Source organism: Dicentrarchus labrax, unplaced genomic scaffold (genome assembly GCF_905237075.1).
Source record: "Dicentrarchus labrax unplaced genomic scaffold, dlabrax2021, whole genome shotgun sequence".
Lineage (NCBI taxonomy): Eukaryota > Metazoa > Chordata > Actinopteri > Moronidae > Dicentrarchus > Dicentrarchus labrax.
Window position 1 is genome coordinate 31,051,376 of NW_026136721.1, and position 106,822 is coordinate 31,158,197.

Sequence of the window (106,822 nt, forward strand, 5' to 3'; positions counted from 1 at the left end):
AAAATGTCTCTTTTGTTCTTTTATTAGCACCAAATTACATCGTTTTTACAGGAAATCCTAACCTTTATTTAAAAATGATGATCCAATGGAATAATACTTTACAAACATTATACATAAACTGTTCTGATGGTGCATCAAAAGTGCATTTTCATATACCTGCAACTAATCAGTCACAACTGTCACAACTTTACTGTTTTTGTTTACTGTCATAGACACAGCAGGCAGTTGTTTTCAGCTAAAAAATGTTAAACACCAACTGTAGGCTACCTGCCCAACACCAAACCACAGACATACACAATTACTGATTAGTTGGGGAACGTTTATCAGCTAAAGAGCCAGATATTTCCCTCATGAGTTGGTGGAGACCAAAAACAGAGCTAAAAGAAAGTAAATATTAGACTTATATTCATCAGGTGGCCAGAAACATATGTGTTTCTGCTGCCCCCAAATGGCCAAAAGATTTTGTGATTTCAGGTTTAAGATACAATAACATCACTGTGGAGGTGGGTGTGGTTTACACTCAGCTGCAGGAGTGTGAGAGCTGTGGAGATGGCTTGTGAGAGCTGAGACCACCAACTCACCTGGTGCCCCTTTGAATAATTACTCTCTCTTTTTTAAATGCAGTAGTGTGCTGGACCTGAGATTGCTGCTGCACACTCACCAGGGAGGACTGCTAGAGTTATTTGTTGTGGACTTTGGAAATAGCTAAAGAAGCGGAGTATTTTTGTGTTGACAGTGTGTGCAGCCACAAAAGTAATACATTTGTGTTTGTTAATTGATCTGTTGTGCTTGGTTGTGTCCTGGGGGAACCCATGGTTGCAGAGAGACCTGCTACAATCACACTTACAGTACGTCCTGTGAATATTTGTTCCATTCACATCAATTGAAGTCCATACTACTGACAAAATCAAGCATACTCTTCCTGTTTCTGTGTGGTCTAGCAGGTCAGAGTTCAGCTTTGACCTGTGAATATAAAGTTGACAGTGTGTTTGGAAATTTTATTATTCCAGTGGTGTGTCATCTTTTTTTTGCACAATGTAACTACAATATTTAACCATGCAAAATAAATCTTTCTACAATCTGCAGCATCTTTTAAGTCTGTTATTACTCTGCTAAGTATTTATTTATTACCATCATTGAAACAGTCACAATTTCTTTTCAGTGCTGATTGAGGGGGAATTTTGTTAAACAGATGCTAATGTGAGTAGCACTTGTTGCAGATGTTTATGAAGTAACCCATTTCTTTCAAGCCTTACAATACGACCTTAATGCGTTTGTATAAGCGTAGTAATTCCCTTATGGTATGTGTCCACAAGATAAGTCATTTTCACGCTTCCAATTCATTGTCTGTGTAATCAGCCGTGCAATGCATTCTGGTAGTGCTGCTGTGCATTTTGAGAGACGGCGCGTCACGTTGCCTGCTCCTCATTTGCATAAAGTAGATGTCAAGGCTACTTTATGGAAATCAGTGGCCTTCACCACCTCTGGAAGCTCATAAAAACCTTTTGTACTAGCCATTGTCAAACTAAAACACAGACAGATTCAGCAACTGCATGGCTTATTTCTTGCTTAGAATGTTTTCAGAAACACATTTCCGTGAACTATTTTCGTTTTACAAGAGGACGTTTCAGAAATGTAGCTTTCAGAAAGCGTTTGTCCAAACAAGTGCAGCCGGGAAGTGTTTGCACAGGTAGAGGGTGTAGCTTTTTGTTGGTTAATATGACTACAAGCATCTAATACTGGGAAGCCGTGTGACCCTGTGCGTCCAAAAGCACCCCTGTGGACACGTACCATTATTCTGGTTATAATCTACAAATTATTGTTGCTGTAAAGGAAATGAACAGGTGCAGCAGGTTCCCACCTGCTCTCTTTCTCTCACGACCGTGGCTGGAAATTCAGGAAATCACACACTGAAGAAGAAGTCAATGAAGCAGGCTGAGGAAAGCTGGGACTCTTTAAATTTTGTGAACTTCACAGTTTACTGACACATGAGATTGGATTTTTCCCTCAGGTATCCAGCTTGCTAATGCGTCTGCATAGATAAGTTTTGATGTCTCAAATTAGGTAGGAGAAAATCAGTGGAGGATGTTGCGTCGTATCTGGTTTTCTAAGCAGTGACCCATACTTGAGGCAGTTAGACACATCATCACAGTCACCATGGCAACAGAATAGCCATTTGTGATGTTTCCACAATTAGATCCACATATAGCCCAGCCTCTTTATCATCCTCCATCGTTTTCTATCGATCCAGTGTTTCATCTCATCATCAGACCCCTGATGTCTGTTACACCTGCCTCTTCCTCTTTGTGTCTGTAGGTCTTTGGTGTCTATGTTAATGATGTGCCGTGTGTATCTGTGGCTGTATATGTTTGCATATGAATGTATGTGTGTGTTTTGCTAATCTCTGGGGAGGCTACCCTCCATTTTCAGCTCATCATAGCCACTTCCATATAATAATGAGCAGGTTAACCTCTGCAGATGCGCTTGACCCAAACTCAAAATTATGTTCCCTGAACTCAGATCATCCATAACACTGCTCGGATCTGTTAGAAACAATAAAAAACACCATTACACAAAGAAAACTCACAATTTAGACTCCAATCCTATGAATGTGACTTCCAATCTCTAGTCAAAAGACATCAAAACCATCTTTCATGTAATGTGACTGTGTGGATTGTTTCAGCAATGATGCCTGTGTTAAAGCTACAAAATCTAAAAATGTAAAGATTATTGGCCTTATTGGTTATTGTTCTAACTTTTGATACCATTTTGCACACTGTATACGGTAAATTCTCAGATGTGTGTTCTCATCATCAAATGTCAAACACCGGTCAGAGATCAACGTGCTGGACATTTGTTTCTCTGAGCCTTAAACCTGGCAAGGACAACGTTTTGGCTGACGTGTTGTCACGCTTTTGAGTTTTTAAATGTTAAACTTGTTTATGAATAATGTGGATAGATAGTAGACATTTCATTCTTTCCCTATATTACATCATTTTGGGTTGGAGTCAGTGGTGTAGTTGGTGGCTGCCGTCCCTTCCACTGCCGCCGGTGTACATAATTAAGTAACGTGTCTCATCAGAGAAATGCTTCTCCCTCTACACTCTGAGAGGGAAGAGCTCGTAACTGATGGCAGTGTCATTGTTGTCAGACAGTTTTTTCTTTTTAACAGAGTTTAATAATGTGCTTAAGTGTGCTTCTTACTATTAGCAATACATATGTTTTATTTTGAGTAACTTTCTGATGGGTTTCCTATTTGTTTTGCAGTCTCTGTCTGAGACCATACTTGTTGTGTAAAAGGTTGTAACACAGAACAAAAGGAGGATCAAACCTACATTCTGTCTACACACGCATATATGCAGACAGACATACAGGTTTGTGTTAAACACAAGGTAAAAACCAAACTTCACCTTTCCACTCTCTCCCTGCTCCAAAACAAAGAGGACAACAGTCTCGGAAAAGTTTGACAGTAAGATTTAATGAACGAACAACCATGCTGACTGAACACTTCCACGATCACATCACAAACCCAGAATATTTCCATCAGGTCCGCCGTCATAGCCCGAGGTTTAAAGCGAGCTGAAATTCAGTTCACGAGCCGCTTTTCTTTTTCTTTTTTTTTCTCGACAATTCGACCTCAACTTCCAATATCACTTCTTGAGACACAAGTGGAATGAAACGCAACAGAATATGGATGAGCTCAAACTGTCTGACTTTCTATCAGCGGCCCTGTTTCAGAGGCAGTTAATTTTCGTCTTTGCTGTGATGAATACTCTTGTCTGTGACCTTTAGACATGTGTTCGACAACCGTGTATTGTGTCTAGTTATTAGCTCAGTGAGCTCTTGCAGTCTAGGAGTCATTCAAATTCAAACACAGACTGAATGAACATTGTGTGTGTGTGTGTGTGTGTGTGCGTGTGTGTGTGTGTGTGTGTGTGTGTGTGTGTGTGTGTGTGTGTGTGTGTGTTGTAAGTTGCAGTACCCTTTAACGACTCATTGCATCCTCCTCTACTACATTCCCTTTTTTTTTTTTTTTTTTACAATTTCCTACGTGTCGATTTATCCGTCACTCCGGATGACGTGAAACAATGTGACATTGTAGAGAACCTGGTGTCCGTTGTTCCAGGTGTACAGCGCTCTTTCTCTGGGGTTGTAGTCCATCATGCTGATGTGGGAGTACTGGTTGTGGAAGGGGATGTCAGTGTACTCGTACGTGGAGGAGTTGGTGTGGTAGGCAAAGTGGACCTTGGCCCCGGCCAGGTGGGAGTTGGTGACATACAGGGTGCCGCAGATCATGAAGGCCTCCCCTGCGCTGCGCTTTGGAAACCCGGTGTCCCAGCTCTGAAGGACTTCCAGTGAGCGAGAGTCCAGACGACTCACCTGGAGACAGAGAGGGAGGGTTGGTCACAGAGAAACACAACACCATAAAACAACTGATTACAGAGGTGTGCAGCTTTCGCGTAAAGCCTTTATACTTCTGCATCAAACCGACTGTGTGCACGGTGTAGGTACGACATAGCCTCAAAGCCTGAAGTGCACCTCCCCAGTAATACATCTACATGTCGCAGCGACTCAAACAAATTGTGACTTTGTGTGTGCATTGCCTGAGAATGAAAACCCAGATGAGTTAATAATGCTGCTTGAGAATCCCGTGTCAAAAATACACACACACACATTGTCAGACAAGTGTATCCTCAAACACACACAGACAAACAGACACACATGGGATGCTGCCTCGCTGCATGACATGCTCTTGTCTGTCCCCTCGTATTCCCTCGTCTTATTGTTTCACAGGCAGTGGAGGGGGGAGGAGGGAAACAAGTAAAACACCAGACAGTTTGTGGAGAGAGATGGGAAAGAGTTTCAGTTTCAGTTAAAACTCAACACAGTGCCATAGAAATCCCACCACCAACTAGTGTTTTGGTGGTGCTATTTGCTGAGCACTGCAGACACACCAGTGTAAGTATAAATGCTCATAACAACATAGGTAACTTGAGTAGGCTCGATGTTGAGCTTATATACAACTATAAATCTTAAGCAATGTTGAAATTTCCTGTTTTTATAATCCCATGTTTATGCCCCCATTGATGGACGGAAACTAAGTGTATTTAATCACACGTTGAAGGCTGATATATTGGTCGACGTTATTGTAAATATATCTATATTGGCATATATGCCAGCCGATGAGCACAAACAAATGCATTTTTAACGTCAGTGTCCTGCTCTCCAAGTGCCCTGCGAGTTTTATCCTGCAGTTTTTTCCTTGTTAAAAGAATTTTTCTTTGGGGTTTAATTTAGTTTTATGAATTGGATGAAGCTTTTGTTCAGCTCTTACACTTCCTATTTAATTGCAATTTATTGAAACCTGTCTGTCACTCACACAGACCCACAGACACACACACACACACACACACACACACCAACGTCTCCTCATACTGGGTTGTAACAAGTGTACAGTAAAAGAGAAAATTAGCTGTAAACTTTATATTAAAATCATGTAAGGAAAACTGCAATACACTTGCTGTTCATTATGATAGATGACATTATTCAACCCAGCAATGTGTCTCTGTCAGCTATTTAAATGGATTTTTTTTTTTTTTTACTGTGGCAGTTTATGAATTCTGGAAAGTAAAGCAAACCTGCTGACAGCAATAACTTCTGATTAAAACAAACATCAGTGGGTTTAGATGTAGTTTAAGTCATTCAAGATTAAATGTCTCTCATTCAAATAGTGTTAAAAAAAACATCTTCATATTCTTTGCTTGTTATTTTGTTTAGTTATCACAAGAACACACACACACACACACACACACACACACACACACACACACACACACACACACACACACACACACAGTACCATTATGTTTCCAGCATTTGGGATGGAGGTATAGACGGCCCAGAGTCCCATCTCATCAGCCATGAGGTCGATGTCAGAGGATCCTCCCCAGCTGTAGGGAAATGTGTTGTTGTACCCGGCTCCACTAAGACTGCGCTGGAGCAACACACTGCGAGAGCGGAAATGGTACTGAACCTGGAAACACAGAAGCATACATTTCTCACTCTGATCATCTGATTTTCAAAAATGCTACTTCCTCCGTCCAGCCAGTCTCCTACCAGGATGTTGCTCTGGTGTTTGTTGTAGTAGAGCGACCCGTTGTAAACCACATGTCCGGTTCCTGCCCAGGGGTGGGGCAACAGATGCTGCACAAAGTTCTGCCCTTTTGTGAAATCCCCCATGGTTCTGTACTCCAGCACACGCCTGCCCTTATAGTAGCCGTCCATCGACCACACCTGGTGGAGGAAGAGAGGGAAACAGATCTTACCTCCAGGATGCAATATTAACACTCACCAAGCATTAATCCTGTTAAATGTGCAGAGAGATCCATAATGGTCACATGCCACGCTTTGCAGTAACTTGATTAGATAATTACATGGTGTTTTTGGCTGGTACTCAAACTCTGTCCCTGTTGGCTACCGCACACCTTCAGCCAATGAAATCAAGTCAAATCAGTGACGGCGAACCGAAGCGGCTGTCTAATCACACCATAGCAACCGTAACTAGTCACAGCAGGTCTGTCCAGCTTTTGATTATTTCTCCACATGCTGAAGAGGTGTGCGTGTGGCTGAAGTTTAGATGGCTGTGCTTATTAAATTGCTTTTCCTAAACAAAAAATACTAAAGTATACCTCCAGTGTAAGGGGCAAACGTTGGCATGTTTTGCTAACTAACTTACCACTTACGGACCTGCAGCCTTACTCCCAAAACCAAGGAACAGGATTACAGGTTAAAGTAGAAAACCCACTCTGTGGAGGCTGGTCCTGAATGCTACTGTATAAGTAAATGCTTACAACTATTCTGATAATGGATTCAGCATTAAGGTGATATTTCATGTTTTCAGCCTCTCAAATATGGATAGTTCCTTTTCTCTGTTTGATATCATATTAAACTGAACTTTTGGGCGTACAAAACAAGACCTATAAGGACATCACATTGGAATCTAAGAAACTGGGATAGACATTTTTTAATACCATTTTATAGACCAAACGATTAATTAATCTGGAAAAATAATATGCAGATTAATAGCTAATTAAAATAATCGTTTGTTGCAGCACTGCACTTGTTACACAATATATTGTTACTGTATGTTTGTCAAGATCTTTCTCTTGTACATGAAACATATAGTGTGAAAATATGATCATTAAAGCATACATCAAACATCTGTGTTGCTTGTCCAAGTAGAATATATTCTATTCTATAAACAGCATTCAAACACAGTTATGATCCATCCACATAACAGTCTGATCTTGTAGTTTTCCTTATCATTATTGCACTATAATACAAGAGATAACTAGCTCGACCCCACAATAAAACAACAGTGCTGTTTCTTTATTTCCATATCTTCTACTATTAATCTTTTTGCCTGAGACATGAAGCTTTAGCCTTTTTCTTGTAGCACATTTTCATGTATGCAGCCATCAGGTGAATATTTAAGACCTTGTTGCTTGTTGAAGGAAAGAGTCAGCTGGAGACAGAGTTTTCAACCCACACACAGTTAACGTTAATTAGCTAACAATTGCAAGCTATTGCTAATAAAATCCACTAGATGGTTTTCTGTTTTCACTGGAGGTGAAAGAGAAAACCATCAGAGATCCCTGGAGAAACAGACGAACTGAGAACGGGAGAAGATGAGGGGGAAGAGATGAGATGGGAGGGAAATTGAGTGTCGACAGCATGGAGAATTAATTACCCAAAGAGGGACGAGAGGTGAACTAGATGAAAGAAAAGAGCAGAGAGCGTTAGCGAGAGAGAGCATTGTTGGTGAAAAAGACTCTCGTTATTCTCACTGCAAACAGAGAAAAGTAGAGAGGGCAGAAAAGAAGGAGCAGATGAAAAGGATCTTTTTTTTTTCATGGGTCAAAGAAAAGAAAATCTCACTTGCATTGGTAGCACCATTTTTTAAATTACAGTTAATTTGTAGTCGCAATATTCAAAAGTCCTATTGAATTAGAGACTTTCAGACAAAGGTAACTGATTGCAGTGATTCTGAGGGACTTCAATAACACAATGTTTAATTGAGACTCAGCTTGTGGTTTGCAAAGACAATGAAACAGACTGATTGCTCTCTGTCTCTACCACCAACACTCTTCTCTCCTCTAAATATTTCCCATTCCTCCCTAGTTTTTCTCCCTGCTCCACCAGCTCATCTGATGAGGCTTTTTCTGTTTTAATTCCCTTTAAAACAGTGTTTGAAAGGAACAGGAGTCCCTTTGTTTTCTGGCAGCTGTAATCTTCTTGCGTTTGACAGCACCATTTGCTTTATATAAACAAGCTCCAGACGCTGATTATATAACAAACGGTGAGTGCAAGAAAGTGAGTGGGGACTTTTTTAGCTGTTTCTTGAACTCGCGCCTTCCCATTCAACTTACAACGATTCTCCCATTAAGAATAGGTTTGGATTTTTTTAAGTCTATCCTAACACAATACTCACATGCTGTGAGGGGATCACTTTGTTTTGCTCACTGCTCTGTAAAAGATAGAGATCAAAATTCATAGTTCTAGTTCTTTCTCTTGTAAATATTTGCTTTTTAGTTCAGTGCGTTAGACAAACCAAGTGTTTTTCATTGGCTTAGGTCACTTTCACATCTGTAGATATATATATAAAAAAACGTATTACATATAAATTACACCGGCATACAGTGCTGGTGCAGTAAAAGTCACTGAGCATACCAACCTTTGAAATAATGTTCACAGTAATTATGAATATGGAATATTGAATATTTTTTCATCTGTGTGGCCTTGGGTTGAAAATTCTTAGCTGCAGTACTCTATAATACTGAATAACATTATTTTATCTAATGTTTTACATATGGTGGTATTAAAAAAATATCGAAGCATCGATACATTTGATAACCTTGCCTTTTAGTTCTGGTCCAGGTTGTGTTCACAGTAGCTTTTTTTTTCTTCTTTTTTTTTTTACAAACAATCCAACAGGATTAAACACAAAGTCATGTGGAGTGACAAGAAACTCATTGACAGAACCGAACTAACCGAACACACCTCTTTTGACCCAACCACAGTGGACAAGTCAGTGGGAAACACTATTTGAAGGAAAGAAATACTCTCCGGAAAACAGAAAAAAGGAATATTTTTACTAAAAAAGACCCATTCAATTTGTCTCTCTCAACTCAGACTGCTACAACCTCATGTTGTCTCACAGCTTTCGTCCTTTATTTGTTACAGTGGAGTCATGCTAAGAAAGGATCACTTCACGGTCAGTATGGAGAAGAATGATTTCAGCAAACAATGACACTTTAAAAATTCAAATCTTTACTGTCTACCGCAACATATCTTGACCTCCTTTTCCCCCACTTCTCTCTCTTCCCCTCTGTGGTTTTTTTCTTTGTCATTGCCTCCCATGCTTCTTTCATCCCATCCTGCTTGTCTGTCCCGACTGTTGGTCTTTTGATCAACCTTCTCCCGCTTCCTCCCAACTCTCTTTGTTTCTTTCCCTTTCTGTCCACCCACTCTTTCATTTTCCTGTCTCCCTGCTTCACACCGCTACACCAAGGGGCCTCATTCTCCTTCTCCCTCTCTCTCTCTCTCTCTCTCTCTCTCTCTCTCTCTGCTCTTCCATCTATCTCATCCTCTCTCTCCCTCTCACACTACAGCAGAGACATCTTGACAGATCAGGGGATATCCACACCTCAGCAGCTGTTCTCAAATACAGCGACAGGTGTGTGCATGCGCGTGTGTGAGTGTAAAGTATAATGCGTGCGCGCACACACACACACACACACGCACACACATTGACACACTGATGAGCTAATGAAGAATTCATAAATGCCAAACTGGGACCCTGTGCAGACACTGTAGTCATGGATACCAAAGGATGTATGAGAATGACTTTACTTACAGTTTGTGTGTGTGTGTGCGTGTGCCTGTGTGTGTGTGTGTGTGTGTGTGTGTGTGAGTGAGAGCGTTTGTGGCACTTGTTCCACACAGCCTTAACTGGTAAGATACAGGTTGTCCAGCCTGGAAACGTATATGATTTTATTTAAGAAAGTAACATGTACAAATAAAAACAGAATTATGTTTTCTGGTTGGTAGGGGATGTTTGTGATGCTTAATAAAAGCAACCGTGTAATCCTGACCTTATGAAATATCAAAGGCTGCCAAGGTCATCTACACGTACATGCCGCGAGTGTGCACAGACATCACGCTTTGGATCTGTGTCTGTATTCCTTACAAGAAAAACTCCTGTTATTAGGAAATTGATGCAATAACTGCATTGTTCTACAATCAGTGAGTATAATAATTACGTACAATAATTAAGTACACAAACAGCAACAACATCTGTCAAGGTCACAAAATCTTGCTTTTTATGCATCTTTTTGTGTTTTCATTCAGCAGCACCACAGATTAAAAGAACACTAAGCCGTTCAGCAGCCCACTCTCACACAATATATGAGGGCGTTCAATAAACACCGGCACTACTCTGTGTGTTTTGAAAAACATTCAATTGTAAAGTAAAGAAAATGTCATTTAGACGATGTTTTGTAAAATGTGAAAGCTGGAATTTGCAGCACTTGGTCTTTTGTACCTGCAGTTGGGTTTTTCATCAGGTGGCCAGAAACCTCCAATGGGACGGTAATGCTCCTCTGTGTCTGCTGGATGTGTTTTTAAAGCCGCTCCTTTTCCAATGATTGTTTATGGGGAAAAATGCTTTTTGGGGCCAGCACAGGAGCGGCTGTAAAATGCTGAATAAATGTTTTCAAGCATGACAAACACTCTGAAAAGACTGTTTTATCACAATGTCCTCACGCAGAAGTAGAAGGAAGCCTGCAAAGACTTTATCGCCAGATGTGCCCAACAAGCAACTTTCATAGAGTTGAAAAGGGCACACTTTTTCGAGGGGAGTATCCAGTTCTCCTTAAATTTATCTTTGGTTTACTGGGAACAATACAGGTTTTTAACACATATTATATATTCAAAAAATCAGCTCTGCAAATGTTTTATGAGGAAGGAAATGCATCTGACATGTTTGTTAGGCCTCAAGGATACGCACAGTGCATTTTGTTAAGAAACCCTAAACGTAAACATAACTGTGTTTGTTTACAAGAGAGCTCCACAGGGCTCCTTTAAGCTTGATAAAAGTGATTTCAGCAGATTACAGCTTTTTATAGTTTCACTGGCTTATTTATCCAGAAATAACATTTACTGGATTTGTATAAAAATGCATAACTTGTGCACTGCTGAATGTCAAACTCGGATTCAGGAACATCTAGTACACAGCTCTAAAAGACAGAGACAGAAAAAGCCTCCTATTCTTGGGACAGAGATGCAAACACACACAGGGACCGGGAAAGAGACCTCACCCATAACCTTGTAACTGTAACAACAGTCACACTGGTAACTGGGAAACAGAAGGCAATAACTGGAATACTGCTGCTGTGTATAGCTTCTTCTCATCACCAGAGAGCAGCTCTAATAGGGAACAGGCAAGGGTCACCATGGCGATATAAATCACACCTGGCAACTGGGAGACAGTCGCCTTGACAACTAGCTTAATATGCGCTCCCTGAACAGAGTGTGTGTGTGTGTGCGTGTGTGTGTGTGTGTGTGTGTAGGAAATTGGTGAAGCTTGTAGAGAGTGAAGACAGAGTGCACACAGGAGTCATGTTAAAAGTAAGGCAGAAAGACAGAAGAAATACATTAAGAAAAATATAGTGCTACCTTGTGACCACATTCATAACACCTGCTTCACTTGTCACGTACACACATCCACACACACACACACACACACACACACACACACACACAGTACACCTACTCTGCTGTCAGAGCTGGGAATCATGGCGTCAGTCATCCAGGAGCCAAAGCGGGACCCCGAAGCTCTCACGGTGATCGGGCTACTAACTGCAGTCAGGCGGCCGCAACCTGTTAACAAAAAATGGACATAATGTGTTCAATCTGCAATGAAGATCCAAAAAATATTGAGTTTTATACATAAAGCTTATGGAAGTGAAGAGCAGCAATAGTTTCATAGTTTCACATTTGGAGTGAGTGATGTGGCCTGTCAAGTTCACCTGCCACAAGTCCCAACTCAATTTACCAATATTTCATGAAATCTTCAAAAATAAAATACTTTTGCCCCAAGGTTGAACTGTGAAAGGAAGTCGAATTTGAGAAAAGTTTAAAATGTATGTTTGAAAGGTGGCTGTAAAAATGGGATTTGCTTTTTTTATTGACCATTGAACTAGCAGTTATAATGGATTTAAACAATGACATATTTCCACAATAACAATATCAAAACATCTACGTTCTGTTTAATCATAGGCTCAATAAGTGATTGATTATTATTATTATTATTATTATTATTATTATGACATTTTCATCAAAATATACCAAAATAACATTACTTCTTCTTGTTTCAATTATGACCTTGTCAAACTCATGTTAGAGCGCCTCCCTACTGCTGTTAGAGCAATAGGTTTTGGAGTAGATGGAGTTTAATTAAAAGTAATTTAATTTAAGTATTTTTATTGTGAATTTCTCCCCCTTGTGCTTTGTTTGATTGTTTGTTTTTGTTACATATTTATGTGTTCATGCTGGGACAGCAACATAAGATAAGTGTCTATTTACTTTTACCATATGTATATGTTGCTCTCTTGATATAAGATAATTTAAGATTTAGACTTTATTGACTCCCACACTGGGGAAATTCACTTGCTACAGCAGCTCCAGATATAACACAACAGGTACGAAAGTCGACATTTAATACAAAATTGAATAGAAAAAAATAGAATACAGGTTGTATGTACACTATATGCAGCTTTTATATAGATGTGATTGATGTGGAAGATTGCACAGGTTACATGCATTAACACTATGTAATCTATTTCATTACTTTTAAAATTAAAATTTGTATATGTATATCCAGACATTTCATCTTAATTTCTCTCTCATAATAAACCACATACACATGAAGTGAAGCGCCCCGTAAAGCGCTGCCTGCTTCCTTTCAGCGCCCATGTTAACCAATTGGGCTGTTCATCTGTCCTATTTTTTCTGCGTGCTGCAAACCAGAGAGCATACTGTCGGCCAACAAAACCCATGAAAAAAAACACTGACCATAGCAACGCTGGAGTTTGGAGTAATTAGGGATTGAGGATTTGTAGGAACAGAAACCAAATGGAGGCGGAGTAGACTCCTGGCTGGCTGAAATGTATACTAATTACATGTTATACACAGGTTCACAAACATTTCAGTAGCTGCTTTATCTGAATATTGGTTTAGAAAACCATTTGACTTGGATTAATCCATATATACCTTTTATTTTTTTATGAGAGAAATGTGTTTTGTTTAAGGTAGATACTTTCTACATGGATCTGCAATTGAAAATGCATTTAACATCAATGGTTAAAAAGTAACTAATACTCAATAGAGAAACCGGAAACTAGGGACAGTCCTTTGGACGGAGTCAAACTAGCTGTTGGCTGCTGAACCGGGAACGTGGACTTATCCTCCTCGTCCTCCATTTCATGTAATCATCAAAAAAAAAATATATAATTTAATGCTACTGACATCATCCTTCTGTGGTTAAGGAGCATATTCTTTAATATGAATAAGCAGTTTCCCCTCTTTACTACATGGAGTGTACATAGTACACGTACACAGTGTATATTTCCATTAAGAGCGTGTTTTATCATTAGACCCAAGTCTTAGTGGTGCATTCAAGGGGGTCGTATTTCTATGAAAAAGAGTTTTGTTAATTTTGAACGACCCTTCATTATTTTACTCTTGTTTTTCAAGTTTCAAAGATGTCCAAGCACATGGAAGTTACTTTTATATTGTTTTAGTAATTCATTTTGTTTTCAAGTCCATTTTTTCAAAACTACCTCCTAGGGTTAATCCCCTTCCATTGGCAAAGGAGGAACTAAGGTGGACATATGAAAAATGAGAAAGCCCCCATCTAGAGGCACTGTTGTGTTTGTGCATACTGGACTAATGTAAAAACATTGCGGGTTTTGCCAATAGATCCTCATAAATGTTACACACTGGACCTTTAAAGGGTTATTCCAGCAATTTGGTACTTATTTCCATTAAATTGAGGGACCTCCAAGAAACAATTTTAAAACTCACCGGTCAAAATTGGTAAAGAAGAGGCAGAGACATTCCTACTTTTAGTCCAAATTACTGGTTCCTTGCTCCCGAAATGCTGGATTCTACAATTCCCATCATGCAAACTGGTAAATATTCAATGTCAAGGGCAGCATAAGTAATACTTTTCTGTGTATTACTAACCCTCCAGCACATACCGAGTTTGTTCATGCAGCTGTGCAGCCTGGTCTCCAGCAGTAAAACCCTCTGCTGAAGCTCCTCGTAGTCGTACGCTCCTATCTCTTCCTGAATGGCTGTCAGGATGATTGACAGGTTGAGGAGCTCCAGTCGCAGGGTGGCCAGCGTCTGCAGGTCCAATCTGTACTGCTCCACCACTGACAGAAGGGGCCGTAGCTGAGACATCTGGCCCTTTAACTCCTGTGGGTGCAATAATAATAAGTTAGAGAGAAGACAGGGTCCACACTAATGTGGTTGAATCTGATAAAGCATCTGTTTCTCTCTCTATTGGGTGAGGTAACACAAAGTTAAGCCACTGCAGTCATTGTGTGACTACTTTGCTGTGAATGAAGTCTGTCTCGGAGTAGACTTCGAAGTTGATTTCCATTCAGCTAATTATGCTTATTCCCATCTTCACTCCCCATCCTGCAGCCTGTGATTCAGAAACTGATAGAGTCAGGAGAGAGAAGGCTTCCACAGAAAGCACAGGTATAATCTATGGGGGTTGTTTTTTGTGAGCAGTGCAGGATGTGCCGCACACAGAAATCAGTTTTATGGTTTCATGTCCGTTTAAGGGGTCAACCACAAACACATATTTGCTATTAGTTGAGGTTGCTCCTTCACCATGTTTAACTCCGTGCAAAGCTAAAATACAGATCTGCTTTGCCACCGGAAGCAAAGGTTTTATTCGGCCGCTTCACTTACATTTTATGCAACATTGGCGAATATTCACCAATGTTGAATTCAGAGGAGCAGCTGGTCTATTGTGGCAATAGCCTTACTGTAATATTAATGTTATTGGATGATTTATATTCTGTAAATTAGTGAAACTACGTGTGGAAACAGGAATAAAAGCACCACTGGCATCTCTAATGTTATTCATTATTCACTGAATAAAATGATCAGATGTGTGAATAATCTGAATGATGAATGAATCATAAAGATTCTCTTGCAACTTTCTGTCCCTTTTCTTCATTCATTCTTAATTTTCGTCTTATTTTCCGTTCATGTCAGTGCATTTTGGCTCATTTAGGAATAATATACCGTTATGTAATCCTATAAAGCCGCACTGTCATTTATCATTGTCCTATAATATCAGCATGAGCCTGAAAAACCAGACTCAAGGGCTGTCCACACCAAGAACGTATTCACTGATGAACAACAACGTTGTATAAACATTGGCCACAAAGAACACACTACACACTCCAGCTGTGTCGGCAGCTTAGGAAAATGTATGATGACCTGTTACTGCTGTACATTGTGCAAAAAACAAGAAAGCAAGGATATCAGTTCACAAAATACTTCACAGGCGAGAGGAGTTAGGAGGATGCAACTGTTGGAGTTATTGTTGTTATAAAACTATTTGTTGTTATTTTTATAGATTTCTATCTATACCTTTTGGTGTTATTCCTATCACTAAAACTCTTTTCTAATAAGTACAAAAAGGGTTTCCACACCCAAATCAATCAGATTGTTTTCAATGACAGTGGACTTCAGTGTGGCAGGTCTGATAATATCTCTGACTACAGGTAGCCACCTGTTGGTAATACGTTGATTTACACTCATTGTTGAAAAGTTAAAAAGACTGAATTAAAGCACTATTGCACAATGAAGTTGGCAGAGCCAGAACATCTGTGTATTTTCTTCCCCCGTCTTTACAGATCCCCTCCAGACATTATTAAAATAGTCTGCTCGGAACAATTAGGTATGATTGATACGTTTTTTTCCCACATTAAAATCGTTAAAAAGGCATCTACTCCTTTTACCTCATTAAAAATTCCAGAATCTATGAATATTACATTTTTGTTAATTTCCTGCTGGACACAAGATGTCTCGTACTTCACTTTAAAGTCCATTCGCAGTGCATGTGCACTGGTGGCTTCAGGTTTCTACATCACACAGAAGTTGCATAATGGACCAGGACCACCTCAATTGCCTCTTTTCTCTCAATCTGTCCAATAAAGCTGAACACAAATCTTACAAAACAAATCTGAAAGGAACAATCTAAATGATTTGGATGTACATTCTGCACTCCAGCTCTCTCTGTTTTTTTCCTATGATTAATTATTTGTACACATTTAACAATTGAGATTCTGTGCGACATGAGTAACTGCCATCTCCATCTTCGCGTCTCTTCCCCACATCTCTCTCTTGCATATCTGTCATGTTAGCCAAATGGAACGGATCCCCAGAAAATGCTGGAGGGACTACATATCCCATCTGGCCTGGGAACGCCTCACAGTCCCACAGGACGAGATGGAGGCTGTGGCTGGAGCACGTCTGGGCTAATCTGCTGGCACTGCGACCCAGATAAACAGTAAAATGGATAAACAAGTCTTTTTTTTTTTTGTCTTTTGGCCTCCTATCCATAGTTAAAGATTTAAATAGCCTCACACTGGAGAAAGTGAGCCAGTATGGATAGAGAGGAATGCTATCAGTTTGGATGAAGATCAATATTTACTGCATGAATTACATATATGACACAGCTGGAGGAGGTTGCAGCAGGAGGATAAAGGGTTTTTCTTATATACCCCTTTTATTTATCTTTTTTAGCCCTGACACTTAGATGTCTTTTCACCTTTAAATCCCCAGAAAAAAACTGTTTGCTATGTAGAGAGAGGAGTTGGATGTGATATGGAAAAAAAGAGACGGATTAAAAGAAGTGTCAAAAGCGAAGACAAAAACCTTTATCGTCACCTCAGAACATCTCATACCCCAGCACACAAACACAACAACAAATCCAGGACAACAACAGGCTTGGCAGTCAGTCAAACACTTTGTGTGTCTAATCTCTCTGCTGCTATCTTCAAATAAGGACCTAAATACATTTCTGAAATCACTTCAAACATTTTCTGAAGCTGACCTTATATGTGTCCACTTCATCCTCACTGATCAGTATTTGCATATAATTGTAAGTTCATTAATATGTATTAAAATCAATCTTGACAAAATGCTGAAAATGTCATTGCTTGTTAGATGGTAAACACTTTACCTGGCTAATCCCTCCCCTGCCATGTTTCCTCCTTCATCGTCACCTCTCTCTAATCTCTCCCCTCCTGTTTCACTCTTTTATCTCTCTCCCTCTTTCTGCGTAACCTTTACCTCCCCTTATACTTCACTTTGCTCATTCCTCTCATCCCCCCCACCCACACGGAAAAATGGTATATGCAATCAAATATTTTCTTTTTCTCTATTTCCTCCCCCTTTATCCTCTGCCTCTCTCAAACCTTAAATCAATCCATCTATCTTAATCCCTCTGTTTGACCTCCCCTCCTGCATCTCCCCTGTTCCCATCCCTCCATTGGTTGAAAATACTGTTTAGTTATTGATAAACTTACTGTAGCTGTACATCACATAAATATGCACCAGTTCTGCCTCTCAGTGCAAAGGCAAAAGCTTATGACAGTGAAAACCCCCAAGGAGCAACAAGCGTACACACACACACACACACACACACACACACACACACACACACACATAAGCTAACTGCATAAAAACTTAAAAACAGACCCTAGAGCCCCATGATGTTGTTAAGAAGATGCTCGGCAAAAGATGAAAGGCAGAATGGATTCATGGGGGTGTGGAAATTCTCTCTGTTTGGGGATGTACTGTAAGGGGTAGTCTCTCTCTGTGTGTGTGTGTGTGTGTGTGTGTGTGTGTGTGTGTGTGTGTGTGTGTGTGTAAACATGTTGCTCCATGGGTGTGTCTGTTTGTTGACCTCCTGTGTAGCCTCTGTCTGGTTCATAGAGCATCTCATGCTCTTTAAATATTGGATATATTATTTTACTATGTTGGGTTTATGAGCTTTAACTTACATTTTTAAGTTATAGGTGGGGTAAGCGATTCTAGAGAAATCCAATACTATGATAAATATGTTATAGTGCAGTGGTTCCCAAAAGAGCTATCCATTAAAATATGTCAGCAGCCAAGGGTCGTCTGTTTACTCAAAGACAGAAAAGGAAAAAAGGTTGGGAACCATTGCTGTAGTGCGAACAACCCAGAAAGTAATGCAACTAACATTAGTGATGGTGTGGGTTTGTTCTGTGCAGCTGACGTGCAGAAAGGACACGTTTTTTCCCAAAGCGAGCACACCAGTTCCAGACAGCAATACTGACAACTCTCCTGCTACTATAGCTGAGATCACAACAACAGCATATCTTGGCAAACTAGAAAATAAACTGACTGACTGTGGGCAAGTGAGTTAACATTATCTGACACAAAAATCCACAAAACCATTTGCAGAGCCAGGACTGTGTACAAACACAGTGAAAAGCCAGTGGACTGTGATGAGATGTGTGTTGAATTTGAAAAAAAGAGTATTGCATTAGGACCACATCACCTAGAATCACTTACCCTACCTTTAATATGTGTTATGTTTGCATTTATTTGGTATTTTAAAGGAATAGTTGTGGGACATTTTGGGAAAAGAAAAAAGAAAAGGCAAGAAGTGTCTGTACAGTAAATGATTAGCTAAAGTTAGCAGATTCCATGCAACCAACAAAGACTCCAGGAAGTTACTACTCCAAGAAATAATGCCACACATAACCCCCTGTAAAACAATGTTTTTACACTTCATTTTTAATGAAATTCACTTCATTCAACAGATTAAATTAATAACACATAATGTGTTAATTAGTGAGATTAAGAGGTGCTGATTTTATTACCTCGTTGGACAGAGCTAGGCTGTTTTCCCGCTTACTATCATAATGCTAAACTAAGCTGTTTGTCACATGTCTGAAATTGAAAGCCTGCAGGTAAAGTTTGATCAGGAGTCAGGATCAATTGTAGGATCAAGTCCAGAAGTGAATACGTCTCAGTGAAGGGAATGACATTTGATCTGACTGTATCATTAAGCTGTGCCCCCTTAAAAATGGTCTGCCCTTATTGCCAATAATTCTATTGTGTCGTGTTATTTCGGCCTGATGTGAGCCTCTGGCCGAAAATGTTTTAGGAACCCAGCAAGTTGGTAATTTGCACATCAAAAGACATCCAGACGTCTACTTTGAATAAGGGCTAAATTTGGTGGAAAATGACTATACTTTAATGTGAAGCATGTCCTAACTACAGACTGAAATACAGTCATTGAAATGCAGTTGAAACGATTACATGTGCCCTAGATATCTAAAAAACTTTTCAGTCAAATTTAGCTCACTTTTCACACTGATGTCAAACAAGACACAAATCGCCAAATCAGTGCTTCCTGGGAAAGTTACACGCAGGTGTAGACAGTATTCAGGGTTTTAGTCCCTCTGAGTGTTAGTGTCATTAGGAGTCCTGAGCAGCCAATTACAGACATAAAACCAGCAGTGTCACAGCTGATTTAACTGTTCAGATCATTCGCCCTTCATTCCTCAGATACACAGCCTTTCATTCTCTGTAGCTCTTGAGATAATCTCCCGCTTGCCTGCTGGTTTGTTGTTGGCACAGACGCCTGCCAGCGGCATCATGGCACAGAACACCGAGCCTGATGAGATTAGGACTCCTAATTTAAGAAGTGAAATACATTTAGATTTCCCTCAATAAAAGGCAATACTTATCCAGTAAGGTAATCTTATCTTCTTTTCTGCAAATTCAAAACACGCCAAACTGAAAAAAATGCATGTTGTACATAAACTCCCCTTTTCTGTGCCAATATTATGTAAATTTCATCATTAATATTAAAGTGACAGACTCATTCCAGACAGATTTTTTTTTTCCCGGACAGCTCGAAGACTTAATGTGTGCAGTGATGCTGCAGTTTTGCTGGCACCTTCTGTGCAAAGCTGTGTGACACTTTTACACAGTGGACACGAGGCCACTGAATTGACAGCTTCAAGACAAATTTTGTCTCCTTTATGAAAAATGTTCGCATGTCTGAGTGCAGGCAGAAAAACTTCAGCTTGGCATGCGTGAAATCAATGTTTTCACGCCAAAGGTTATTTGCTCCCTACAGCGACCGTCTTACACTGTGTTTCTCTTTGTGTGTGTGTGTGTGTGTGTGTGTGTGTGTGTGTGTGTGTGTGTGTGCGTGTACCTGCAGGCCCTTAGCTGTCAGAGTGCGGGGGTTGGCCACGTAAGTGTGTAAACGTCCGTCCACTCCTCTCAGCAGCGGCTCAGTGTCACGGACGTACTGCAAGTCTCTGGCTGTCCGCAGGTCTACCACCTCCATGGACTGACTCACATTCTGGACCTAAAACAACACAAATCATATGGTTCGTATCAGGAGTGATTATTGTGAGTAACCTGCATTGTCAGAAATGCACATGATTGGTTTTGGCTGTTGTCTGATTACTGCCACCTGTTATTTGTTTCCAAACACCTGTTGTATGCCTACCAATACGACTGTGCGGTGATGTGATGGAATACTTAAAGGGTTGGTTCACCCAAATTCTAAAAAGATAAATGTTCTTACGTACCTGGTATCTAGCCATGCAGAGAGTTTTGGTGCATCTGCCCAAGATGTATCCATCTGTGAGATTTCTGATTCCACTACGCATTTCAAATTGTTCAGACCCATCAGCGTCACAGCATCGCTGTTAACAATCTGTTATTTTTCGGCATTTCATTTTCAGTTAAACTTTATAGCTAACTATGTGGCAGGCAGCATTTGAATGGAAAAAGTTTAATTTACATCACATGAGACAATTAGCCAATACATCTTCCGAAAGCAGAATTTACTGCTTCCTCATAGGCTGTGGTCACACAGTGTATGTGGCTACCATAGACTGTATACTTAAAAAATAAACATTTTTATTTTATTTTATTACATGTTTGATGTTACTCGTACTACGGTCCTGAATTTTTGTTTCAGTTTGAGATCATTTGAAACAGCTTTTGTGTTTTTGCATCCCAGAGGTGTTGTATGACCTAAGTGAACTTTAATTACTGTCACTGTGACTTCATTATTTAGAGATACTGCAGCAGTTCTGCTTGTTATAAATCAACAAGATTAAGAGTCTACAGCCTACCTAGCGGCTCTTCGAGGTTGTACCTATCTTAGTCTCTTAGTTTAGCCTTTTGGAATGCTCTAACATTTTCACACCAGCCATTTTGACATGAAATAGTAGGGTATACGCAGGTGTTACTGACACTGCAGCAGAGACCTTCCAGTGAGCTCAACATGCACAATAGCAGCTCCCTGACTGTTTATTAGTATCATTGGTAACACCTGTGTTTACCCTATTTCATGTCAAAGTGGCTCTTGTCAATAAGGTCTATTAGCAGTAAACTCGAAGTACAGCTGAGGCTTGTGGGAATGTCATTACCTTTGCAAGTATTTTGGTATGTAAATTTAAAACCTGGGTACCTTGAATATCTGTGGCAAATTTCACAGCAGCCCATACAACAGTTGAGATATTTCACTTTGAACTAAAAATGTCAACCTCATGGAGACAGAAGAAAAGTTAAGGGATCACCACAGTAACTAGGGTTCATCCTGTGAGGAGCACATGTGTCTGTTCAAAAACATGCATGACAATCTGTCCAGTAGACCTTGAGGTATTTCAGTTTCATCACTGCGTGGGACTATTTCATCATCATAGTTACAGGTTAAAGTGTTTACAATGAGGACTGTGGATTATGCAAAATAAGGACAGACATTGCTACTGAATTTTATTATGTAATTTTGTAAAGTTGTGAGCACAACAGACAACATTTATTTCACCTCAGCTGTAAAAGGGAGGCAGCAGACATATCAAGGACAGATGACTCAAAGGTGGACAAATAAAATCAAAAGAGGTGTTTTGGGGTCATATACAGTCTATGTTTAGAGTGAACCAACCTTTTAATGCTCCAGCCACCGTGGCTTAACAAAATGATGCAGTCTCTCTCTTTGGAGCAGCTTCCCATTAGATCTGTTTAAATAAGAGATTCTCACCTAGAACATGTTTCACTCTAAAGAAACAAACACTCCCACGCTTATTCCCATTTATCACCCTGAAATGCTACTAGATATTTCAAATATCTTTTGATATTGAATGGGAAAACAAGCATGTGAAAAAAAAAAAAATCCATTATAAAAAATGACCCAGATATCCAGAAGTGGTATGCAAACAAACAAACAAACAAACACTCACAAAAAACCCACCCACACATCTCCCGCTGTAACATATGCTGGGGAGGCCGGAGACGTAAACACACACACACACACACACACACACACACACACACACACACACATTCACACTCACAGCAGGATCTAGGTGTCACTTCCAGACAAACATTGAGCTAATTAAGATTCATAAATACAGAAGCCTCCCAACAGGAACAGAACGAGGAGAGAGGAGAAGACGTTTTTTTCCAGATAGCATTCATTTACCTTCCTCTTTTCTCACTCTTTTTGTGTGAAGACAGAACAGAATGCAACACCAGCAGTGAATTAAAAAAAAAAGAGTTATAATCCTCATGATGTTATCGCTTGTGTGCTGTGGTTCATTTTTAGTTTGGCAAGAATACAGGGATGTCATCATGTGTGAGCTTTGCAGTTGTGCATTCTTTGGGAAATGTTTGCTGGTCTGATCGTGTTCAATAATTCATCAACTTCTGTCACAAATCACTTTTAGTTCTCACTCGGGACGCACATATACATGAAAATAATGTGCTTATGCAGCCAGATGCATATCCTCACATAAACAAACACACACACACACACACACACACACACACAAATAGGAACACATTCAGCTGACGTTCAACCACACAGATACTCATACAGAGCTGCACCCTGCATATAGAGCAAAGTGTTTCTTTCCCACCCATCTGTCTGTGTTTCCTTTGAGTTTAAACTCTTTTGGCATGTTGAATGACTGGGAGTCTTCAGAGGATACAGCTACTGATGTATCAGGGATACATCTGTCAGTGAAACCTGAGTGTGTGAGTGTTTGTTCATGTGTGTTTCTGCAAGTGTCAAAACAAAGAGACAGTCCAGTGAATATTTCATTCCAGTACGCTGCCTCTCCCCTGTGCTGCATCGCAATGCTGACCACTGAAACATAGACGGATGCACTCAGAGTCAGACAAACACAAACAAATACACACACACACACACACACCTGTTCAGTCAGCAGGCGAAGTTGTCGACTCCGAGGGTCTCGTTTGCAGAGGTTCCGTGCCGGAGCGACCACCGTGCAAACACACCTGCCGTCAGGATCTGAAGCCGTGCTGTACACCTGCCAGCCCTCCTCTGAGCCTGGGTACAAACCCTGCACACAAACAGGCTCTGTGTTAATGAAGTCACGGCAAGAAATCCACGTCCACCGTGCATTAAGAAGAGAGGTCAGCTCAGTAAATTATGGGATTTCATTGTTTGTTGTCGTCAATAGCTAACATTTTTACATTACATATTAGATTTTAAACACACTTCTGTTAATTAATTCCTTTGCAGTTTTGCTGCTTGATTGAAGTTTTAAATTCTCAGACAATTTTATTGAAAATCATTTAATCTATGCTTATGGCCTTTAAGGAATTTTCTTTTGACATTTTACATTGTTTCATAGTCCTAAAACACTGAGTCAGTGGACAGATTTGTAGATATAGTTAACAATGATGATACAATATTGAGCGTTTGAGTAACTTGTTGAGCAAAAAGAGCAAGAAGTCACTGACTACAGCTTCTAAAATGTGATGATTGGCTACTTTCACTTATTCAGAATCATCCTAAATAAAAAATCTTTGAATGTTGGACTATTTATTGGACAAAACAAGGAATTCTTGACATTTTGTAGACAAAACATTTCTTTGATTAACTGATAAAATAATCAAGATATTAATGTATTATGATGAAAGAATATAAAATTATGTGTAATGTCATTATAGCCAAGGGCATCATTTACACTTCAAAAGTTTTAGTACCTCAAAAAAACTGGATCGAATCTATAAATGTGTCCCCTTCTGTTGAGTCACTTGAGACCAAGCTAAGGCAACGCACTCAGATATCACGTGTTCAATAAATGTGCTTCTATCATGTGCAAACACTACAAACTCAATGAACACAGGGGAGTTATGGGATAATTTGCCCTGAATCACATCTCTCAGCAACCGCTCAAATCCTGCCTCTTATATACAGTATGAGTTCAAAATCATTTTAAACATTTAAACAAGCTGACAAGGTGAAAGACAAAACAACTTGACATTAATAAGGCAGCACATCATACTGTGCCGTTTTAAAGCAAAAATAAAGTGACTGCCAAACCTATTTTTCATAGCTCTTTAAGTGCATGTTTTATTTTTTGTGTGTTTGCTGTTTTTGGGGGTTTTTTTTGACAGTATGTGTGAATCTGTTGTTCTGTGAAGTGTTTTTCAAAGGGACCCAATGAGTCATGGTACTGACGCAGTTTCTTTTGTGCATTTTGTGCAACACAACACACATTTCTCAGCATCTCAGCATGTAATTCAGGTCACGATGTGGTTGGAAGGGTGGACAAATATTTTGCTTTTAAAATGTTTCTGTCTAATTCTATCTTGCTGGTAAATCTCAGCAGGATTTCAGGAGCTCTCGGCTGGACGCATATTGTGATTTAAGTGTCCATTTAGTTTCGTAAAAAGGAGAGCGCATGCTCTTTGCACTTAATTGTACTTGACTGCACCATAGACATCCGTGTCTAAATTGGACATTTCTCCTCTGCAGCTAAAATCAGCTGTGACATCTCCCACATGTCTGAGTCCAGCAAAGCTAGCAGCAGAACTGGAGAGTTTCCACCCTCTGCATCCGCAGCCCGAGCTGCTGTTCTCTCTGGCAAAAAGTCACCGGCTCCCAAGAGTGCCCAGAAATCTGCACAAAAACGATTTCTACCCTCCTCACAGTACATATAAATTCATGACATTGCTTCTACTCTTGTACCACTCAGTTCACTTATCAAATACACGTTTCATCAATATTTCTTTTCTCTTTTTAACCATAAAATTTTACTTAAATGTATCGTGTCTAGGTACTAATTTGAGTAGCGACTGAATACCTTATTGTTTGGTAACATTGTTATTAGGTCATGTTGACAGGATTGCAATATGACAGAGGGATTAGGATCAATTATTTATCAATACTGGCTCAGTTATAATCATTTAACATATTGTCATCTGGACTTTTGGTGTCTTTATGAACATAAACAATTAAATTTGAGCCACCTGTGTTTTGGATTTGACTGTCTAGACTTAATGTGAACAACTTAATGTACACTTAAATCTGTAAAAGGGACCGCTTATAGCAACAAATACACAGAGGCTCTGCAGTTCCTTGCAGCTCTACAAAGCTTTATAGAATTTCAGCTCATTGTTTGGGTTTTCCAGCCTTTTCTTTACTGTTCTGGTTCACTCTCACTGCTCTCATTGTTTTTGCCCACCCCAGGCAGCGGTTTTCTGAAAACTGCCCAGCCCCAAACTGCAACTGCACATAGTGAAACATTTAGCAGCTACAGAGCCAGACATTTCCATCATTTCTCATGTTAATTTCTGATCGAAGGTTCTAAAAGTGGTAAAAGGTAAAATATTTGAATGCTATAAATTCAGCTAGGGATGCAAGAATTACAAGTTCTTAAATTTTTGTACTTGCCATACCGAGTACCGATATGAGTACGTAATAATACAATTATGGTTCGAACAATGACTTTGAAAACATTTCATCAGATCAGTTCCTCACTTTCTGACTACAACAACAAATGTAACGTTGTTAATGTTGTTGTAAAAGTTGCTTAAAATATCTCTAAACTGCTGACATTGCCTCGCCTGACCTACCTGCTCAACTAACGAGAGGTTACATAATGTCATGACATGTCGTGCTATCATGTGCGGTATTGGAGTAGTTTTATGTTTACAATTACGAAGACGGCATTGGACCTGATGCTGGTGTCAATATTGGTGCATTCCTTTATTAAGTGGTATTTGAATTGTAACATTATTTGCTTCCATTGAATGAATTCATTTTTTAACTCTTTTCCATCATAAAGAATAATGCTAATGTTCTTTTAATGAGAACATGCATTTGCTTTTGTAATTCTCAAGGCTACAGCACACAGCAAGACACATACATTTATCAATAGTTTTAAAATACCACCTCAGTTGTTATATAATGACACGTGTTTCTTTTTTAAAATTTTTTGGGGTTATTTGGGACCTCATTCTGTACTGCTAAGGTGATAGCAATTGTTCCCTGGGGTGTAAACGTCAGACCCAAGTCCCAACACATTAAATTAGAGCACATGTGAAATCATGAGCTCATTTTGGTGGGATTGAACCAGGCCTTCAGTTTGACCTACTTAGCGTTAACATCTTAGAACAATATAAAAGCACAGCTGAGCTAAAGCTGACACACACCAGCCCGTCATCTCGCAGAGAAGCTGCCCTACAAACCCTGAAAAAGAATAACGATGGAGGAAGCTGAGAGGATGGAGGAGGTATCGGAAGGGGAGGTGGGGGCCTGGGGGGAAACATCTGATAAATCAATCAGCTGGGTTTGGTGTGGTAACCTTGAAGTCCCGTTTACAATGAAGCTGACGGGTACATGGGGGTTTAAAACAGGAGGACGTGGATGGGATTAGAATATAAGCATTGCTTGTGCCGACTGCTCGATGTAATTAAACAGAGGAGGACATACGGCACCTAAGGGCTCATTTCACACAAGGGAAAAATGATAAAAATCTACTCAGGCAGCTCAGCTGATTGTGATCGCGCAAATAGAGAGAGTGAGTAGGGAGCTAACAGAGCTAAATTCCTGCAAGAATAGAGACAGAGGCAGAAGAGTTAACACATAATACTCTCAAGTGTAACAGTTTATCCTACACACAAAAATCTAAATGTCTAAATGTTCCCTGCTTGTAACCGAGGGGATACTTCTGCAGTTACTTGGAGGGGGGGCGAGGGGCTTGCCTGCCTTGCAAGCAAGGAATTCTAAATAGTTATCTAAATTTAGTAGATAAATGGCCGAAATAGTGAGCTAAAAGTAAAGGATAAACATTAAAATACAGTCGATCGCTAAAAGTAATTAATAAATGGTTATAATTCTTAGTTGAAGATTATGGATTAGCATTTGAAACAGCTAAAACGAAACTGAATTTGACCAAACCAACCTAAACATTGATAATTCAACTGTATAAAAATATTTTTAACAATATTAAATCTTATATAATTATTGGGTTTGAGGACCAGTGTGTAGCAGCATCTAGTGGTGAAGCTGCAGATTACAACCATCTGAATACAGCTCAGCCTTCCAAGCGTGTAGGAGAAACTACAGTGGCTGCAAAACTCGCAAAGGCCCAATCTACAGCCAGTGTTTGGTTTGTCCATTCTGGACATGGCGGTTCAACATGGCGGACTCCATGGAAGAGGACCCGCTCCCTTTGTAGGTACAATCAGCTCATTCTAAGGTAACAAAAAAAAACTATTCTTATTTTCAAGTGATTATACACTAATGAAAACATGCCTATTTCTGCCAATAGATCCTCCTCAGTGTTACACACTGGACCTTTGAATAACAAAGTGTTTAAAATCATTTCAAATAAACACATTTTGAACATGAAGGGTGTGTCAATGAACCCGTACTTGAGCTCCTCTGATTGGACTGTGAGGGTACATCAGTCAAAAAAGGTTGGGAACCACTGATCCAGCTCACAATTATATTCACATCGTCAAACTGATTTACAGTAACATAACAGATTAAGAATTCAGAGATTCTCCTTCTATCTTGTCCTAAAGTAACAACACTGGACCTCTAACATCTCCATCTGTTCTTAGATGGCTTTGTGCGTGTGCGCCTGTGGTTGTGTGTAGGCGTCTACTTGCATGAGACTGCATGCACTTTGCTGAACTTGCAAAGTGCCGCCACATAGCAGCTGCGAGGTGCCTCTCGAGCCAGAAAACTAAATCATGCAAAGCACTAGTGTGCACAAACACACACATACTCACAGTATATGTACAGAATTAAGAGACCTGTATGTGCAGCGGTCCAGCATCTACACATCTAGGGTTGCCAGGGAGTTGCTAGGGCAACAAATTGCTGGCTGTCCCATGGGTGAGTCAGCCTTCCCCAGGAGAAATATCACCCCAGTAAGTCAGCGAGAGAGCAATCCTATTACCCCTCTGTGTGTGTGAGTGTGTGTGTGTGTGTGTGTGTGTGTGTGTGTGTGTGTGTGTGTGTGTGTGTAGCAGTAGCTGCTTACTGTACATGTGTTCTTTATGACTCATATCAACAGAAAAGGTTATTTATTTATCAGTGCTATTTATTCCTCATATTTGCAACACGCTGTGCTCTATTTTCAGCAAACAGTTTCTCCTTTTTTGTTTCTTTTGCCTCTATTTTCTGCACCAATGAACAGATCAAATATCTGCTGCGTGGAGGATTCATTTCCTGAATGTGTTGATCCCTGAATTTTACCCCCTTTTCCCTGTAATTCTAGATAGACATTGTTTGCAGCAATTTCTCTTCATCCAATTAAAAATTAATTCAAATTAGAGAGCTTACACAATGCAGTTATATGTACAGAGAGTGAGTGTTCATGTGTATGAAACAGCTGATGGAAGCATGTGAGTGCACACCAAAAGAGCACAAAATAACTTCAGCTGCTGCTTGACAAAAAAAAAAAAAAAATGTAATTGTTTAATTGTTTAATGTTTAATTTTAAAGAATTTGAAAGATGTACTTTTGGTGACAAAACAGCTAACTGTTTTGCTTTAGAATAATAACTCTTCATACAGTGTGTTTGTGTGTGCGTATATAGTGTGTATATACAGAATACATACACTGACGATACGCTCATGTGTGCCCTCAGAGGAGATGATGGTTCCATTGAGTCCGACCAGCGACGGCAGAGTCTGGGACATCCAGTTAGTTACCATAGCCATGGTGCTGAGCACCGCACCAATCTTCAACATGGGAACACTCATCCTGACACGCACACATCCACACACCACACACACACAAACAGAAACACTGGCTGGCTCTCACACACAGTCCAAACTGTTGACAGCAGTCATGCTTAAAACCAGCAGGTACACAACATGATGCTACAGGTAAAATCTTGTGTACACGCTCAAGACTTTTCAGATCTACAATCCAAAGTCAGTGTTTGGTGATAAAACCACAGCCCGGGATCGTCCCACTGCTTGGGTCTCTGCTCCTACACTGCCACAGGTTAGAGAATAAATCCTGGATCACAAGCCACTCCAGATGCCGCCATGTGAAGATGCATCAAGTCCAAACATCCAATGCTCGGCTGCAGGAGATGCTCCTGGAAACAGCTGCTTAGGTCCTACTGAGCTGTGTGTGTATGTGTGTGTGTGTGTGTTTCCTGGACTCCTTCCTTTGCCTGGCAGTAAGACGCTGTGGCTGAGCCAGCGCTGCTCCCCTCATTTATCCACTAACTCTCTGCCTCTCCCTCCCTCCACCCTCCTTCTCTCTCTCTCTCTCTCTCTCTCTCTCTCTCTCTCTCTCTCTCTCTCTCTCTCTCTCTCAGACACACTCCTCCATCTCTCCCTCTCACTCATGCTCTCACCTATTCTCTCAACTCATTCATCACATGAGCAAATTCTCCTCTTGAATATCTGCTTAAATTAACAAGTGGATAACATAAAATAAGAAGTGAGATAACAAAATCCCACCAAACACTTATCCTCTTTTCTTGCTTTTGTAATCTTTTTCCCCCTTTCTCCTTATTTTCCTCTCCTCTCATTTTCCCTTTTCATTGTTATTGAAAAAATTGATTTCTTTTCCTGTTTATACATTTCCTCATACTTTCCTTAATATTGATTAAATGCAAACGCCTACATGAAAGCACAACGCTCTGGATTGACCTGTCCCTGGTCTTTGTGTGTGTGTGTGTGTGTGTGTGTGTGTGTGAGAGAGAGAGAGAGAGAGAGAGAGAGAGAGAGAGAGAGAGAGAGAGAGAGAGAGAGAGAGAGACTGTATTTGTGCTTCATGTGCCTTGCAAACTGATGCAACACTGCCACCATGTGGCCAGCGGTTCCTCCCAACCTCAAACTCAGGATGCAAGCTGTTTCACACTAGATTTGATCAAAACTTGAGATGAAGTACACAATGTTCAGAGGATGTTTTATTTGATCTGTGTCTCCAGAGTTTCTGGGGAAGCAACAAACTCCCAAAATAACATCCTGCCAATGTGTCAATATTGTATTTTTTGTAGTGTTTGTGTCCTGCACAGGGACTGCAGATGAAAAGGAGCTAGTTGATAAATCTACAACAGAGAAGTAGTAGAAGTATGTCCTAATTCCATACTAAATATTGTGCATACAACATATACTATTATTATATAGACTAATTTTCTTAGTATACTGTTTATGCAGTTAGTATACAAAGATTTATATACTTAACTGTCTTATACTATCAAGAAATTATACAGTGTGCGACAGATGCATCAAACTGCAACTGTAATTACACTGCCTATTAAATTGTTCAAAGAGACAGATTCTTCCATGGAGCTTATCAAAGGGTTGTTTAGTCTGCATACTGACTGTTTTGAAAAGCTGAAACAATTTACGATTTATTGATTAGTTGAGAGACAGAAAAATCAATCTTTAAGTCATTTTTCAACCCAAAATTTCCATTCTCTGGTTCCAGCTTCTCCATTATGATGATTTGCTGTCTTTCTTTGTCTTGTCTTTTTATAACCAAATGATTAATTGATTAAATAACTGGTAGATAATAATGAAAATAATCGTGAGCCCTACAAAATTTAAGAAACAATCAGCACCTCTGAAACTAAAGTGTGTCTTGTGCTTGGTTGACTTTTGATTTACTGTATGTGTCAAAAAACAATATTAACTGCAAAACTTACCAAGGTCCTCTGAACTCTTCTGAATACATATTTTCTTTTGTTCTGACCAAACCAAATGTGTAGAAAAGTATTGAAGTGATAACTGTTCCCTTTGACATAGACTGGGCTTGCACATTTGATGAAGGTGACAAAATACATAAATAACGATAAAGCGTTGCTAATATAATGGAAATATTTAATAATTCATATGCGATGTGGGCTATAGCTCTCATATATACATATATATACATATATAATCCAAATAGACTTTCAGATTTTCAGAGGGGTAGTGCTGCATAACATCCATTTAATTTAACTATATTTTACAGCTACAGACACAAAACAGAAGTCCTTCTGCAGCTTGACATCATTTCAAAATTATGTTAATAAGCGTTTCTCATCAAATTAGGAAAAGTTATGAAGTATCAAGCTGATGAAACAATGTTAAGCATGTTTTTTTAATTGTTAAAGAGGGCCTGGGGTGTGAAAGTCTCCCTACAGAACATTAGTGCTTATGGCTGATAAGTGAGAGCTTATCATGGTAGTATAACAAGATGAGCATGTTTTTACTGCAATACAACTACAAAAAGACACTGTTCACTGTGGTTCATGCCTGGAGCAATTATGTGTCGACAATTTAACTAACCAACACTAAATGTTTTATTGTGCCTTTGTTCTCATCAGCAGTTACATGCTCATGCTTTCTTGTCTTAGTAAAGAGCCCCCAGGATACACATGGATTATACATAAAACGCCCTTCAGCGAATACGCTGAACTAACATGAATATTTCAATCAGCAGCACTTAGGGGTGACACAGTCATCGGGAGATGGAGGGGCACAATAAAGCCGACATGACAACTGAGCTGTGTGACACGCCTTCAGGGTATTTATGGTCAGTGACTCAGGTAGCTCTTTTTTGCATTTGTAGAAAATATATAATAATGTGGTTTTTTTATAGAACAAAAGGGCAAAGTAAAGTTGCAAAATACATCAGAGAACAACAGATAAAAAAAAGACTGAAGCCCAAAATAATCAGCCAAAACAATGAGCCAAAAAAAGACACATTAAGACCAATTAAAGATGGATATAACAGAGATGTCTATGAGTACAAAATGCAGTAAAATAAATATATAATAATGTGAATTTAGGAGTAACTGGAAGGAGGACTCTGAAGATGCTGGCAAGAACTCCTCTGGCAGCCAATATTATATTTATCTAGTCCTTTTAATCCATGAAGCATTTCAGTTCTTTAGACACAGGGTGGAAAAGGCGCAGAAAGATCCAAGGTTAAAGCAAATGCAAATTTTCAACAAGACGTGTGTTTTGGGAGATGTAGATACATTTCACATGCAAACAAATGCATGCTTTAACTATGGGAATTGAAAGGGTCAAAACAAACTGCTCCACTATTTGCCAAAGTGTGTATTACTTCCCTGAACTTCACTTTCTCTATACTTTGAAATCCAGCACACATTTTAGAGTCACCAGACAAAAAAGAGACAACTTCATCTCCCCACAGGACAAAAGAAATTAGTCTCTGTCAACTTTATCCCGAGACATCTGACGTAAAGTTGAAAAAGCTGCACAAATTTTGGCTTGCATGACAGAGTCTACGTTCCAACACAGCGATTGGCAGCTGGACTTGTGGGCACAGTGTCTTCCTACCTTACACGAGGAGAAAGTAAACAGCAGCTGTAGCACCCAAAGGGCTTCAGGTGGAGCCATCACCATCCTCTCCTCTCCTTCAGATCTCCCTAGTCTTGACCCAGGTTTGGCTCACTGCAGGCATAAAAAAAAAAAAACACATGCTGTGACCCTGCAGAGCAAGAGACTACAACGTCTACTTCAGGTACCACTGGGGACTGTACACCTTCCTTAGTTAGCCTCGGGGTTATGGACTGGAGTAGTTACAGAATCCCCTCCGGCTGTGGAAGAAGAACACAGTCCTGGTATTGGCTGCAAGCTGAGGAGAGCCACACAGATGCCAACTGGAGAGGACAACTGTCATAGAGAAGGTGAAAGAGGAGGTGTAGGGAAGGAGGAGTTGGAGAAAAGGATGATTATCTGTTACGTCAACACAGGCAGTGAGTTACACTTTGTTAACGGGCGTGTGGGTGCAGATTGCATGTGAGACGTCACTGTTTGGCCTCACAAAGTCACGCTGTAGAACTAGAAAAATTGCATTATATTCATGATAGATTGATGGTTCAAGTAAAAATATCGAACTTATGTGATAATAAATGTATTATTTTTGGACGGTTGTTAAAACAAAACATATTTTTAAGACTTTTCACATTTTACACGTTAAACGATTGATTGATAAAGAAAGTACCAACTGCAAAACCAATCCGTTTCAGGAATATAAACATGTTTTTTATGTAAAATGTTTTCTGAACAAAAGCAGCCATACAGGAACTTTGCCTAAATAAATACTAGCAAAATCATGATTTAAATTTTTGATAAAAGAATAAATATTAAGAGTATGAATCAGTTTTTTTATACTCTGTGCTCTGGACACATTTCAATCACTGTTTATGTTTATGCTCCTGGTTATATATGCATGGTAGGCTATGTGTGATCATCATCCTGAGTTGAATGAAATGAAATGAATAACTTACCCATCCCTAGACCAGCGATCATAAATTGATGTCAAAATGATGAAAAAGCAATAAAAATGACTATAGGTTTGAATATCCACGCTAGCAACCCCTCTAGGCTGCATTGCTCATTCATTAAAGATCACAGAGTGAAACTACCGAATGCACATAAAAAATATAACATAAAGACAACGTTTCTATTCTCAGATCACCAGAATAAAGGTCATGTTGTTACACAAATTAAAATGGTTTAATCTGAATGTTTCTGTCACTTTGAGCTGTAAATTAGCCAACATTATCCGCCAGATAATAACATAATACATTGTGTTTATATTGTCATGTTTTCAGTGGTATTATTTAGTCATAATATGTTTAATATTAATGTTATTCAGATATTGTTTTTAAAAGTATAATTAGAACTAGTAATTGCACAGAATGTCAGTTTGATTCAGTATTTATTATTATGAGTACATTTGACATGAAATTAACATTAGGAAGATATTATTAAATATTATTAATAATATCCGAATATGGAAATTACACTGGTATTGGCTAATCTGTTCTTTAGCTAACTGCTAATGCTGACATCTTAATATGTTAGCATGGTATTAAGTTGACCTCCTGTTGGCGGCTGTCTGAAGTCAGAAACTCTTCAATAAGATTATTTCAATCTCCCAGGATCATAAATGTCATCAAATAGCTGTGGAGATATTTCACTTATTTTACCAACATTGCTATCATTAGCCATTTCACCAATAATCAGTGGCTTAAAACAAAACAACTGATAAAACTTCTTCCTTTAACCTTTCTCTCAGCTTTTGTATTATCTCTCTATCTCTCTCTATCTTCAGTAACTGAAAAGGTATTAGTTATTAAACAGTGTTGGACCAACAATGTCTTCCTGACACCGCTGGGTTGAAGCTCTGAGTACAAATATGCAGATCCCCATTGAAGCTCCCACCCCAGGTGTAGTTAGTTAGCCACCATGTGACTGACTTCCACGTCATCTATATTTCATAGCTGAAAATGAGCGGCTAAACACTCCTGAATGAGCTGCGTTCATCTGCCTCAACTCATCAAAAATTCAGCATCACTGGAAATGTCTCTGTTAGATGTACTGCAGATGTAAGGTTAGCAGCAGGGGAAGAGAGAACAGAAAAAGACTGGGGAGGGATAAGGGTCAACACAAGGCAGTGAATGAGGGAAGACTGAGGCTGGGAGAGAATATATGAATGGTTTATTCTCGAGCTGCAGCACTCACGCCCAAGCCTCTTTAATATTATGTATATAGTGGAAATCTCGCCAACCACAAAGTCAGTTCTCTGCCAGAAAATGTAATGTCTTTGACTCATTTGAAGATAAAAAAAAGCAAGTGGTTGTTTATTTTCATTTTGTGTATTTTGTGCGTGCTGCTAACCTAATAAACAACGTATTCCTGCCTTTATTTAAAGCCATCCTGACAATTTAAACTCCCCATATTCTGCACTTACAAAAAGCACTTTGGAGTGGCTTTTAACTGGAACTCAGAGCACATTACGTACATTTTATTATTCCTCCACCAGCCTCCAGTTGATTTAAGAATATAATTTAATATTTTACTGATCAATTAGGAGTCATTAAATGGACTGGCCCTAACCTATTCTTTTGACCTTTTCCAGATAAGGGTGCTCAAGTAGCCATTTGGTCTGTTGCCACATCACTCTACTTCTAATGCGCTTCACTAAGAATTCTAATTGACATTATTATATGTGGTCATCAACATCATAACCATATCAAAAATGTTGAATGGTAGAATGGACCAAATGCAGATCTTACAAGACAATGCAACAACATGCAGGTATAGTGTCTACTATGTTCACCATCTCAGTTTAGCATGTTAGAATGATAACATTTGCTAGCACCAAGCAGAAGTGTCATTAGTTTTATAGATTTTGGGTCATAAACTGAAGTACAGTGGCCCAGAATGAACAAACCAAACACTGTAGATAGGGATTTCAATGCCATCGTAGTTTCTCCTACACATTTCACAGCTCTTTCTCATTTCCAGGTCGTCAAATCGGACGCGAGCAGTGTTCAGTTAGTACTGCCAGATGCCCCTAAATCCTACACACTGGTCCTTTAAGAGATCATCAGTTATTACAATTCAGGGAAAGTCATTAGGATCAATCCTCTCTGCGCCATTAACGTACCAAAGTTAATGACAATCCATGCAATAGTTGTTGAGACTTTAACTAAAATACAAAAATGTCAACCTCATGTTAACCCTAAAGGGAAAAAACGGGGGGATCACTTAAATCAGCAGGCTTCATCCTCTGGGGACTATGGATGTCAAATTTCATCCAGTAGTTGTTGAGATGTTTCAGTTTCAGCCAGTCAAAGTGGTGAGCTGACCGACATTGCCATCCCTAAAAATAGCTTTTAATTGACGTGCATTGTACTGTGTGTAGTCGCCAAGTGTCCTGTAACAATAGTAAGAAAAGTGCTGTATGAATATGAGATCAAAGTACAGACCTCAAAAAGAGCACACTGTAGGGAATTCCTGGTTGGAAAGCAGCAGATGGCGTGTCTCTCGGCCCCTCAAAGCCTGTCTTTGTTGGCTTTGCCTGACAAACGCATTCAATAAAACTAAATCTCATCATATTAATTTAAAGGTACATTATGTACTTTTATTCAAATATGTTACTCAGTCACTTCCCCACACAACTATGCATAGAAAGACCTTGAGGCAATCATGTACCACAGTTTGGTTTGTTATGTTGAAAAAATATAAAACACGGCTTCACAATATAAAAAAAAATGCACTGCCCCAGTTCCCTTTTACATAGAAATGTACTCCGCAAGGAGCTACATAATAGCACCGTGATGAATTACACGCCAATATACATTACATAACAGATAATTATAACAACAACATGAGGACAACAAACAAAATAAACACAACAAATTGAGGTTTGATGATAACACAGAACAACATGGTGGATGAATGTTGCTGAAATATGGTATTTTTGTATTTCTGAAGATGATTCACTGATCATATTGTGTAGAGACTTGTGTATGATTATGTATAGATGAGAATTGAGTGCATAGATCAATAAATGTATGAACAGACATAAATGAAACTGTAAGAGCACCACTCACTCCTTCAAAGAATGACAGAAAAAGAAATGTGTGTAACAGGAAATGGTTGACGATCTATAAATGTACGAACTGCTTTTGAAACAGATTCTCAGTTGTGAGAACGTATAAGATGAATAAGATGACTTTATGAATGAATGAATGTCTGTATAAAGAATGTTTAGATGAAGGAACACTGTTGTAGGTAAATCGACTTATAAATATGTTGCAACAGGTAAGTCTTGAATGTAGTTTTCTCCCTGCATGTAAAAAGTGTCCATGGCTCTTTTTCCTATTAGATTACTCCTGTTGTAATCTCCCCCGACTTGGTTAACCGTTGTAGCAGACTGGGCCAACCTGGAAACCAAATTTCTGGTTCCCCTTCCCAAAGTCAGGCACAGACACGTCGAGTATGGGGAGTGTTGTGGACAGTGGAGCGTCAAATTCCAATACCGTCCTCTCTTGACCCGAGCGCGTCTACAGCGGAGAAACACAATCAAACAATCAGTAAAACAAACAAATGTATGTGAATGTGTTCACACTCAAATGTGTATCTTTTTAACTCACCTGACACCCGTCGTACAGTGCACTGATGTAATGTGTGTTCTCATGTGTCAGCTCCTCTCCGTTGCTGCCTCTGAAGCGCAGTGCGTGTTCGTGGCCGTAGGTGGCGATGTGCAGCCAGGCGGCGGAGTTGAGGCAGTGGTAGGTGAAGGTCTGCTTGGCTGACGCACTCAGCAGCTGCAGGAAGGTCAACTGGACCACGTGGACTGGATCGCCTTCCGACCCGGAGTAGGAAAACTGGAGAACACCAGAATCATACACACATATAAACGTACACAGAAAGGTAGTTGTGTACACATTTAAACCTATAGTAGAAAAACAGACCCAGTAATGGAAAACACAGGCAACGTCTCAACTCTACAGCTGCCTCAGTTGGGTTTATTTTTGTCCCTTTCAGCCCCATCTTTACTGCCATTCTCCACCTGTCCACCAGATGCCCTCAGACTTTCACCATCAAAAGTGGTCACCTGATCTGTGTCTCATTCCCCAATCAACCTGTCAGTACATATACCATATTTCCAGTGCCAGATCTTCAATGTTGCGTTGTGCCTTTGCGTTCCAGCCACCTGAACCTGAACCCTTTCTGTACCTGCACCCTTTACCAGCCCAATTCCTGTTAATCTGTGGATTCTCGACTACCTGTGTTTGGACTTGCTACCCTTGCCTGTAAGCTTGTGTATCCTGACTTTAACAAAAAAATCACTGAACTGTTCCTGCCTGCCCCATTGTCTGCATCTGGGTCCCTTTTTTACTTACTGCCTCGTACACACCTGCTTAAGAAACCTGAACCTTTATATCATAATTTGTGGGAATACACAGTAGGCCTATATCTCAGCAGTTGGTTCACTTCTGTAAAGAAAGGTAAATTTAAATAAATGGACAAGCACCAGGGAAAAGGAAACACTGAATTTGTCCAAAAAAAGCCTATAAGTCTTCAGTAAGTGTATGATTGTTAAAAAAAATATACAAATACATAATACAGACAGATAATTGTATAAAAAGGTAAATAAATAGAAAAGAATCTGTTCAAAACTCATCCAAATCACACAATCTTCTTGCAGTTACCGAGTTCACTATTTAGGTTCATTGTATAGTTGAGTGTAGTTTAGTTTAAAGTGAATATAATATGAAATATACATAAAATGTGTCACTTAGTCAGGGGCCATCAGTTTACTAAATGACAGAAAAGGGTTCCCTTGAGGAAAAAGGTTGGGAACCACTAGACCAATCAATAGACTGACATATGTGCAACACATTTTTATTGTGCAGCATAAAAACAAACTGCACAACATTCAACCAATCTCACTTGGTAGAAAGTAATGGTGCCAATTAGCAGCTTTTGTCAACCCCCAATATATTGAACATGTTAATCATTACTGTCATTTGTTTGTTGTTTTACTGTGAACTCCTCTTACTCTTCGTTGATGCAATTTTCTTTATATGGGGAATGTTTTTCAATACTGCAACCACTGATTTTAATTGGTAAAAGACTTATTTTAAAGCTCATAAAACTCTAAAAGGACCAGCACCTGTCTTTCTTCAGGCAGACAGCAGTTCCTTTGCTGGAGCAACATATTTCTGATCTACTCTTTGCCTGGAGCCATCCTCGCACAGAACTCAACGAGAGTATTCTGTGTGCTCCTCTGTGCTGGTCTAAGCCCTGGGAGAGATCTGGACTGCAGAATGCCTTACTATCTCCACATACAGATACTCATCGATCTCCACTTTTTAAATAACATGGTGTTTTGTTTTACTAGTAGCTTTTATTGTGGTAATTTGTGCCCTTTACCTAACAAGCACTTACTGTAGCACTTCTTTCTCTTTCTCTTTTGCAATGCAGTAACAAGGACGGAAACCCTCACCGGCTCTTTGAACAGCCAGTTTTATCAGTAGGATCCACAATAAGCTGGATGTACAACATAGTACTCCAAAGTGCCCCGATTCGAGAAACACTGCGTTAAGGGGTTTCAGTTGGTCTGCAATCTCACCACTAGATGTCACTATAAATCCTACACACTGGTCCTTTAATAAAATGCTGAGTGTCTTTCTATAACTGACTAATTATGCCAATTAGTATATAACCAAATATGTCTCACATTTGTAGCAGTGTTTATACTTTACTCCACTATTTTCACATTTGATGCGTTGTATAAAAACACACATTGGCATACATTGCACATGCACAATCACAACACTATACCTGTTTTCCTTTCCTGAATTTACTGTACCAGGTGCCAGGCTTTTCCCCCTTCCAGGCTGCTAACTTCACCTGATGGCAAACAAACAAAAAAAATCAGCTTCAAGTTCACTGAATCAACATACAGATGATGAAACAATGATTAATCTCTTTCACCAGAAGTCTTTCACCAAAGGCTCCTGTTAGCTTTGAACGATTCATCAAATTCTCAAGGAAATGTGCGTGTGTTTGTGCATGAAAACTAACCGACTGGAACTTCTTGTCAGGGTACAGACATGTCTCTCCTTGTGCGGTGAAGTTACAAAACACCTTGAAGGAGTCTCTATGGCAACCCTGGTTGGGATCTATCCAGTATTCACCTGGAGAGAGGGCAGAGAGGTAATAAAAAACACAAGGCTAATACAACTGTCTACAACAAAAGCACCAAACAGAGAAACATGACACAGATACAGATGACAGTAGACAGAAAAACCGACACACAGACAGGCAGGTAGAAAGATGGGCAGATAAAATGAGTGTAGACATGCAGGCAGACCGTTGTGATAAACAAATGGCCACCGATACAAACTGATATGTACCATTGGGGAGCTCTGGGTGGAGGAGGTAGAGCTCCTTGCAGGTGCGGGCGGGGCTGTGGTACGTCCCTTGTGGGTTACGCAGCCCCTCCACCTCTACTTTCATAGAGGACAGAGAAGCAAACACTTCCTCCATGCCTTGGCCCTCCTTGTCGTTCGTCAAACTGCCCTGCTCCGCCTGGTCCCCTTGCATCCATTCCTCCTCCCCTCGATCTATTGCCTCCCTTTCCTCTTCCTCCTCTTCAACTGCAGCACCATCCACCAAGGTGTTGGTTCTCCTTCTCCGTCCTCGCTCTGGCAGAGGGGATATCCCAATTGCTGGGGATCCCTGATGAGAGGAGAGGAGAGGAGATAGAAACAGGGGGTAAGGAGAGCAGGAAACGTTGATTAAGTTTTTACTGTTAATGAGAGTTGGATGGTTGTTGGATGTACTGAATTTCAGTAAGCAGAACTCACTCGTGGTCCTGGAGGTCCTGCAGGCCCAGTGTCTCCTCTGGGACCAATTGGACCCTAAATACAGAGAAAGAGATCAATTTAAGGTGGTAGAGAGGTATAAGGCTCCAATGTGACAGTAGTGAACAATCCAATAAAACAAAGTTATTACAGTTACCTGGTTTCCTTTAGAGCCCTTTGAACCAATAGCACCCTGTGAGAGAAGTAAAGAGTTAAAGATAAGATGAACAATGCCCCAGTGATCCTGATGGTAACAATATTGTCATGTACATTTTTGCCTGTGCTGTCAAGATTATCTTATATACTCACAGACAGACCCGTGGGGCCTGGAGGACCGTGGGGACCTGGTGGACCAACTGGACCCTGATATAAACATGAAAGGAACAAAACTGTCACACAAAGAGAACAAGTTGATCTGCTGAAGGCAACTGCAACAAATAAAAATGTTGTTTTTTAAAAAAAATACAGAATATCACCAGCCTTATCTTTTCAAAATGGATTAACCTGAAAAGATTTACTAGGGGCCTCTATCGACCCACTTTCTCCTTGTTACTACCACCAATCAGTGTTAGTGGAATAATTTGCCTGGCTGGTAATCCAGGCTTGTGTGACTCTGTTTGTGTATATTTTCAGCACCTCATCTCCTTTTGGACCCGGCAGTCCCTGGTTTCCTGGCAGTCCTCTATCGCCCTTCTCTCCAATGTCTCCTGGTGGCCCTATCAGACCTATTAGACCACCATGACCCTGCAGAGATTTCACAAATGAGCACAAGGTCGAAGTCAAGGTCAGGGTGGATGTTTGTGTGTGTACACTATATACGCACCTTGTCTCCCTTCTTGCCATGGTCTCCCTTTAGTCCTGGTAATCCTGGTGGACCCTGAGAATATGAAGTTATGATGAGTTCACACACAAGTTAAAATGTAGTAAGTGTATATAAAAACTCATTCATTTACCACTCCGACAGTCAAGGATATGAAATGAGTGTTTGATTATACTGTCCACAAAGTGTGAATAAAATGATTTTCTTTTCCCTTAATGTCATTGGAATAGTATTTTATTTTCCCCATTATGTTCTTGATTTGATGAGCCATCTTACCATGGGGCCTGGGGGACCTGTCTGACCAGGTGGTCCATTTAATCCCTGCTCACCCTGAGAGAAAGACACAGACAGAAATAATTACAGTAAACCCTCCATCTTTTTTATGCTCCACTTCCACTGCTCAATTCTTTACTGTCTGACTTACTGCAGGGCCGGGGATCCCTCTTAAACCTTGAAGGCCAGGTTTCCCAGGGTGTCCCTGGGCACCTACGGGCCCTGTCTTCCCTATGGGACCCTCCAAACCGGGAGCACCCTGAAAGACACGGAGAACAGGGTCACCTTCAGAAGCTGTCGGCATTCAGCTATTATTATTCAAAGAGTTGTTTCTAACTCTCACTTTTGCTCCTTTCAGGCCCGCCTTTCCTTCCTTCCCTGGTTTTCCCAAGTGACCCTGAAGAACAGAATTTTAAAACATTTTAACCTGAATGTGTCACACAGATGCACACACACACTCACACACACACTGACAGACAGTGAGAATGCGTCAAGAAAAATACCCTCAACCTCATCCGAACAGGGGAAGAGGATTTAATCTTTAACTTAATCAAACAGGAGATAGAAAAATAAGTGTATCAGAGGTGAATGCAGGCACTGACACACTAACACAAAAACACACAAACCCTTCGTCCAGGAGGTCCAGATGGTCCAGGTTCCCCTGCTGCTCCTGGTGGTCCCTGAGAAATATAAAATGAATATTATATGGCCAGTCATTGAATTGTACGATGACAGCATGAATTAAAAAATATCACAGTGTATGATGTAGAAGAGAGGAGCTTACAGAATTCCCAGGGTCTCCTGTGTCTCCTTTAGACCCGGGCAGACCATCCACACCCTGATGAGGAGAGAAAAATAGTTGGCAGAGGAAAACTACACTTATTTTCCTCCAGAAAATAAAACTGAAGATATCTTTATGGCAACATGAAAGCTTTTAATGTAGAAAACCTCAATTTATAGTGATTTGCCAATACTGGTACAAGTTTGAGACATATCATAGAAGAGCAATAAAAGTGCATTATATTATACTTGCCAGAGATAGCAGTTCTTAAATAGACACATGAGAACCTTTGATTTAAATGTAAATGTTTAGCTTATTCCATATTTCCTCCAACCATTGTTCCTTAAAAATCTTTAATAATTCCTGTATTTAAACACAGTCAGAAAGTCAAAATATTGTGGCGATATAGCTAAAAACAAACAAAATAATATGTTTTATTATTTATCTATTTATTGTTTATTTGATAGGGACAGATATAGTAAACATAGCCAGGCTGAAAACAGCTATCTGATGCAAGTATCATAGTGTTTAAAGCACATGCTAATTTCCAAACACCCATCCCTAGAAAGACTTTGCTCTGGCAATCAGATATTTTCATAACTGCCAAAATAATTTTAATTAGAGATGAAGAAGAGGAAGATGAAGAAGGGAAAGAGGCAACGCATAGAAAGAGCAGGCACTCACATTGGGTCCGGCCTCTCCCTGCTGTCCGAGGTCCCCAGTGAGACCTATAGGACCCTGAGGAGAGAAAGCGAGAGCTTGAGCTAACATAGCAAAATAGGTTGTAAAGCCTTCATTTGATGCCTTTTAGGCTGATTATTTTACTTGAAAAATCATTGCAATAAAGCCTTACCTCACTTATACCTAAACTGCACTCTGCTTTTGGATAATGTTCATGGAAGAAAGTGTGTTCTTTCAGTTTCTTGTCCATTATTACTACTTTGTTGAAGATCAAAGGTCAAATGATCAAATCACTGACTAGTCCAAATCTGAGGTGGCAGTTACTGTTAGATAGGATAGTTAGCTTTTAGAGTTATTTTCTCCATTATGGTCTCTTTTTTCATGTAGAGAATATCAAACTGAATGAGATGTCCTTTGATCAATACTTTTCTTCAGATAACAGCTTAGAAAACTTCTGCTTTAGCTTTAGCTGAGGCTAAAAGAGTTATCTTTCTCTCTCCGTGTGTGGTAGAGAGTGCAGTAAATTGAACAGCAGTAGTTGGAGTTCAGAGATCACCAAAGCCAGAGTGCACTTACTGCAGCCTGTACAGCAATACAAAGCCAAGTTTGCCTCGGGGTTTAGCTCGGTTTTGTAATTAGTGCAAAGTTTTATTTTTCATCATGTAAAAAGAGATGTCAAAATATCAGATTCAGGTCCTAACTCAATTTGAACCAAATAAGTAGTTACTGTGTTTCGCCTTTCTAAGACAAGTATGTTGTATGTTGTATGTATGCATTAGTATAATGTAGGTTAAAAGTGTATTACACTGTTTTGTGTTGCATGGTATTGTACAGTATATAACAGTACAATACTGAAGAGCAGTTTATTCAAATTTCTCACAGAGTTGCCCTTGGCTCCATCCTCCCCTGTGGGGCCCCTGGCTCCTGGAGGACCAGCTGCTCCTGGAGGGCCCGTATCTCCCTTCTCCCCCTGGTCTCCTTTTGCTCCCTAAAGTCACAAAGGAGCAGAGTGATTGATTAGGAGTGCTGGAGCAGAGGAGAAGAGCAAGAGAAGCTTAAAACGTGAAGATGGCGGAAGCAAGTTTGAAGACGTCTTTGATCGAGATGTGCCCCCCAAAAAAAAAAAGATGCCAAACTCACTAGCCTTCCTGGAACACCGACTGAACCTGGATCACCTGCCTCACCATCCTCCCCCTTAGAGAGAAAGAAACTATGAGTAAAATATTCATGGAAACAGTATTTGTTTTTGGAAGGAACATGTATATATATATGCTGTCAAATTCTTTACCTTCTCTCCAACAACACCTGGCTGTCCTATCATCCCAGGTCGACCTGTTTGACCCTGAACAAACAGAGGAAATCACAGTATTTCTTCACAATTCAAACCAAGTGGTCGAGCACTTGGTACATGAGGATGTATGAATATTACTGTAAGACTTACCTGTCCGCCAATAGGTCCTTGAGGACCATTGGGGCCTTGTTGGCCAGGTGGACCCTAAAACCACATATGTAATGTTGGAAAATAACGTCAGTTTATGAATTTATGTAAATAAAGGAACAATGTGATGTAAATGAGGGAGATATAAGCTCACCATTAGTCCCACATGTCCACTCTCACCCTTCTCCCCTGGGAGGCCGGGCATGCCCTTGAAAAACACACACAGAAGATTAGAGGATTAAAGTGAAGAGCTCCAAGTTCACTCCATCTATTCAGAAGACGATCTGCACCCTGACTGCTGTACAAATCTCACCTGTAATCCTATTGGTCCTCTAGAGCCCTTGAAGCCACGGAGTCCCTCATCTCCTTTTGGACCGTACATGCCCTGCTGGCCCCGGGGACCCGGCAGTCCATCTACACCCTGTTACACAGAGGAAACTGAGGAATGAGTTTCTTTATTATTTTTAAAGGTTCATTGTGTAGGATTTAGTGCAGTCTAGTGGTGTAATTGCAGATTGCAACCACTCGCAAAAATCTAGGCCCTATCTGGAGTTTTTGGTTTGGCGGCTGCATGGAAGGTGACCCCAGTCAACCTCCCCTTTCAAGCATGAAGGAGATACTGCGGTGATACTGTATCTCGTTAAATCTGTACAAAAACTTCAATGTAAATGTATATGGGGACTTATTTATTGGTGTATCTCTTTGGGTAGCCTGGTTACCTCACGGTGTATGTATGCCCCCCTAAAAGCAACTGAGATAAGATTTTAATACGTGGGCCTTCAAGGTGCTGGTTTATGGTAAACTAAGCTAACTGTCTTCTGCCTGTGTCTTAGTATTTAACAGACGGACACAAGAGAGATATCACACCTCTTTTCTAACTTGCTACAAGAAAGCAAATAAGCATCGATCCTGATCGCTTTCAGGTCTTTTAGTTTTCAAAACACTGAACAAATTCAAAGAATACAAATGGCAGAGCCAACTCACTGGAAGTCCTGGCTGACCAACCAGTCCTTGAGTGCCAATGGGGCCTGGAGGGCCCTGTGGAGAAAAAGAGAAAAACATTCAGACACGATCTACTCTAGTTATAGAGTACAGTCCTCATTGAGCTCCAGACTTACTCCTTCTCCTTTGTCTCCTTTGCTGCCTTTCTGCCCAGGTAGCCCCTGCTCTCCCTGTCGACACACACACAGAGGACACGCAATTTATGACCACAGTACAAACACACACTCGCTTTCTGACTCTCTGACTCACAGACACACACAGTTTACCTTATCCCCGTCGTCTCCCGGAGGTCCTGCAGGGCCTGCAGCCCCAGGCATCCCTCCAGGTCCCTGATCTCCATCCTGACCCGCTGGTCCAATTGGACCCTTCTCTCCCTGAAAACACAAACACATTCAACGCGTGTTATTCTGCATTCAGGCAGCAGCACAGAAAATTAAAAAACACAACTCATCCACATTTATATTTCCTAAGAGATTCTGTTTCCATCAGTACTGGTCAGGAATTTTTGCTTTATTTGCTGAAAGTATAAAAGAGTGTCAGTGAAGTGAATGAAGTCCAATGGGAAGACATAATAAAAGATCCACTAAATAAGGTCATGTAGAAAGCCAGATGTAATTACAGGCTCGCCCTTCTCTCCCATTGGTCCAGGTCCTCCAATTGATCCGCCCCGACCAGGTTGTCCGATGGCACCTGCTGGTCCTGGAGAGCCCCTCTCACCTGTCGACCCCTACAGAAAGGACATGGCCATTAAAAGTGACTGAGGCAATGAAGACTACAAATGGATGCAAAAACCTGCTGGAATCATAATGTTGTTTTAAACTGGTTTCAATTATGAGACAGAAGAAAACAGTTTAAAAGATGTAAATATTTTATGTGAATTTGTTCAGTGGAAATCAGTTGATCAGTGTACTGAAAGCATATGCAGCTGAAGACATGCTTTCAGTTCACAAACAAAAAACAGATTTAGAAGGCATCCTGAACATGAACTGCAGCAACAAAGGACATGTATTGTAACTCACTATGGCTCCTGAGGATCCAGTAGGTCCTGATCCTCCTTTCAGACCAGGAGGTCCCTGGAAAGATCACAAATAATTGTATTTGATATATCAAATTTATATATATATATCAATTTAAATAATGCGGTGAATAAATATTCATTGAAAATGTCGAGGTTAACAGAAAAAAAATTCCAATGTGGTCTTCTTTCCAGGAAGACAGAGGTGGTAATACAAGTCACAGATGACTAACACTGACAAGTGTGGTGTATGTGTATTTGTGTGTGTGTTACCATAATTCCAGTGGCTCCTCTGCTCCCCCTGAACCCTTTTAGCCCTGTAGGGCCATTTTTCCCTGATGTTCCAGGTAAACCTGGATCGCCCTGAGAAGAAGAAGAGAGGATGAAAAAAAAGTACAATCAAAACACAAATGATGACTCTTGACGATGACAATCAGTGTTTATAGGCGAGGGACTGTGTGGACCCACCTTTCCACCTTCCTTCCCAGCAGCACCAGGTAAACCATGCTCTCCAGGTACACCTGGTGCCCCTGGGTGACCACGGTCCCCTGTTGGACCGGGCTCACCTGATTTTCCCTGAAACACACAAAAGCAATTGGGTCAATTACACCAATACATACATGAGGCACAAGGCAGGAGGAAATGTTACATAACAGAACTGATTCCCATCGTTGAGCTCACCTGTGGCCCCACAACACCTGAGGGTCCTGGGGGTCCCGTTTTCCCTTGGAATCCCTGCAATCACAGAAAAACATGGCTAGAAAACATTCTGGTGTGTGTGGTGAAGACCGTTTCTCAAAGAAAAGGTACCTTATGACCTCTCATGAAAAAAAGACCGCACTCACCGGCTCTCCTCTTTGACCTGGGTGACCTGGAAGTCCGTCCTTCCCAGCAGGACCCTACAAACACACATACACGCATCCATACAGACCCCACAGACACAAACAAATATACCAAGACCAAGATGAGAAATTAAAGCGATCTCAGGATAAAAACTGACCTCAGAGTACCAATTTTATTTTTCACTCTGCCAGGATTTTATTAATTGAGCTGTCAAATATTTAAATATGAATGCAGAAACTGTCCCCTGCAGGCCACTACAAGTGATTCATAGCAGCATGTGATGAGGATTTTTTTCCCCCAGAGCATTCTCAGTCAGTAGAAATTTTATCAGTAAATGACAAAGTACAACACGTGAAGCAGTGAAATATTGCCACCACAACAAAATACCACTGCCACCCAATGAAACAACATAAAACATATAATGGCAATCCCTGACACCTTAGATATTAGATACTCGCTTAGAAGTCGCACTCATCTATTTACAAAATGTATTTTATGGTAGATTGTGCTTTAACTAAGAAGGCTGGGAAATTAATATTCTTGTTCTTGGTTTGTTTCTGTATTCAATTTTTTAATTTTAGTTTATATGTTTTTTTAGCTAAAAACATATAAAAAGAATTTCTCAAAAAGTAATAAAGTGGTTTGGGGGAAAAAAGCAATAGAAGATAGATTAGCTGTATAAAGTATAACTATTTATCTGAGAAATGATCCATCGTTGTACAATATGTGCAAGTGTGCTATGCAAATGTAGCATTTCGTATTTAAATTATTTGTCACAAAAATAGGAAGACTGGGTGGAGCGGAGTGATCAAGTGAATCTTTATGCTGATACACACAATTACAAATAAATATTGTCTGAGTAAACATTTCTAAATATGTGTCTGTGTGTGTTTGTCATAACTCACGCTCGATCCTTTAGGTCCTGGCTCTCCATTCCTTCCTTGAGGCCCTTGAGGTCCCTAAAAAAACATAACCAGTCAATGTAACAGGTGATTACTCAACTAAGCAATCAATTAATAATATTACCAGCGTTTTTCTTACCCTGTCTCCAGGAGATCCTGGGGGCCCGTCATGTCCTGAGGTGCCCTGTGAAAATGTAAGAGGGAGGAAGAACATGGAGGTGGTGACGGATAGCAAGTGGTGAAGCACAAATAATAGTGTAAGTGAATTCACCCATCAACAATGACCGACGGGGTGTCACTATTGGCTGAGAGGAGAATCAGCTGACCTTTTCTCCTGATTTCCCTGTTGGCCCTTTTGCCCCTCTGGCACCTCGCGCGCCCTGGCATAGAAGAAACATGAGTGAGACCAAACACAGGACAGCCATGAACTTTTACTGACCTGACACAGAAGGTGTTTGGGACTTATTGGGCTACTGGTTCAGTGGACACTGGGGTGACTCAGTGATATGCAATGTTGTGACAACAAATCCCAGGTATATTGTGAAAAGGTTGGAAAAATATAAATTGTTCAGATGGTTTAAACATACAAAAACACAAAACTGACATATTATTATCTTAATATGTACGTTATGTACGTTAATACGCCTCTCTGTCCACTGCTGCTCTCTTCCTGTCCACCAGATGTCCTCCTTTCCCCATTACCTAACCTTCCCCGCCCTCCTGTTCCTACCTTTCCCATCAGTCATCCAGAGGCTACTACGAAGCAAGTTCAGCATACTCGGGATATGTTTTTGATATCTCGCTTCACTAAGCCAGACAACCGCAATCACGCTAAGTGGTCACACAATGGTGGTTATCAAGACAGTAAGTCAATCCAGCGTTTCCAAGTCTAACCATGAGTGTGTTCACTTAAAGGGGGTGGTGGCAGTCTGGCATATTTTACAAACGAAGCACAAACTGTAATATTAGACAAATAGGAAAAAGTTAAACACACAATTCAGGGTAAAAACAACACAGTTGCAGCTGCCAAGTGCAGGAAGGACAGCTGGCAAAGCAAATCGCCGCTTATGTAAATGCATAAGTTAATAGGCTTATAATATCACTGCCACTGACTATAAAACCATTTGTTATATTTTTATCATCTTTTATTTTATTCAATTTCAGTATATTTTATTATTTCTTTACTCTTTGCACAACATTCCCCTTTACTGCTGTGCCAAATTTGAATTTCCCCTGTTGGGGATCAATAAAGGAATATCTTATCTTGTGTATTCCATTAAATGAATGTGTTGCTAAGATGTATTCTCATGGCATGTATGAAAATTTTAGTCTTATCCTTTCAGCTGCAACCCCGGCGGTGTGAAACAGACTTTGGAGCAAATAAAAAATAAATATAAAAAACATAATTCAAAGCAGTGAGTGGGCTTACTTTCTAATCTAGTACAACAAGTACAAGACTTCACACTTTAGTGCTTAAGTCAGTCTCTGTTGTAACTTGATATCGGTATACATCACCCAGTGCATACATAAAAATACCTGGAGGAAAATAATGCAAGGTAATACAGTCAGTGGGACTGTAGTATACGACTCTGATGTGTCGCATGGGCAACACAGGATTTAAGAAGCTGACACAGATAAGTCAGTTCCTCTGATGAGAATCTAGATCTCTCATTTAAAAAATAGTCAGGGAAAGCTAAAGGGACCCTCTGATGATCAGCTCACATGGCTCCACGGGATCTTCTCATGGATGTATTATTTGAAATTAGTTCTTATTTATATACATCCATGGATCTTCTACAAGTTGTAACACTTTGGGTGCACTGGGAGAGCTCACGTCCCAGCAGCGGCTTGGGTTCAAATCCAACCTGTGAGACTTTTCTGCATGTTACTCCCCCTCTCTCCCCCTTTACAAGTCATCTGAAACTGTTCAACCAAATAATCATTGTAACACTGTAAACTCAATGAAGGCCTCAGATATTTAACCACCCCATTTTCATTCAAAACTTGTCAGTTCATCCTAGTTGTATTTTATTGGTTTCTGGCTTTACTGTCTGTCATCTCTATGTTTACCTGGATCTGTATCTACCTGCCTGCCTGTCTGTCTGTCTAACTGCCTGCCTATTACCTCATGTACTGTCTGTCTGCTTACCTGTACCTGCCTGTAAGCTATCTAATTTGGTCCAATCCCTGAGGCCCTGCATAACCAGCTGTGAGATATTTACACATCCAACAAACACAGAACAACATTAGCATTTATTTGGAGTTGTTTCTGGCCTCATGACAAATGTCTGTCCAACACTACACTCTTTTAACCCTATTTTTATTATCTGGTTGCTAATTGTCCACTAACAGGGGTTTTCCATTAGCACTCTGTGGTTTGAAGTTTAGTTTTCCTCCTGTGTCCCTGTTTGTACTTTCAGATGACTTTATTTTACTGTGTCATGTTTGCTTTCAGCTTTATAGGAGTCGCGTTAAGGTCACCAGCTGCCCACTAACTGTGTCTGTCTGCCATTTGATGCTGGGCAGGTAGTGGACAGCAGGTTTTTATGCATTTTTTTTTGCTGAAAACAGTTGCCTGCTGTGGCTGAAAACAATGCTACAAGAGTTGTCAGCTTTTCAGAAATACTGTGACCCACTACAAGAAAACAAAAGCTTATGGAGGAGAGGGGGGCAGGACTTCAGCTCTGTATTATTAGTCATCTGACTCACCTGGTTGTAAAAGAGTATTCTGGAAATGTTCTCAGGAGCTTTGGCATGTGGCTTGCTTTTCGTAAACATCTCGCTTTCTGTGCAATTCATTACCTACTGAACTAGGGAATGTTCTGAGACACGGGACTCACATTTGCACCCCTCTGGCCTCCACCTCCTGGTTGTCCTGCAGGACCCTGGGTAACACCACAGAAGACAAGACATTAATGGAATTGCATAGTCTGACTTCCTGATATTCTTAATATCAACATGATTTGAAACCCTCTACTCACTTTCTTGCCCTTCTCTCCTGCAGCTCCAAGTACACCAGGAAATCCATCAGAACCCTGAGGAGGAGGAAGGCACACACATTAATTTTGTATAAATGGTGTCTACTGTATCTGTAACATTCATTCAATCAATTATTGAATTATTTCTTTATTTTACCTTTGGCCCCTGGCGCCCTGGATATCCTGGCAGCCCAGGAACTCCCAGTTTCCCCTAAGAAGAGAGACAGTGTAAAACTTCATTCTTTAATCTTGTACAAGTTGTTTAACAATATCTAATGCCATTTTTATAGATTAGCAATCTACATGCAAACTTAGCTCTGTACCTTCTCTCCAGAAGTACCAGAAGGGCCAGCTTCTCCTTGAGGACCCAGCTGGCCTTTAAGCCCCTCAGGCCCATCTTCTCCTCTGCCACCTGCAGCTCCATTGTCTCCAACGTCTCCCTTTGCTCCCATCTCCCCTTTGGCCCCTGGGAAACCATCCTCTCCCTGCAGACAGAATTAATTGAAGGAGACATAAAGACGTCACAAAGTCGAGTTTAGAAGACAACATAAAATCACATGAAGGCAGTGAAGAACAGCATGCATACTGTAGTTGTAATGTGATATATTATATTATGAGACATCCTTACTAACACTTTTCTGTCTCTCTCACCTTTTCGCCTTTGCTTCCCTTTAATCCTCTGATTCCATCTGCTCCCTGTCAAACAGGAAAAAACAAAACAAAACAGGAAGTCAACAAGAAAAACGAAAACACATGAAATAATATCACTGACTGTTTGTGACATCTTCATGAGGTGGAAAGCATATCAAATATATAGCATGCTTTGCCATTAAGCATGAAATTCATCAGATGACAAGGCATATTTTTGCCTTCACGCCTTGCACCTATTATCTACCTTAACTCCTCGTTGTCCAGGGTATCCAACAGGCCCCTGCACTCCTAGAGGACCCTACAAATGAACAAGCACACATTAAAAGAACATTTACATTTAGGTAAATATGCTTATTTGTTTTCTTGCTGAGAGTTAGATGAGAAGATTGATACCACTCTCATATCTGTCTGCTGAATATGCCACTACAGCCAGCAGCCTTTTAGCTTAGCTTAGCACAAAGACTGGAAACAGGGGGAAACAGCCTACCAGCACCTATAAAACTCACTAATTAACACGTTATATCAAAATGTAAAATCAAAAAAAAAAAGGGGGCTGGGAGCACTTGGCAAGAAGGCAAGTAAGCATACTTTATAAAATGTCAACCTGCACCATGACACCTTCTAGTTAACTGTGACACAACAGTAACACAACATGCACTGCACACAAACACAGATAAATGCATCCAGAAGACCTACCGGCAGTCCTTTTTCACCTGGAGTACCTTCTCTTCCAGGGTGCCCCTATTGACAAGAGGACATGTTAATATCTGTAGCAAGGCACATAGTTGTGATGTTAAGGTTCGGATTAGGGACTAGGTAATGCATTATGTCAATAAAAGTCCTCAGACATACATGAGCTAAAACACACATGTACTTACTGGAGGCCCGTCGTTTCCAGGTAAGCCCTGCATGCCTTTCTTCCCTTGAGGCCCCTGTGAGACAATAGTCAATCAATCAATTCCGACTCCTCCAGCCCACAGTGTAAAATCCAACTATAAGAGTCTTACCTTCTCTCCTGGCAACCCTACTAACCCCTGAGGACCAGGAAAACCCTGTAGGAGAGGTTAAGAATGAGTATATCTGTGTATGCTTTTACGCAACTGACTTTTTTTCTGTTCCATGCTCATACCACGATTCCAGGGTTGCCTTGTTGTCCAGGTGCTCCGACATCCCCCAGGGCTCCCTGTTACAGACAGGATATTATGTCATGGGAAGTAACTTGTTATCAGGCACTGCTCTCTACTACCTTTATTATACTCACTATGTTTCCCTTTGAACCTTGAACGCCGTCAATTCCTCGAATGCCCTGTGAGGAGAGAAAGGAAGACGGTTAATAAAAGGGACTCTTCTGGTTTCTCTTCTGTGTCCTCGAGTGCACTCGTGTGCCCTCCATAGCAAAACAACCTGGAAAGCACAGGAGCTTTTTAAAGGTCCAGTGTGTAATATTTAGGAGGATCTACTGGCAGAAATGGAATATAATATTCATAGGTATGTTTTCATTAGTGTATAATCACCGGATAATTAGATTATTTTATGTTTTTGTTCCCTAAGAATGACCCTTTAATATCTATAGACCCAATAGGTTGCCTCCCAAGGAGGCCGCCATGTTGAACCGGCAAGTTTCTACAGTAGCCCAGAACGGACAAAACAAACACTGACACTACACAGGGCTGTTCATGTTTTTGTCTTTTTGCTGCCACTGTAGTTTTTCAATCGCGTTTGGAAGGGCTGGGCGAAGTGAGAGAGTTGCAACAACACCGCTAGATGCCACTATATGCTACACACTGGTCCTTTAATACAAAAAAAAGGACGGACACTGAAGGAGAGTGTATGGAGACTGAGCTGTATACTGCATATATTCATTCTCTTGAATGGGGCTTATTTTCTGGCTGTGGCTTTTTCTGTCACACTAACCCACTATTTCTTCTTTAATTAATGACTAAAGAATAGATTAAAGGAAGGTACATTCCCTACTATGTTTAATTTTTAAATTTCCCTTAGACTTGTTACATGAGCCTCCGGGGACAACAGCTAAATAAAACAGAAAATCAGCCCCTCCGTTGGTTTTGGCTCTAGTACCCCCTGGCTTGAGGCATGCTTCATTAATCAACACCAAGCATAAATATGTTTTTAAAAATGAAAAGTGTTTCCACTGTGTGCTATCTGAGGCTTACAAGTCCTAACTTGTTTTTGTACAAGTGCAAACATACCGTAATGTATACAGACATAGAAACCGCTTTAGGTGTCGTATGTAAGTTGTATTTGGCAGAGAGATGGTAATTTTCTCAGATAAGAATTGCATAACATCATGTTAACAAATGGAGAACTACAGTAACATCATGAATAGGCATTATCATGTGGCATTATCTAATAGCGACACCACAGCTGGATTTATGTTGGTGGTGAAAAGAGCCCTATTTTAGCTGCACGGATAAATGAGGCAAGATAGCAGTGTAATTACTGATATCTAACGTCTTTTACTGTCATGAAGGGTAGAGATTAATGTGTGTGACTCTTAATGGTGTGTGTGTGTATGTGTGCGTGTGTGTGTGTGTGTGTGTGTGTGTGTGTGTGTGTGTGTGTGTGTGTGTGTGTGTGTGTGTGTGTGTGTGCAGAGGTGGTATTTATGAAAAAGTGTAAATGTCACACTCACAGGCTGGCCTGGGGGACCAGGACGACCTCTGGGGCCATTCAGACCTCTGGAGCCCTGAAACACATATCACAGTTACATATAATGAGATATTGCATGTAATTGACACTGTGTGCCTGTATACTTCACTTGTATCTCTGTGAGGACCGGTTTGAATTTTAGAGGACATTTTTGGGAAGTCTGGACATTTTGGCTAGTCCTCACAACAAAAGGGTTGTTTATGGATCAAGACTTAGTTTTAGGGTTAAGGTAAGTGGCTAGTGAATCTATCATGTTAATACATAAGTACAGGAGTGTTGTGCATGGGTATCTATTTGTGTCTGGTTGGTTAAATTAGGTATAATTAAACTGTTTATATGTGTAACTGTATCCATAAAACTCCTTGAGGGGTTATTATGGAATCAAAATCTCTCAAAGATTAAGAGCAATAAAATCTTGGTTATAATACTTGAACATTTGGGAAAATACACATATTTGTCTTCTTGCTAAGCGTTAGATGAAAACATGATACCACTCTCATGTCATTACAGTAAATCTAAGGCACAGTGTTGCTCTGTGTGTGTGTGTGTGTGTGTGTGTGTGTGTGTGTGTGTGGTAGAATAATGTGTGTATTTTTTGATTGTGTGTTGACACTTACAGCATCACCTGGTTGTCCTCTTGGTCCATGTGGCCCCTCAGACCCCTGTGGAAAACACACACATTAATACATCCAACACATACAAAAATACAAGCCTGCACAAATACTCACAATACAAAGTGACCTCTCACCCTTTCTCCTGGCTCTCCAGCTGGACCTACAGTGCCCGGCTTACCCCTGTCCCCCTGAGAAAATACACACATAGAAGTTGACAATATATATTATGATATTATTATCTGCTTACCGTCACTTATTCGTTCAGCCAGATAACTCACTTTATGTCCTTTGTTTCCAGGGAGACCTGGCAAGCCATCAAACCCTCTATCCCCCTGTGAAAAAGAGGCACAGCTGTTTATATTTTAACAAGATAGGGAAGTTGGTAAGTGAACAGTGTGACATCAGTTCTTCTTCACCTTTCCTCCAGTCTCTCCTGTCGCACCACGGCCCCCATCTGTACCAGCACGACCCTGATAAACACACACACAAACAAGCCAGACATGGTAGATTCCTCACTGAAATCCTGTAAATGTTTGGGACATTCTGTGGAATGACAACAAAATTACAGAGGATGATATTTATATTTATATATCTCAACCCTCTTAACAGAGTTAGCAGCAGAATCACTGGTCTGGAAGTTATTTTTTGATTCAGATCTGATCTGATAAGGTTGATAAGAGACTGCAGTAAATAGTCTCACCCTTTTCCCAATTCGTCCGTTCTGACCCGGGATACCTGTCAGTCCTGGAGGACCCTGGGGAGAAACAAGTGGAAAGAGAGCAGATGACCGTCGAGCTGGTTCTCAAATAAGTTCCACAAAGGTTTGAGATGTTGAGTGTGTTGCCATGACAACCAGCTGACTCACCACTGGCCCCATCTCTCCACTGGTCCCCTTCAACCCAGAGGGACCTGGTACACCCTGGGAAAAAAAAAGTTTACAACATTCAGTTGTCCAAATGAGTCTGCTTTGGGATTCATTATGTAATGTAGTACTCTAATGTTTGACTTTTCGACTACAGGACCTGTAACCTAATGTGCAGCTATTGTCATGGCTTCTACTTTCTTTCTTGCTGTACTCCCGACTGTTATGGGGGGTGACTTCCTGAACCTAATTTTTGTCACTGCTCAGAAGGTGAAGCAACAATAACAATACGATGTCACTCACCAGTGGTCCAGGTCTTCCTCTGAGGCCGAGCGGCCCTGGGGGTCCCTTCATAGCCAGCTAGAAGAGGAGGAAGGAGTCAGAAAGCGACACACAAACTGCAGAAGTTCCACATCAGCTCTATGGGTGTGTGTGAGACGGTTATATTTCACAAGTTTGTTTACCTTGGTCTGCTGAAGAATGGCCTGAGCCTGCGCCTCCTGTGCAGAAACCACAGTACCTGTCGTTGGATCACCACCTGACTGGAACTGCACACAAACACACAAGATGCTTTTAAGTCAAACTCTATACCCCACCCAGTGGCCAATATGTAGCACTGCTATTAAAGTCTAAAAAGGTGCAGATGGCCTAGATAAAGGAAAAATCTTGGAGAAAAAAAAGAAATATAACATGCCATATGGGGAACAAGGGGGCTCTGAATGGTTTGATGGCCATTGCATGTCTGGTTGAAAATTTGACTGACACTTACATAGACTACTTGTTTTATATGTGTTGTATGTGGAGCATGGTCTTACTTGCAAAGTCAAACAAATGTATCCAACAATCCTGAAACAGCCAATTTCTTAGGCACGACAGTCAAACATTCCCATTTGCCCTGAGGATCCGTTAGGGGTTAATAGGACCAAATAACTGCCATAGCAACACCAGTGCAGCTTGTAAGGCTTCAGGCAACACAGAAGTATCTTCATGTTACCGGTATGAGCATGATGTTTCCTGGAGGACCTGGTATCCCATCAGCTCCATTAAGTCCTGGTCGCCCTGGAGGGCCCTGAGAGGAGACAGAGGACAGTTATGGAGAGACACCAACATGAGGTGGAATCAGTCACACATGCAGAAAACAGAGGACAGTCCTCACCAGCTCCCCAGGGTCTCCTCGAGTTCCTACTGGTCCTGTGATTCCAGGGGGGCCTGGCTCTCCCTGCAAATAAAAATACAAAACATTACTTGAATACTGAAGAAAAATGTGTTTCAAGTTACACCTCGTGCTGCAAAATTCACTAACCTCAGGTCCTGGAGGCCCATGTGGTCCTGTAATCTGCGTTCCCTGCAGACATTTCACAGAAATTACATTTGTTGTTGTTTGGTAAAGATGTAACCATTCATACCACTGATACCAATTCAATTCAATACCCGACTTCATGTACTGCTACCAATCTCATACATAGAGCCAATACAGGATGTTTTTTAATACATTATGTTGACAGTTGTAAACTGATTTTCTGATAAGTTATTTCTTCATTTAAAAAAGTATGCATAATGTCCTGATTCACCACAACAAGCAGTCGGTCTTAAATTGTTTTCCTGATCCAAATCAGGAAATATCTGGTCAACCCTCTAACCCAGGACAACAAGTATAGATAGTCGATGGATGGAATATTTGATATTTTGAAGTAAACAAGAATTTGACCAAGCACCCGATGTCTTTCTTTGTCTACTTGGGTACAGTTTTTGATCCTCGATGCTGAGGACTGTTTCAGTCAGTATTCAAAACATTTTGAGGACCAATATCAAGCACACGTGTGGCTGTGTTTGTGTGTGTTTTCCTCACCGCTCCCAAATAGCTTGGTTCTCCTTTCTCTCCTTTCTCTGGTAAATCCTAATGAGAGGAGATGGATATTAGACATTTACATAGATGAAGCACAGAGGGTTAGTTTTTCTATTCTCTGCACATGATTCCTTTATTTATAACTGCATTAACTCTTGGTGTGTGGTAGGTTGGATGGTACCTGTGTGTTAAGAGAGAACTCCCGTTCTCTCTCCGCTGGCCCATAGCGCTCGTCGTATTCTTCCTCATACTCATACTCATTCTCATGGTTGTAATCTGTTGTGTTGTCATAGTCTTCATACTCAATGATCTGTCCAACAAACATACACAGGGACAAATAATTATGGACAGAAAAAAGACAAGAAATTCAAAAACACAAGCTCGTACTGCGGTTCTTCCTGCTGAGCCTCACCTCATACTCTGTGACATTAGGACCCGCAGTCACCGTGGAACCAGAGAGGACATCATTGAATTCACTGTAGTCAAACTCCTCATACTCCTCGGCTACTTGTCTCTTAGGCGCTCTCTCCACCTGAAGACCATAACAGAATCAAAACAGAGACAATGCATGATGTAAGCATGTGTAACATTTTGTTTATACACAGAAATAAAGATATGAGATTCACTTCTTCTACTCGTCCTGTCTGGCCGAAGCGCTGTTACTTTAAAGATATCCTCATATATATAGCCAAAAACTACATGGCACAGCCCACACATGGCACAACTACAATATAGTCTTTTTATTTTAGCTCCTTCAGGATAGCATGTTTAAGCATGACTTCATCAGCGTGTTATTAGAATACACAAACGTGTCTAAATTCCATGTTTTCCGTTGGCTTCTTCCTGCCAATTGCATTTTTTGGTGTAAAAATAAAATAACTGAGCACAATAAACCAGGAATCCTGGAGTGTTTTGAGCTGTGAGCCAGATGATAAAGCAAACAGCAGCAGCGGAAGAGGATTTGAAACCTTTCCCAGGGGTGTGGGGCATTGGCACAAAGAAGCTGGCAAACTATACTGGATCACAGTACCATGTAGTGGGTTTTACTGTGAAGAGCGAAGGATACAGAGAGAGAGAAAGAAAGTAAGAAACAGAGGGCACACTAGTGGCTTTTTATAATTTATAATTTTATTTTAAAATAAAAGTATCACAACAACAGCAAGGAAATAAACAGCTGGAGGCTACAACTAGGGGTAAGACGTGTGTGTTTGTGTCTATGTGAGATGTAGATACAATCCCCACATATTTTCAGTATAATGGCAACCAAATATTGTTAAGCTACTAAAAACTCTGCATGCAGCCCACATCGACATTTTAATTTATGTTACCCAGAGGATTTTCTAGTGTAAATATATGTCTGAATATAACTCAACATTCGTCTTTTTGTCATATCTGTCTTCCAAAATGTCCATAAATACCGGTAATAGTTTTCCTCTTACTAAATGAAGCCTCGGGGCTCCTTAACTGTTAAAACGACAGTCTGGATTTACAACATACAACACCTGAGATGCCTCACGGACAGTGTGTTATGTGTGGAATGGGCCAGGTAGACTGAAAGATTATCAGGATCCCTTTGCTCTTTCTATATTCAAGCTGACATGTGGTTAAACTCTCTCTCTCTGCCATCTGTGATTGGCTGTAAGAAGGGGACTTACCTCCTCAGCCTCTGTTAATATGTTGTTGTAGGGCAAAGGTGCATAACAGTCTGGGATGTAGTCCTGACAATAAGTCTCTGCTGCTCTGGGATCATCAACGATCAGCAGCTGCTGGATGTCTCCCTGTGTCACGATAAAACACACACACACACACACACACACACACACACACACACACACACACACACACAACTGAGCAAATCTGTGACTCTACATGGAACACACATAAAGTGACATCACTGGTCCTCATTGTACAATATGTCACTCATTACACAAATGACAAGTCATATGCATCTGTCTCCCTTGTCTTTATCTTTGACTGTATGTGTTCATTTAGCCAGATCAAAGTGACTTAACAGGCTGTTTTTATCGTTGCTCTGCACTTAATCGTCTCCAGAGCTTCGGTCTCAAGTGGCGCCAGCACATTAAGTCCAGAGACAGACACAAACTCTTTCTCCCTCTTACACATCCTCACATATGGAGGGGAGTCCAAGCCAAACATGGCCAGGGAGTTGTTCAGTTAAACAGATGGACCACCTGACATTACACTGAAAACAAAGGTCAAAGTTCACACTTCAGATCTGTCAAAATGACCTCACATTGCTGAGGACACAACAGGAACAGAACTCATTAAAGATTTTACACAGCTACAGATTTAGAAAGGATTTTTCCAGTGTTTTTTTTTTTGGAAAAAGTTCAAGACAGTCGTCAGAGAATATACTGATGTTAAAATGCATCTTTGTGCCCAATTATTTGTCATAGATTTTATCTGAGAATACATCCAAATCATCTGTGGCTTTGCTATACATCTTCTGAGCAGTAGAAAAGGTGTAGTACATCCTCACAGCCACTGGAGGGCAGTGTAGGGAGAAGAGCCTTTCTGTTAATTCATTTGTCACCATTTGATTAAGAAATCAAACAAGCAGCAACAAGCAGCAAAACGTACTTACGACACACAAGGAACTTATTGTGTGTTCTCATTATTGTTTCTTTTTTTAGTTTTAAAATGATTTTACACTTCACAAGGTGGATGGTGTGGAGGCTCTTTTCTTTAATATGTATAACAGTGAGACAGATTCACCTCAGTTCACATCATTTTTTGTCTTTAACTCCCCCATGTATTATTCCATGATGCAGTATCCAGAGAGTGCACACACAGTCCTACCTCAAACACGTCTTCATCCAGCAGTCGTGTCCCAAATACAGTAACCCCCTCAGTGCTGACGTGGGGGTCATAACCTCTGAGCAGGTCCAGGGTGTCCAGTTTGACACAGTCCAGGTAGAGAGTCACTGACTGGCCCTCCACACTGTAGGCTACTCTGTGCCACCTGGGAGGAAGGAGAGAGGAAGAAATTATCTTCCCACTTTTCTGAGAAGCTTTTGTATTTTTAGAATCCAGCCAAACATTTATGTCAAAATTTCAATGCAAGGCAAACACAAAAGTGTGTGTATGGCTGCCTGTGTGTGTGTGTGTGTGTGTGTGTGTGTGTGTGTGTAGTTACCCACTTGCCATCAGCCAGGTTGATCTTTCTAAAGGTGGGGTAAAGTTCTGGAGGTGGCTGACCCTCATGGTCCTCATACAGGAAGACAGGAGAACGGCCGACCTCCACACCCAGCTGCTGCGTGCCCTGAGAGACACGTGGGATGAAAGGAGAGAGGGATGATGGGAAAATATCCAGCAAGTGAATATTCTGTGTAATGGGATATTGTATTTATATAATATTTACGTATAACTGTAATATTAATGCACAGTCTCAATGAAGACTTTATACAATTATAATTTCAAAAAGTTTTTGGGCAAATCTTTAACAAAATCTAGCAAAGCTGACAAAACATATTCCCATTTTGAGGACAACATGTGATGCTGATCCCAGTAGGAGTGTCTCCTGCAGGGTGCATGTTATGATTGGTAGGGATGTTTTTTTTCTGCTCAAGGTCAGTCTGACAGTTTGGTATGGTGGATAAGTTTGCTAAATTTGTTGATTTAATATTTAATTTACGGCAGTGTCGTTACACATTCAGCACAATTAGTAAAGGTTTGGTTTCAACATCCTGATGTGGCGTGTATGATACGTACCTGCGAGTCGTACAGGGAGAGGAGAAAGACCTGTGAGCCCTTGACAGCTCTAACTGTTGTCATCACTGAGAAATTCATAGGGAATGATGAATCTGAAGGGAATGCACACATACACATTAGACCTCTCTCAATGACCAAACATATTCATACCCACACTTCAGATGAGTCTGACTGAACATACAAGGAAATAGTTGCTTGGTGGGCGCGCTCAGTTGAATCTTCTTGTCGATCTTATAGGAGAGGTCCGTTTCCTCTCGTCCCTCCCTGCTGGTGCACAGTCCTGACTCCAACGACACGCCCTCCATGTTCTCAGACAGCTCCAGGACCTTCAGGACATCAATAGGATCAGCTGCAAAGACAGAGGGGATTGGTGGGTTTGATGATCAGCTGATCTGCTGTTGCTCATCATGGAGTTCACCTGGCCAGCACCTTTTTTTGTGAGGGTATCTATGTTTGCACAGAGCAATTCCTTAAGTGATTAAGCTACTGACAAAAAAAATTCAAGTTTATTGCCCTGTCAGACCCAAAACTGACCTGTGCAGGTTTCTCCACAGTGATTTGCTCTGCTTCCAGCAGCAAGAGTCAGACTTAAGCTGCAGCAGTTAAAAAGAGTAAAATCTGTGGTTGTTCATCATCATTCTCCGTCAATTTTTATTTATTTATGTGTGTTTTATTCAATCTCTTTGTAAATCTCTTTTTAAATGAATGTGCTCTATAAATAAACTTGACTTGACTTTTCTGCCGCTGAGTTTCTTGCTTGAAAGAGCCTTTAGTCTGCACTTCCTTGGCCAGCCATCTGTCTGAGGCTTTACAGAGCACCTGTGGGAGCCTTACATCACCACAACAGGAGCAGCGACCATTTGTCATAAGGCAGAAAACTAGAAACAATCTCTTAGTCCAACACATCCGCAGCCTCACTTCCAACAGCATGCACACAACATATAAAGAGTTAAAAGCAAATGAGTAAAAGTTTGTTTTTAATTTGCTTCTTAACGATATTGTTGGATTGACATAATTGAATAAAAGCCGGGATGGGAGTTCCACCATTCTGGCTTGGCCACTGACTTTTTCACCATATGACTTTTTGTTTGACTGAAAGATACGACACAGGGAAGTATAGAGAAGAAATAAAGGCTTACAAAGGGATCAGAGGGTCTGTAAGCTTTGTAATAATTGTCTGGGAGATAATTATTTGAATATGAGGATAAGGAGGATAATAATAGGAAAACGTATTGTTTAAATCGTCCATCTACGGTTAAATACATTTTGTTATTACATTACGTGCCTTCTTGGAGACTACATTACTTATGTTGTACTTCGATTGCACAGTTTGTACTCTGTGGTCTTGAGTCATTCTAAAATCAGAGTTGCAGTGGTTGAAACATGATGACAGGGGTGTGATGATTTGTGTCATCATCATTACCTATAGGCAACAAGTGCATTATCTGTTCATCAGGATACATCAGAGTCTATTATCACACTTACACCATGGCCACTTACCACAGGCAAAGAACTATTTCTTCAGACAGAGTTTAACTTAAAGCAGATGTGCTGTTCCTATGGTTACCTTTGATTTAACATACTTTGCTTGCTGAGTCTGAACAGTGTTGAACCAAAACTGCACCAATCAACATTGTTTATAAGAGATCAAACTCTACAGAGCTTTTTAGACTCTTGGGGCTTTGGGTTTTCGCACTCAAAACCCTGTTGTCAGCCTCTTTTCCAGGTGTTTTCAGCAAACACTGATAAACCCCACTACACATTGTCTACCTAACACCAAAGAGTAGACAATGTAATTGACTAGCTGATGAAGAAGGAAAAACAAGGATTTTCCTTAGCAGTAGTATAAATATGCAAACAAACTGACAACTCTCTGTAAATGTAACTGTTTGTTTTTGTGTGATGTTACCTCTGAGACATGTGGGCGATGCCAGCCGTATAATTAAGCTACCTTGTAAACAAACTAATGAAATACTTTATCAGTCAGACCATCTCTGTCGTTCTGTTTCTCTTTCTAGGACGCATATTTGTTGCAGAAGCTTGGTGTCATCACATAATGATGCCAATATTGGCAGTGACACATGCAACAGTCTGACTGATACCAGGAGGACAATAAAGAATACATGTGTTCGGCTGGGGAGCGCACACACAGACACACACACTGACACACACACACAGAAACACAAAAAGCAAAACATTTTGGAAATGTAAAGATGCGGCCAGACTTGTAGCTTTTGCAGATATTATATGCACTCACACATTCCTTTGAACACAATGGTCACAAAGATCTGTGAGACGGACTAAGCAGAAAAAGATGGGATGAAAAAGACGAGAGTGGGGGAGAGACAGGAGAGAAATGTGCAATATGCTAAAAGTGAAAAGGGAGAGAAGGGGGTAAAGAGAGGAAATAATAGATAGCAGGGGAGAGGAGGGCATGCCTCTACTGGTATGGCTTCTTTTCACACGTATTTCTGGGGCTTACGTAAACCCTCCATCTGCCTTGCACCTTTCAACAAGCAGTTACACACACACAAACACATGCATGTGTGTGTGTGTGCACACAAGAGGTTGGCATAATGTCTGAGTCTGAGCGCCAGATGTATTTGAAGCCCATTTTTTCAGTTTGTCCATCTGTCTGTCTGCCAGCCTGCCTGCTGGCACTCTGTCAGCTTGTCATTCTGTCTTTCATGTGCAGGGCATCATGTTATTTACAGATACAGCTAAATACTGTGTTATTAAAACTGCCAGAGATTTTTGTTGCTTTAATGTGCTGAGAAATATCTGTAAAAAGCTGACATTTAGGAGTTTGGTTTTCAGTGATTTGTGCTCCGACTGCCCACAGCAGCTTTGGTGTTGATGATGTCATGCACAACACAAAACATAGTCCAGAAACTGACCAGAAAAATAGAAACACCTGTACAATGACATGCACTGCAATGCAACAGCCCTGCAGCGTGAATACCTTGCTTACAGTTAGTCACTGTTTGAAGCTGCATGTTGTGGTTGTGGCTAGATGTTTCTCCCTGCTTCCAGTGTTTATGCTAAACTAAGCTAATCAGCTGCAGCTTCATATTTACCATACAGACAGACAGGTGGTATCAATCAACCCGTCTAACTCTCAACAAGAAGATGAATAAGCCTGTTTTCTAAAATGTCAAACTTTTTCTTTAAAATCCTCCTGTCGACGTTTATATCAGAAGTCTTTTACCATAAACACATTTTCACTGAACTAAATGCTACATGTGTACATGTTTTCCTACTCAGTGACCCTGTGCGTTTAGTATGATTTTGGTTTTATTATTTCTGGTCAAATGTTAGCATGACTACCTGTTAACATGCTTTCCTTAAAGCCATATTTAGGCTACAAGGTAACTCCTGGTGAGCCATGGTTAGACTTAAGGTGACACTGCTCCTGACACTCATAAGCAGTGTGAACAAGCAGAGGGGTTTCAGTCATACATACCAAGAAATGATCGGCAGCGCTGACATCTGAATGCAGCAGAGGACAAGATGAGACACGGAAACTTTGCTCTTAGTCTATAGGCCCTTCGACAACATCAAGTAATGTTTCCTTATATTGTTGATGCCTGAGTATGTACAAGCACAAAACAATAGCCACAGGATATGCAAGTGTTGCACACACACACACACACACACACACACATACAGGTAGTGTGCTGTACATAAACAGGAGGGTGTTCTGGTCTCCATCAGTTGCTGGCGTTATCCTGAGGCTCTAAACTGTGGTGTGAGGGGCACCATGATCAACATGCACACACATGCAGAGCATGTCAAATATAAGCCTAAACATAAAGCAGAGCCACTGTAGTTTGAACAGAAAGATCCACAAGAATGAACTATTCAGCTACAACAGTGAAACAGAATGATAGATGGAAGATTAATGGAGTTGGGAGTTGACAGATGACATCCACAAATGGATTAATCTCTATAAACAGATATCTGCATATGAACGCACATAAATAGAAAAGCCAATAAAAATTAATCGTCATCATTCATGTGCAGATATCTGTTTATAAAACATTCAGACCAATCTCCACACACTCACCACAGACCACATATACAGAAACTATTTTGTTGAAATGTGTTTTATGTTTACTCGTTATGCCAGTAACATATTAGTTAGTAAAAGTATTAGTTAGTTTTATTACTACATACAAAACCTCATTAAAAAAGTATCAAATAGATCTTCTGTTGATCGCTATGAAGCTCTAATGGCTTTGAGTAACTGATAAAAGACTTCCACCTGACAGAAAAGAGTCATCTTTATATTCAATAGTATTTCCATGCATATGCGTCTCCTACTTCCCTGCAAGTGTTGATGTCATGTACTAGTTTTTTTTAAAACATAGAATCAAGAAAGAGTGGGGTAGTTGTGATAATATGATGTGCTAATTGTTTTATTGTTTGGGACCACTTGCGTGTAATTACACGTGTATCACCCGGTGTTCATCAAGTTAAAGCTTTTATTTATCCATTTCATTTTGCACACTTGGGGCAATCAGAGTTCTCCCAGCCGGCTAACTGTCAGCCTGTAACCAGACTTTATTTGGCAAACAGGCTGACAAAAAAGTGAAGCAGTAAAGTGTAAGTGGAGGTGGAGGTCACTGTCTTTTATCAGAGATCCAGCTCTGGTTAAGGTTCCACATTTATACATACACCACACAAAAGTAAGTGGAGCAGTGAAGCACAGACACAAACCAACACACTGACAATCCAATGGGCACCCTATTAAAGACTATGGATTTTCTGGAAGCCAGATGTGTGTCTGTGTTTGTGTGCGTGTGCGTGTATGTTGAAGACTGAAGTGCTTTTTTGTGTACGTGTGGTTGTATGTATGTGTTTGTGATTAGTCTGTCATTAACTCAGTAATGGTGAAGAATGCAATAACATGCCTTTTTGCAGAAACAAGAACTAATATTTAGTTGAGCCTCCTACCCTGCACTAAAACACACAGACACACAAACAGACACCACACCGGGGGTTCAAATCCCCCACAGAGGATTTGCCCCAGGAGGCTGTCATTACAGTCATTACCTCTTTTACTCTCTTTCTCCTGCACACTTTAGTTCTGCTGCTTTTCTCAAACGTCCCTCACAGACATCTGACATGTCTCTCCTCAGAGGAGAATGATAAAACGAGGGAGATGAAAACCAGAGAGAAGAAGAGAGAAGGAGAAAGAGTGCAGAAGAAAGAATAGGATGGAGCGACTATATGTTTTCTTTCCTCCCAGTTCAGCTGGCTGTAATCAAAGAAACAGTGGATAACCTATCCTGCTGTCTAATACACACAGACACACACACACACACACATGCATTTACTTAGATGAATCCTTAATATCAGAGACAGAGAGCGTGAATGAGAAACTAGCACAGACAGACATGCGCTCCCTGTCTCTTTCTAGGAATCTGTGGCACTCCTGTTGAAGTCACACATCACCTCAAGTCTAAACATCTCAATCGTAATCTTCCCTCCTCTTGATCCACATGAATAACGAAGGCTTTCACATACATTCATTCCAGCAAAGCCTCTTCCTCTCAAGCACAGATCAAAGACTGCATCAATATTTGTCAGTCACAGGGCTCCACTTGGACAGCTACACAATGCTTTTTGTGGCTCTGGGCTCTATTATTGTTGGGTGTCGCGTCATACAGTGACTTTGATTTTGGAGAACAAAGAATGAGGACAAATTTATAGCACACAGACCTGCTATGCCAGAGCGTATGGTACAATTGTACACATGTTCTAAATAGATGGTGTATTTATGGACTTTTTTGAGTATTTTTTGTTCTGCATGAAAATGATTAACAAAACAAAATAATGTACAAACAGAGAACTAATAGGTAAACGAGACGTTAGAGGTTTGGCCAGCCAAGTGTGCAGCAAATGGCAGCTTTACTTGATCAGAGAAATTAATTTAGAGAGCAGCAGCGAAGACTCATCTCTCTCTGCTTTTATGAATTTTCTAATACTACTAATTACAACAATTATCTAAGGTATCTCCTGCAGCTGGCCAAAAAGTTAAGGCTGCTATATATGACATTCAGAACTATAAGTTGTAGCACTAGAGCATCAGCATCTCAGACCAAAACAAACGGACATGTCGGCCACACTTGGCAAGCAAGAGGATGTACATCTTGGCTAGTATTAAGTTGGATGGATTTTTACAGTTTTTTATTTAGAGTTATATTAGTAACATTTGCCAATTGCTATTCAGTGGCATCATGGGATAGGAAAAGAAACGATACACCAAAATTAATTGTATTTGCTGTAAACTAGGACAAATCTGACTTCAATTATAGCAGTGCACAATAATACAAAATAATTTGATAAATGGCACCATCGCCACAAGTCTCTAATGTGTCCACACAATAGTCTACAGACAGGCTAGCAGCCCTGTGAGGCCGTACTTCACTGGAGTTGAATGCTTGTTCACAAACATGCTGATGTTTCATCCAGTTGTAGCACAAATGTTAAATGAATGTTAGGAAAAGAGCACATCGCGATAAACTGCTGGTGGTGCTAATACACCAGTCGGGTGCCATTAAATCTTTGCAGAAGAACGGCGCACTCTCTTTTGCAGTGAGATCACTGAATTAAAAGAGCCTCGATTTTCCATCTCTTCAGTTGATTGGAAGCTTCAGTAAATGTCACATGTTTGATGTACGTCATGATTTATTTCCTAAGTGTGTTTCCACTGAACTTTGTAGAATCTTGCTTTTATTGCCAATTTTATTACTGGCTGTTCCACTCAGGTTCTTTTGTGTGTACATTGAAGATGTGCATAAAAGCAGGTAAATGGAAATGCACTTACTGTCACCATTGTAGTTTAACATGTTATTCACTAAAAACAAAGCACAGCTGAGGATTATGGGAATCTCATTAGCTTTGCATGTTTTTGGTCATAAACCAAAGTATAGTGAATATTAAAATGTAGATCTGATGAAAGCCCAGGAGGAAAAGTGAAAGGATTTTTTACATTTTTCCAGTGGGAAACATGTATGTTCGAACCAACTTTCATGGCAATCCATCCAATAGTTGTAGTTATTACATTTCATTCAAAGCAACAAATGCCACCTTAAGGTGCTGCTAGAGGAAAAGTCAGGGGATCACTAAAGAGACTAGGCTTCATCCTCCAGAGACCATTGATATCTGTATAAAACCTCATTGCAATCCACCTAAAAGTCAAGTATAGACTTTGAATAGTCATGTCTATTATGAACAATATTTTAAAGTAGTGTGAAAGAATTTACTGCAACAACTTGCTGAAAGAACTTAATCAGGAAGTTGCTTGTGATCAGGGATTATACTCCTTTTTTTATCCAAACACCTTCGGCACACTAAAATTACACACACTCTGGACTAAAACACTGTAGCCACTGAATCATAACACTATTATACTATTTTACCACTATACTCAATTCAATTCAATTCAATTCAATTTTATTTGTATAGCGCCAATTCATAACAGAAGTTATCTCAGGACACTTTTCAAATAGAGCATGTCTAGACCGAACTCTTTAAAACATTAATTACAGAGACCCAACAGTACCACCATGAGCAAGCACTTGGCGACAAGGGCAAGGAAAAACTGCCTGTTAAAAGGCAGAAACCTAGGACAGATCCTCCGGCTCTAGGTGGGTGGTCGTCTGTCTCGACCAGTTGGGGTGAGAGAACTATGCACTATATCTCACTTCTGTTTTTCTGAATGTCTGCTGTGAGGAACGCCTTCAGACTTTCCATACTGCTCTGAAAACCTAATTTAAACAATTCAACTCAAACTGTCAATTACAAGGCCCACTCTCATCAATCACTGCACAAAAACTGCACTCAATCTATCATTTGAGCAGGCAACTTCACACACGTTGTTTGGGTAGGTTGTGGGAAGCATTATCTCCTTCAGCTACTGTATAACGTGACAAAAAACAATCAAACATAAACAGCAGACGGCTGACTGTTTTCTTTCACATGCATTTCTTCTTTCCTAAACATACAAGGACACACACGGATACCATATCACTGTCACTCCCGATCCTCCTGGACACACAGGAGTGCACAAACTGACACAACAATACATTATTTAATTACAGAGAGAAAACGATTAACCTTATTTGGGATTTTTGAAGTTTTATTGTCTTTGTTTGTCCTGATATCTCTCGAAAGGGTCTCCATTTGGTATTCTGCCCTCATTGTGTCCTTGTAGTTATTTAAAGTATCGAACACTTCTTGGAAAGTTTTAACAAGAACATGAGGCGGCTGTGGTTTGGCTGTAGCTCTGGTAAATTAGGCTGGTTGTAAAACAGTAAAAGGACCAAAGATATGCACCATAAACTTTGTATTTCACTAATATTTATCTAAAAGGAAGCAGGGGTTAGCACTTGACCATCACCACCACAATGTTCCTGGTAGTCGTACCTCCATCTTGGTTGTGCAACAAACAGAGTTTCAACTCCAAGATCCTTCTATTTCTTTTTTTAACTCACAGTTAGACACTGTTTACCGTTGAAGTCATTACATTGCACTAGCCTCTGCACACATTATACCCTTGGGGGAAGCTTTTTGCTAGCAGGTGAAAAGCGATACGCTGCAGAGACCCACCCACCAACAGCAGAATTATTAGTGACAACGTGTGCCAGTTAAAGTCCCAATTGGGGAGGAAAAAGGATAAAAATGTGGAAACAAGACTTCAGTATCTTAGGTTAGCGATGTTAACATGCTACCATCTTGGTTTAGCATGTTATCATGCCAATCCAAAAGTTCAAGGGGGTGAAAAGAAATCCAAAATATGACTTTTTTTGGGCAACTTTATAAAACATGAATGTAGTTGTGTAAGCAAATGTCCAAATCCCAAAATGGAAAACCGAATACCTTCCCAATGAGAGAATATCCAAATACTTGAATATTCGGGTCCAGCCCTAATGCTAACATTTGCTAATTAACACTAAACACCTAAAGTACAGCTAAGTCACCTTGAAGAGAATGTCTGTACAAAGATTTCACGGTAATCCATCCTATAGTTGTTGAAATATTTCTGCCAGCAGGGATACAAATATTTAAAAAGAGGATTTCCACACTGGATCACATGTGGTAGAAAACTACTACTGTTGTGCCTCTGGCCATATCCTAATCATTGACGTCACAGCAGGTTTTTCCCATCATCTGTCCAATCAAAAACACCTGCTATAAAATGACTAATTGGGGTGTGAACCATATTGTTTGATTTTCAACCAACTGTTTGCAGACATACAGAGTAACTGCTGTTTTACTTTTAGGGTTAAACTGGAAATCTTAGTTGCTGTTGTTGAGGCCAGACAATGAAATTTAAGAAACACACACTGGAGAGTTGAGGCAAGTAGCTTCTACTTACACATACTTAACATGTGTGAACTTGGCCAAGAGCCTCACCAGATACAGGGTACAGATCTTAAACCAATTTTATTTTATTGTTTTCCTTCATTTACACATTGCACAACTTGTGTCCTGTATAATCATCCAACACGAATACACACTGAATAAATTAAGTAGTTCCATTTGGGAATGATTTTATCTAAACTTTTAACTTTAGTTTTGGAATAAACTAGTTCATAAAGTAGCAGGAAGGCTTTAAACTGAACACATTTGGATTTATATGTTACATTAACAATCTGGTGATTTTAGTATTGAATACTCTGAATATTTTAAATGCAATAAATAGCAAGAGTCGGGGCTACCTAAACACACAAGTTACATACAGACCGTGAGCCAGGTAAGAGTCCGAAACACCTTAGGCCAGACTGCAACATGCTTGACCGTAACTTGGCCACATTTCTCGAATAACTATTATCATAATTTACACCCGACCGGCTGACAGCCAGGTGTGTGACCGCATTTGACAGTAGTCAAAAAGGCCAAAAAGCAAGAGTGACATGTAACTCAAGACAGTTTAATAATGGGTGTACGAAAGAGTCTGTCCGGTAGCTGTAGAGGAACGTAAGAGCATGACAGAAGTGCAAGTTTTACTGTATGTATGCCCGTGGGAGTATGTGAATAGTATGTGAATGTGTGTTTGTGTCTCTCTTTACGAGGAGGGTTATTTACGAATAAATTCTTATTTACAAGGACCGCCAGGTGTGAGATGCTACAGGGTTCACACCCTGACCTAGTTTGACCTCAGATGACTCTAAAGGTCTGGAGGTCACATTAGTCACTCCAGTAATGACCTTCACAGACAGAGTGAGGCTTGGTCCAGAATGTGTGCGTTACTACCTAATATACATAGTTGGATAATACTTCTGCTAGCAACCTCAACAACTTCTGTCTGCTTTTTGTTTTTCAAATCTTATCTCTTAAAGGTTCAGCGCGTAACATTTAGAGGATATGTTGGCAAGAAATGGAATATAATATTCATAGGTGTGTTTTTGTTACCTTAGAGTGAGCCCTTTTTATCTACAGTTTACAGTGTATCTCAAGTTTGTTTCAGTTGGTTTCAATCTGCAATCTCACCACTAAATCCTTTAGAGGACCGGTGTGGCTTGGTTTGTCCGATCTGGGCTATTGTAGAAACATGGCGGCTCAACGTGGCGAACTCTATATATAATAGGCTCATTCTGAGGTAACAAAAACATAATGAGTTTTGTATTCAGGTGATTATACACTAATTAAAACATAGTTATGCACATTTTATTCTATTTCTGCCATATTCTGTAAATAAATGTAACCCACTGGAACTTTTAGTACATCACTGAGACTAGATCAAATAAACTATAATAAGTATCCGGCAGGCAAGTTTTCTTTTCATCTTCAGTACAAAGCCAGGTTGTTATTAATGACTTAAAGGCAATTGGGGCAAGTAAATACTTTTCGGCTTTCTCAGCATCTTCTCAGACAGAGCAGGGGGAGGCAACATGGTGGAGTCGCTGCCAAGTCACCTGCCCGCCGACTCTTCTGCAGTGAATTGCTGATGCAGTCCTGCATGAAGCCAGTGGATGTTGACTCGCAAATAAAAGAGTCATTAAACGAGAAAAACAACGGATGTAATGAAGTTAAGATGAAGGATGTGTGGGATGTGTGGTTCAGCCTTGAGTGCTCAGAACGGGTTGAGAACTGTTGATGTTGTTGGGCCTGTAAAGACAATGACGAAATCATATGTGACTGATTAAACAACCTCACCTCAAGGTCCATTTAATAGCTTTTTCTGGAACATTTGATCACATCACATGATCTTTATCAGCAGATCTCGTCTTGAGTTGTTGAGCCTTGTTTCCCAAGGTCGAGAATGAACTTTGAAGCACAACTTTTTACAGGCATAGTCTGACATTTTGGGACCTCACTGCGACAACAAGACTCCAGGATGTCACTGCACCTGGCCAAGACACCACAACGTGTCGAGATTAAACAAACAAGATATAACATGTTAATTAGAGAGGTTTAGAGTGCTGGTAGGTAGACACAACGAGGCTAGCTGTTTCCCCAGTTCCAGTCCTTGTGCTGAGCCAACTGGCTGCTGGCTCGACGAGAGTGGCGACGATCTTCTCCTCTAACTTTCGGCAAAGAAAGTGATTAAGCGTTTTTCTCCTAAACTATTCCTTTAAGGGAACATAAACGAGAACTCCTTAAAAGTGCAAAAAAAATTAAAAAACATTAAGTTAAAAAATCTACAATTCGATGATAACTTGCAACTGCTACTGAAGATCATGTGATTACGAGTGAAGGCTCCAGAACTCCAGTAAGCGTGATATTGGGGGGGGCAAAACAAATAAACTTGACATGAAAGTACCAAAACCTAAAAAAATTATTTTTCAGTTTAATAATAAAGACTAACCTTGCTCATCGGATCTGTCTTGATGCTTAGGGTCCAGGTTAAACAGGATAAAGCAGGTTAGCTCTAAGTATTTCTGCATGGTTCCTCAAGGTGCTGCATTTAGTTTCTCACCTTATAAGGGCCTACTGCTTAGATTTTAAGTGTTTTTTATGGTAAGAAAACCCAGCATATTCCCTCTTCAAACTACTCAAACACACTTGCATTTATGCTGATAAAAACATCAATGACACCAGGCTGTAACTGACCCCCCTCAACTGGTTCCAGTGCAGCTCCAGGGGCTGCTGTATGTAACCAAGCATTCCCAGTACAGTTCAGGCACAGCTCACTTTAATTTGCCTCAGTCTGTTCTCCATTACCCAGCTGTACAGGTTAAATATCCTGCATGCTGCTGTATGAGAGCAGAGACTGATGCAGCAGGTATGGCAGAACAAGTCTAGACATATAGGCCTATGCCTTTCGACTGTCTAGCAAATGTGCAGTGGGCTCAAGGAGCCCAGATCAGGGTAGTTCAGTTCAATAAGCTTTAGGCCTGCATGACCTGGCATGACAAAATCATCCGTCAAAGTGGAGACCAAAGGTGATTTTTTTTCTGGAAGTCACTATGAGACATTTATGTCTGTGTGTGTGTGTACGTGTATGTGTGTGTGTGTGTGTGTGTGTGTGTGTGTGTGTGTTTAGCAGGGTTGGGGGGGGGTTTACTAATTGACCATAAAAAATCAAGTTCACATCAACAGACCAAAAAACTGTCTAGGTTGTGTGTTTGGGAGAAGTTTAGGGTGACATGAACTAAACTTAAACTTGGCTCTTGAGGCCCTGAAAGCAGGTGTTGACAACTGATGTGACACAGTCATAGGAGGAGAGGAAGAGGAGCAGAGGAGAGGAAGAGGAGAGGAGAGGAGGAGAGGAAGCTTTGGCTAACTTTTTACAGCAGATAAAATAGAATCAAATCAATTAAGTTGAAATAATAATTTGCACAAAGATGAACCAATAAACAGTCCTGGACATTTCTACCTACCTGCCCTCGAGGTGCCAAACATCGTGATGAGCAGCAACAGCAGCCATGCCTCGCGCACTGAGCTCCATCGATCCATCATATTGCATCTGAAGCTATCGATCCAGCGGGCCAGTAAACTCCCTCGCGGCTGCTCCTCGCGCTCCTCCGCGGTACACCTGCAGTCAGAGCTTCGACGGCGTAGGTGTCGCTGCCTCGCGCCCGTGCGTCACAACGCCACGCGCTCCACCAAGCTGGCAATCAAGAGCGCGCGCACGCATGCAGGCCTATCTGACTGATGATCAGTGATAATCAGCAGCCCATGTGTTCCCGTCTTTACTGCTGTTTTTCCTCCTGGATGGACGGATGAAGAAGGGAGACCAGCGGGGGGAGAAAAAAAAAAGGAAGGTCTTTCCTCCTTCACCCGCTGAGAACTTTCCTCACTTTCTCTTCCCTCCTCCCCCTCACCTCCTCCCTCTCTCCCTCTCTCTCTCTCTCTCTCTCTCTCTCTCTCTCTCCGGGGTGAACCCTCCCTCCCTCACTCACTCTCCTGGTTGAGGCTCGTGGGGGCTGTACAGGAACATAATTACACCGCGTGTCATTATTAGCATCATTATTGTCTGAGTGATTTAAGGGGCTATGTGGTGTCTCTATCTGTCCCTCTCTCTCTCTCTCTCTCTCTCTCTCTCTCTCTCTCTCCGTGCGCACATTTTGGCACACGCGCACATCATAAGGTTGTCACGCACATATGGACGAGCACATAATCAGTTTCAGAGTTTGAAATATAAACCTGCCACCGAAGTTTCTCTAAAACTTGTGCCTCATTTAATTTTCTGTTCTCTCTCTCTCTCTCTCTCTCTCTCTCTCTCTACAGACACACACACGCGCACACACACACACACACACACACACACACACACACACAAAGCATGCTAGGACAGGACAACGGTGCTGCCCAACTAATAAAAATATGCTGCTGCAGATTCCAAATTCCAGTGCCTGTCTGTCTTTGCCCACCCCACACACTCTTCAAACACACCACACACACACACACACACACACAGAGAGAGAGAGAGAGAGAGAGAGAGAGAGAGAGAGAGATACACCATATTACTCCAATAGGCACAATAAACACCAAAATGTGCTTCCTGCCTTCTACTTCAGTGGTTTATCATTCTTTATCTCTAATGTGGGAACGTCTAAAGAACCTGCAGGTCACTGGGAGGCATCAGCAACCTTTTTTAAGAGAAGTTTATAGGGTGAAAAAGGCTGACAGGATCAGAGCTCAGTGCATGCACACACATGCATACATGCACTTGAATACCTATATGAGCCCCAGGTCTCTCCTGTCCTGCTTCAGCTTCCATTTACATTAGTCTTTATTGTCTTAGAAGACATTTGTATAGCATACCAGACTTAAAAGGAGAGCAGCAGTATACATAATCGTATAATCAAATCCAAATGTGTTTATATAGTACAGTAGTATATATTGTATACATTAAAATGCATCAAAACACACTTGATATTAGAGCAAATAAAAATAAATTGTGTTCTTAATAAATTAAGGGAAATACATTTAATATAAGGAATGTCTGAATGACAAAGAAAAGTGACAAAAACAGCACTGTCAATAAACTGTTTTTTAAATACATTTTACTGTACTGATGCCTGATAATGTGCACATAAAGGAGAGCATTAGATTCAAAGTGTAGATTTTCAACAGTGTAGTTTCATGTGAGTCTTATGAAGGAATAACTGTTTGTCTTGGTGCCATTTGGTGCTTTTAGTCTGTATTTTTGTGAATATGCTGGAGAGAAACTGTCTAGCATTATGGAGACTTTTGGCACATCTTTCAGCTGGTTATATGTAGATTATATGTCTTAAAATGAAGCTACTGTTAATGTACCGTGCAATAATCATTAGAGGTTCTGTTTTGGAAACAGTGGTGTTTTGGTAACACAAGTAAATTGCACCCAGGCACACACACATATACATACTGGCTTTGCCTTTTGAAGAAGAAAATAGATTCCAGGCATATTTTCAAATGCCCTACCTCCTGCTTCAAAAAGGTTGTCTTAGACTTATGACTGGCAGCTGCGCTTCACTTCAAGTGTGTGTGTGTGTGTGTGTGTGTGTGTGTGTGTGTGTGTGTGTGAGAGAGAGAGAGAGAGAGAGAGAGAGAGAGAGAGAGAGAGAGAGAGAGAGAGAGAGAGAGATTTTATTGTTATATATTCTACTGGTTATAATTATAACTTTTCTGACACTCACAGATATCTTCTTGGGCTTGAAAATAACAGTGTAAAATTAAAGTCTATCAAAGGTCTATTAAAAATGTAAATTTTTGGTCAAATAATGAATAAAGAACAAATAATTATGTGTGAGATTGTGAGTATATATATGTGTGTGTATGTGTATATGTGTATGTGTATTGATATAAGTATATATCTATATGTATGTACATGTTGGCATGGGTGTGTTTGTTTATATATATGTATGTATAATATGTATTTTGTGCTATATTGCACTATGATGTTATAACAATGCTTTAGTTACAACAGGCTGGTGGTATTGTAATTCTGTTCCTTTATGTGTGTGTGTGTGTGTGTGTGTGTGTGTGTGTGTGTGTGTGCCCTTTGATATTGTCTAATAATAATTTAAATATAATTAAATAAAAAAAAAACATCCACAAGCATCATCATGCATAACGCAGCCAGATTTTTGTTGGCTTTGAATAACAGAAGCGACTCCATTCATAGAGTTAGAGTGCGTTTGAATAATATTCATATTGACCACTGGGCGGCGCCAGATCTCTTTACCGAGCAGAGGCTGAACTTGGTCCTTTATCAGTTTGTTCTTCACACTGTCAGGTACACTGTGGCTCAGAAACTCAATGTCACTGTCAGGACTGGAGTTTTATCAAGTTTAATATATTGTCCCGACATGGATTTAATAAAATAATGAAGTTGTAAATGACAACCACAGCACCGAGCTGGACAACCGACCAGGCCCCGGTTAGATAATCTCAGTCTGTCCATGTGACTCTCTCCCCCTCTCTCTCTCTCTCTGTGTGTGTGTGTGTGTGTGTGTGTGTGTGTGTGTGTGTGTGTGTGTTTGTGTGTCTTATCCTCTTACAGTGGCTCTCACCTCAAAATCAGCGCTCATCCTGCAGAGCTGCTTGTGTGCTGGTGTCAGAGCGGAGAGGCAGCGGGGTCACCATGGCGAGTCCCGGGCAGAAAGTGGTGCTGATCACCGGCTGCTCCTCCGGTATCGGCCTGAGGATGGCCGTGATGCTGGCCCAAGATGAACAGAAGCGCTATCACGGTAGGTGCACTGTGGATGTGTGTGTGGAGAAAGAGAGAGATTATATTATATTATACTATATTATATTATATATTTAATTTCAATTTATTTATATTGTTTTCTAGGCATAACATGTAACAGGCTACATTTACGTTGCTGCCAGAGTACATAGACAAGGAAAAAAGTTTTATATCAAACAAATACATTGTTTAATAAAACAATACAACAGCTACTAATAGAAATAACTTTATTTGCATGGTGCATTTTACATTATTTGTTAAATCCTTCATAAATGTCACAACCACCCCTCTACTTCTCCTGCACTGTTTACACATAAGATGCTTAGGCCTACATCATGACAGAGTGCACATAAGAGTATTACACAATCCACATGATTATGTAGATTAAAGCCGCTGTCTCTGTTTCTCTCAATGCACAACAGATGAGTGTTTTCCACCTAAAGCTGACTGCTGTTTGCTTTGGTTTAAATAAAAAACAAAAAAATAAATAAAATCTGAACCACATGAGAGTAAATGAGGATCCAATTTAGATGTAACAACTGAGAATCAATAACACAGCTGTCTGGCCCAAGAGAATGAGCTGGAATACATTAATAAACGACAAACTCAAGGTTCTCCTCTCTGCTGAACCCTGCAAAAGGAAACTCCACAGCCTTCAGTATTTCCTCTCCATACAGGGGAGGTCAGAGGTCACAGTTAACTTTCTTCAGATTCTTTAGAGGCAGAACTTTTTGTGGTCCAGATGCTAAAAAATAAAATAAACCTCATAACCTCATATTACAGGCCACATAGGGTGGAACCTGGACATTAGAGCAGCAGCAATTAGTCGATAAATTGATTAGTTGTCAACTATTAAACTAACTGCCAGCTGTTTGATAATCAATTTATCATTTTGAATCATTTTTTTAAAGAAAAAATGTCAAAATTCTCGATTTCAGCCTCTCTTTTGTGAATGCTTTCAGGTTGTTTTTGTCCTCTATGACAGTAAACTTACTATCTTTTGGTTGTGGACAAAATAAGACATTTAAGGACGTCACCTTGAGCTTTGGGAAACTGAAATCAACATTTTTTACAATCGTCTGACACTTTATGGACCAAAAAACTGATTGATTAATTGAGAAAATGATCAACAGATTATGAAAACAATCACTTTTCTGAACAGTTACTTTCAATATGTGTCATTTTCAAAGGATAACATCCTACATAAATCATAATCAAAAAAGGTTTGCCATACATTTTTATAGTCATTTCAGCGCAGCCACAGTATGAACCAAAGATACTCTGACTGTTGCATCTCTTCTCTCAGCTATAAAGTGTGACTGCATGGGAATTAGCCTAGATGGCAAATTGTGTTGTAGACTACTGCAATCAGTTAATTGGGTTGTGACATTCATACAAAAATATCTAAATTGTCTAATCATGTATACATTACATTTCTTCTACTGTTCCCAGTGTCCATTGGTTCCTATTGCATTTTCATACTGTAATAATGTCAGTTACATTATTGTATATGAGTCACAGCAGTGCAGAGCTTTTAAACCAATCTGCACAGATATTATTATTATTAATTATTATTACCAAGCGATGATAATATAAAATGGACAAAACTGCATGCAAACTTGAAAGACTTTTTCACATATGGAAATTAATGTGAAACAATGTCTGCAGAATGGCCAGAAGACATTTAAAGTACAGATAATTTTTAATCTAAGAAGCTAAAACATTACATTTAGTTTTCTAGATTAAGGGCAATCTCCCAGCTCACCCAGCCTCATGTCTCTGATCCCAACTTAACCTTAGGTCACTCTTACATGTAACTCCAGACCATAACTAAGGCTTCACTACAGCCTTGCTTAGGCTAATTATTGCTCGCTGAGCTCCATTGTGGACTGTGAGGGCTATTCCTGGAATAGGCAGGTGACGTGAGCTCCGAGGCAAGACGCTAATGCTGATATGTAAACTGACTGTTGTAACAGGGCTGTTTATGAGAACAGTGTCTATATTAGGGCTACTTATGGTTATCTTTACTACTATAAGTATCTTTAGCACCGTCTTTACGGTTGTCCTTATCGTAGCCAGTTATTCAGAAAGTAAATTCATGAAAAAAACAGCCCAGAGGTTGAGTCAGGAAAGGGATGTGAACACAGTTTCCTTTGTGTGTTTGTACTTTAGCCTCCATTCTCACCTATAATCCCATGTCTCTTTGACAACATTTTTTGTTGCAACGCCCTCTCAGTTCTTCATGACCTTTACTCCTTTGTTTCCGTTCACTCACTATGACAGGAAATGTGCACAAAGACAAGGTCAGTCACGATGGAAATTCTCTCCTAAAAACTAAAACTAAAAATATACGTAAATGCACGTAAACAGAACATGTATTCAAAATAATTAAAAAGAACATTTTGTACATGACAAGTAATTAAAAAATAACGTGTTACACACATATCAAGACTCAAGTCTACTCAGCATGTTTTTATGTGTTAATCTTGTGTGAGTCTATATGCAGTCTGAGCCAATGAACTCGGTTTGACTCTGCACGTAGTATTATTGTCTTTTTGTAACCTCACTTACCTGGGCAGGTTGCCTATTCACATGCCTATTTACAGCAGCAGCCTGAAGGCGTAGTGCTTGTGTTGCAGGTAGGATGGGAATATCACATCCATTCACAAACTCATAATTGGAAGCTGCCCATGGAACTGAAAGGAGCGTAATTATATGCAGGGCTATTGGCAAACAGCAGTGGAAAAAAAAAGAATACCTCCATACAAGGCTAAATTGCATGACGAAGATCGAAATGGGTTTGAATACGTTTGCGGTTTGAAGTTAGTGTGGAGGTGCAACTCTTTTCATTGAAGTTGACAGTGGAAAAACCAGAAGTTGGCACTAGATGAAAAGTCAGGGGATCAACAAAGTTATTACATGTAATAATGTGGAGAACGTGTGTGTGAGTGTCTTTTCTAAATCTTTTCCAATCCATCCCATAGTTACTGTGATATAATTTAAAACCACCATAAAATCAGACTCATGGGTGGGCCAAGAGGAAAAGTCAGAGAATCACCAAAGTCAGTAGGCTTCATCCTCTGGAGACCATGAATGCCGATACATGTTTTCATGGCAGTCCATCATATAGTTGTGGAGATATTTAAGTCTGGACTAGCGTGTGGTGGACGAGCCAAATGACTGACCAACAGACCGATAACATTGACTGGTTTAAAGTACTGTATAAAGACTGAAAACATATTTTGTCTGTTCATATATCTTAAGTTAAATACCTGGGTTAGGTCCTGGACAGTGAAATATGAACACCTCAGCATCCTAAATGAAAGATAAAAACAACTGTCAGGGGATATGTTGTCACTAATTAATTGTATCCTGGTTTATATAAAGAGGTCTTTTGTGTGATTTTTATATTTTATGCACCAATGCACCGAGACAAATTCCTTGTACGTGCAAAAACTAACTTGGCAATAAACCTAATTCTGATTCAAATATGAGGAAACCAAGTGAGTTACAGACACTGTTGGAACAGACTTTGGGACTTTGGCTCTCTATAAAGCTTTATCCGACTCCATTTACATATAGTATTAGTCCAGCATGGAATAGTTTTCCTTCATTTAAATTCACATCAGTTTGTCTTTACAGATATAAAACATGTCACCAAAGCAAATCACAACAAAAATAAAGACGAATAAATTAAACACATTCAACAATCTCTTCCACACTCTCTCTCAGTTTTGTCTGTTTTTCCTTCTTTCCACCCGTTCACAGTCATAGCAACGATGCGTGATCTGAAACGTAAAGATAAGCTGGTGGAAGCTGCCGGGGATGCGTATGGGAAAACTCTTTCTCTGGCTGTGCTGGACGTCTGCGATGCTGAGTCCGTCAAACAGTGCATCGACGGCATCAAAGATCGCCATGTGGATGTCCTCAGTGAGTATGCATCCTCAGTGCTGAACCATGCATTGCTACACTGTCCCAAACTTCAACCATTACTCAATGTCGTCCTTCTTTGCTTTCTTTCCCTTCTCCTCCGTGACCAGTAAATAATGCAGGCATTGGCCTTGTGGGTCCACTGGAGAGCATCCCCATCGAAGAGATGAAGAAAGTGTTTGAGACCAATTTCTTCGGGGTGATCCGCATGATCAAGGAGGTGATGCCTGATATGAAGCGAAGGAAAGGAGGACACATCATCGTGGTCAGCAGCGTAATGGGACTGCAAGGTGAGCAGACAGACGTGAGACTGGATGAGCGAAGGGAGCGGAGGCGGGGCGGGGGCGTTAAATGGTACAGTGAGAACTGACAGGTCTGTTAGCTTCAGTCTGATGTATGAGTGGGTTGTTGATGGATGAATGGAAGAGTGGGTGGAGAACTGCAGGGAGACTGTTCAAATACTACTTTATGTCTTGACAAGCAGGGATGTGTCTACAAAACAACAAACACAAAGAGGTGATCTATTGAACTGTTCATGTCTGAAAATGTTAATATTTACTGTGTTTCTGTAGGTGTGGTGTTTAATGACGTGTACGCAGCGTCCAAGTTTGCTATGGAGGGATTCTGTGAGAGCTTGGCTGTGCAGCTCTTCAAGTTTAATGTCACGTGAGTGTCACAGATACTGCATCCATCATTATTAACAAACAAACAATAACACGGATACAAATAGTCTGACAGGCTGCAAACGATAATCAGTGTCATTACTGATGAATACATTGATTATGTTCTGAGTAATTGTGTGGGTTTTGACTGAATAAGAGTCTACAGACATGTTCGGCCTGTACTTAGCCCATATCTCAACTAAATGCTAATGTCAGCATGCTAACATGTTGATGCACATTAGGAAGAATGTTTACTATATAAGTTTAGCGAGCCAGCATGCTAACAGTTGCTAATTAGCACTAAACAGTGTATGTTCTCATAAGTGTTGAAGCATAACTCAGTATCGGACAAATACTAATTTTGGCCCGATGAAAGTAGGGTTGTAAAAAAATATTGAGAAATATCGTATTGCTATATTTTATGTTGTTATATTGTATCGATTATCAAAAACATTACTGATTTTTGTGGTTGAACCCCCAGAACACTAGATATCAGTGTTAACTGAGGGATATGATGCTGAATGTTACAGCGACTTTGATAAATACAAATGCAGATCTCACTGTTCTGGTTGCATAAAAACTTTTTTTAACTCATATTTTATGCATATGGTATGTGTTCTTTATCCTATGACAATGTATTTATTCTTTTTAAATCACATTATATCCCCTAGCTTTATCACAATATATGTATCGTATTGTACAGATGAAACGTACTGGATGAAACATTATTGGTAGCTGTATCCTACAAAAAAAAAAAGATTTAAAACTATACATTTTTTACTCCCCACTGTTTTTACCCTGTATGGATTCTTTAAAAGCACTGCCCACACCTCCTTTGGGACACCAGTACTATGTTGATTTTTCTGTCAGACTTCTTCTATGAAAAGTTATGTGGTAATTAAGTTATTGTAGGTAATTGTGGTAATAATACTCCAGGAAGCACAAAAGATAATAGTAGAGCAGAAAACCTAAAAAATATGGTGTCTTCCTACTTTCAAAGCAGTCTGTCAGGTCAACACTGATATAATCCTTAAAACCTTTGTGTCAAAATTCATGGCAACGCTCTAAAAAAATTATTTTAATTTAGGCAAACTCTTCCTCCATCTAACCATGCTCTGTTGTTGAATTCCAGTCGTCTAATGCCCCCCCTGCTGTGTGTCTCTCTTCAGATTGTCGCTGATTGAGCCGGGCCCGGTTCACACTGAATTTGAGGCAAAGATGATTCAGGATGTGAAGGAGAAGGAGTATCCCGGAGTCGATCCTGAGACGGTGCATTACTTCAAGAACGTCTATCTTCCTTCCTCTGTTGACATCTTCCAGGTACTGGGACAAACGCCTGATGACATCGCCAGAGTAAGTTCTCGAGCATCTGTCCGTCTGCATCAGTGATTAATCCTGTAAGCCTGATTGCAAATCTTCTATCTTTTCTGTCACTCCCTGCAGTGCACCAAGAAAGTGATCGAAGCAAGCAGGCCTCGTTTCCGTAATCTGACCAACCCCCGGTACTCGCCCATCGTAGCTCTGAAATACGCTGATGAAACTGGAGACCTGTCAGTCCATGCCTTCTACCACATGCTCTTTACCATGGGTCCTGTAATGCACGTCTGCATGACTGCCCTGAAGTATCTCACCTGTGGATGTCTGAGGAGCAGGACGGTCTCACCAAACTAGAAACTTATATCTTAAGCACAAATATGAATAATACAAACATTCTGCGTATGTATGTAGACCACAATAAAGATCACCCTCGGCTTAGGAAGTCAGAGGAAGAAACAAATACATACATACGTTGACGGCTTCAAAGAGTTTATCTTTTGTGACCTGCCATATTTCCTGCTGCAAATTGTAATGAATATATTATATGAACATATATGAACAGTATATATTTTCTCTTCTCTGTATAAGTGTTGTAGCTTTATGAATGTACAGATACGATACCTGTTGAGTCCAGTTGAGTTGATACACTACAGATTTTAACATTCGTTAGCCTACCCAGAGTGCCAAATGAGTAGGGTTCACCTCATTTTATTATTTTATCTCAATCAGTCCCACAAAACTTCACATTGTTTTTAACTCTAATTGGTTCAGAAAAAAATCGTCCTACACCAAGTTGATTTGCAGCCTGTGTATTTGGATGTATTTGCATTTATGTACATATTTTTCCAATTCTATTAATGTATTGGAACTATTTTGGCATTAAAAAATTGTTATTTATACCATCCATGAGTTGTGTTAGTGCAAATGGGGTTGCATACACATTACTCATCATTATGGTTAAGTCTTAGCTAATGAATATAATTTACTGATCCTTCTCGACTGTTTAGAAAAGACTCTTTAAAGGCAGTTTGTTTCTATCAAGTGACATTTCATCAAAGCTAAGCCATTGACTGCCTATTCAGAAATACCTAATCTGCATTGTTGTGATATCATAAGGGAATTCAGACAAACAAGTGTTTGATTTAAACAAATAAAGAAAATTGCCATTATATTTGTTTAATAGTATTTGTAACATGGACTAGTAAAAACTCTCAGTGATAAACATCTGGTTTTACTGAAACCACATCTGCAAACGATTTAAGAGATTTCTGTAAAAAACAAACACTTTCCACAGTTCTTTATCCATGTGAGCATCCATGAGCAAAGTTAGATTAGTGGGGTTTTTTTTCAAAATAAATATTAATATTTTACTCATAGCAAATTGTGAACAATTATGGGGAGAAATGCCTCGGCTCTCATAACCTACGGAAGACCTAAAGGGCCATGCATTCATACATTTTATTTCCTCCGTTTTCCCGTGATAACGAGTTAATTAATTCGAGATCTCGAGATAATGACTGTGATATGATAACTGCAGTCAAATCAGCCGCACCTGAATTTACAGCGTATTCACTTCTGGTTTTCAAAATAAAGGTATTAAGAACAGTAAGTTATAATTCGAACCTACATTTAAAATAAAATATGTTACATTAAAGTGTTTCATGCCCCCATGATTAATAAAAAACATGTTTAATATCAAGCATTTCTAATGCAACAATGTGGAGAAATGCCAAAACAAATGTTCCATATTTGTATCTCCAAGTGGCATATTTTCATATATTTGAGGTACAGTAAAAGCAGGTACAAATGTGGAAACTTATTGTTGAATTTCTCCAAATCGGTGGAGTAAAAATGCTTGATATTAAGTATGCTTGTATTCTTATATGTGTAGAAGTCAAATATACCATCCATAGCCAGGAATTGTTGAGCAATATGTTTTTACTGTACCTCAAATATATGAAAATATGCCATTGTAACATAAATAAATGTAACATAATAAATGGAAGTATTTTGTGGCGAATATGAAAATTAACTTTAAAAAAAAAAAAATCCCAATATTTACCTCCTCTATCCGTCCGATCGATTTATCGGACATCTACCGCGCATGCCTGCTTGAGGCAGTCGCGGGAAATTGAAAGTAAATCGATCGTCGCCTCATCGAACATCAAAACAAACTTCACAGGGACACACACAGCCGCGTGAGTCTTCCCACAGACATCAACAACAGCGATGGGAAAACTTCCAGCTAAGAACATAACGAAAGGATGTTTACCAACTATACCGTTCGCTTTAAAGCTATACTAAGATAACCTTCAACTGAACGTCACATTAGCGGTGACCTGAGCTACATGTAGTCTCTGGTTGTGTGTGTGTGTGTGTGTGTGTGTGTGTGTGTGTGTGTGTGTGTGTGTGTGTGTGTGTGTGTGTGTTGGGGCTCAGTGAGCAGGATGGAGGAGCAGCTGAGGACTACACTGCACTGTGATGATAAGGAGAAGGTACATTGTAAATTTGTCTGCGCACTTAATCTCTATTTACCGAGCTGTGGGAACTAGGGCTGCACAATATGGTAAAAACATTACATTGCCATTATTTTTTGATAGATGTTGCCTTTGTGATATGATTTGCGATTAGTGTGGGAATAACATATATATTTCTCACTTAAGGAACTAACTAAATGACATTTTTGGGGGGGTCTGTATCAAACAAACATGCTGTCTTAAATCTGGAGAACAAGATTGACTGTACAGGCCAGGGCATCTCTTCACAACTACAATACTTCATTGTAATGCTGTTCCTTTCACACATTTCTTCAGCTTCTGTGATTTGCGTATTGCTCTTTGTTGTGCAGCCCCAACATGAACCTTTATTGTTAATGTCTTTTGACTGCTTGCTTATATATGAACACGTTATCCACCCAGCTTCGCAGGAAGTTGGCACTCTTACAAAGGGAGTACCTCAGGACAGCCCAGAGACTACAGGTAAGAGTCACTCTTTCACTTCTATAAGCCCAGTGAAGAACAGATCTGTCTCTCTCACACACACACACACACACACACCACATGTTGATTTGCTCACAGCGTGCTGAGCGGTCAGAAGCAGTGCGGAGACATGTGAGGAGTAGGATTACCCAGCAGAACCACGAGAACCAGAGAAATCCAGAGATCACATCTGACCCCTGTCTCACCCCATCTGCACTGACACTAAACGCCATCAGTGGCTCAGCCTCAGGTGTACCTCAGTGCCAGGGACCCACTGGAGGTGAGTCTGTCCTTATCATCTGCAAAATACAGATAGTTCCTCTCTCTCACAGTACGTAACCGCAGTGACAATGAGATAGGAATGTTTCTGGGGTTTCTTTGCCACACGTGTCGGTGTAAATAGAGTCATCTGCAATCTGGTCAGTGTATGTCAGAGATGGATTTTTACCTGCTGTTGTCATTCAGTATGCTTCCTAATTAGTGCACAATGATTACTATAAAGTTATTGTTTTTGTTAGTGTGTACATATGCATATATATATATATATATATATATACCCAAAACAGATTATACTGTCATTACTCTGAGAAGTACAATGTATACAATGTTTTGCATATAATAACTACTATTTATAATAGTTATAATATATTGTTTTATGTTTTACCAGGTCCAGAAGATTCTGAGAACTCCAGGCGGAGCCAGGTAATCAGGTTCCTGCTCCCTTCTGATGCTGCTTGCCCACAAACCCCAGATTCCAGCCATGACGCGGCTAGAGGTCACAGACCCAGTCCTGCCCTGCGCCTCAGGTCTCGAAGCAGCCGCCTACGCTGGGAGAAGAGGAGCGCTGAGGCTGGCAGGAGCACAGACAACAGCGAGGAAGGACAGGAGCAGAGTGAAAGGGTGGAGACTGCTGGAGGAGAAGGAAGTGAAGAGACAGTCAAAACAGAGGGAACGGAGGTTGTGAATGAAAGTGAAGAGCTCTTTTCTGGCACAGAATCCGAGTCTCCTTCTCTGCTGCTTACACACTGGAACACTTGTGGACAAACTGAAACAGGAGATATGGCTATAAACCCTGGAGGCAGGGGACAGAAGGATGATATTGCACGAAATGGACGACAAAAAGGGACAGAGGAAGCAGAGGAAAGTGAGAATAGTGGAGGACAGAGGGATGGGAGTCTGTGTGAAGACGGCAGTAATAAAGACACTGAACAAAATGCAGCAGAGCTGATAGAAAGTGAAAACAGTCCTGATAATACAGTTGAAATAACAGAAGAAAAAAGTGAGATTAATACAGGAGAACATGATGTAAAGGGAGTGGGTCTCCTAGACTCCTGTACTCTAGTGGAGGGACTACTGTTCCCAGTAGAGTACTACGTCAGAACCACAAGACGTATGACATCTTCACAGAGCCAGCCTGACATGCAGGCCGTCATACTCTCCCAGCTGAGCACGGGACGTCCTCGCAGGAGCCGGGGCCGGGGCCGCGGCCGCGGCCGTGGCAGAGCACTGAACAGGCATATGGACAACCATGGACGTTCAGAGAAACGCACTGAGGCAGGTTTCTCCTCGCTGACGACTGCATCTGCATCTGTAGGACCTCGTATGGAATCGCAGACTGCTGACACGTCCGCTGACCTCAACTGTCAGATCTCCAGTGAGTTCTCAGATCAAATCTCAGCCTGTCAGATCGACACGGGTGCTTGTTTTTCTCCTACGGTCATTGCTGCTCGTCCAGCAAGAGGTAGGAAGAGGAGAAGAGGCAGGGGCAGAGGGAGACCTCAGACTTCTCGCTCTGTTGGTTTAGACACCCATGAACTCGGCCTCGGACGAACCTCAGATGATCCCCAGCCCACCAGCTCCCCAGTATCTTCCTCCACATCTCTGCAAGGAGCTGATGGACCAAAGCCCTGCCTCACTCCGGTAGAAGTTGTTCCAGTGCCAGACGACCCCCAGCCCGCGCCCACCCACAGCACAGCCCCACAGCCTTCCTCTGGAGCTAATGGGGCTCAGTCTAACTCTGCCTCTGGACATCAGGTCTATCCCATCTTTCTGAAGAGCAGCAGCAGGACTAACGGAGCCACACAAATCAGTAAGTTTGTCTTGCTAAGATTAAATATAACCTGAATTATAGCTTTAGATACAGTTAAATGTTATTATTTAAATATAGTTAAAGGCTGGCTTCAGTTTAAAGTTCATTTCTTTACCTCTGAAGAGACTATAAAGACTCATTTATCTACTATCAATACATGATGTATCCTGTGGCTCTGCTCCCTAGAACTCTATTGTTGTCCAAAAGCTACTAAAAACCCAAACAACGACTGTTGTGCTTATATATGTGTATGTATATATATATATATATATATATATATATATTCAGGATCAGTATGGCAATGGTATTCTCTCTGCTCATTAATTCAGTTTAATCAAATTGTCATTGTTACTTGGCTACAACAAAGCATGGTCTCCTCATTCCAAGTTGCAAGTTGCTATGGCTGTATCTAACAGTTATTTTCATTATTAATCAATATACCAGTTATTTTATCCATTTACTGATTAATCGCTTGGTCAATAAAATGTCGTAATATAGTGAAAAAGTCCAAAAACAGTCCAGAACTCAATGATATTCAGTTTACTATTGTAGAAGACTAAGGAAACTGACAAGTATTCAAACTGAAGAAACAATCACAATTTATCATTGTGGCTGTACAACCTGCTAAGAGTAATTCAAAAGTGTCCAATAAATAACTTTAAAAGTTTTGTTCAATTAAGCAAGATAATCTAAAGGTTACACAGTTTTATACACAACATACACAAACAAACTGTACATGCACACATAGTAATACATCATGCATAGTAATATGGTGTGGCTAGTGGCGACTGTAGCAGAGTTCAACTGAACAACGGCCGTTTGAAAAAGGCTCTTTCTGAGCCTTGATGTACAGGCTCTTAGACAGCTGGAGCGTCTTCCTGCTTTCTCAAACTAAGAAAACAATGAAAATGAAATATACCTTCACTTTGTGTCCTGCAGGTGCAGCGCGCTGGCAGTCTCTCCTCTTGCCTTCTACTCCACCTGCCCAAACTTCTCTGCTTCCTCTACCATCTCTGCCTCCCGGCCCGCTGGTCAACAACCTGATGAACTTTGACATCCCACAAGATTTCCATCTGCCCGATGACCAGTTTGCTTCCCTAAAGCTGCACAAGCTTCGCCAAGTCACTGTGGAATCAGGAGTTGAACATTTTACATCGCCGTCTTACAACACGCGCAGGAGCATGCGGCGCTCTGGGACTTGCTACAGCGGCAGTGACCCAGTGATGCCTCTTCCACTCCCGCTCAGCCTCACGCCCACGATAGCAAGTTCACCCCATCCCGCTGAAGCAAAACAAGCTGCTACACAGTCTGTAGAGCTCCACGACTTGTCAAAAGAACACAAGCTTACAGGTAAATTGACAAGCCAGTCTTCAACTGAAGTGTCATCTGACCAAGAAAACCCTGGAGAGCAGCAGACTGATAACCTTCATCCAGAGTGTCAGACTCACGCCACCTCAACAGAATCTGTGTCAGTGGTTCAAGATTGTGCTGCTGACTGTGCAGATCAACGTAAAGAGAAAGATAATGTGATTCTGAATACTTACAGCCAGAGTTGTGTCTCAGACAGCAACACACACAGATCTATTGACCGATCTGTCAAACCACTGCCTCACATCAAGTTTGCAGACAGACCTGCAGGCAAAGTGAATGATTATGTCATCAACCACTCAGATGAGCTTGAAATGCAAGAGATTTCTCTCATTTCATCAGAAGACCAGACAGATTGTGCTGGTGTAGTCCATCCTTTGGAGGATCAGAGGTCCGCAAACCACCAAACAGAAGACAAAGCCATCATCAAGACGCTTTCCTTTGACTGCCCCGAGGAGCCTGTTGGCAACTGCACTGCTGTACAGGCGTGTGATAACAGTGAAGCTCCAGAGTCTCCTGTGCAGCATCTGAATGTGAAATCTCCTGCCAAAGAGTCCAAGGAATCCTCTGAACCCACCACAAGTCCTTCCAGAGAAAATAAAAGTCAGGACAAGTGTTTACCGCACCACAGTGTCCACTCCCAGCTCCTGTTGAGCCCTCCTCCGGCATCAGCACCCTGCCCCTTCACAACCCCGCACCTGCGCTCCTCTGCCATCACCTCCAGCCCCACACTACCCTCACTGGGAACCACCCCCCACCCTGTCTCTGCCGCCCTCCCGCTGACGTCCTCTCCCTCCGCCCCAGATCTCATCCTGCCTCCCCCTCATAGCCCGTCCACCCAGGCCCTCTCCCCACCAGCTCTCTCTCCCTGTCCATCCCTCGCTTTGCTCCCTCCTAGCCAGCCCTCCACCCCTCAAGCCGGTCAGATCCAGGCTTCACATGAGCTGCCCCAGAGGGTTGAACCTGCTACCTGCCCGACTGTCTCTAGCATCCGGTCACAGGGCTCAGGTGTGCAGGTGGGCCTGAGAACAGAGGAGACAGTGGAGGAACACGTGATGAGATGCACACACACATTGAAGGTAAAACTCGTCATACAGATAAGAAGTATTGAATTCAAAGCAGAGTTTTTAATTAAAGTCAGCAACTGAACTGTGTGTGTATCTGAGTGAATTACTGTGTGTGTGTGTGTGTGTGTGTGTGTGTGTGTGTGTGTGTGTGTGTGTGTGTGTGTGTGTGTGTGTGTGTGTGTGTTTTCAGGCTCCAGCGGGAGGATGTCTGGTGGATGCATGCTGTCTTCCCGGATCCACAGGTGGTTTGTGGGTAGCAGCAGCAGGAAAATGGGCAGTGTGTCTGTGGAGTCAGACGTCAGCTTCTGATTGGAAGTTAATACACACCTGGGCCTTCAATGAAGTGAGTGTGTGGGTCTGTATGTGTAAAAGCATGCCTGCGTATCGGAGTAATTGATTGTTTTTTTTTTCATTTATGTCAAATGTCACATTTGCTAGTTCCAGCTTTTCAAATATGAGGAAAATTACCCAGTGCAGCTTTAATTGTGAATCATATCACACAATCACAATATCTGTCAAATAGACTCAGTATTTACGGTTTCAGAAATTAACACTCTTTCAACACTTTCTTATATGGCTTACTATAATTCGGTTTCATTTTTACATTTTTATGACTTCTGTGTGTTCACAGCCGGTGATCAGTGTGTTTCCTGTCCCGGATGCTGCTGGGCTGATGTGTGTGACTCTGGGTCAGTTAGAAATCAGAGAAGTGAGGTGAATACAACACGCTCAATCAGACTTTGTGACCTGTAATTGAACATTTTTGTCCTATTGTCTGTCCAAGAATTAAGCCTAGTGCTAAACTGAAGAGATCTGTCAGTGGACATGTGTCTCCAAATGTTTAGAAATGTAGAAATGAAACTTAACTGTGTGTATGTGCACAGGATGTTGTCGTGCGCCAGCCTTTTACAAGTGCTGCTCTGTGAGGGGGTTGTCCAGGCTGTTGTGGCCGTGTCCAAGTCCAGAGTGGTTACATCCTCCCACTCAGCGTCCGGTTCCACCCTGCAGGTGTTTGCACTGTCAGACAGTGGCAGGTAACACAGAGTCAGCAGTCACAGAGATTTTCCTCTTTCATTGCACACATATCTCAGTGTCTCATCTCTCTCTTAGCACGTTGAGCTCTCAGCCTCTCATGTCTCCTGGCGTTTGTGTCGGGGCCCTCGCTCCGGTGGACGGACTTCCAGATGCTCTGATCGGCACAGATGAGGGAGGACGCCTCTTCATCTGGTAAGCAAGATTGTGACAGAGAGATTTTTCAAGTCATTGCCATGCTAACCTCACATCGAAAGGTCCTTCAAATATTAGATCATGTTGAAACCTTTTGGAGTGAACCTCCATACTTGGACTATTGTTTAAGTGTTTAAGGATTTTAAGAACAGAGGTCCTTTAACTGACCTTCATGCACAAATATGAAACGCTGTCCTTAACTCTTCAAGGTCCAGTAGTGTGTAACACTTAGGAAGATCTAAGCAAGATGTATAATCACCTGAAAATAAGTTTGTTGTAAGTTGTTTTTGTTACCTTAGAATGAGCCGTTTTTATCTACAGACGCAGTGGGTTGCCCTCCGTGTTGAACAGCCCTGTTTCTACAGTAGCCTAGAACGAACACATCAAACACTGGCTCTAGATAGGGCTGTTCACAATTTTCGTGTGCAGCTGCTCTGCTAGGTGACACTAAATCCTACACACTGGTCCTCTAAATGCTAAACATATTAGCACTCTGCATTTTCCTACGATTTTATAGAAATGTTAGAATAATGTCCATATTTGGCTCTCTCTATATGCACTGCTGCTGTTTACAGTTGAATGTATCTTCTGTGTTTGTGTCTTACAGGAATTTAAAGACTGGGCAGCTGCTGCGGAAGATCGTCCTCCGAGATGATTTATCACACACGGCCTGTCTCCGAGGATACTCCTACTGTGTAAGTCTGTCTGCTTTGTATGAAAGGTCAATGCCTGATCTCATAAAAATGTCCTTGTCCACCACAACTGTCTCTGTCTTCAGATGATTTTAACCCTGTGTGTTTTTCTGTGTGTGCACAGGGAGTGTTATTTGTCCTGCTGCAGCATCAGTTGCTCAGCTCCCTGGAAGAAGAAGAAAGAGAGGCCACGGCAAAAGATCAAATGTTTGTGGAGGAGGAGGAGGAGGAGGAAAGGAAGAAGACCGCTCTGTTGTCTTTGGTCGCCGTGAACCCTCTGAGTGGAAAATCTGTAAAGGCCACTCAGCTGTATCCACCCAAAGCGTGGTCTGGCAGGTGAGATGAGGGCTTACGGACGACGGAGCATGTATTTGTTTGTCATGTCGCTAACACATCTGCCTCTGTGTTCTGCAGGCTGTGTGAAGCTGATGTTAACAGCTCCAGCGTGGTGGGCCTGAGTCAGAGCGGCTGTGTGTGTGTGTGGGAGCTCGGGCGTCAAGGGGCCTCGAGGATGGTGTGGGCTCCCGAGAGCGAAGGCTGGCAGCTGGCTCGATGGGGCGGAGGAGGTACGCTGGTGACTGGACATCACAACGGAGACGTTACTTTACACTGCTACAGTACGAGTCAGACTCCACTCCACCACTAGCATTAAAGACTCTTGGATTGCTTTTATCAAATAAAAAAAGTCTTTCTGTCACTGTATTAATGATTACACAAAGATTTTAACACGGCTTCAGTTGAGAGGCGCCTTTTAAATATACTTGAATGTCACATTTGTTCATTCTGGCTGATCCAGAAGGCATTGCAGGGACTGTCTCTGTAACCTCCAGCACAACGATCTATACTGTAAACTCCTCAACAAGACTGAACCGGTAAAGGTGGAGTGCTTCTAAATTTTATCCTCCAGCCTTTGAAAATGCCCACACTCATATTTTTAGAGCACCAGTATCACAAACTGAGACCTCGTTGTGTAACAATGTCCACTCGATGCGGATTTCCACTTTTTAGGCCACTTTAGCCTGAAAACCAACTTTGTGTTTTATTACTGCTGCTGTTTTGACTGTTCCTTACTGTGCTTACTTGAATATATTCTTTATATGTGTTATATTTAAAGAAAAAGAAGTGTTGCCAATGTTTGTTTTTATAGTTTACATTAAACATTTGTGAATTTGTCTGTTTGTTATAATTTTTTGTCTACTTTTATATTGTTAAGATGGACCAAAACCATCTTAGACGCACTGTATTTCCATTTAAGAAGGTGAACGGTTAGATATCCCTTCCAGATAATTCTATAAGAGTAAATGTACTCTTGCTCTGTTGCATTATCTGTAACCCGTACGTACAAAGCGTGAATGCATTGTGTAGGTCTGCATAAGACTGGTGTTTGAGGCAAAGATTACAAGTTTGATCAAAGTAGAACAATTATTTATTCTGCCAGTGTTTGTTTTATGTCAAATATATAAGAGCATCACCACACACTGTATATAGTATCTAACTACTATTCTCAATACTAAATTCACTTTTCAGTACTCAGTCTGTTGTCATGTCTTTGGATAATGATTTATGCAAAAGAAGAAAATCTTCAATACCAAATGACAAGTTCTAATTATGTTTATTTGCTTTATAATTTAGGTCATATGTTTATGAGAAATAAGTAATAATAACTTTTGATAATGTTAAAATCAGTTTATCCTGAGACATGCCTGAAGTGTTTAGGTTGTATTACTGCATTTTGGGTGTTAAGAAATAACAGAATAAAGGTTGAACAGAGAGAATTGAGAACTTATTGTAAAATACTGTAAATTAAACTGTCGTTGCTATTTGTGTCCACCAGGAGGCGCCAAAATATTCTGATTTATTCTTCCTGGGTAAGAGCTTTGAGTTTCCCCTTAGCTTTCTGCCAGTTGACATTATCAAAGACAGCACGGTAGGGTAAATTAACCCTGGCACTTTTATAATAGTTATTTCACACCAAGAAATCTTCTCTTGCTAAAACATGTTTTTGTAAAATTCCCTCCATGGCTCCTCAATCTCCTGAGGTTGTTCATCTGGTGTATAAAATGGTTGGGGTATTTCCAATATGCAAGAAAGATGATCTATCTTCTGAAGTTAAATACTGACTTTCTAGGTTCTGTTTTTATAGTCAGTTCCTCCAAATGATGCTATTAAGACAGTTTAACTTTACTTCAACACTATCTGTGTATTATATATCAGTGGAGGGAAGTGAAAACCCTTTTGTAATTTGAGCGAACCAACCCTTTGAAAGTGTGCAAAATCAACATCAGTTCCACCATTATTAGGGTCACGTGCACTACAGGATTTAAGGTCAGTATGAAACAAAAATCCATGTGGAGCTAATCTGGATAGACTATACATTTCATGAAGTTTGCCCAGTTATGACACTGCAAGTGTTTTAACATGTCAAAGACTTGTCAGGCACTGTTACTCAGAACGGTAATCAAACACAGGTCTTACTTTTTGTGAGCAGATAAGTCTTCTTACTTTTATTTCTTATGAGCACCAACATGAAATTAATATGAAACCACTGCAGTTTGTCTTGTTTAAGAGAATCTTTATTTTAACTTGAGTAAAATTAAACCATCTTTACAACATGTTTGCATATTGAGCAGTATGTACAAGTTTGTACATCTTGTTGAAAAAGACAAGACATCTAAAATAGACTTAAAAAGTGTAAAATGTAACTACAGGAAGAATGTACATGATGAAGACATATTAACATGGTCCATTTCTCTACATACAACACAGATAAAAATAGACAAACTAGAGAAGCAGACCAGAGAAGCTTTTTTCCCCCATCCATACAGCCAGTCTCGAGTGTTCACCCCCACCACACAGTCGTCCCCTCAGCTTCAGGTAAATACAAACAAGCAGAGAGAGAATCTTGGAGGAATGTTTCAACTTCAACGTAATGAATTTGAACACGGGGAACCCTTAACATTCATCTTTTCCTCCTAGACTCATTTCATTGTACAGAGTCGACTCGCCTGCTGCGCTGTCAAGTGATCCAGCCATCTTAGATTACTTCAGCGGGAGTGCGTTTGTCAAGAGTAAGCTTCATCAAGAAAGTTAAAGAGAGTTTCTATTAACAGCAGGAAAAGAAGATAAAATCAGTGGCTGAGAGACTGAAATTCACCATTCATGTACAACATAGGAGATTCATTTTCATGGTACATCTCAAAGCCTCGAAAAGGTGAAAATTCATCACACTGTGACCCTTCAATAAAATATAGGAGGAATTTAAGGGTCTGTCCGGACCTCAGAGGCTGGCAGACAGGAAGAAGTGGCCAGTGATTAAAGACAGAGTGATTAAAGAAGTGGTGTAAGGGAGGGAGGAAGGGGGGGGGGTCTAATGTGCGGCAGGGGTAGGCTTGCTGTCCAGCAGTTTCTCCACCATGAGCTTGGCGTAGCGGATGCGGCTGGCCAGCTCCTTACTGCAGCCGAACTCCTCCAGCAGAGACAGCTTGTAGGTGCGGAAGTCTCGCTTCTCGTCGATGTAGGTCACTGCACCCATCAGCGGACACAGGATCAGCTTGGTGTGGTCCTGGTGAAGAGGGAAAACACAGGTTCAGGATTTGTGCACAGGGTGTCGTGAGAGCAGCAGCTAAAGTACGACCATTAAAAAGAGCCTGGTGGTGACGTGGAGACGCGTCTAACCTGGAAGAAGTTAATCTGAACGGTGCCGTTGGTGAGGTGCAGGACGATGGCGCTCTTGGTTCTGAACCAGAGGGAGAGGTAAGGCAGCCGGGCCAGCTCGTCTCCTTCCCGCCGTGCAATGTTGGCGCCGGCCTTCAGCAGGTGCTCGCTCATGTAGTTGCGGAAATACTTCAGCAACGTTATCTGCAAGAGGAAAACAGAACAAGCACATAAGAATCTATACCACGATACGAAGAAAATGAGATTCCCCCTACAAAAGTTTCACTTTGTCTGCAAAATGTTAACTGAAGGCTCAAGAAGTAAATGTAGAGTCAACCACTGACCTTCTTGTTGAGAGTAGCGGGGAAAGATCGCACGCTGAGGTAGGATTCAGCCGCCGCCTTGTCGATGTACTGCAGACTGTCTCCATCAGCGTACATAATCAGGCGTGTGTAATCGTTGAACAGCACACCCACGCTGTTGTCACAGAGCTGGTAGCCTGAAAGACACAGTAAAAACTTAATAAAAGGATCTCCTAACTTAAATTTGTTGTCCTTTAGCCAAGACAGTCACGTCCTGAGAGGGGCACTTTTCAAGTATTAAACTCGTCGGCTCTCTCTGGTGGACAGAGTATGTAATTGCACCGCCATTCTTAACCAACTCAAACATTCCTCTGGCATTCACTGCAGCAGTTTCTTGTTTCTGGCAGACATTTTGACACGTCACAGCAGAACAAGCGCAGATGTTGCAACATTAATGATAGCTGCATACATTTGATTACTTGGACACCTATAACGGAACAGGTTTAATGTCACCAGTTACACAGGTGCTTTTCTATCTGCTATTCCAAGTCAAAATGTCTGCTGTGAAAAAGGTATTTTGATTGACTTTGGCCAATAATTGGATTTGTTTCAAGTGCAACATCTGATGGATGAAACTACAACTGTTTCGCCAACTAACTCCAGGGTCAGTGCCTGGTTAAAAAAGGAAGTTTTTCCTTGCTGCTGTTGCCAAGTGCTTGCTCATGGTGGAAACTGTAAATCATTTTTATGTTTTAAAAAAAAAAAAAAAAAAAAAAAAAAGGAGTGCAGTCTAGACATGCTCCATTTGCAAAGTGTCCTGGGCTAACACTTGAATTTATTTAGTGTGATATACATAAACCTGAATTGAATAAAGTTAAAGATTTGCCTTGTTCCATAATGACCAAAATGATAAAAGATTCCTGTTCAATGAGACTTGAATGACCAAAATAGATTTAGAAGGGTTATTAGCCTCGCTGACAGATGGACAATCGGTCTAATTCTTACCTAATCCATATTTGTCAGAGTAGTCCACCCATTTGCTGATCCAGAAGATTGGAATACATGCAGGATCCTCTGCCTCCTCTGGAAATACAAAAACAGAACTAATTATTGTATGCGCAGACACAAAGATTATCCAAACCTCTAAAGTGTGCAGCATTGAAACTTAAAGCATTTACTAGTGTCTGCACTCACCTTGGCAGACGACAGCCTTCTCTGAGGGCTTGGCAGCAATGATACTGTTGAGCTGCTGCAGCATATCTTTCAGGTGGTTTTCTGATGGCTCAGGCTCCCTACACAGAACACACAAGAAAACAATTAAACAAGAGTGCTTGAAGATGAGTGTCTGGTTAAGTTAAATCTCCCAAAAACCACCACTCCATTTCCACGTGGAGCATGACATGGATAAGTTACAAATACTAACGTAGATGGAAAACCATTTTCTTAAGGTGGTGGTGACGGTGTTACACTTGGAATTTAAAATTTCCTACAATTAATAACAGCCCAACAAACATTTCTCACCTCTGCACAGGCTCGTCCTTCATGTCCACCTTCTCTGTCCCTCCTGGAAAGAAACATGACATTAACACTCTCAGACAAAATTATTATCTGGATACACTCAAATGGCCTGCTTATATCCTGTAAAACCTAAATATTTCAGTATCATTTTAATAGTCTGTTGACTAAAGGCCTCTTTGGTCAACTGTAGTAGACTGTAAGTAGACTGTCAGTCAGGATCATTACCCTTGTTGTTGATGGCAGTCAAGGGGCGTCTCTGCTCCATAGCTGTGGAGGGGGCGATAGAGAACCGTGGGGGCACAGTGAGGCACGTAGTGGGTAGACGCGTCGGGATGTAGCCGGATGTGAAGTACTCATCAGCTTGCAGCTCGCCGATGGTAGGCCGTTGGGCGGGGTCAGCGTGCAGCATCCGCTTGATGAGAGAGGCCGCGAGCGGGTTGATGTGCTGCAGAGAGTTGTTGTAAATTCAGGTTACATAAAGGAGGAAATTACGATAAATATACAGATGCTATATATATTTTTTTTTAAAAAACATGTCTAGCTTACCCAGGGGACGGTGTAGTTGTTTTTCTTGATGCGGTTGTAGGTCTCCTTCAGACAGGAGGTCTCGAATGGGGGCTTACCCACCAACAAAGTGTACCTGAGAGAATACAGACAGGGAGGTTTAGCTGAGTTGGGCTGAAACGTGGAATAGTGCTGTTTTTTTCCTGCATTTTAAGAATTAAATCTACATCCCGGGTGTTCAGACTTACAATATACATCCAAGCGACCAGACGTCCACCTCATAGCTGTGGCCTTTCTTGCAAAGCACTTCAGGTGCAATGTAGTTGGGCGTTCCACACAAGGTCTTCTTCCTCTCGCCATCAAACTCGATCTTAGTGGCCAGACCAAAGTCGCCTGGGGGAAAACACAGACAGAACAAGCTTTTGTAAAGCAGCAGACTAAAAAGGTGTTAGTTTCTGTGTAAAGCTGCAGGGTACATTAATGTCCTTAAATGTTTTGTCCTCATGGCAGATTTCCCCACCAGCCAGTGGAAAACACTCATCCAGGAAGTATGACACATCTTATTCTGGGTGTGCCTTATGCTTTTCTATGGGACCAACAGGTGTAACTGGTGTTTATTACACCCGTCTCGAGTATGATCAGAGAACTGTAGTCAAAATTAAAATCTTCTGCAATCTAACGGAGCAAACATTTACCTATCTTGACCTCCATGTCATCATTGAGGAAGATGTTGCCCAGTTTCAGGTCTCTGTGGATGACTCTGTTGTTGTGCAGGTACTGGACACCCTTGAGCAGTTGTGTCATGTAGTAGCGGGCCTCTGGCTCAGTCACAGCTTTACGACGCTTGTGCAGCTCCAACAAAGACTGAAAAGAGGGGGGGAAAAAAGGGAAAATTGGTTGGATTCAAGACAAATAAGACTATAATGAGACACTTAAGACCAAGTCTGTAACTCAGTGACTTCTGTAACTCTTGAAAAGGCCACTTTGGCAGTAATGCAACATTAGGACGGGTGTAAGGGGATAATGGTTCAGTTAAAACCCAAAAAGTGAATATTTGGGAGGTTTCCAGCATATTTCAGACATTTTTTTGGTAATAATAACTACTGACTCAAACGTACACATTTAAAAAGGATTATTTTAAGCGACCACGTTCAAAGATTATTGGACTTTGGCATGCACTTTAAGCCGACTCCACTGGGACTGGCAGGACAACGCAAGAGACCGCCGTGACAACCGTTGGCCCCGAGTGTGTTCACGGGAGAGAAAGCTTGCACGTCTCCCCTCCCTCCCCTCTCCTCCCCTCCGTCCCCCCCCTAAGCACACTCACCCTTCTCCTGCAGATTTCCAGGACAACGAAGACAAAATCGTCGTCTTCGAAAAACCCGTGAAAGCCGACGACGTTGGCGTGGTCGAGACTCTTGTGAATGGCGATTTCCGAGGTCATCTTCTCCCTCTGGTGCTGCTTCAGGATCAGCGACTTCGGGACGATTTTTCCGGCGAAAACCTGCTTCGTCTCCATGTCTGTGATTTCGTAGCATTTGGCGAAACCACCTTTCCCGAGGAATCGTCCCCTGGCGTATCTCCTCGTGGTGCGTGGGTCCACCAGAACATCTGGGATCTCTTTGAGGGGAGCCGATTTCGGGTCGACATGTGCCGACGGAACCGCCGGCTTCGCGATACCTGCGCTCATTTTCTATTTTTCGGATGAAAGTGCTCTTCGGCGTCTTTAAAAGAAAACGTTTTTTAAAAAAAAAAAACCCCTCTTCAGTAGTAGAGGTATCGATGATGGTTGCAAGGGTCCAAACTATTGTCAACCCTACTTCAACCGACGTTAGTTTAACTGGAAGCTAGCTTGCCATACACTTGGGAATTCAAATCAAAACTAGCGTTAACTAACCTTTTAAACGCGAAACGTATTCAAATATTTACTTCAACGATTAAAAAAAAAAAGTGTTACTGCATGCGGATATTAATATTAAAAGAGAAGACAGTCCTGAAATAAGTCGCCAGGCTCGTCCCTCGGTGGTTGCAGCGTTACCCCGTTCTGCCTTTTAACAACAGTCTCCGCTACAAGTTTAAAATGCTGCCTCGGTCGTTATGGCGCTCTCTGATTGGTCCGCTCGATTTGAATTCCGAGACGGATGCCGCAAAGCATCGTGGGAAGATCGGTGCAAAAATAGCCAATCAGCGAGCGAGGGAGTCGCGTTCCGTGCTCTGATTGGCCGAACGCCGGTTTTTCGGTCGCTCGTCGTTTCCCAAAACAGAGTGCTGACGGGAAATGTAGTCAGCAGAAGTGGGATTTAATCAAACAGTCGTTGAACACAATTTTATGTTGTAGATTTACTGATTATGGGGATTATTTAAAATTCTCTACACAAGTAAAAGTCGCGATAGCGCCGTGGAAACCCCTGTATACCTAAAGAAAAGGTTCCATATTTAACATTTTAAAGTAGTAAACATTTAATTTACAAAATGTACTGAACAGTTCAAAGTGAAAGTAGGTTAAACTCTTTTAAAAGTAGTGCAGTAGAATTTTGACATGTACTTGACTAACCCCCAACAGCAGTATATAAAGTAAATTAGCTGACCTCAACTAACTACAACATTAAAAATGCTGCTTATACATTATTAACATCAGTCTGATTCAAACATATAGACTCATATGTAATAATACAACACTGACAGGCTCATTCTGCCACTTTTACTACAGTTTGCTGATGTTGCTTTATGTTATTTCACTTAATTAATCTTTTGAATGCAGGGCTTTTAATTAAAGTTACTTCTATCTACCGCCACTGGCTTAACAAATACAGGGTTAAGACTTTTTTGAATATGAAGCTTATAGGTGTTGGTTTGTTTTCTTGTCAGAAAGGGGCAGTATTTCACAGAATACAGCGTGAAAGGCACAAGGTTATCTTGCATACATACAGTAGCTTACTGCCACCGCTACTATCTATTTACTCTAATAAGCCTTGTGGGCATTCTGTTTCTACTTTAATTAGCATTTAGACTTTCAGTATTGCCGGCTACTACTGCCACTCCTACTCATTCTGATCATAATAATCATCTTCAGTACCTTAATTAGTGTAAACTACCAAACAGTGTGCCCCAAACAGCTTTATGAATATCTATTAAACAGATAATGCTGTAGGGCTGAGCCAATACATGCCACATCTTAAGTAGGCTACAGGCCAAAGGCACTGTATATGATTTATGTAGTTGTGCTTGTATTTTTCTTTAATTTTAGATTTTTCAACTTCATTTGGGACTTTTGTGTCCTTTTTATTGGCCTTTTCCTGATTTAAATGACAGATAAAACAGTGCAGAAACTCCAACTTGCTTGCATACTCTACCTTCTCTAACTTCAAAAGGCAAATAAAGTCACTTGAATTTGAACTTGATTTTATTTGTTTTATTTGTCTTCTTTATTGCAGCAGGTATACTGTACCTCTCATTCTTTTCATTTAGATCACTCCATTTGGAGATGTATATATTTACAATGTGTAAGCCTGCAGGAACATCCTAGAAAACTGATTACATTATGGTGTATCTTGTTTCATCATTACTGGAAATATCTCCCAGCACAAGATTTCAGGGGCCTCATCTTTTTTTATAACCCCTCTTTATTACTCTCCTTATGGATATTTTTCATGTTTTCAGTAGCAGATTATAGACCTGACATGGGGATAAGAAGAAGATAAGAGGAGAATAAGTGGATGAGGAGAGGACAGATGAATGAAAAGACCATGAGATGCAAAGGATTTGTTTACTCTCTGTGTTCCACTTGACAGTGTGTGCTTTTGTGTGTGTTATCCAACAACAGCGTGATGTTGCTTCATGCAAATGGAGGAGCTGTTTTTGTGAAGCCCTGTTTGATCTAAATATTCCATTCACTGAGGATGACAATGGCTGCTGACGATGAAGACAGAAAAATTCAAGCTGGTGGCTGAGGATTTATTTATTTACACAATATGACAATTTAAAAATGGGATTTCTGTAATATTTTGTGTCTACTTGGAGGAATTAGTTTGGAGTCAAAGAATAATATCTTTTAAGTGGTTGACAGTGCAGTGAGGGGACCAAACTCCTGAAGGCACCATAGCAAGTTTACCAACAGTTAAAGGATCTCTCTGCTTGCTTTTTTACTGTAAATATCAAACTTTTTGTATCTCATGTGATTCCCCAAAATACAGCTACAAATACTGGACTCACCCACTACACTGAGCTATAGTTAGCTACGTTGAACATCAAGGTTTTTATATATATATATATATATATATATATATATATATAATATATATGATATGATCACTATCAGTACCCTGTAAAAATAATGTGCAGTGTTATAGATTATATTAAGTTGTATTTACAGTTAATTATATAACACAGACAGGGGTCTTTTTGTGTATAGCACCGTTGATACTTCTTAACATGTTCTCAAGTAAAATCTACTACTTGTAATTGAGTATCTTACACTTTGGCATTTATCTTTTTATCTCTTTGGTTGGACATAAAGTAAACTCATTAAGTGTAGTTATTACGACTGAAAATGTATGAAACAGCAGACTCAAATCACAAAAAAATATTTTATTGACATAAGATAAAAAAAAATGTAGCTTGCTAACAGAAAAATCTTCAACACATATAAATGCTTCCCATAAAAGCCGATCAGGGATCCCATTAAACTATACTGCTGAGACTTTCGGAGACAGTCACGTTTCATACAGTTCATAAAGAACCTTCCGTCCAACTTTTCCACCTCTGGACCAACCAGGTAGAGTACTGTGATGACCAGCAACACCTGAGCACGCGCAGTCCAGCTGCAGAGTCCACCCATCAGGCAGAGAATAAAGTTCCTACGACAGGACACAGCTGTTGTTCTTCTTCAGCGGGGGTCTTTTCTTCACAGCGGGTCCGGGCACGGTGTCTCTGCGCCTCCACACCGCAGGGCTCAGCCGGTGCGGCAGGTTCACCTGTTGCAGCAGCGCGCTAAACACTCCGACCGTGTTCCCACCGGTGCGCGCGGACGCCTCCACGAAGTTGGCGTCCCACTCACCCTCCACCGTGGCCATGACATCTGCCGCCAGCAGCACCCGACCCTCGGTCTCGGTCAGGTCCGCCTTGCAGCCAACCACGGTGATGGGCGCGCCCTTGCCGCCCCGCAGCTCCAGAATCTCGTCGCGGAGCCGCCGCACCTCCTCGAGGGACCCGGGGTCGTCCACCGCGTACACGAGGGCGAATGCGTCGCTGTGTCGGATGGAGAGCTCCCGCATGGCCGGGAAAGGGTAGCTGCCGCTCGTGTCCAAGATCTCCAGACGCATCTTCCCCGCAGACCCCGCGGTGTCGTACTCCAGCACGTGAAGCTCCTCGACCGTGCGCGTGTATTTGTGTTGGAAGCGGTCGTGGAGGAAACGGTGGATGAGCGCGCTCTTACCGACCCCCGCTGCCCCGAGGAACACCAGCCGGACCGTGTTGGGTCGCCCTGATAGAGACATGCTGAGCTGGTGTGTGTGTGTGTGTGTGTGTGTGTGTGTGTGTGTGTGTGTGTGTGTGTGTGTGGACCCCGGAGCGAACAGCCGTCCCGTCCGAGAATGTGAGACTACTGGCGGACTTTCTGCTCCCTCCGGTGATGCCAGCGGCTCTGGTCTCCTCTTTAAAGCGTCTACTGGTATTTATAGGCTGGCCACCGCTGCTCTCCACCAATAAGCTCCCTCCCTCTGTCTCACACGAGGTGAAGCACGATTCAAAGCAGGTCCAAGTTGAAATTTTAATTCCAGCGACGATGCAGCAGCACTCTGACATTTATGGCAACATGGAAACATAAATTAATGTGTTTTTACTGGTATTTACAATCATCAGTCATGTTAGAGGGAGTCATACTGACCACAGGAGCCACTCTTGTTTACAGGCCTGTGAGTCATTGAACTTCAACCACCACAACAGAAACCATATAGGAACAAGTCATGTTAAAGTATCAGTATCAGTGTTACATTATCACGTTATTTTCAATGGCTGGGCAGTTTAACATAGGGCAAGTACGACCTATGTTTTTTACCTTTTACCTTTCGCAGGTTTCATGACAACCGCAGTTTCTCCTACACACTTCAGAGCCCTTTCTGGTCCTTTAATACATCGTGACCAGAGCTTTGTTTTGCATTTTTGTGGTTCATTTCCCTCATTGGTTTTGCTCTTGCTCCATTACCAACACATGGTTTTTGTTATTGTGTTCCTGGGAACTCACATCCTGAAGTCTGGCAGTCATAAAGAGATGGTCATTCATGCACACACAACCAAGATACAGACATGTGTACTCATATTTACACCGGCTATGAGTCATGGAAGGTTTCTCTTTAATGATCTCCCACAAAGATCCACTGTTGTGGTACATACACACACATTGTGTAAATATATATATATATATATACCTATTGTACACACAAAAGCTGCACACTCCCTGTTATTAAAAATTAAGTTTGAGTAGTAACTCAGGAGTAGGTGATCTTGTTCAGCAGCCTAATGTTTGCTGTCTGAGTAGACACACGGATTTCTTGAGAAGTACTTGTGGTAAGGTCAAACAGCACAACAGATGGTGTAGCAAGAGTCAAATTTGTATGAGACCATCAATACGGTTCTAAGAATCTGCTGATTGTTTTCTAGCGAAGCTTTTCATCATCAGGATATCGAACAAAACTCTCCCTTTCTGTCTCTTGCTGACTCACACTGTCTGGCTGGACGCGGCTATCGGTGGGCAAACAGATACTGTGATAATTTGTCATTGTGTGCGTGCATTTGGGTACGTGCATTAGTTTGTTCTATCTCTTATCTCTACCCTTGAAGAAGGTCAGTACTTCCTGTTTAATATAAGGGAGCAAATAAGACAGGAACAAATTAAATAAAAAAAAGAGCAAACCTGCCGACAAACTAATCTGAGCCACTGGCTGCAACAGCACTTTCTGTGTATGCAACTGGCAGACATCTTTTAATACAGACCTGTTCCCTGTTTGTGGCATGTTAGGTAAGCAAACTTGCCATGCATCAGTTAGTGGAGTGGTAACAAAGTCAGAAGTGTCTGAACAGCTTAACATGACATGATTGTTGAACATCTCATTCCAAAACTATAGGCAATAGCATGCTGATACAACAGTCTCTTTTAAAATAGAGACTATTTAATATTTAAATGATACATTTTATAATTAAATAATATGTTTAATTATTGGGGTTTCAGGCTTCCACACGATCTTGAAACCTGGTTACAGGGATTCACTCCCATTCAGCCACTAAAACATTAATGAGGTGCAACACTGATGGCTCACAGTCTGTGTTCAAGTTCACCCCAAACATGGTGGATCGGGTTGAGGTCACGGCTCTGTGCAGTTCTTCCACATATTGACCTTGCCATGTTGAAACAGAGGGGGACCTTCACCAAACAAAGTTGGAAGCACACGATTGTTGTATGCTGTGGCAATAACATTTCCCTTTACAGGAACTAGCCTAAACCATGAAAAACAGATGTGTCCACATACTTCTGGGCATATAGTGAACACAGTGAACCAAAATCATCTTCACATTACCCACACTAGATGGCAGCAGTAGACTCAGTAGGATAAACATGAAAGTATGGGTTGAGACGGTTAAATAGTTAAATATATGCTGGGAAATTACTGGTGTTATAACTGTAGAAGTATGTGATACATGATAGCAGT

The 106,822-nt window shown here is 40.9% G+C and overlaps 6 protein-coding genes across 8 annotated transcripts; 2 read left to right on the top strand and 4 right to left on the bottom strand.

Annotated features, from left to right (window-relative positions):
- Positions 1-3,458: 3,458 nt before the first annotated feature.
- Positions 3,459-29,650, bottom strand: LOC127355586 (noelin-2-like). Its single transcript, XM_051386635.1, has 8 exons — positions 29,044-29,650; positions 23,370-23,519; positions 20,354-20,509; positions 14,322-14,541; positions 11,834-11,940; positions 6,118-6,294; positions 5,861-6,034; positions 3,459-4,380 (listed from the first exon to the last, which is right to left on the bottom strand). The coding sequence occupies exons 1-8, from the start codon at positions 29,185-29,187 to the stop codon at positions 4,060-4,062; spliced, it is 1,449 nt and encodes a 482-aa protein (XP_051242595.1). The 5' UTR covers positions 29,188-29,650; the 3' UTR covers positions 3,459-4,059.
- Positions 29,651-34,891: 5,241 nt separating this feature from the next.
- LOC127355546 (collagen alpha-1(XI) chain) lies at positions 34,892-74,954 on the bottom strand. The gene is made up of 66 exons (XM_051386566.1): positions 74,516-74,954; positions 61,864-62,031; positions 61,683-61,774; positions 61,112-61,233; positions 60,771-60,933; positions 59,606-59,728; positions 58,363-58,482; positions 58,132-58,260; positions 57,954-58,001; positions 57,408-57,449; positions 57,261-57,323; positions 57,099-57,173; positions 56,569-56,652; positions 56,408-56,464; positions 56,108-56,161; positions 55,943-55,996; positions 55,659-55,712; positions 55,521-55,574; positions 55,377-55,430; positions 55,246-55,290; positions 54,612-54,665; positions 53,220-53,264; positions 53,088-53,141; positions 52,966-53,010; positions 52,837-52,890; positions 52,655-52,699; positions 52,203-52,256; positions 51,959-52,003; positions 51,631-51,792; positions 51,465-51,518; positions 51,311-51,364; positions 51,170-51,214; positions 48,656-48,709; positions 48,469-48,513; positions 48,333-48,386; positions 47,430-47,483; positions 47,266-47,319; positions 47,053-47,160; positions 46,858-46,947; positions 46,589-46,642; positions 46,189-46,296; positions 45,836-45,943; positions 45,686-45,739; positions 45,552-45,605; positions 44,881-44,988; positions 44,722-44,775; positions 44,571-44,624; positions 44,418-44,471; positions 44,270-44,323; positions 44,010-44,117; positions 43,133-43,186; positions 42,452-42,505; positions 42,294-42,347; positions 42,011-42,064; positions 41,819-41,926; positions 41,671-41,724; positions 41,398-41,451; positions 41,211-41,318; positions 40,884-40,937; positions 40,732-40,767; positions 40,578-40,631; positions 40,125-40,449; positions 39,793-39,905; positions 39,550-39,618; positions 37,353-37,586; positions 34,892-37,262 (listed from the first exon to the last, which is right to left on the bottom strand). The coding sequence occupies exons 1-66, from the start codon at positions 74,592-74,594 to the stop codon at positions 37,116-37,118; spliced, it is 5,232 nt and encodes a 1,743-aa protein (XP_051242526.1). The 5' UTR covers positions 74,595-74,954; the 3' UTR covers positions 34,892-37,115.
- A 2,662-nt stretch (positions 74,955-77,616) lies between these two features.
- LOC127355604 (retinol dehydrogenase 8) lies at positions 77,617-84,889 on the top strand. Its single transcript, XM_051386659.1, has 6 exons — positions 77,617-77,812; positions 81,580-81,741; positions 81,852-82,031; positions 82,314-82,407; positions 83,573-83,756; positions 83,847-84,889. Exons 1-6 carry the CDS (start codon positions 77,707-77,709, stop codon positions 84,072-84,074), a joined length of 954 nt encoding a protein of 317 aa, XP_051242619.1. The 5' UTR covers positions 77,617-77,706; the 3' UTR covers positions 84,075-84,889.
- Positions 84,890-85,879: 990 nt separating this feature from the next.
- palb2 (partner and localizer of BRCA2) lies at positions 85,880-94,313 on the top strand. Of its 3 annotated transcripts, XM_051386569.1 has the most exons (13): positions 85,880-86,082; positions 86,137-86,215; positions 86,639-86,698; positions 86,798-86,978; positions 87,366-88,787; positions 89,727-91,234; positions 91,413-91,565; positions 91,854-91,936; positions 92,107-92,256; positions 92,333-92,449; positions 93,057-93,144; positions 93,266-93,477; positions 93,556-94,313. In XM_051386569.1, the coding sequence occupies exons 2-13, from the start codon at positions 86,168-86,170 to the stop codon at positions 93,785-93,787; spliced, it is 4,254 nt and encodes a 1,417-aa protein (XP_051242529.1). In that variant the 5' UTR covers positions 85,880-86,082; positions 86,137-86,167; the 3' UTR covers positions 93,788-94,313. The 3 variants fall into 3 exon arrangements, with proteins under 3 accessions (XP_051242529.1, XP_051242528.1, XP_051242530.1); XM_051386568.1 differs by having other exon boundaries at positions 85,880-86,215; XM_051386570.1 differs by lacking the exons at positions 86,137-86,215; positions 86,639-86,698 and having other exon boundaries at positions 85,880-86,070; positions 86,699-86,978.
- A 1,379-nt stretch (positions 94,314-95,692) lies between these two features.
- Positions 95,693-101,199, bottom strand: plk1 (polo-like kinase 1 (Drosophila)). Its single transcript, XM_051386621.1, has 11 exons — positions 100,447-101,199; positions 99,815-99,983; positions 99,368-99,512; positions 99,162-99,255; positions 98,841-99,060; positions 98,619-98,661; positions 98,292-98,389; positions 98,103-98,180; positions 97,140-97,294; positions 96,817-96,999; positions 95,693-96,703 (listed from the first exon to the last, which is right to left on the bottom strand). The coding sequence occupies exons 1-11, from the start codon at positions 100,807-100,809 to the stop codon at positions 96,509-96,511; spliced, it is 1,743 nt and encodes a 580-aa protein (XP_051242581.1). The 5' UTR covers positions 100,810-101,199; the 3' UTR covers positions 95,693-96,508.
- Positions 101,200-103,462: 2,263 nt separating this feature from the next.
- On the bottom strand, positions 103,463-104,801 carry rasd3 (RASD family member 3). The gene has a single exon (XM_051386667.1). The coding sequence runs from the start codon at positions 104,612-104,614 to the stop codon at positions 103,976-103,978; it is 639 nt and encodes a 212-aa protein (XP_051242627.1). The 5' UTR covers positions 104,615-104,801; the 3' UTR covers positions 103,463-103,975.
- Between the last annotated feature and the right edge of the window lie 2,021 nt (positions 104,802-106,822).

What these genes read in the sequence shown, in the direction of transcription:
- LOC127355546 (XM_051386566.1), bottom strand. Translation starts at nt 74,594, where the DNA reads ATGATGGATCGATGGAGCTCAGTGCGCGAGGCATGGCTGCTGTTGCTG. An exon ending in CTGGAGAGCCAGGAGAAAGG is followed by an intron (nt 55,291 to 55,376) that starts GTGAGAGGTCAC and finishes TGTTTTCCACAG; the next exon opens with GGGTCTGAGGGGCCACATGG. An exon ending in TAGGGTTGCCAGGAGAGAAG is followed by an intron (nt 52,891 to 52,965) that starts GTAAGACTCTTA and finishes ATTGTCTCACAG; the next exon opens with GGGCCTCAAGGGAAGAAAGG.
- palb2 (XM_051386568.1), top strand. Translation starts at nt 86,168, where the DNA reads ATGGAGGAGCAGCTGAGGACTACACTGCACTGTGATGATAAGGAGAAG. An exon ending in GGACAGCCCAGAGACTACAG is followed by an intron (nt 86,699 to 86,797) that starts GTAAGAGTCACT and finishes ATTTGCTCACAG; the next exon opens with CGTGCTGAGCGGTCAGAAGC. An exon ending in TTAGAAATCAGAGAAGTGAG is followed by an intron (nt 91,937 to 92,106) that starts GTGAATACAACA and finishes GTATGTGCACAG; the next exon opens with GATGTTGTCGTGCGCCAGCC.
- LOC127355586 (XM_051386635.1), bottom strand. Translation starts at nt 29,187, where the DNA reads ATGAGTGTTCCCATGTTGAAGATTGGTGCGGTGCTCAGCACCATGGCT. An exon ending in CACATGAGCGTATCGTCAGT is followed by an intron (nt 23,520 to 29,043) that starts GTATGTATTCTG and finishes GTTTGTGTGCAG; the next exon opens with GGTTTGTACCCAGGCTCAGA. An exon ending in CAAATGCTGGAAACATAATG is followed by an intron (nt 4,381 to 5,860) that starts GTACTGTGTGTG and finishes CTCTGTCTCCAG; the next exon opens with GTGAGTCGTCTGGACTCTCG.
- rasd3 (XM_051386667.1), bottom strand. Translation starts at nt 104,614, where the DNA reads ATGTCTCTATCAGGGCGACCCAACACGGTCCGGCTGGTGTTCCTCGGG.
- LOC127355604 (XM_051386659.1), top strand. Translation starts at nt 77,707, where the DNA reads ATGGCGAGTCCCGGGCAGAAAGTGGTGCTGATCACCGGCTGCTCCTCC. An exon ending in CAGCGTAATGGGACTGCAAG is followed by an intron (nt 82,032 to 82,313) that starts GTGAGCAGACAG and finishes GTGTTTCTGTAG; the next exon opens with GTGTGGTGTTTAATGACGTG. An exon ending in CGCCTGATGACATCGCCAGA is followed by an intron (nt 83,757 to 83,846) that starts GTAAGTTCTCGA and finishes CACTCCCTGCAG; the next exon opens with TGCACCAAGAAAGTGATCGA.
- plk1 (XM_051386621.1), bottom strand. Translation starts at nt 100,809, where the DNA reads ATGAGCGCAGGTATCGCGAAGCCGGCGGTTCCGTCGGCACATGTCGAC. An exon ending in TGGAAATCTGCAGGAGAAGG is followed by an intron (nt 99,984 to 100,446) that starts GTGAGTGTGCTT and finishes CCCTCTTTTCAG; the next exon opens with TCTTTGTTGGAGCTGCACAA. An exon ending in TGACATGGAGGTCAAGATAG is followed by an intron (nt 99,513 to 99,814) that starts GTAAATGTTTGC and finishes GTTTTCCCCCAG; the next exon opens with GCGACTTTGGTCTGGCCACT.